At 41.5% G+C, this 144,179-nt stretch overlaps 1 protein-coding gene across 2 annotated transcripts; it reads right to left on the bottom strand.

The window, feature by feature from the left end:
- Positions 1–31,897: 31,897 nt before the first annotated feature.
- GRPR (gastrin releasing peptide receptor) lies at positions 31,898–114,587 on the bottom strand. Of its 2 annotated transcripts, XR_011136341.1 has the most exons (4): positions 113,610–114,587; positions 94,844–95,195; positions 88,240–90,903; positions 31,898–31,985 (listed from the first exon to the last, which is right to left on the bottom strand). XR_011136341.1 is itself a non-coding variant. In XM_009669209.2 (3 exons), the coding sequence occupies exons 1-3, from the start codon at positions 114,026–114,028 to the stop codon at positions 90,511–90,513; spliced, it is 1,164 nt and encodes a 387-aa protein (XP_009667504.1). In that variant the 5' UTR covers positions 114,029–114,587; the 3' UTR covers positions 82,487–90,510. The 2 variants fall into 2 exon arrangements, 1 of the variants encoding a protein (XP_009667504.1); XM_009669209.2 differs by lacking the exon at positions 31,898–31,985 and having other exon boundaries at positions 82,487–90,903.
- Positions 114,588–144,179: the final 29,592 nt, after the last annotated feature.

The following is a 144,179-nucleotide window of genomic DNA, read 5'->3' on the forward strand; positions in this document are numbered from 1 at the left end:
GTTCTTTAAGAGTGCAACAAGGTTTGTGAGTGCCAACCCTTGGGCATGTCACAGCTTTGAAGAGAAAAAAATATATACTGACAGTTTCTGCTCCAAGGCTGCCCAGGTGTAGAAGTATACCACTTAAAAGCTAGCAATGTAGCAAGTCTGAGGAAAGGTTGTAAAATGCCACAGAGATTTAAAAAAAAGGCCAAGCACACAGCAGTTGACATATTTAAACCAGTTCCTATAGCAGGAGATTCACACTGATGGGCTCTGTGTGGTTGCTCTTCTTTTCACGCTAGCTGTTCCCCAGGAGGCAAATTTCTTTCGAATGGAGTAAGGAGGGCTGTGGTCTGTGAAGAACATGGTAGGGGTGAAAAACAGGAAGATCAAGACGAGAAAGCATCCTGCCAAAGAACGAGAGTGGAAAGAAGAAAGTAGCTCCCTTACCTTCGAGACTTCCAGGGCCAACAGGAGAGGAGAAAGTCAAGAAGGGAAGTACTGCAGAGGCAACCTTGGCACTGGGAGAAAGAAGAGCGTTTAATAAAGTTGTATGTTATTCCTGTATTGAAACAATAGAATAATGGGGTTTTGGAAGAGACTTTAAGCAATCGTCTAGTCCATCTCTCTGTCCATGACTGGACCAGCTACACTTATATCCTTCCTTACCTATGTTTGCCTAAACTAATCTCAAGAAAAACCTCCAGTAATGGACAGAAAATGTTGATGGAGGCTGTATCAAAGCTGAATAGAGGAGAGGGATTATTTTGCATGTTTTGCAGGATCTTCCTATTTATACAACTCTGTATGAGGTCTGGCTTTTTTTGCCACAGACAGCCATTACCAGCTGCCAACTTCTGTCTTACAATCACAACTAGGTCTCATTTGGAAAAACTACAACCCAGGCAGGTGCTCTCTGCCTTTGCGATTATTTCTGCTTGTGTAGCAAGGTAGCTTGTCCCACTATATGTCACTGCAATTTTTCCTGGCTTTTTTCTCCAATTTGTCATGATAATTCAGATCCTGCCCTCAAAAATGCTTTTCGCCTTGCCTAGATTAGCGGGTACTGCAGTTTTCGTGTGTGCAAACTCTGTTATCAGCTAGGTTATTACTGAAAGTGCTGGTCAAAATGAGATCCAAAGGAGACTCCTGCTGAACTCTGGTTGTTCTTTGACAGTGAATTGTTGATACTATCTTTCTGAATATTGTTTTCCATACAGTTTTTCATTGGCACAATAGCAGCTTTACCTAAACCATATATCCTTAGCTAGCATAAAAATCTTTACAAAAGTCAAAATATACAGCATCTGGTGCTTCCTCCCCGGTCTGCAAAGTCTTTTAGGCTGTCATAGGAGGTAATTAGATTGCTTTGATACAATTTGTTCTTGACAAATCATATTTAGTTGCTGAATCATTATAAACTTGCTTGTGCGTTAAAAAACAATAACAATTGCTTTCGTACATGCCTGCAGATTACAACTTCTTTACTTATGTTTTTGCTTTTAGATATTTATTTTATTAAATGAGAGGCTAATGAAAGGAGTTACAGGAGGTTTCTGTTTTCTATCATCCACAAGCAAGTCTCAAGAGTCAAAGGAGGTGACACCCTTGGCCTTAGAATACCTCCTGCGTTTCTTTAGCCTTCATATTTTCAATTTTGCTTTGCTCCCTATACTTTTATGAACTGGATTTGAGAAGCGTAGGATTTGCATTCTGTACTTCAATAGAAATCTTTAAGCGATGTTCTGGAGTTTACCTGGTTTATACCCATTGGAGGGAATCCTTCAAAAGTCCAGGACATCAAACACTATGCCATTGCATCCCAGGAGACCATGCTTCCCCTGGATCCCCTGGGGCGTATGTGAAGACACAGGTTGCTCAGGGGTTCCTGGCTGTGCTGTTTTATCTGGATTCACTGTTGCCAGATAAATGGAGTGTCCTTGCTTTCACCTCATTCAACTTGCTGCACATCACAGACAGGCTTAATGATCCTCCCCCCTTCCAACCCCCCCCCCCCAAAACCCCACAATAAAAAAACCCAACAACAATCCAAACCCTAGACCCTTATTACAAAAAAGTTAAGATCTACCTTCCAATAGAAAGGCTGAAAAAGATGCAGGTGAGAAACTTCAGAAGAAAATAGGCTTAATAGCGGAAGGCCTGTCTACAATTTATTTAAAAATAAGATATGAGGATATAAAATCCCATCCTGAGTCATCTTCTGCAGTGGATATAAGTAATTTCTTCTGCAGCTGCTAATTAATTGACCATGTAGATGTTGTTAATTGCTCTTGGTAGAGCTGGGTAGCTTGAGTACCTAGCAGCTACTATCCGTTCATTCTTAGCCAGTGTGCCAGTTTGCTCTTTCCTTCCTCTCTCTGCACCAGCTCCTTCATTTGGACTATTTGTGCACTTAAATCTACTGTTACGTAAAATGCTGGTTAAACACACCGGCTTGTGATTTCAGATATGTTACCGGATTTCTATAGATGTGATCAGTCCACACTAACAAGCATTTTACCTGTGAGAGTTATCACTGCTCTCCCACCTCCTCCTGGGTGTTACAGGGTGTCCAGGGTGTGGTGTGCCATGTGCTAGATGCAAGGAGTACCTGCAGTGCCCATGGCATGGTGCCAGCCATGAACTGCTTGGCCAGAGAGCAAGCAGGCAGCAGTCACCTTACAGAATTGGACACCCTTTCCTACATCAGTAATGAACTGGCACAGGAAGGGAGTTTTAACCCAAGAAAACAAACATCCCTTGGCCAGGAAAAATTTGACTACAAGAAAAATAAGTTAGGATGTTCTCCTTAGCAGAAAGAAGCGTCAGGGACCTCTTACAAGACCATTATAAGCCATATTTTAAAGCCTGACCTTTTTCACCTCTCTTCTGCCTTTCTATAAACAAATCCAGCCTTTACTTTAAATCGCCTTTTCGTATATACTTTTGATAAAGCATTCAAATACTTGAAGATTGGAAAATTTTCTACGTGCTAAGTATCTTTATTTAACTATCATTTTAAGTCAATGAGACAAACTCTGGTGACTCTTTAAATGCTTGAAATAGATTTCTTTTGCGAGGTTTATATTAGGTCTCTTTAAACAGTATTTTATTTAATAATCTCCTAATATCTTTTTTATGTGATAACATAAGAGGTGACATGCAATGAAGTTAAGTTGAATTCTCCAGGCAATATAATTGTTACTTGACAATGCATTAGCAAAAACCTTTCCAAACTCAGCTGCAAGAAATTCTTCCCCCTGAGGTTTTTAAGAAGAAACTCTATTGACTTGGAAAGAGAATGGGCTATTAGACTGTATAGCTTCTAATCTGATATAGAATTTTTAGTCAAACATTGGAGCTTTAAATCACTTTTCAGAACATAGTTAAATAAAAGACAGCTTAAAGTTCGAAGAATATCAGATCATTTCCTGACAGCTCTTGGGCTATTTCCAGCTGCCTTCACGTTCTGCAGGTTATATAACCAGGAGCTGGAGAGATGATTAACATCAGAAATATGCCAAGTCAGCGAGAAGACGGCAACCTCAGCTGCATCAGAAGGAGGCCCCAGGGAAGCCTTCTCCATAGAAAGAGTGGAGCTGAGAGGCTCCTTTGAACTGAGCGAAAATGCTCACTTCATTTCCTTCCTCACCTATATAGTGCTCATCAGATCTCCTTTTTTCACCTCTGCAAGCAAGTCCTGAGAGAGACACTTCAGAGGGGCAGAACAAAGGTAGCTTCAGCACCTGCAATAAAATCTAAGTTATCGCTGCGGGCGTGAGGTGAAGTGGACAGGCAGCGAGAGGGTGTTTGGAGCGTGTACTACTGGAGAAAGAGCGGGCACAGCTGCATAAGGGGAAATAACTGGATTTAAGAGTGTTCAGGGATTGCCCCATGGCCAAACAGCTCCTTGAATGGCTTGTGATAATTGTTTTACATCCTTTCTTTGCTTTCAAAAGGCTTGTCTACACATGGATATGTTTAGATTATTTCTAAATCAAGCAGATATACCAGGTAGAACTTGTAACTTTAAGATTAATTTTTGCCCATCTGTAAGCTGCTGGATCCATCACAGCCTGTAACAGAGCTCAGCACTAATTTTGGGGAATAAAATACCTCAGTCTCTTTGGAGGGTCAACTTTATTTCAGAAACCTCTGTTGGATGTCCTTCGCAGGGAGACATTTAAAAGGGCAGTGATTGAAATCGCTGTTATTTCTTCCTTGCGATCTGTTTGGGGTTTTTCTTTGGTTTCTTTTTCTGTCTTGAACAGAAAAGCTATTTGCAAATACTGGAAGCATTTAGCTTGTCTTTAAATTTGATGGATCCTTTAGTGAAAAGCCCAATACAAAAAAAAAAAAAAGGAAATTCCCTGATTCAGGATTAAAAGATTTAACTTTGTTATTTCACTTATTTATTCTGCATTATTAAATATTTAATAAAGAAATTATCTGGTATTCAGAACAGAAGCACTCACTTTACACTATCATAAAACTGTAGAAGAAAACTCAACAACATTTTATGGATTTTCTTAGAACAGCTTAAGATTTTTTTAATTGTCAAAATAAGGAAAAATAGGAGAAAATATGGGAAATCCTGAATCTGTGACTCCCCTTTTTTAATGAAGTAGAATTGTTCAAGTAATTTCATGCTTGGGTGTCTCTACATTTTCTTGAAATCTGTGGTCTCTGTGTGCCTGCCAGTAGAATTCTTAAAGTAATGTTGCTTTAGCGTTAGTTTTCTTTGGTTTTTTTTCAATGCATTTATGTATGTTTTCAAGATTATTATATATCTTCAAAATATTTTTATATATTCTATAGTCTAAATCATCACATGCAGTTCATAATAAATATGCTTACATATCATGATTTACAGTCTGCCCACCATGATAAAAAACTTTCCATAAAAACCAAAGAAAGATAAATACTTTCTCCATTACATAAGGGATTTAGTTCTCCATCATCTACTGATTTTCATGCTTTTATGTTATTACTTCTTTGTTCTCATCTTATTCTTTTCAGATTTCATTACTGAAAATGTTTATTTATGTAGTGTTTTTTTCTGTTAAATTTACTCTTGTCCCTGCTAGTAATTTTAAGGCATCTGTAAATTCTTAAACCACTGAATCAAAACTCTGTGACAATTTAAATAGTGGTCCCAAATGACCCTAAAACACGTGACTGTTACCTGAATAATTACCTGTAAGGAAAAAAGGGAATTCAAACTGGAAAAGCAAGGTGCAAGTTACCTGATTAAAATCAGTTACATATATAATCAAAAGTCTCATATTTGGAAAATTTCTACTAATTTTTGTCCTGAGAGTCCTTTTAATGTTACACAAATATTGACAAGTATTTTCAACAATGAGTAAAAGAGCACATCAGAAATAAAATATTCTCTAGCTAGGCTATATAAAAAATAGACTGAAATAAGTAATCTGTGAGAATTTTAACAGTTTTTTGTGCGCACAATTTGTGTTCCTTTCCTTTCCCTGCCTTGCCTTTCTGTTGTTGTGTTGCTTCAAGAGTCACTCGGGTACTGAATTCAAAGTAGCAAGAGAGTTTTGTTGTGGAGGTAAAATCCTAAACTGACTATGTTTATCCAATATCCAGTTGCGTATGCAATTTTCAAATGTCTCATATCTTAGAAAACACCCTGGAAATAATGGTCTTAGGCTGTGCTACTACGTAATTTTGAAAATACTTTTACAGATAGGCTTGCAGATTTATAGAGCTTTGCATGTGAGCCATACTTCAGTCAAAAAAGGCAAATTTAATTATCTCAGGTGTAATCACTACTTTTAAAATCATACCTCATGGAATTTATGTGATAGAATATTCCTGCTCAGTGGTAGGCACAAGTATTTGTGAGATGGAAATTAGAGTAAAATTATTACTGAAATTAGCCATATTATCACCAGAAAGAGATTATTCTTGGTATTTATGTAACAGAAAAGGTACCATATTACAGCAGCACTTCAAGTAACTCTCTGCATCATACTGCAATTAAAGATTTTTTTAAAATCTCCTATTAAGCCAAAAATATTATGCCTAGCTTGATTTTCGGAGGGACAAGCCTGAATTTCTGACACATTTAGTTTTATCAAGAAAAGTGTTGATATACCACCAAGGCTATTTACAAATAAGTAAGGCTGAAAAATAGCTGACTGGTATCAGCTGCTTTGTCTGAGTTTCTCCTCACTTTATAATTTCATTTTTTGAGGGTTAAGGTTTCTTAGATTTCACTCTAACTCTCATTTTCAGAATTTAAGCCCATGTGCCACTGATCTTTCCAAAATCAACCCCATAGTGACTGAGCTGGCTCTTGTCCCCTCTATCTGCCCAGCTTTGGACTTGCCACCAGACTCACAGCAGGAACTAGCCATTTTCCCATAAAGACAGAATATTTTTCTTAGGTCTGTCAAGACTTCACTTTAGATGTCTACTAGGATCACACATTAGATGTGAACAACTCTGAGCACAAAGCTCTGCCCAAATATTTTTCTGTGGCACTTGGAGCTGAGCTCATGCTTCCATGAAGTTATACTGCCGCTAAAATGCCATTTCCCATAGCTGACCCCAGCTCTGAGTGAAGTTTTCTCTTGTGCTCCCTCCTCTGCTGCTGCTTCCAGGAAGGTTTTATGTGTTTCTGCAATAGGTGGAGGAGGTCATCTTCCTTCCCGGCACCCTAGCTCACACTGCTCCTTCCCTTAAAATGCTTGCAGCCCCTGAGGTTTCTCACACATCCAACCATTTTCACAAAATGCTGGCCATAAGCTGCCAAAACTGGAGACTGCTTCAAGTGGAGACTCTGTGAGGAGAACCTCAACAGTCCTGGGGGCAAGAAGTGGGGTAGGTGAGCGCACACAGAGCTCCTTGCTGGGTGCAGAGCACCTAGTAGGTCTCTACAGCTGTGGGCAAGACCAGAAAATTATTTTCTTCTGGATGGGAAGGCATGACATTAGTGTTGGCCTCAATTAACTGATCATCATGGCAAAAAAGGAATTTCAGTCAAATATTTATTCATATGATAATGGACTCAAATTATGATAATATTGGACTTTCCAGGGTGTGAGTCATGTTACAAGATGACAAGCCCTGCAGAAAATATTATGCTCATAACGATCCTATTTGCTGCTGCTTGGTTTTCAATCAGAGCCTGTGCCAATACTTCAATCACTCACAATCACAACGCGTGCTGCAGGAAGCCAAGTAGTTTTGTTTTCCTGAAGCTGTGCCTCTTCAGTAGCTCAGAAGTCTCAGCTGGTTCTTTTGTTTAGGAAAGTGAAGATTAGCACTGCCTCACTGATTAAAATGCACCTCAGCTATATCCAGTCATGCTCCTTGTTTGCTTCTCATGCTGGCTCTGCTCTACACTGTACTCAGTGTTACAGATCTTGTATTCATATTTGGCAAATATTTTCCTCATAAGTTGATCACACCTAGCATATATCATAAATATTTTCTGATATTTGGCCTGCAATCTACTTCTGTCTTCCTGTGGCCCAACAGATGATTTATGTCTTAGCAATGTTATTATCCTTGCTGAGAATTGATGTTTTGTACTGCTTAGTATCAGCTCTTTCGGCTAAATTTTGCAGGGGCTTTAACTCATCATCATGCCTAAGGCAGAACCAAATAGCAGCAAGTGTATAAAGCCACATCAGAGTCACCTCAAGCCCTGCAGACGCATTATCACAGGCTGCTTCTTCATTTCTGCTTCCTCAGCTCCCGCTCAAAGACTATAATTCACAGCACAGAGCGCTATAGAGCTCACACACTTGGTTTCTTATTTCTGTAAAACAGTTTGAATGTTGTCCAAATGCCAAACAGTAGTCATCAAAAAGAGTCTTACAGTGCACTGTGTACCAGAAGGTGAATTTATGAAGGAGCACTGGTATATGAACGCGTTTCAGGAGAATGAAGCCAAAGAAAACATGTGAGATTATAGATATTTAAAAAGCAAGCAAACTGCTCCTCGCAAGACTCAAACCAGCAGGGTATGGCAGGGTAAGATCCCCATAGCAATGAGACCAGCGATGAGTCAGTAAGTGTCTGTGGAGGCACTTGGTTTGGCAAGGGCTTGGGCTGAAATGCAGTAGTGTGGGACACCCCCTTGAACTAGAGCATTTCTGTCCATGAGCGGGTCAGACGCTAGTGGCACAAGGAAGGACCTGCAGAGCTCTTACTCTGTCTCCCTCTGTCTCATCACAAGTCCTTTCCTCAAATGTTTTTTGGCTTATCTATGTCCATATAAAAAGAAGAAAGGCTGAGAGAGCTGGACCTGTTTGGCCTGCAGAAGAGAAGACTGAGAGGCGATCTCATCAATGTCTACAAATATCTGAAGGGAGGGTGCCAAGAGGATGGGACCAGTCTCTTCTCCGTGGTGCCCAGCGACAGGACAAGAGGCAATGGGCAGAAACTGAACCACAGGCAGTTCCATCTGAACGTGAGAAGAAACTTCTTTCCTGTGAGGGTGACAGAGCACTGGAACAGGTTGCCCAGAGAGGTAGTGGAGTCTTCTTCCTTGGAGATATGCAAAGCCTGCCTGGACATGATCCTGTGCAACCTGCTCTAGAGGACGCTGCTTGAGCAGGGGGGTTGGACTAGATGATCTCCAGAGGTCCCTTCCAATCTAAACCATTCTGTGATTCTGTGATATTATGGATTCATTCTAGTTATGATACACAACCTTTGCACAACCAGTGAAGAATTCCTGACTCCCTCTCCAGGAAATTTATGTTCACATCACCTTCAATCTCCTTGAGAAACTCTTTCTGAGGGTTGCCTTTGCAGCATCCGTACAGTGTCACTAAAGACTGACTGGCACTAATATTTCCTAGCACCCGCCTAGAGACCATACTGACAGCCACGCCTCGCTGTTATAATACAAGTTTTTATTTTCTACAGAAGCAAACACGTTGGCTGATTCAGTTTAGCACCGGTGCTGCTACAAAGCTTCTAATTTGGTATCAAGCCACAGTGGAAAACAAGAAGAAAAGAAACACTAAATTAACCATAGTTTCCTGAGTGTCAGAAAATAATTGCCTTCAGTTTACTTCTGTTGCTCAGTAGAAGATTGAGTCATTTCTCATTCTGACTTCCTTGTTTATCACTAAGCCATACCATGAACTAATCTCCCAGGGAATTCTTTCCACAAACATACTATGATGTCCAAATACCAGTGCTTACAATTCATAGGTAATCAAGCCCTACAGACATGCCTCTCATGCAACTGCTTTGTATGCACTGTTTTAGACTCAAAGCATCAAATCAGGACTCTGGGCTAGATTTGCAAAGTTGTGTCTAGACCTCTCCAAAAGCCAGTAGAGGTTGGGTTTGCTCATGTATATTTACACATGAGAATAATTACAAAGACTGGATATCCTTGGTACGTGAACATATTACAATATGGGCAATACACCTTTGAAAGCATATGATTTGATTACTGACTCACAATATCAAATCAAATTAGGCATTCACAATAATATCTGGCCTTTGAGGTCAGAGATTACAGCCCCTCTTGTCCTTGCAACTATCATGAATCGCACACAATTCAGGGTGCCTCAGTTTGTTTTCACTGAAGTTGGACAGGAAGTATTTTTACCCTGTGCTTGTACAACTTGAGATTAAAAAAAAAGAAAGAAAGAATCAATGATTCCTATCCAAAATGGAGACAAAACCAAAAATCATAGTAATTCTCAAGAATAGAAAATCCATCCTTTTCTTTTCACCAAAACATTCAAATGATTTGATGTCAGAGAATTTCCTTCTGATTTTGAATAATACAATTTAAATTTTAAATTCAAATCTTTTCAACTAAAATAAAATTCTTAGTTCAGAGAAGGGTGAAATAGATTATGTGGGCAGCTTCATATTTCTATACAAATGTTATACAAATGGGAAATTCAACGTTTCTGGTGAAAAGTTTGTTATCATGACAGTATTTTTATATGGAAAAAAAGTCATCCACAAATTTAAAAAGGCTTTGTGCTACAGTATTTACTTTTGTATGAGTAGGATAGATAAGAGGATCAAACTAGCTATGCTTATATTGTCTATAAAGTGATGTATTTATGTGGCTGTGTTTCTATTGCCTATAAAATGAAATAAATTATATTGTCCAATCCTGGGACGTGTTCTCGTTTTTATTTTTTGAAATTTTCCACAGTGTTCAAGTATCACATCTATGATACAGCTTGATTAATTTTCAGCCAGAAGGGCATGCCACACTACAATCCAAAGTAAAAAAAAAAAAAAAATTAAGAATATTACTATAGTGCAGCTGTGGTGTGAGCTTTGGGGAAGCATTTTTTTTTTTTTTGCTCCATATATCTGCTAAGTTACAAATATCAGACTCCCCCAAAAGTGTCATAAACTGTGTTTTCTGATATCATTTAACATCAGCTCAGCAAATCTACACTTTTATAGGAAACTGTGAAATTACTCTCTGGTTTCCATGTGGCTTCCCAGAACAAAAATTCATCAAGATATAATAGATGAGGGCATTAGAACACTGAAATTTGCCAGAGATTAATTATTAGGTGTTGATCTTTAAAACAAAATAAATCTGAGGCTGAAGGAAAAATTTTTTTTTTAAATATGTTAATTCCTTTATATCTATATGTCAGTTCACAGACAGGGCTGGAGTAGCCTTGACATGATTGCAACATATTTTTAAAAAGTAATGGACATGTCCCTGCTTACTACTTTTTAGGTCACAGAGAGAACCGCAGGGCTGCACAGGTTTCCCTTGGCCTCTTACCGGGCACCTTACAGGTATCTGGAGTATCAGGTTTGGCTCCTCTCCTTTTGCCAGTGGCTCCTGAGAAGCATATGAGATGTTTATTGTGAGCATATCCTTTCTATGGCCTGATTATGGCCTGACTTCCTTTAGTCAAAATATTGCTGGGTCTCTGAAGCTGTCAGTAAAGTTTTATGAATTTTGGCTACAAAAACCTTTCTCCTTTGCCACAGTTTTTACTCATTTGGGTTTTATAGTTATGTTTATTGCATGAATATTCTGTCATCAGGTTTGTTACATGCCAAAAAATATTTTCCAAAATCAAGAAACATTTAGAAAAACAAAAGTAATGTGTCCACCTCGTGTCTTAAGACATACATAGCACTCCTAATGTGTGCATTTGTGGGGCGGGTGCAGGGTTTCTTGGTTTGGGAGAAAAAAAACCTTAAGCCCTCTTCCCCACAGTATTTCTCTTCCTCATCTCTGCGGCCACTCAGCCTTCCTGTAAACCTGAGGAGGAAAGCTGGGGATGCCGATGATGCCTGGACAAGCTGTGTAGCATAACCTGCTATCTCCAGCACAGGCAAGGAGACCTCCCGGTACCAGCCCTTATGCCTGCCTAGGAGCCAGGTGAAGAAAAGCTCAAGATGAGTGTAGGTCCAATTTGATGTGAGCACAACATGGGCCTATGTAACTTTCTTAATTTCATCATCAGCCCTGAGATCCAGTATGTATAATGAATTCTAAAGCACATGCTGTCAAGTAGCAAGGAGCCAACCTGATTTTGCCATTTGTGGAAGAGAGGAGGCATCTTCACATCATTTGGTGGTGAGCAGGTAATTTTCCCCTGTACTTACCCCGTTCTCCACTGACAGAGAATAAATTAAAGAGCAGGTCTAGTACTCCAACAAACCATATGGGGAAACAGAGATAGGAAGGAAAGCTGGGACTCCCAAGGACATATACAGTGAGGTGACTCATGTCCCTCTAACATATGTAGCACAGCTATTAAACATAAGCAGTCTGATTCAGCATTCCTAGACATAACTCACACACATAAAAATGTCTGCACTGGGAGACACTAACATCAGAGTTAACTGGAAAATTAAGATGAATATCACTGAAATAGAAAAAAAGGATGTTAAGATAACCGTGAAGACTTATGGTCTTTTTTCCACTTGTCCTGGGTAATTTGCTGAAACACATTGGAAATGTGGCCTTGGATACAGTAAGAGACACCTGTCAAAGTTAGAGTCTACTTTGATTTTACATTTTTCCTGTGGTATGATAATTGTCTAAAATTGCTATTAAGGCAGTTCTACTTCAGGGAATCCATGAAGAGATGAAGTTGAGATTACAGATTGCAATCCTTGAGGGGACAAAAAAAACCCTAAACAAAACAGCAGTTCCCTGGAATGACTGAAATCATCCTCTGCCTGGGTAATATACAACAAGGATCCCTTGATTATAAAAAAGGGAAGAACACGCTCCGCCCTTGCTGGCTCCATCACTCCCCATCTCCCGCTCTGTCGGTTGGATTCCCAGTGAACACTTCCCAGGTGATCCTTTACGCACTCCAGAGAGGAAGAGATGCTCTTCCTAGATCATGGTCTGCACAGCAACGTTTAAAGGATCACATTAAGTTCCTCTAGTGGATGTGATTTTTCCTACCTCCTTCCTTCTCTGCTTTTCTTTTGACATAGCAGATTACTTTCAATGTCAGGTGCACTTTTGGCTCTGCTCCCCTCTTTTCCTCTGGAAAGGCATCTTCACAGCCCCAGAGGCTCATGCCATATTTTCTTAGAGATACAGTTGCTTTTTTTCAGATCAGCTGAGAGACGGGAAAACTGACCGCAGACATGTTCCTCTGGCACTATTCCTCTTATTTATATCTGAGATGAATGGTGATCTCCTGTGAAGTTACCAATATAAGGTTCAAGCTTCACCCTTGCTTGTAAGTATAGGTAAATTAGTCATACCTTTTCCTCTCAGCAATAAGAAAACACGAGAAGGAATATGTAAACTCAGCTTCTCCCAAAACATACTTCTAAGCTCTATATTTTCTCCTCGAGTGAGTGTCCTGGATATCATTTTATGAACGAGTGGTACTTACACCTGTTCTTGAGGAGTCATGTTGTATGAACTGAGTAACCTTGTAATTCTTTATAGTGCTTTTCTGAGAATAAAAAAATCCCACAAACAAGAAACTCCGCTTTGATGGTCTTGAAGTACAGAAAACAGATGTTTCAGACACTTTTTTGCTATATTTTTTTTCTTACTCTTTGCTCTACTCCAGCATCTTAAATGTTTTCAGGTACATAACCAATTTGTAAATGAGCAGGAAAAACAGAACCCTTCCACTCCTAAGTAATCTGTGTTAGACTGAAGAAGAACACTTTGGCTAAAACTACAATTGCTAGTTAGAGGTCATAGCTCAAATACTTCATAGTGGGGAACATTTGACATCCTTGTTTAGCTCAGCTGTATGCAAGAACTAATGCCCTCCTTTCTGCCTTCATATTCCCTACAGTGCATCAATAATCTATATCATTCTCCCACATGACTTTTGTTTTCACATCAATCTGATGCTCAGAAGCAGTATGCACCTCGGTTATAAAACTTTCCCTGAGAAATATCAGTGGTGGTGTGGTTTCATATTCTTTAGACTCTATATCTCAGATTACTACAAGCTAGCTATAAGTGGGGAGCTGGCATCCTGCTCAGGTCACTCAAGTGTCTGGATCGGAGGATAAATTTGTTAAAGCTGAGGTAAGTATTGCTGTTTGAACTGTCTAGTCATTTTATTTAACATCCTAGGGAATTAATCTTGTAATTAAAGAGTTCAAACATTTAATTGACAAACAATACAATGTATAATGTATTATTACACGAGAGACCAAGAGAATAGATACTGAACTGTTTAAATTTCTTGCAAAAGGAGTAGAAAAGAAATATAACTCTTGGTTTAGAAGTGCTATCTCAAAGAGGCTGAAGAAGGAGTCTTAGAAAAAATTATCAAAGAAACAATAATAAATAGTCAGAACTAGATGGCATTCTTCCCAGCATTGTCAAAGAATTCAGATATAAAAATCCTGAAGTATTAATTGTGATGTGTATCTCTTTCTTAAAATAGTCTTGCTACAAGGAGAACAGAAGGGTCCAAATGCAAAGTTGAATTTTTAAAAAAGATTAAGTGAAAGAGACGGTAGAGGATCACAGCTCAGGATGTCAGCATGAGCAAGAAAACTGGAAGAAATTTTAGTATAGATGAGAATTAGTAGACTCCTGGACAATTACAATGAGATGGAGAGGAGTCAGGATTTTCCAGATTTCCAGAGTTTCCAAAAGAAAGTTTAATATCTCTATTTGAATCTTTTTGGGAGTCAGTAAGCTGAGATAGTATCCGTTGCTTTCTAAAAAGGTTTTCACAAGTTCCCTCACGAAAGACTCCTAAAATGGTTATAAGAGGAAAGGTTCTGTCCTGAATGAAGAGCTTATTAAAAGGCAGGAATAAAGTTATTAAAAAGTCAGTTTTTACAATGGAAACATTGCTGATGGAGTCCAACAAAGATTTGCATTCATAAATGATATGGAAAAAAGAATGAATAGTAAGGTGACAAAGTGTGTTGAGGATCAGAAATTATATGGCAAAAAAAGGAAATGACCAAAGAGAGTTTCAGAGGATCTTCTGGGTAATAAAATGGCAAATTAAATTCAGTGTTGATAAATGCTAGATAGGACACATGAGGAAAACCAGCTTTAACTATATTTACAGAGTTATGGGCTCAAAACTAGCTATTATCATTCAGGACAGAGGTTGCTGCAGTCCTCCATAAAGAAAAGTTCAGTCTTGGCAGTGGTCAAAAAAAAAAAAAAAAGCAAAGTGGATGTTAGGAATGATTAGGAAAGGAATAGAGAACAAACCAGAAAACCTTATTATACTGTATATAAATCCACAATGTGTCTACATTTTGAATATTGCATGCAATTTTAGTCTTAACTCTCTGTACGTAGTAGAAATAAAAAAGTTACAGAAAGGAAATGAAGATTATGAACAGTCCAAGTCAGTTTCCTTATGAAGAAATTAAATAGACTGGGACTTTCTAGACAGCAAAGAAATATCTGAGGGGTTATAAGACAGAAAACCATAAAATAATGGCTAAGACACAGAAGTGATTAGAGAACAGGCATTTTTTGTTTCTTACACACAAACTCTAAAAGGTACCCAAGGAGATCATCAGGTGGCAGGTTTAATGCAAAGGAAATGGAATATCTTTTCACAGCACATATAATTAAGCTGTGAAATTAATTGCTGCCAGATCTGCACATACCAAAATTACAAATGGATTAAAATTATTATACAAAGAATAAAAAATACACTATGACTAATAAACTCACACAGATAGCCATCAGCTCAGGACATCTCAAAATCACAGGAGGGAGGAGAAACAGCACTAAATAGAAATAGATAGTCTTACTGAGACATGTAATCTGACAGATATAGAGAAATGATCATTCTACTGCTAGTAAGCGTATGCAGCATCAGCTGGCTATCAGGATGCTTTGCAGAGAGTTTTTGTGACAATTTTTCCCCATAATGCAATAATGAATTGGCCACTCACAATCAATTCATTCAAAGGCAGGCCAGATAATTTGAACTGGGCTGAAAGAGAAGGATGATGTTGTAGAAAAGAATAGAAATGGGAACCTGTTAAGCAGATATTCAAGCCCAATGAAGTTCGAAGGGAACTATAAATCCAAACTTATGTTCACTTTGGATCCCTGAATTACTAGTTTCAATGCAGTTACTCTGGTGCTAGGAAGACTTCAGCTCAGAAGCAGGCATGTATGAAGCCTAAGGGTCTCTTAATCGGTATGTTTATTCAAAGGAATGTCACAACATTATTCCTGAAGTGTTCCCTCCAACTCGTTTCCTCCTGGAATCCCTATGTAAGATTATAAGAAACCTTCATGCCTTGGCAGGCAGTGTAAGAGATATGTAGGACTGGGAAATAACCATACTACTGCAGAATTAGGGCCAAGAGAGTGGAGGACGCTGCTCCGTGCCCCAGGAGCCGTCTGGTCAGGTGGGAGATGTGAGCTGAGCTCTCCGAAAGGACGTGACAGCTGATGAGCAGCTGGGTCACCATCCCACCCTGCAGAGCAGAGGCACACATTTTCCTGGGGGCTCTGTCCACAGATAATAGTCAAGCAATATGGTTTTGACCGGGCTCTCTCCCTTTGATTCAGCTGAAATTGCTTGAGTAAGGTCAGGGTCAAGTTTGAATACAGATTTCAAAACCCTCCTAGTTTTTAAACATCTCAGGATGTTTAAGCAGGACTTAAGTAGTGAGCTAGGAAAGAAGGTAGAAGTTTGAAACAGATAAATGCTGTATGCAAGGTTTCTTTAAAACATGCTAAAAGTGATGGAGGCTAGCCCTGGTAATGTAAAACATGTTCATGGAGCTTGAAGCAGACCAAACTAACCGTAGGAGAAGCACAGCCATCAAGATAGTTCCTTATTATAACTAATGAGCACATTTGAGAAACATATCTGAGTGGAACAAGTTCAAAACAGTAGCTGGATTATTGTGTGGGTGTTATTTTAGATGATCAACAGGTTCATTGTGCTGAGTGTCACTTAATTCTAATTAAATCTGCATCTTAAAAGAAATACCGTTACAATACAGCAATTGCTAAGTATTCTCTGAGGAGGGTGTCTGGGTCCGAATGCCAGGCTGAGGTCATTATTGGCAGTAAGACATTACAGGTAACTAGACTGCCTAATTCATGGGGCAATAGATACAGAAATAATTTCTTTACAAATGAACTGGATGTTTTTTCACCACTCCCAAATACTCATCAACTTTTCCTCAAGTACTGGACGAAATTTTAGTTTGAAAGGGTGACCATGTGGTCTAGTGGCTAGAGAAATGGGGTGGGGTTGGCGAGCAGCCTGGCTTCTGTCACCATCTTGGCCACTGAGACTGTGACAACAAGGAAATGACTTCCCTTCCCTGTGCCCTTATCGCTTCAGGTAAAGGACACCAGGACTGATATTCAGCTCACCTATGCCTCAGCTAGTTACCTCTAAGATCTTTTGAAGCAAAAGAGTGAAAAAGATGCATTTGGATTGTGAGTTTATTATCTGATGTGTTTTAGTTGTGCATGATAGGAGGGGATTAATTTCACCTTAAAAGTGCTTTTTTCTCTCCAATGTTATAAGGGAACTTGAGGGTGGCTAATTCAATGTCCACATGGTAGATACGTCCATAAATGAGTGAATCCCACTCCCACTCTCCAAACAGCAATGTCCCAATGGCAGTGACCCTTAGTCTCTGTAACACAAATCAGAGAATGGCTCGGGAATGGAATTATATTTTTTCCCTTTGTTAGGAAACGTCGGTTTCTCAGATATGTAACTTTTGGAAGGAACGTACCAGTTGTGAAGAATTTCCTTTGGAAAGTTCCCCATGTCCAAGATAACATTTCAGGTTCAAATGAGAGTGATTAGCATGAACACATCATGGACGGACCTATACCCACGGGTCAGCCCACTCATATGGGAGATGAGTGGCTTAAATTCAGGCCTCTGCTCTTCTGGGTCTTCTCCAATATGCAGAGTGCCTTGACCACCAAACTACTGGATAAACCACTTGTGAGAAGGGAGGGAGGGAGTAGGATTTTTCCCAGCCTTCCAGTGTGGAATAGGCATTTTGAAGTGAAAGCTTCAATGGGCAGAAGAGAGTTTCCCGTTGATCTTGGGCCATACTTCAGCGGGAACGCTGCTTCATTAAAGATAGAATTGAAAGCTGAATACAAACTTCAGGACTTGACCTCATATGCATGTGGTTATTTCACATACATTTTCGACAGCAAGATAAAAAGTAATAGGTGTAGAGTGTTTTATAGGAATCAGTAATGGACTTGAAAGAGTAAATTCTCCAGAAAACAATTTATAGCTGTTAGCCTGAGTCTATCTGAAACATCCTGTTCTTTAATCATTATTGCTTAAGTAAATGAAGATGAAGGCTGAAAGTAGCAGCCTTTTCAGGTACATTTGCTAAAAAGTGGCACTTCTGAAAAATGCCACTTAACTATCTGGACTTAGAAAAAGTGCTATTTGAATACAATATGCAATAGTGGTTGTACAGGGCCACTTAATTGCAGCAAAGTGTTTTTAATTGGAAATATACCAGGTTGAAAACTTATGATGCATATTTGGAAAGAACCCAGTTTGCCATTTTTTTGCCTGCAGCTGTATCACATTAATTTTTCCTTCATTCTGAACATTATCTTCTGCGTCTTTTGATCTATTCAAAAGAGCAAACAATTTGCTAGAGTGGGAACTCATTTGTAACTATCAAGAATATTTAGATCAGTTGAGTATGCCACCATATTTCACAATAGCCTTTACTCATTGTGGATCCAGCATTTACAGAAATACACGGAGACCAGCGTAGCCAGAAACTTTTGGTCTTTAAGATTCTTTTAAAACATTTAAGATGATAGCGGACATGGCTGCAGCTTCATTACATTACATTTAAAATAGCATCATACCAAGTGCATTGCTGCTGTTGGCCGGTACATCAGTGTAGTCTCATCTAGCATGATTTACAAGAATACTGAGGACAAGAGATTTCCTTTTTCTTTTTTGTTTCATATAAAATGGTTAGTGCAGAATTTGAAGTATACTGCTTGCTTGCTTTGCTTACTGCTTGAACAGAGCTTATGGTATTGCACTGTCTTTTGCCTATGTGACGTAGCAACCCTGAAACTCGCTGACAGAGTCCAACAAAATTTCACTTTGGCTGGAAATAAAAATTTCAAACTTCTACCACCATTCCATTCTTGGTGCCCGACATCTGACATAAATTCTGTTATCCATTTTCCTTCCCTCATTCAAATAATGCTGAGACTTCATGCTTTCCAGATAAGGTAATTTATTGGAAAATATCAACAAGTTCTGAAGAGGCAAAAAGTGCTGAAGATAGTTTAGTTGCAGAGGTGACATCAAATATTTCAAAACATGGTGTCAATATCTTTCTTAAAAGTCAAAAGCTCACCTTATTTGCCCAGATGATTCACTCATAGCCAAATATTTTACAATGATTGTAATTATAAACGCCTGTGGACTCTGTGCTGCTAGTTTTTTCTGTTATACTCTCTTCATTCTGCCTCTGCCTAGCTAACTTGGCTGTGCTGAGAGCCACAGACAGGTTTCTTTCTAACCACTTTTGGTGGGATTCCTCTCATATATCTACCACACCTAAGAGCTATAGATGAATTATCTATCTGAAGTATCTGTCTTCCTAGGGAACCTAGTACCTACCTAGGGAACTTACATGGCTGGCTTAACCTTTACATATTGCCCTAAGTGACTATGATGCTGGGATGAAGCACAGGAAGAAACCCTCTGAGGAGGAAGCAGACATGGGAGTGATGTCATTTGAAGATGTGTAAGAGTGGAGAATTTAATTTTCTACTTGCAGAATCATTTCTTGGTTGCCTTTCTGCCAGAGACTACTCTGGGGCTTAAGATACAGACCCAGAAGAAGAAAGAGACTTGAAAATATTTATTAAAAACTCAAAAGAAACGAAAAATACTCGAATTGCTCTTCTAACCACTTATTGTTGCTAATGAACCTCCCTCTCAGATTAAAAGTGATAGATACACTGAAGAAAAAAAACTCTTCATTTTTTGCACTGGTCTCTGTTGCTCAGTCTCCCCTCAAGAAATTTGGACAAGTGAGCTGGTTTCTGTGAAATTTGACTGGGTTTCCATACAAGGGGCCGAGTTCTGACCCACCTGAATTCTACGGCCTTGTTGCCATGGGTTTTAGCAGAGCCAGTAAGTTACTAACAAAATTCAGAATTTAGTAGGATATTTTTAGTATCCAAGACTGGGGCAATCCGCAGTACAGAAGATGGAACCGCTTATTGTAAACTTGAAGTCTCTTCTGCGTGTCTGCCCTTTTGTGCCACATGTGGAGAGGAAGTATTGTATCCTACCTATCAGTGACTTTCACAGGGTTCACAAACTCTCCAGGCTGCATTTTTGCAAACACCTCTATCTTTACTGTTTTATTCATCTAAGTACAGTTGCAGATGAATTTTGAGCCCTTACCTGGGATTTAGCTACAAAAAAGTCTTAATTGAAAGCACCGGTAATTTGTGACGTGTAGTGCTTGCACCAGAGAACAGAACATTAGCATGAAATTGCTGAGGCCAGTCGGTGTTTGAATGATGATTTATGAGGAAAATGAATGCAGGTAGGAATACATCTATCGAACAGTTTGTGATCATGCCACAGGCTGGCATTTTGTTTCAGAAAACATTCATTGAATTACTTGGCATAGCAACGAAGTGAGTAAAAATCAAATTATTTGTGGATACAAAACAAAAAATTCTCCACTCTTGCTAAATGTGTGGTTTACTGTGAGTCATTCACTCAGTTCTAGTCTGAAGAAGAATTTTTATGGGATTGTGTTAGAAAACAACACAATTTATGTGGTAGGAACAGGATTTAAATGAAGTGGAATGAAAATTGCCAACATATCTGCTGGAGAACCATTACTATCTGAGAGTCTAAGCTCAGAAATGCTGAAAATTGCCTATGCAGGGCTTCTTAAATGCGTCCTTTTCAAATTGGCTGTTTTACAAACTAAATTATCATTTTGTTTTAACATCAACCTCATCATTCCTCTTTGAAATTCAACTGTTGGCATGCTTTTGATTATTACAGGAATGTCACCAGTTTCTTGAAATTCAGATTTCTCATGAGAATTTTGCATGGTTTCTCACAATCATTGCTTGCAAATTTGGTACTCTCAGCATGTGACATCTTCTGGGCCCAGTTTCCCTCCTAGGTTAAGTTTATGCCAATTATTTCAGACAAATATGTTACGAGCTACCTCCGTGGGAGGGAGGCAACTCTTGTCCCCCAGAAGGCCTGCTGTCCCACTGGCATTTGTGCATTGAGAGTCATAGGCTGATGAGCAGCCTGACTAGGAGAGAAGCTTATGTCTGTGCAGACTGGGAGGATTTTCATTTAGTATTTCATAGCAGTGGAGATTTGATCAAGCTGGTTCACCCAAATCACAAATATTTCTAAATTCTCCCCAGAAAATGGGATTTCTCTGGCTGAGTTTTTTTGAGCGTATGTCCTGGAGGGACTCTGCTCACAATGGGTGTCTCTGTTTTCTGAAACAAGAGAATTACTTGCAAGACTGGATTTACTTAATCTGCACAGCTGTGACAGAAACTATCCCTGTAGCGACTATTTCTCACAGCTTCGTGTTCTCCAGGCTGGGAAGCCAGATGAGGTGTTCGCAGCCATGGTTTTTATGAGGGACCTGGTCCCATGAGACACGGGCTTGTTGTTCCCACCCTCACGGGCTCAGCGCCGCGTCATCCCAGGCTCTTCTGACAGCTTATCTTCCCAGCCAACACAATGGGATGCTTCATCTATGTGACGTGTTCACGTAGACAATGTGTTCTTTTGTTCTCTTCTCTTTTGCAGCAAGGTAATAGCCCATATTACCTACTTGGTGTCACATCCTAAAGGGAGACAAAACATTTGCTTTATGAATCATAAGAGAGTAAGGCAAGGCTAGCGTAATGCCTGCCTTACTGTAGGGCATAACTCGCCTAGTTTACCTTGTAAAACCACAAATGCTAGTTCCTTGTCTTCGTTAGGATAACAGATGAATATTAGCTACTCTGCCTCCTTTTCTGGGGGGGACAGTGAAGACAAGGCAAGGGAGGGAAATTTGTTATCTATCGTATTTATCCTCTCACCTGAAAGAAACCACCTAAGTAGGGCATTTGGAGATTTTAAGACCATTTCTACATGTTACAGTGCTAAACTTTTGGCTTGGGAGGAGCTGGAGTGAAAACCAGAGCCACTTCTGCCTTGTGAACACAAAAAAAGCCACTGGGGTAATTAAAGCCTGGTCACAGCATTCTGTTGCATGTATGAAGAAACCAAGGAACAAAGAAAGCAAGCTTACCTTTTTCCCATGAGGACAGTGCTAGAGGAGCCTCGGCCCGGTGGTAGAACTGGCAGTTAAAAACTTTCTCCAATAAATTCTTCCCCTGCCACCGTTTTCCTTTCCTGAGACAGGTGTTAGACACTTTGAGCAGGTGGCTTCACATCCTGCAGTCTTTAATCCTAAATCAGTTTCTAGCTGTATTCAGAAATCCAGACGATAACCCCTGCTTCCGCCCATGTCCTGACAGTTGTTATCGATGTGGTGGCATACTCCTAGACAGATATACAGACATTATATTTACCAGCCACGTTTTTAGAGCTTTGCCTCTCCTGTATACAGCAGTGATAGAATCTGCTCTCCCCATATCTATACGAGGTAGGGTGGCAAATATTGCATCAGCACATTTTCCACTACATGCCGTTGTCCAGGCAGAAAGTTACAATGTCCTGGAACAAATACTCACAGGCACTTTGGAGATGAAAGGCTTACATCTTTTCTTTGATGTTGTTTCTTGCTTGCATTGATGTGTAGAGCCTTTCCGTCCTCACTGCTCTGTGGAAAGGATGACAAAACACTGAAATAGGCTAAGTGCCCAGCTGACGTTTTTAGGAACAGGTTAGGTGTGTATCTGTCTGGGATGGAGTAGGTACAGGGTCATATCTATTGCAGCAAATGTAGAGCAGCTCAAATGAGCGTTTGTTGAGCATTTGTTGTGTCTTACGTCTGCTGAAAATAAAAAATTAGGTAAATATCCCTGTTTGATGGGCCAGTCTAAAAGAAACTGTACTCTTACCTACTTACGGCATCTTCTGTCTATAAACACCTGTGATATTTGCTTTCACTGTACTGAAAGCAATAGTTTATTCTAAGATTAATGCATACATTTCAGATTGAAAGAAAAATTTATATATTTTACAAATACAAAGTAGATTTGAATAATGAAGAATGTGCCACAAGCTCCTATTTGATTAGATCAAAAAACTACTTCTTTAAATTAATAAAGAAAATAAAATGTTCATCATTGTTTGTAAATTCTAGGATTTTTTTAACCAGATGCCCCAAGCATCGTCTTCCATTATTATTTGTTCTGTTTTCCCTAGAGCAACTAGCCCCTTGCCTTAGTCAAAAATCTGTCTTTTAATTGTTCTCTGGTATCTAGTCGTAATCAACTGACTGTCACCTTACAGCAATGCCTTTCAGTTGTCTAAATAAATTATTATCAGTTCTTTTCTCCATTGTGTTCTCTGTTTGGATTTTATCAGTAAGAATAAAACTTGATAATAATAATAACAACAATAATAAATCTTATCCTTGGAAAGACTGAGCAAATTCTTTAAAAGAATAAGTCATAAAATAGGTTATTGAGACCTGCACCTTTCTTAGATTTAAGCCATATAGGTTAATTCTTCTTTCAGATCAGCTTTATTCTAGTAAAACTCTATTAATGGATTCCTCTCTATGCGCATCAGTACAAGTGAGAGGAGGCACTTAGGTCTCCATTGAGAAAGTGAGTTTGATTTGGGAAGATTTCCTTTGCTACTTGTGTGTTCCATCTATCAAGAAAATTGAGTATGATCTAATACGCATTTCATACAGACAACCTTTCGGGTAACTAATCTCCCCATCAAAGGTTACCTGATGAAATTAGTTCAAGATTCTTCTTCTCTCTAATAAGAAGTGCTGAGAATTCGTTTCCAGTCCTGCATATACCCATTTCCATGCATACTGACACACAGGAAAGTTACTGAACATCTTGAGCAAAGCGTTTGAGCACTTCACAATCATTATTTATCTCCACAGCTTCTCTGTGATGGAAGGAAACATTATTTTTATAGCCCAGTTCTTACTGTTATTGTCCCTGTTTTACAGAGGGGAAGCTGTGGCACAGAGGTCACATATTAACGAAGATAAGATCAGTTTGCAATAGTATATTACTTCAGGTAAGAACCATTACTATTTAATGGATGAGAAGGGCAGTAAGTATTTTCTTGTTGTTCATTTAACTTAGCGCAAATATTTCAGCTCAATAGCCTGCATGCAGTCGTCAGTCTAAACAGTTTCTCACTAAATGTAAGCTCTGATAGTCACATCAGAGTAATGGTTCTTAAATGTGAAAATAAAGATAACAGTAGGCTTCTCTCTATGATTATGACAGCATCATTTGTTCACTAGAGGAAAGATTTTGTTGGTATGGCTATTAATCTCACATGAATGCTTATGGTGTAAATCTATATCTGGAACCACACAGGACAGAGAAAGGTTTGGTTTCCCTAAACAGGAATCAGCACATACAAAACATTCACACTGCACACGGAAGGGGTGAGAAAATTCAGAAGATACACACATCTGCATGGCAGGTGTGGTCTGTTATATCAGTGCATTGTCATATCCTGTTTTACCAAGGGAAACAAACAAAAAAGGAACAGTCGCAAACAGTACATCTGCATATTATATAGAATAAGACCTATGTGAACTTGTGGCAATTGTGGGGGTGGGGGGAGATTTTACAGGGTAACTGCAAGCAGAGGTTTTTTTCCTTCTCCTGCAATAGTTTTGTGTTTTCTGGGGGAACCTGAGGACACCCTACTGAACATCCTCTGTGGTGGAAAGCTCATGGGCATGCATGAGAGCACAAGCACCATCCCTGCAGGCCAGACCAAGGGCCCAGTAACCTCAGTGTGATGCCTATAGCAGCAGAAAAGCAGATGCTATTAGGGAGGGTATACAAACTCAGCCACTTTCTGTGGTCCATTACCCTTATAATCCCTCAGCATCCAAAACTACTGTATTAGGCACGTCAGGGGGTACCTCTCTGCCTAGTCCTTCTTGTATCCATTTACGGACCTCTCTTCCACAAATTTACCTAAACACTTCCTTGGAGTGCTGTCACTATCCACTTCCACACCCTATGATGGCAGCAAGCTCCAGAAGCTCCCTAGTCTCTGTGTAAGGAGTTTCTCCGGTTTGTTTTAAAACAACCTTATACTAGTTTCTTATGTCGCCTAGCTCTTGTGCTGTGAGATTTGGTGAGCAATAGTTCTAAGCTCAGTTAACCTGCCACCGTTAAGATTTTTTTAAACCTTAGCCACATCTCTTATCAGTCTTCTCCTCTCCAAACTGAGCCCCAGACTTTTAAATCTCCCTGCAGAAAACTGATTTTTGTAGTTGCCCTTCTCTGCACCTTCTCTAACTCCACTCCACTCCCTCCTTCTTGAGATATGAAGACTAGAATCATACACAGAACTCAAGATGTGGGCTTGGTTTTAATACAGCCACAAAATGTTGACCTTCGTATTATTCTCAGTTCCCTCCTCGAAGACGATCAATAATTTATTGGCCTTTTCGGCAGCCACTGTTCAGTCAGTCAACGACTTTGCATCCTGTCAGTGATGACTCCAAAGATGACTCTTTCTTGCTAGATCTGAGTTCAGCATCATGGAGGTGTGTTTTAGATTATTTTTCCTTATATATATTATTTTGTATTTAACTACCTTGAGCTCATCTGCTGCTTTTTTGCCCACTCAGTTACTTGCCAGTCACACAACATTAGACTACTAGAAAGAGCTTAGTATCATCTGCAAGCCTGGGGATTTTAGTATGCACTTCCTTCTTCAGCTCATTGACAAAGATGCCTAATAAAACCCATCCCAACTCTAGTCTCTGGAGAACCCATTGCTGATTTCTGTCTGTCCTGAAAAGTCTTATCCTTGTTTCCTATTTTTAAAGTAGCTTTCATTCGGGAAATAGACATTCTTAATACTTTTTTTCCTAGAGGTACCAAGAGAATTAAAACAAATAAATCATATAGAATGAATAATAAGAACATCACTAGTTACGTTAGGTAGCTTTTCATGATTGATAGCAATAAAAAGCTAGTGGCATTATTCTATTTCTATCAAGCACCTGGGAAGGAGAAAGAGACGATGGCTTAAGATAGCTGTCCTACTCTTTATTCTGTTTCTTGTTCTTTGTCTTGAAACGTGGGACACTTGGTACTTAATACTCTTCCATATCACTTCGGACTGGCTCACCAGTCTGTTTTCCTCTGTTCATGGAATTGAAGAGCATTGAAGCCCAACACAATGATCATAAAGTATTGCAAAGTTAACACTAAAATTGTCCATTTTAAGTATAGCAATAGTTAGGAACATCACAGTATAAAAGTTCTCAGATTACACCTGAGCACCAATTGCGGGATATTATTGCAGTCATTTTATTTTTGGTTTATGTTTTAATGATTGTTTTGCTTTTAGCACTGACCTTCCTGTGGGCACATAACATGCTAGCCACCAACCCTACGTGGTCAAAAAAAATTCATCAAAAAGATGCAAAAGTGGTAGATTGGAATCTGTGGTAGGTCCCAAACTGAACAAGAGTGACTGCAGATAAGAAAGAACCATAAAAGTAAGTCCATTACCATACAGATGTGATTAACATTGGTTTATTTTTAAAGTGGAGAACCAGTGGTGTTCTGATAACTAAAAAAAAAAAAATCCTTTATTTGGTTGATCTACCTTGTAGATTTGCATGGATCACAAACTCAACTGACGATTTTTATTCTAACAGCTTAAGCCATATTATCAGATATCCTGATCAGTAAGGATCAAACACGTCTTCTCTTCTGGGCCATAACAAACCAAGGGTTTGTTATATTGTCTTTGTGAAAATACAACTAACTTTTCCTGAGACTGGTGTCACTCATCTGCAGCTCCTCACCAGGAGGGCATAAGGTAATGCACAGCAAGGGAACTTCTCCCCTTTTATCCTGAACTTCATGGCACCAGCCTTCAAACTGAAATTTGCAGCTTAGCAGAGTGCTCTGAGATCACAAAACTTACAGAAAACTGTTTTATTTAGCTTGTCACTTCAGATGAAAAATATGTGCTTACTTCCTAGTCAGTGTTTCCTGAGAAGTGTTTTAGCACTAGACTCGGAAAATTCAAGATGGTACTTAAAGAATTCTCCTTAAATGCTCTAGCACCATAGCTGATTTGGGGAACTGGGAATTTACCTCTTTCTTGTTCTCCCTTCATTCTCAATCTGCTATGCAGAGCAGCTCAGAGCAGCCCCTTTCTTTACGGTGATTTCCTTTTTTCTTTCCCCATCCTCTCACTATGCCTACTCCTGATTCTCTTCCTCCTTTCTGCTAGTCCATAACTGCGCAACCTGAGCTACAAAGGTTTTGGCCGAGTATTGTGGGGAAAAGTTTCCCTTCTCTTGCTTTCTCAGATTTGATTTCTTTTCCACCTATAAAAGGGATGTTTCCATTATTTTCTAAAAATTAGTGGCATCATCCAGCCTAGCTTTCCTGAAAATCACATTTCTGAGATGTTTCTGTACTTTGTAAATCATATTGGTGATGGTCACTGTATGGACATCTTTCATAGCCCAGTATTTAGCTGTCCTTTGACTTTTCAGGTAGCTTGTGTGCTACAGACTTGACATTTAGGCTTTTCCTGCTCTCCCCAGGCTCTGCTCTTTCACCTTGTGATAGCTTTGGAAGCTGCTGCCCTCCTAGTCTTGCTATGTGTTCAATGAAGTGCACAGCACTGCCATGTCAGCTTTGCTGGTAGAAAAGGTCAGTGGTTTTAGCGTTTCAGTGTCTTCTTGATGAAGACAAAAGAAGGGAAGAGTAAGAGTATACATTCACCCTTAAATTTCAATTAGGAAGGCTTAAGAACTCTAAACACGGCACAGAAATTCAGAAAGTGGGTAAATGGAATGGGCCAGATAAGGAAAAGGTGGCTGAAGAGAGTGCATCAGTTTCTTCTTTAGCGATACTGAACGAATTTCGACCTTATTCAGATAATCAGACAGGAGACAAAACAATGCAAATCCCACAGCTGTTAAACTAAAATTGCCTTTCTGTGTCAAAAGGGGAAAAGATTTTGTTTTACACTACCTGAGCTCAAAAACTTAGCATCCAAAGAGTGACAAATGCTGTTAAACTATACATGAAGATAATGTTAATTAGTGTTTTCTAAGTGTTGCAGCTGTAATTATGAAAATCTTTTCAATGAGGAGAAACACTTAGAGCATACTGAAAAGGAAAATTACATAGTACTGTTCACTAACAGGAAAATCAGAATTAGACCTAATAGACGTATTTTAGGTAGAAAAATATTGTGGCCATCCTAAGTAACAGTGTTGATGTCATATTGCTCGCATACCGGTTAAAGTCAAGTTTCTATTTTGGTGGGAAGTATTAAGAAAGAATAATTTTTATAAAAAGATGAATTTCTTACTATGAATCATTGTTTTACATGTGGTAAGGAAAAGTAGCTTTAAGAAAGTGCTTGTTTTAGAGGCTGTCAGTGACTACATATCTTTCAGCTGACCAGAAAGTTTAAACATCTCCTTCCATTGCAGAGAAATTATAAAGAAAAGATATGACCCATTGTTCAGAGGCCAACATCCTGTCAGCTGTCACAGCTTAATCTGACAGCTGATTACATGAGGGACAGCTGCAAGACAACAAGTGGATACTGATGAACTGGTTGGGTGCAAGAACCTCATCCAGAAACTGTGCACTGCAGAATGAGTGGGTGAATCAGTCACTACAGTACACTAGTGTCTCCTTTAGTAAAAGTGTCAAGAAACCACTTAAAAAAGGAGTATTATAAAGAAGAACATGAAAGATGATAATGAAATCATTTTGAAGGCATTCAGGAAGAGTAAATTTTCAGGTGGAAGCAATGTAGAAAAGCTACTGAGATGGAAATAGAAAAAAAATCTTTAGTAGGTGATCAAAATGGACCTCATTTATGAGGCACAGGTGGGACTATGAATTAACTATGTAAGAATCTTTTCTAGTGGTTTTCTGTCTTAACTTGATTTTCATGCCTTTAAACTTTTCCAGTGGAGGTAGAGATGGCAAATTTTAATCTTACTGACATGATGCTTGTTATCTTAGTTAAGTTTTAAGCATCTATTGGGAGTAACCCATGCAGCCTGGGAATAGGATTGGGGTGGGGAGAGGTTAATCACAGGCTGAACATCAGTATTGAAGAAGAAAGGACAGAATTCACTGAAAGAAAAAATGGCTAAGTTGTTCGTAGCAGAGGACTTGGGGAGAGAATGTAAAAAAACACTGTTCTGGCTAAAATAAAGTTCAAGTAAAGAGATAACGCAAAGAAGAACGTGTCAGGAAAAAGAGACAGAAGGATGCAGGTTAGAAAGGGGTAGTAGGCTGTGAAGATGTTAATGTAAAAGAGACAACTTTAAATTTGTATTTTCTAGACAGGACACGACAAAAACGATATTACAAGGTGGCTTAAGACTCAGCACAGGAATTCATCACCAGAAAAAAAAAAAGTTAAAAAAAGAGAATCAATGAATGAAAAGAGAATGATCTTAGAAGCAAGAAAGGAAGAAGCTAGAAGGATAATCAAAGGGAGAGGTGAGTCATAAAAGAACAAGGGAAGATAAGTGTTCAAGCAGAATGAATAAGAGTACTGACGGCACATAATAAAGAAGGCAAGAACACAATACATAAAAAATGCCTTGGTGATGTTGTGGGCTCAGAGAAATGATGCTCTATTTTTGATCTCCGTGTTTCTGCTCTTGTGGAGTGTGCAGACTTTTCCCAGATGAGATGATATTGCTAAATTCTTGTTCCTCCAGATTTCAGAGCCCAGCTGAAACCCTGAAACATTTGATCTGATGGGACCTGCAAAGGGAATGACTCAATAGTAATGCCATTTTAAAAAAGATGACTGAGCCAAAACAGTCTTTTGTAAAAACAAAACAACCTCATTAATTTGTAATCATTCAGAGTCATGGAGTCTGGCAGGACTCCTGGTTTCATTGTAAGTGATCAGAAGGGGACCTCTGTAGAAAAACAACCACCTCTTCCAGTGACCTCCAGCCAGAACTTTTCAAAGAAGAATTAACAACAATATTTTATTTCAGAGCGCTGAAATATTAGACCATCTTGAAACCCATATGTACTCATTTTTAGCTCTCTTGTGGGAAAGTAATCAGTACAATAACACTACAACAGCACATTAGAAGCTAAACACATATTGCAGAGGCTCTTCCCCTGTTCTCAGGCTTAACTTGGATGATTTGAACTTTTAAATGAGTCTTTTGGAAAAGCTGCTGATACGGGAATATCCACCTTATATACAATGTACAAGTTAGCCTGAAACAAAGCAGGAGCTGGAGTGGAGTGTTAAGATGTTCTCCCCAGCTTCATGAAGTCACGGGACAGAGAAGCAAGGCTGAACTAAGCTCTGGCCTTCTTAGCTCTCTGGATTCCTGCTACCTAATTGGGATCTCTGGTGCAATTATATCTATAACAGGCATCCATTTTTAATACAAATAGAATCTGCTGTAACTTTTTTTTCTTGCTCTAACTGCCCTGAAAGAAAATTGGCATGTGTAAGCTCAGTACATAATGTCTAGGATGGCAGTCTGCAGTGAGCTCTATTTTCATTTACTCACTGACTAGATGTACAGATTTGTAAGGTCACTAGGAAATTAAAACTATAACCTAGAACATGACATTTAATAAGATGAAATGCAATGGTTGAGTTTGGTAGCAAATCAGCACAGCCTGAACTGCCCTTTAGGGAACCTCAGTCACTTATTATGGATAGTCTGACTAACAAAATCATATGCTTTACTATATGTCATGCTGATGATTGCAAGTAATAGTAGGCCATGAAAGTGACAATCTGTGGTTATATCTTATTTCCCACTAACACATAGAACTCTTGGATTTTGACTGTTGTTTTGATTGCTTTTGCCTTCCAAATATCACTAAAGATCTTTTTCACTGCTGAGAATCAAAATAATGATTCTGATTTGATCAGAACGGCAGATTAAACACAAACACATTGACTCTCTATCCCCTCTAGTCACATAATACTCTGCAAACATCTTTCCCCTTCCCCATCATGGTACACATGCCACACTTCTTAGACTTGATTTTATTTGCTGTTCCCAGATGATTCCCCTTCTTTATCTTCCATTCTGTCCCAGTCCATAGCAGAGGAACTCCCACACCAATTAAAGGGCATTTTGGAAAACTTGATCATTCTCATGGGGACTTACCAAATATAAAAGAACTGGGTTCGTTTGGGTGGTATAGGGTTACAATACTCGGATCAATGGATTTACAAATAATATAACTTTATTAATTCTAGCTAAACAATCAATACAAACATATAGTAACTATTTACAATGGTATTTAGTGGAAGCTTTCAGGAAAAATAATAACAAGGCAAATGAGGTTCCACAGTAAATAAAATTATGAATGATATTGATGCGTCTATAAAAAAGAGAAGGTGTGCGGGGGGTGGGGGGGATTGCCCTGATCAGGCCACGCTGGGCAGGCGTGCTGATCCCCAGGAACAAAGCCCATAGATGTGATTTAGTCACACCGGCGGGGGTGTGCTGATCCTTGGTATAAAACCGTGTTTGGGTACAACCCGTATCCGTGATCCAGCCACGCAGGGGTATCGCCAGTTCCCAGGAGCAAAACCCGTAGAGGTTAACACATATCACTTCGTGCAGCTGCTCAGGAGTGTTGGACTCCGGTGGGCTTGTCTTGGTCCGGTGTCCGGTAACAGGAGGGAGTGGGAGGAGGGGCATTGAAGGAGCACTGGTCTTCCTATCCGGTGCTTTCGCTCCCGATGACGGCTGTCCCGCAGCCACGCTCCTCCTTGGTTCTTCTCTTCTTTCTTCTGTTACCACCGTCAACTCCAGCAGCCCCTCACAAGCCCTGCCCATAGGACCAGAGGCCACCTTTTATAGCCAAGGCCCAACTGTGGGCGTAGAAATGTCGAGCCCGGTTTCTGCTTCCCTTCTGCAAAGTTCCCGGTGACGGACAGCCAGGGACCCTCGCAACATGTGACCTCTCCTCGGCAATGAGTTTAAATGGACACTGGCGGGGATCCCGATCAGGACTGGGCAGTCTGATGGGGATCTATAGGCAAACTCCAACATATTCTAACCTGATTTTCCTCTTATTCTGTTCCTCTTCCAACTTCTCTTCCTTTGGAGGTTCCCCTACCCTACTTCCTCCTGGTTCTTCTTCTGCCCACTCTCCAGTGTTCACACTGAATCCCTTTCATCCTCCTCTCCAGTTCCTCGCTATCAGAACTGGAAATCTCCTCAAAGTGGGCCTTCATGGCCAGCCAGATTCTCTTGCACATATGAAACGCATTGTACAACTCTGCATCAAACCTTCTGCCTCTGCTGCTTGCACTGTCTGTCGTTTCAGGCTGGACTTAGGGACCATGCCAGAGAATTGACATCTGCAGCTGGAACCCAGTAACAGAGAAACAGAAATTGGCACTTGGTCAATCTCTAGGCTTTCATTATGAAAGAATGACAAATTTCCTTTTCTGATGAAAAGAAAACATCTAATAGCAATAGTAAGCACTTGAAAAATACATTGAGAAAGACCAAAGCTTACCTAGTTTTGTCCAAATAAATTTGCTATTCCAAATACTGAATCAAAGCAATAGGAAAGAAACAAAATATTAGACTTTGATACGTATGAAAATGAAAAAAACCTTAAGTCTACATTGTTGTGAGAGTACTAAAAGAAAGGATAGGTTGAAAATCAACTAGTGGGCCCATTGTGGGCCTAGGTTTATTGTGTGCTGCTAGGTTTATTGGAGTTATTTTAGATTGTTTCCGTTAAAAAGATAGAACTGATGGACTTATCTGCTCAGGCGTTTCTTTGTTGTGGTCCTGTTTGCTTAGGAAGAGTGCACAAAGCCCATTTTCCCAGAAAAGTAGCAAGCAGGCAATGGGAGCTGGTCTCTTCCTTCTGCAGCTCAAGTGATCTCCCTGCCAGCGCATCACAGAAAACAAAGCTTTCTTTCTCTCATTTTCTCTCACTCAGAACCCATCCCTGTCTCTCAACTGGTCACTCTGTTCTTTTCAATATTTATCCTGCTCCTTTTTGGCCTCTTCAGAGATCTACTTAGGGGAATCTCATGGGGTAGGGCCCTACAAGGAAGGAGGGTCCAGGAGAGCTGGTTAATATTCAAGCATCACCTCCTCCAGGCTCAAGATGGGTGCATCCCTCTGAGGAAGAAGTCCAGCAAAGCGGGCAGGAGACCTGCATGGAAGAGCAAGGAACTCCTGACAAAATTCCAGCAGAAGAAGGAAGTACACAGAATGTGGAAAAGGGGACAGGCCACTTGGCAGGAATACAGGGACGTTGTCAGAGTGTGCAGGGATGGCTAAGGCCCACTTGGAGTTAAATCTGGCGAGGGGGTGTCAAGGACAACAAGAAGGGGTTCTTCCAATACATCAATAGCAAAAGGAAGACTAGGGAAAACGTGGGCCCGCTGCTGAATGGGGCGGGTGCCCTGGTGACAAAGGATATAGAGAAGGCAGAGTTGCTGAATGCCCCCTTTGCTTCGGTCTTCACTGCTAAGGCCAGTGCTCAGGAATTCCAGACCCTGGAAGAGGACAAGAGAGGAAGGCTGGAGAAAGGAAGACTCTCCCTTGGTCGAGGAGGATCAGGTTGGAGATCTTTTGTCCAAACCTGACATCCACAAATGCATGGGCCCCTATGGAATGCATCCATGAGTGCTGAGGGAGCTGGTGGATGTTATTGCTAGGCCACTCTCCATCATCTTGGAAGGGTCTTGGAGATCAGGCGAGGTGCCTGAGGACTGGAAGAAAGCCAATGTCACCCCAGTCTTCATAAAGGGCAAGAAGGAGGAGCCAGGAAACTACAGGCCTGCCAGCTTCACCTCCATCCCTGCAAAGGTGATGGAACAGCTCATCCTGGAGGTCCTCACTAAGCATCTGGAGGACAAGAAGGTGATCAGGAGTAGTCAGCACGGATTCACCAAAGGGAAATGATGCTTGACCAACCTGATAGCCTTCTCTGATGGAATGACTGGCTGGGTAGAGGAGGGCAGAGCAGTGGATGTTGTCTCCCTGGACTTCAGCAAGGCTTTGGACACTGTCTCCCCTCACATCCTCCTAGGTAAGCTCAGGAAGTGTGGGTTGGATGAGTGGACGGCAAGGTGGATTGAGTACTGGCTGGATGACAGAGCTCAGAGGGTTGTGGTCAGTGGTGCAGAGTCAAGTTGGAGGCCTGTAGCTAGCGGTGTCCCCCAGGGGTCAGTCCTGGGTCCAGTCTTGTTCAGTGTATTCATCAGTGACCTGGAGGAAGGCACAGAGTGCACCCTCAGCAAGTCTGCTGATGATACTAAACTGGGGGGAGAGGCTAACACACGAGAAGGCTGTGCTGCCCTTCAGAGGGACCTGGACAGGCTGGAGAGGTGGGCAGAGAGGAACCTCAGGAAGGTCAATAGAGGCAAGTGCAGGGTCCTGCACCTGGGGAGGAATAACCCCATGCACCAGGACAGGCTGGGGGTTGACCTGCTGGAAAGCAGCTCTGCAGAGAAGGACCTGGGAGTGCTGGTGGACAAGTTAAACATGAGCCAGCAGTGTGCCCTTGTGGCCAAGAAGGCCAATGGGATCCTGGGGTGCATTAGGCAGAGTGCTGCCAGCAGGTCGAGGGAGGTGATCCTGCCCCTCTCCTCAGCCCTGGGGAGGCCTCACCTGGAGTACTGTGTGCAGTTGTGGGCTCTCCAGGACAAGAGAGACATGGCCCTACTGGAGAGAGTCCAGCGGAGGGCTACAAAGATGATGAGGGGACTGGAGAGTCTCTCCTCTGAAGAAAGGCTGCAAGAGCTGGGCCTGTTGAGCCTGGAGAAGAGAAGACTGAGAGGCGATCTCATCAATCTCTACAAGTATCTGAAGGGGGAATGTCGAGAGGATGAGGCCAGTCTCTTCTCCGTGGTGCCCAGCGACAGGACAAGAGGCAATGGGCGGAAACTGAACCACAGGAAGTTCCATCCTGTGAGGGTGCCTGAGCACTGGCACAGGTTGCCCAGAGAGGTGGTGGAGTCTCCTTTGCTGGAGATATTCAAAACCCGTCTGGATGTGATCCTGGGCAATGTGCTCTAGAGGACGCTGCTTGATCAGAGGGGTTGGACTAGATGATGTCCAGAGATCCCTTCCAACCCTGGCCATTCTGTGATTCTGTGATTCCTTTCAGCTGCATTGGCTCACCTACTAACAGACTGCTCCTTCTTCCCAGCGTTTGAAATTTAGGAACCCATGTGAGCCATGTCACTCACTGCTCAGATTTGCATGCAGGTAACCCCAGGGTCTGCTGCAACTGCCTGTTATTTCCATTATTATTTACCCCTGCACCGAACTTTTTTCCCTTGTTTTGCCTGAACAAAAGAAAATCTCAATACCGCTTTATAAATGCTGAGCCATCAGCATAGAGCATCTGGGTTGGAGTTAGGACATGTTACACAGCCATACTCAGAAAGCTGGCTGTCCAACAGACGAACCTCCTGCATGTATCACCCTGTTATCTGTGTACTCTCCGTAAATCTGATGTTTCTAGGAAGCGTTAGCCCTAGTCCCCAGGCACATCAAGTCTGAGGTATGCCAAATCGTCAGCTATGTTGTGAGAGAGCTGTACAGTCCATGTGGGTATATTTGTGTCTCAGAGATGGCAGATAGGAACTTGGGAACCCGACAGCTGTGATGCTACTAACATGCCTTCAAAGTGAGCATTACAAGCTAGTAAGGGCACTGAGGGCTTGAGACTGCTCCTTTTGCAGCTCATGAACTTTGGTACTCCACTGTTTGCAAGCTGACAAATTAACCACGCATGTGCATTTAAGGCTGCTGTCTGTCTCAGTAGTATCCTTTCTCAGCTAGCTGGAAAAAATACATTAAAAAACAATCTAAAAAGCTCAATACAATTCTCATCAAAGTATTTAAGAACATGTCTTACTGAAGCCTATTTCAGCACTGTACTCATTTTGGATCTTCCAGCGTATTTGATGCTAAAAGAGTTTGCAAGAGGTCTTGGTGGGTTCTTGCTGATTTTGTCGTTCATGGTTGTTTTTTTTACGAGAACAATATAAAATGACTATAATAGTCCTATGACGCCCACCCCCAACTAAAAAACCCAAGCTCCCAAGCTTAAACTAAAATCAGAAACCAAAAAAGTGGAGCCAGTGGCAAAAAGATGGAAAAAGATGTGGAAAAGGATGTTTCCAGTAGATGCAGAGGTAATCATAGTGTCATAGGGCTAAATGAAAATAAATCAAAATTTTCTGAAGGGGTATCTCTAGAGTGCTTCAGAAATTATTGTGGCTGACCGTGTACCTTTTCATCCTGGAAATAACAATTCTCCGAGGTACTGAGTCAGGAACAGCTAGGACACTATGTACCAGCATGAAACGATGTACTTGCAGCAACACATGAAAAGATATAGGTTACCTAACTTGTATCAGAGAGCTCGAAAAGAGAGACAGATATCATAAAACAGAGAGTATTTACAGGATACAATTAGGAAAAAATCAACAAGATGATGTGGGCTCCTGTTTGTACCATTAAGTGCAGCAATCTGTCACATATACATAACGAAGCGGTTAGGACAGACCATGTGAAATCTAGCTTTAAGCCATATAGTACTTAACACTTACTATGCCCTGGCTTCTGCTTCCCTGCAGCTGAAACTCCCATTCATGCGAAGAGGAAGAAACAAAGGGGCAATTAACTGGGATGGGAGAGGAAGGTATGACTGTAAGGCTTTTGCTGTACCGTTTGCAGTCGTCTGCTTTCTCCACAGGTTTTCTAACCGCCTTGTTTCTAAGCTAGCAAGGGAGGAGACAGCCTGATCCTTATGTGCAGACTTAAGCGATAGCCACCCCCACCGCTGCTGCCTCTGTGTGCCAGTTTGTCTTGCGCTTTCCCTTGGCTGGGCCAGTGTGAGCCCTCTTCCATCACAGGATGGGCTGGTGGACACGCTATAGGTATACATTACCCATAACTCATTGTAATCTGGGGGAAGGCATTGGACCAGGGACCCTCCTAGTAACATCTGTGATTACCCCAGGCATGTCCTGCCTCTCACAGCTTGGGAGAAGCCATGGCTTTAGGTAACCTTCAAACCCCAAGCCAAGAAGCAGCTTATGGCAGGGAAAGGTACCTATGGACTGAGCAAGAGCTTGGAAGGACTTGCTCCTGGAAAATATGCTGGCATCCTGGATTAATCCATGAAGACAATCCAAGCTAATATCTGAACTGTCCATGAAAATGTATTAAGCAAAATAGCGGTCTGTCTTTCTTTGTCCAAATGACAGCATCTCCTCCTTCCTGCTTTCCCTCCCTCTATCCTTCCACTCGATCCCACCCTGCACCCAATCCAATCACCATCATCCTCATGCTGGACCACCTTAGACTGATGTGAACAGATCTCTGGGAATCATCAAGCTTCTCCTTGCAACACTGCCCACTAGATAGCCCACCCAGAAGTGATATACAACAAACAGCATCATGTAGTCACTCCATGTCTAGGTGAGGGCCAGGCTGCCAACTCTGCTTGGCAGATGTGTAGTGTTGGCTTTGAAGCACGCAGCCAGTGCTAAACACACCCTATAGCATGAGATTTTAAAATAATAGAGAACTACTCTCTGGCACTACTGGAGATAGTCCAGCGGAGGGCTATGAAGATGATTAGGGGACTGGAGCACCTCTCTTTTGAGAAAAGGCTGAGAGAGCTGGGCCTGTTTGGCCTGCAGAAGAGAAGACTGAGAGGCGATCTCATCAATGTCTACAAATATCTGAAGGGAGGGTGCCAAGAGGACGGGACCAGACTCTTCTCCGTGGTGCCCAGCGACAGGACAAGAGGCAACGGGCAGAAACTGAACCACAGGCAGTTCCATCTGAACGTGAGAAGAAACTTCTTTCCTGTGAGGGTGACAGAGCATTGGAACAGGTTGCCCAGAGAGGTAGTGGAGTCTTCTTCCTTGGAGATATGCAAAGCCTGCCTGGACATGATCCTGTGCAACCTGCTCTAGAGGACGCTGCTTGAGCAGGGGGGTTGGACTAGATGATCTCCAGAGGTCCCTTCCACCTTTAGCCATTCTGTGATTCTATGATTCTGTAATCAGGAAAAAACAGCCTGGGGACATTTCCTGGCCTGAGGAGTGCTATCAGGTAAGAAATGGATGCTAGAGCCAGAGGTGTTCAGGAGGTTGTTCCAAAGATGCTCCGTCACAGGGAAGCAGATGGTGCCCCTTTCAGCTTCAGAGGGGGAAGAAGTGACAGCTAAAAATCTCTCTAAAACAAGTATTTACAAAGAGAGTTAGAGCTATCAGGATGTTCAGATTAGGATTAAGAAGGCACTGCAGGGATTGGCTGCAGAGTGTCTTGAGAAATGTAGGGGATAACTGGGGTGAGGAGAAGAGCTGGCTTCAGTCCTGCAGGTGGGCACAACTTTTTGATGTTTGATCTGCCAGGACCAGACTTCTCTTGCCACACAGAGGATGAGTGAGAGAGGGATTCTAAAACTGTGTGTTTTTGTCTTTTCATGATCTCTATGTAAAGGAAGGGAAAGAGAGGTGTGTTGTTAGCAGACCATTCATGAGCGGCTAGGTTTGTGCCCTGATGTAAGTAATCACACCAGGTGCTTCTTTTAAATAGCAACAGAAGAGCTAAGGCTGACAGTCTGCACGTGATGTCTGTGCTGGCCATATCCCAGCAAGCAGAGCCCTGTCTAGGAGCCACCCAATAAGTTTGTTCTGGTGCACGCCATGAGTGATCAGGGACAAGGGAAAGCTGATATGATACAGGAAAGCACCTGTACAAGAAAGGCAAAGCTAGATCCCTCCCTTATCTCTAGGAGAACCTGCCTACCAAGCTACCTCCTTCCCTTTGGCTGTTGTCCCCTCACTGCTTCAGTGAGGCTACTGCTCACTTTTGCAAGCAGGTGCCCAGTGCAGAGCCCGTACTTCCTTGGGGGACCATGCCTAGTGAGAGCAGCTGCCCGAGGGAAATGTACTCCCTGCCGGGCCCGAACCCAGCAACGAGACCTGGCCTCGGCCAAGGTCTGAACCTAAGATGTTCACAGTTGCAGTGCAGTCAGAAGCCCCAGTGGGGTAAAAAAGCCCAGGAGGGGCTCAGCTCAGCCTAGTATCCCCTGCTCCAGGATTTGCCATTCCTCCTGGGAAGGGGGAGGCGCCTCGCTGCCCTGAGCAAAGTGGCAGACGACCTTATACAAAATGACACAGCTGTTTATCACAGGTAGGATCCCTGTTGTGAATCTGGAGGAAGAGTCAACATTTTCCAGAGAGATTAACGTATTTGAGGAACTTGGGTTTGGCAGTCCTTGGGTGTCTTTAAGGGGCAAGATGGGCATGGTATTTATTGCTTTCTCTTGAAAGAACTCGGCTGCCAACTATATCTAATACATGATATATCCTTGGCTCCCGCAGCACTGTTTTATTATGGGTTTCTTGTGCTGCCATGAGCTTATGAACCTTTCAGTGCTAAACCAGTCTCAATGTGTGAGTGGTCTATATTGCACTTACCTGACATATGAGAGAGGTCTGGTCTTTGGATAAAATTAGTTCAGAATACTTACTCCAACATTGGCTGTCTTGACATGAGGACTTATTTCCTCAACAGTCTGAAAGTGAAACAAGCACCTTAAAATTACAGTGCTAGAAGCTATTTTAGCAACCAAACCCATATCAAGTACTAAGATCAGTGTTACTTGGGGATATATTTAAGCCGCAGTTTTCTCTTTACTCTGTCTCTCTGGGGCAGTGATTGCAGCAGCTTATTCTTATGCCTGGTCCCCAAGTGAAATAAAGCTTACTTGCCCTGTGTGCAGGTGTGTGTGCATGTGTGTGTCTATTCCAATCTGTAATGTTTTGAATTACAGGCCACTTTGAATGCACTTTAGAAAATTGGGTAGAGGTCTTACAAGTTTAATGAAAATAATAAGCCAGATAAAAGAGAGAGAGTGTAGTAGTGCCTTTATTGAGGATAGGCTATGGCTCAACACTCCCCTTCAATCCAGCCATGTGGAACAGATGTCAAAGGAGACTGAGCATCGTTAGTTCTGTTGCTCACATAATTATTTGTTTTCCATTCTGGAATCTGCAAATTTTAAGTGACAGCAGAACATGGGTAAGCTCTTTCTTACGAGTAGTGGACCCCACTGGAGGATATTTCCATGCAATTGATAAGCGGGCCTGTGCTGGAATAATATTAAAGAGTACCACTGTAAGCCACCTTCTGACAATTCAGTTTAGCCCTTGGGCAACCCTTAGTCTTTTTGACATTGTCAGATGGCATTTCAGACTAACATTTCTTCTGAGAGCAGTTATATTAAAAAGACAGAATCTCACTATGCACAGTACAGATGTGAGATCACTTTGGATAAAATTCATGTACAGGTATCTGGAGCCAGATGATGAGTTTAGGCCAGGTTCAGACTGCTGCCCTCTGCAACTCTGCTGTAAATCTCAGCTATGCTGACCTCTGCCAAATGGGGGTAGAAAAAAGTGACTTGTGTTTTGCAGTGTTTTCTTCTCATGCTGTTTCTTCTGTGTGAGGATGGGACTGTTTGGAGAGCTGTGCCAGGCAGCTGGGCTGGAGCGCAGGGCAGCAACTGTGGTGCGAAAGCCCCTTTGCTCACTGCTGCACCAGGGCCAGGCTGAGGAAGAAATCAGCTGCCTCACCAAGAGTGTTGGGCAGGATTAATATCTGCTCAGTAGCTCTGCTTATTTCAGACTGGAGGACTCAGTGGAGATTCCCCAGTAAACAACTCTGATGCGTGTGTGATCTTTGTCACACAATTGCCTCAAAATGCTTTGGTAACTGTTTCAAACCATCCTCTGCTGTTCTCTTACCTTTGCCTTACATTCGGAAAAACCGTCAGGGGTTTGCAACATGATGAAGCTAAAGGCTGTTACATGTGGCAGAGGTACAGATACCTCCGTAACCAACTTCCTCCATAGATAACACAGCGACGGCTCCTTTCTGCTCAGGAAATCAGTGTCTGTACGTGGTAGAAAGGAGCACTCTTTTGGGTGTCGCTTGCTGGCAGTGCAGTGCCTCCCGCACCACCATCAGATGCCCATGGGGGCTTCTGCTCTTCTCAGCCACACACTGCCTCTCTTGCACTCCCGCCAGTGTCACTCAGAGGGATCTTGTGCGCCTAGGTGACTTAAAAGTGGTTCAGGAGAACAAGAGAAGGCTCAGTGTGACTCTACACCAAGGCAGCTTGGCATTGACCGGCTTTTGCTCTTTTTCCTTATATATTTTTACTCTGAGCACCAGTCATCTTTCTGTAATATCTCCACTGCTGTCTTTTTGCCAGCCTGACTTGACATAACCCCACCCCCTCACACAGGCCTCCTGTTTCGTTGTCATTCCTCCCACATGCTTTTCCCTTCTCTGACACTGGGAAGCAGTGAGAGGACAGACCCCTTCCTCCCAAATCATCTGGCCTTGCCTGATGACATTGGTACTTTGAATAGATCCTCTACCTGACTCAGTCCCTGTCCCACTACTAGAAAAGTCCAACTCTGCCTATGTTTTTTCCCTCCAGTTGCTTTCTTTATGCTTTCCTCTCCCACTGGCAGAGCAGAATAATCCATCTCTTGGGGTGTGAAAATGAGTAGGAGAAAACAGTCAGTGCCATGGCATAGGCTTCTAAAGGCCCATTGTGGCTAGTGTTTAAATACCAAATGGTTTGGAAAGCAACCACAGGGACAGATGTTCCTCCTCATGCCACATCTGTACTATGGCCTGCATGACAGGAAAACAACTGCTTCTTCTTCAGGGCACCTTTATCTGACCACTCATTCCTTGCTACCTTGTCGCTGGCAAGGAAGACAAAGAACTTCCTTTGCAGAGGATTTTCCCTAGCATGTTTTTCCGTTTCAGATTGCGGTGTTACTCACTTTCTGCATACTGATCTGCTTATGCCTCTCTGCAATGCACATGGAAAGTTACTTGCGGCATTTGAAAGGATTAGCTTAGCCATTGCTATAGATTTCTGAGAACTTGATTCTAACGCAATTTGTCTCAAAGAGTTTTTGCTGTCCTTTAGTTTTTTTGTCCTTCTCCAGCAAAGTGATCTTTTTGGTTCAGCTCTACCTGTAACTTTTTCTTATGGCCTTATACAAATAAGATTTAGAAATAATACCCCAAAACCACTTGTTCCTTTTTGCATATCTACACTTACCAGTACTTTCTACCTCAAGTGGCTTAGCTTTCAAAGAGGAGATGTATCAGCTCTCTCCTCATAGAGACAAATCCAGTTTGAATTTTCCTTCCATTCGAGGCTTGTTCCCTTTCCCTTTTTACAATCCTGACACCCTCCCCAAGGGAACAGTAATTTGACAGTTACAGAGCTATGCTGTCGTAGTGGCCATTCACAAGCACGCAGGCTGCTTTTCAGTATGTGTTTGAAGTTACATGTTTTATTCTTTCTATGGAAATATAAAATAAATTGGGTGTTTCATTAGTCATTTAGATAGAAACAAACCTAAGTGTTTACCATGTATTGATTGAGCAACATACTCTGGCTATTTGTTTCTTGGGCAAAGATATGCCCTTATGTAATGACAGAAAATCAGTGAGCTCTTATATTTATTTTGACAGGCTTATTTTATGTTGTACAGTGAAACAGAACCTTGCAGGTATGCAAACATCGCCAAGCTTTCTTCTGACTACAGAGTTCAGGCACGGCCGGCTTCTGCTGCTGTAGTGTGCAACCTGATGTGAGATATCTGAGAACATTTGAACCATTTCTCTCCTGGGTTTGACATTCCATGCAGGGTTTCCATGTTTCCTGGCATAAATCCTAGCTAGCTTGTTGAAAGCTGGCTTGAAAGCTGGCCCACAGTACCTTACATAAGCCACAGTCACAGCAATGAGTGACATAATCACCCAGACCTTCTGTAAAGCAATTTCAAATTGCTGTACAGTGTGTGCAGTTGTGTAAAGTGCCTTAAGCAACACTTGTATGGGATGAAACCTCCTGGTAAATTATCTGAAATTTTGCTTCAAGCTTAATGATAAAAGAGGCTAAAGATGCTGTCGGTAGTAGGAAAGAGTACAGAGAATGGAAAATGGAAAAAGGGTTTCATTTTTTGGCCACTGTATCTTAGGAACCTTTCGGGTTATGAAGAATTCTCTTGGCTTAAGATCAGTCCTCTGGTACCACTGGTAATCATGTTAGAGCATCTCATCCCTTGTGCACTGCTGAGGTTTCTTGATCTCAGAGCTCATGCTGGAGAGTTGCTCTGAGCCTCACTGTCCCTATGGCTAGAACCACCTCATAAACTCCAGCCTAAGTTTCTTTGCTACTGATACCAAGTATTCCTGGGCCAACGTGATAAATCATCCTCTTTCCTATCTCTGTTCTATTCCTAGTACTCACCTCTGTGATATACTTAGGCCGAGTTATAACCCTTCACTTTTCTGCACTAAAGCCACCCAGATCTTCTTTTGTATGATATCATTGCAGTTTTTCAAACTTCTGTTTTTTAAATATTGGTGAGTTGAGCTGTATGTAATATCCTAGATGGAATCTTGTGGGAGCTTCCTATAGCACCTCTTTTGGAAATCTCTTGCTTGACGTATTTTAGGAATGCATTTGCTTTTTTTTTCTCAGCTTTCATGACACTGATGATTTATAAGCAACCTGTGACTGATAGACACACTCAGATTTTTTTTCTGTCTTTTTCCAGTCATTACCTCCTAGCAGAAGTTCCAGTCATGACTTCTGAAATGTACAGCCTTGTACTTGCCATAGCTGAATTTCAACTCTTCTCTGTGATTCTAGTCCTCAAGGTCATTCACATCTCCTGTGTGGTCTCCCAAACCTTCTCATAAGTAATGATGGCCCCCAAAAATCTGTGACCAATAAACTTCATTGGAAAAGTGCGTCAAGTCGGTTGTGAAAATACGAGGTACGAGAAATCTCAAGGAGTTTTCATGCCTGTCTTTGAAGACTTCACTGGTAACTTCTCAGCATGCCAGTATTTCCTTTTTTGGTACTATACAAAGTTTTTTCTCCGAAATAACAAACAAGCAAACAGGAAAAGCAAACAAAGATGGAGAAAAAGAAACAAAGAGAGTCACCTGCTTGATCACCTTACAGTTCTGCTGTTTATATTTTCTGCTCCAGCTTCCGCAAGAAATTCTCATGTGGGGCAGTTTGTCACTTACTCCATGGAAGTCCAGATGGCAAAGATCCGTCACGTTTAGAAAATCATTTTCTTACCAGAGAAACTTCTCAATATAGTGTGAACGAGCCACCTTTGATAGCTCATGTTGCATTTTATCATGTTTTCCATTTGCCTATGTGGCTTTAATCATTCTCAAAAATTCAAGATTCATCTTGAAGCTTTGTGTACTACTGTAGCTGCAATATTTGCCATTTTTGCCCGAGTAATTAATCTCCTTTACTCTGTTTTTCTCCCTCTCTGTTTCTTGAAGTACTGTATTTTTTGCTATTCTTTATCATACTACTCCTTATTGGGTAGATTTAGTAGAAAATACTTTATCGTCTATCTTAATTTTCCTCTTCTATTTCAGCATTTTGAGGTGGAAATATTCAGGCCCCCTTATTTCAGTTCATGAATTTTTCTTCCAGATCTGTTGCAGTAATTTTCATAACCTCATTCTCATTAGCTGTGTGCTCACTTAGAGCCCTTAATTTCTCAAAAATTTATTTTGGAAGTCAGAATCCTTAATTACAACATTCAGCTTTGTTTATCCTTCAATTTAATTTAATTTGAATTATCAAGGTTCCCAGAAGCCCAGAGTATTTTCTATAGCCAGGAGTAATTAAAATGAGCTAAAATAAAATTGCCTCTGCCTAATGGCAGAATAGGCACAGGGATTATGTACTGAGGGTGGTAGGCAAGCACTGAGCAAATCTGTAAGTCTGCTTGAAGATAATGATGTGGATGTGAGGGATGTGGTTATCTGGAGGGAGGGTGGAAATGCCGAAGAGGAACAAGCCAAGGACAAAATCTGATGAATAGTCCGATCACAATATATTATTGTTGTAGGGAATAAATGACAACAAAGGCTCCATAGTGAGTGCATGAGAATAAATTGAGCAATCCTAGGTAACTGATGATTCCCATTGATAAGACTGAAAAGCTCTTGATAACAAATAGGGGCAACACACATTCCCCTATTAAATACATAAAGGAGAAAATTCTGGTGCAATTCTAGATTGAGAATGCAATTATATATCACAAGTTGTATACTTGTTGCTCCTAGAGTAAATCTCAGGGTAAATGGTAGTTGTTAATGCAGAATGACAGATCCTCAGCTGCCTTAAAACTGAGGAGTATGAATTCAGTCATGGTCTTGAGGGACTTAAAAGAAAAGATAATGTGCCTCGATTGCCTTAGTGCACTGGTCTGCGTTTGAACTCAGCAGTTATGCTCAAACCCTTCCCTTTCTCTATGAGTTGTCTTGCAGTCTTGCTTTTGCTATTTAGTCGAGACTGACAGCTGAACACGTCAGAATGACCATACGTGATGTATGATTATTGCATCCTAGAAATATAACATTTGATAGACTGTTGATAGCTAATTAATTGGCATTCTAGTATGTTCTTGATAGCTCAAGGAAAATCACCATGGGCTTTGAACTGTCATGCTTGGGAATACAAGCATTTCATGAGATGGTAAAAAAAAGAGACCGTCGCCTCTCTGCCAGAAAGCCTTTTCTTTTCAGATTAGTGATAAAACTCCTGCTTTACCTTGCTGAGAGACAGTCTGCTCAGGATTATGACAATGTGGGGAAGTATTCTTGCTCCACGGTAAGTTAGCTTGCATATTAAGAAGCCTAAAATAGTGCATTTTTGATGATTTAATTATTAAAAAGTGGCCAGGGAGAATGTAGGTTCTGAATTTGCAGTTATGAATTTAAAGATATGTTCCTTCCGATAGTGAATTCCTCACTTTCATATGTCTATTAACTTGCCTTAATGCTATTACATTCACATTAGCATACTGACAAATGCAAGACAGAGTGATTTGAGCATTGTTTGACATGCTGTGACACTTTGTAAGAGTGATGGTCCTCCTCCTGTCAGTACAAGACAGTAAAATTTGCATGAGTGCTGAGAGTTAAACTGCGTGTTCCGAAAGAACTGTATTAACATCTACTCAATTAATAATACAAATCACATTCTTACACTGATGTTTCACTTGGGGATATATAAAACTGTGCTGGACAAAGCGGTAGCTAATATATGCTCATCAGCAGGTTTCACTAGTAAGAACAAGCAAAGATCGCCAGAGGAGCTACACTAGATATCTAGAGAATCCAGGCTAAATCTACAGAGAATCCTGATCGTGTAACTTCTCTAATTTTGCATATTTTAATAACAGCAACTTCATATTGTTGGTTCATGTGGTTAAATCTTAGTTGCTTCTGTCATTTCCCAATTCAAAATGCTTTTGGTTCCTTACATTTGTTTTCTTTATAAATTCATAGAAAAAAATAAAGGTATGATTTTAGATCTGCCAACATGTATTTCAGATTTGTTCATATTTCATGTCTAATAGAGAAGAAGGGGGGAAAAAAAGAGGAGCTGAATCAGAAATTAGCTCCCCAGCGGAGCTAATTTCCCCAGAGGAAAAAAGAAGAGCTAAGGGAAAAATTGGCTCCCCAGCGTAGGATAGCCTTTCTTTAGGTGGGGAGCTTGAACTGGAAAGACAAATGATGTTTTCTTTTAATACAGTTTGCAGTTCTAAAATTATGCCTCTGCTTACTGTGTTTATTTCACGCTGTCCATATTTCTCAGATTTCCACTCTTGATAGCTATGCAGGACAAAGATGAAGGACCCAGAAGAAAAATTGCTCCCGGAGGGCTGGATTACCTTCCTCCAGTAAGTGAGTGTTAATTAGAATTGTAAACAAGATCTCTTATAGTTTTAAATGGGGTTTAGCAGCTGAAGGGAGGTTAATTTTTTGAGAACACTTTGAAAGTTCTTTACCTTTGTATGCCATGCCCAAAGGTCATTGCATTTTTTGATATTTTTCCTGCTTCATTATGGTTTAATCATAATCCAAACACACATCTGATTTTCAACACTGTATTTATTTGCCGACAATCAGAACCGAGATCTTTGCATAAGGAAGTGGGACATCATTAAAAATGTTGTTAATCTTAAAACAAAGAAGATAAGCAGCAAAGTACCGGATCAGAACAGGCCCTCCCATTCGCACTTCAAGCCTTGTATCCTTGCATGGCCTATACTTGAGTTGCAAATATCATGAAATAGCATTGGCAAAGTGTTTCTTTTGCCCTTGGAGAGAAATTGCCAAAAGAAAAACCAACTTGTCATGTGGTTCTGGTTTGAGTAGCTGCAGAAGGCAGAGGATAACACAACTATTATCAATAACTCATCCAGAAGATTTATGTTCAGTGTAGTTGAGATGGGCGATGGCAAAACCATTCCGTAAACTACTTTTTTGTCCTGTCTTGACCAGGCAGGCCATTTTAGGTTCTTATATGCTCAGCCCTTCTTCATAGAGCAGAAAAAGAGAGTGGAAGGCATACATTGCTTGCAACTTCCTCAGTTATCGCAATAGGGCAGCTTTCCAGCTGCTTTGCTCTGTTTTAGGAGCCAGAAAAGAAGCTCTAGGCTCCACCCTTCACTTTTCCCACGTGAATAAAAAATACAAGCTGAGAAAGAAAAATAAGGCTACAGTAGTCTTTGCTTTCATGGTGAGACTTATCAGCAAATGTGGGCAACTCACTGCTTGCATATAAAAGCTCTCTCTAGATAACCCATGTTCTAAACCTTCTCAATTTCTACTAAACCATTTAGTAAGCACGTTTTTATCTCTCCTGTAGAGTAAAATCATGCTGTCAATATTTTTCCCTCTCCAATGTCATTACAATGTTATCTACAGCCGTCCAAGGTCAGCAGTCTAAAGGCAGTGCTCTTTCTTGTAGACGGATTCCACACGGAGCAGGCACTTACTAGTTCAACTGATTTTCAATATAAAGGTAAAAGTCTTTTGGTAAACTTCCCGTGAAATTAGGTACAGCAAAAAAAGTATTTCTTCACGCAACCTTTTTACATGCTGTTTTCTTGGATCGTCCTACAATAAAATTTATTTTCTCTAATTCTTGTACCTTGTTCAGCATTGAAAAATTAAATAGCTAAATGATTAATTGCTATTTCCCCTCTCAGCTTTTGCCTCCTGCATAGATCTATAACATACCAACAGAGTGGAGTGGTAACTCATAGAGTGACAGTGGGAAGATCATGATCTGAGCAGCCAGAGCCTTCCCAGAATCCTAGCATGAATCAAACCTCTCTGAGACTTGATTTTTCAATTGAAGTTCATGTTCACTAAAAAGACCTCAAAATAGCAAAGAAGTGGCCAAACACCTTGAAGTCAAGGTAACGTCTAAAGAACATTTCACATTTGGGATAAGCTAACAATGCACACACGGAAAATTTCTGCTGGCTGCTGTGACTTGGTTATCATGAACTAACTAATGATCATGCACCTGAGGCGTCAGGCAAGACAGGTTCAACTCAAACATGACAGCTCCTATGTCTGTTGGCTAGTCTTCAGGAAGTGACTGCCTTCAGGGTGCACAGCTTGATGAGGCTCAAGTACTCACAACTTCTTCCACTCAACAAGTTTGTCCTGGCTATAAGCCTTTGATAACTCTTCATCCCTCAGAAGAAACTTCTTGTTGTTGAATTTGATGAAACACATTCTGTAGGTAGAACAGAGCAATACTGCGGAAAGGTATCAGCGGAGAATAGAGTGGGGTTTGTACCCAAGTGGCAGCAACCACAGAAGAGTTCATGGAGAAAAGAACGCAGCCACTGCTACGGGATTTGCTTGGTCATCTGATTTATGCATTGTAGGGATTCGTGTTATTCATCCTCCACCCCAAAACTGCAGAATCCCTTTTAGTTAGCCTCTGTCTTATTACTTCTTTTTATTCTTCTGGGACACAATCAATTATCCTTTAATAATATCCTTTATTGTAATATTGTAATATCCTTTGATGTGCTGATACTTCAAAAGATGGATTTGGATATAATTTTATAGCCTCAGTTTTCTGTCTGTCATTTCTCTTCTTAATGTTTTTTTTCACTGCTAGGAATCTATTTAGTTGTTAATACAGTAACTATCTCAGCTGATGTTACCTGTTAGATGCAGATTTTTCCATTTCTTTCTTCAACTGCCTTCCTCTACTCTTCATTTTTGTTTTAGATTCAAAGTTGTTTTCATTGCTTTGGCTCAGAGACAAGAATAGAAAACCATTTCATTTTTTCCAGGGGTAGGGGGAGAAATGGGGGGAAGGAGGAAAACTTATGGCACACTTGTTTTTGCAGAATTTTCCCATATGCCAATATGAAAACAAGATGGAGGTTGAATGCAACGGCTAAATAATTTTGATTAGCTCTAAAAATTCACTTAAAATCAATTTTCCTTGCAAAAGGAGGGTTTTTGAATAAGTAATAAATGTTTCATATAAAGGTTACTTGGCTGGAAATAAACAGAGTAGGAGGAACACATAGATATCTTAGTCAACAGAATAATTAAGCCTCCAATGTTAAGCTAATTGGATATTGGAATATGAGGTACGGGAATATGAGATAAGAGATAAGACCTTATTGGAAGCTCTGATCTCTGCTATTAAAAAATGATAGTCTTGAACTGAAACATAAGTATACAAGGGCTATCTGAGGGATCATGGATATGCTTTTGCAGACAAAACCGGAAGATCTTTCTCTTGTTTAACCTAGCACCTCAGCAAAGGCTGAGCTGAGATTGCTGCCTCTGAAAATGCTGCAGGAGCAAATATCACAGCGATAAAAGTGACATTTAAGCTAAATAAGAAGGCAAAGGAAACAAATGAGATATTAGTACATTTTGGCTGGAAATGAGATATTTTCAAACTATCAGAATAAGCAGACTGGGGTCAACTGCTGATAGGCGGCACACAGGCAAGCGTGGGACTCAGGATGGTGCAGACCGTAGAAGAGGGGTTTGCTCTGGGGTGCTCCCCAAGAGTTTAGGAACCCCGGGTGCACCACGGCCAGAGCCACCACACTGTGGGGTTGCCGTAGCCTCGTGAGTGCAGAACATGAGTGCAGAGCAAACCTAGTCAGCAAAGGAGAAGTGACACCGCAGACTCACACTGTAAGCATCTAGATACCTTGGAATTTCGTACTGATAGCTGTTGAACGTGTGTACTGATAGCTGCTGACTGTGCGCACTGATAGCTCTTAAACGTGCAACTGCTAAACATGCGCACTGATAGCTGCTGAATGTACTGATAAGCATCCTGTTGACCATCCTGTCGGCATCCATACTGTAAGACCATCTGTTCCATTGTCCAGCCATGGTCTGGCACTGATTAATGAACTAAGCCCGGGAAGGATAAAAGGAAGTAAACCACATACCTCTGTGTGGACTCGGACTCACCGTCAGCTGGCCTGCGGACCCGACAACCCATCCATCAGCGGGGACGCCCCTGATGCCAACTGCCAGAGAGAACCTGAATCCTCTTGGCGCAGCTCGAGCGTGGTGAGAACAATCCGGGGAAAACTATACCGGAGGGGTGGCCCATAAGGACAAGGAAAGGGCGAGAGCGGTCATTATACCGTGCATCCTAGAGCAGTCATTGTACTGTGCTTCCGTGGCTTAACCGTAGAGCTCTGATATGTGTCTGTTTTTAATTCTTTACTATACTTCTTAGCTTTGTTATACTTGTAGATTGTCTGCTGTTGATGGTTTAGTGTTGTCCAGTGTCCGTCATATGTGTAGAACCGCTTAGATCTAATAAATTCTTACATTTGACAAAAGATGATCTCTCGAGTTCAGTGCAACTAATCCCGGAATACGAAAGAATCCCGGATGCCCCTCTAGTGGCGCGTCACAACTGCCCAGAAGGAGAAAGTGTGGCATAAAAAACGCCTAAGTGATTTAAAGTGAGGGTCCAAAGAGCTTATAAAAGTTTGTCTGCACAAAGGAAAACAATATCCACAGAAGATACAGAGAGTAACCCCAACGCCACTCCCACGCTAGGATGCTTCAGCCAGAGGAATGAATTTGGTGAAGGGCAGAGAGGGCACATACATGGCACGTTCCCACGGCCAGAGGAAACAGCTGAACCCACCCTAAACCCGGAGCTATAATTTACTGCTGAGAGGCTGCCTAAAGGTGCATGTCCTCTCGTGGCTGCTTTGTGGATAGAGTGACTCAGCTAACTTGGTCAGAAATGGTGGGTAATTTTTAAATGACCTGAACTACACTTTTTGGCATATTAAACATTTGCCAAAAACAAATCAGTCAACTCTATTCAGAGCCTCTGAAAACTGTAATTTGACTTGGTGCCATTTTCACCAAGCAAAAGCTGTACAGTATATAAATTATGAAGTGATAATTTAATGTAAATGGTCTTTGATTTGATTTAAAATATGTATCACTCCAAATCGTTTATTTAGCAAGCTTGGAGAGATCTTGGTTCTCTCTTTTTAAGACCTTTCACTTACCTGAAAACTATCACCAAAATGCAGTTTGTGAAGGAAAAGGTATGAATTACATTTAAATGAAAAGCTTTGGCAAGAGATATGCTCTCAGTAAGCAGTCCTGTACTATGACACAGCTATATTTATAAGATTTTCTAGAAGGGGAGATTAAATCATTCATTTGGCCAACTTAATGACCTGCCTTGCTAGCAAAAGCTCGGTCCCTGCCAAAAGCCGTAAAATATGATAGGCCAGGAGCTGACAAGGAGGAAAGTGTGCCTCATAGATCTGGATGCAGTTCATGCTAGAGCTGGCAGATTTTCTGACACTTTAAACTAGTTGCTTAGACTCTATCTCCTTTTTCATGCATGTATGCCCTTGTGACAGCCACACTTTGTACTTCTGCGGTCAGACCGACCCTCACTCACATGGGCAGAATGAGGAACCCGTGGGAGCACAGCCCTGCTGGCCTAACTTCACCTACGACAGGGGATTTCTACAAATACAGCGAGGCCGGTCATAGCCCTTTCCTGTTCCTGCCCCTAACAAACACTCATGAACAAGCCGAGCACACCAATGCTCTGTGCCTGGATCTTGATGTCTTGGCTCTCTGTTTCTGCAGTGGAGGCAGTAGGGCTAGGTGAAAAGCTGGATGAAGATGAAAAATTTTCTACAGAAAACAAATCAATTTATCTGGCTAGTTTTTTCAGACTTGAAAAGTGACACTTCCTTTTCTCATCTTTCCCGCAGCACCTTCATTTTCCCCATTTTGACCATTCAAGACTGTAAACTCTTAGGGGCAGGGATAATTTCTTACTGGCAGAGGTGCCAAGACAGCTCAGCAACAAAGATGAACAACTGAGGTAGTTTGTTAACAGCAAATAGGAAAGAACGTTTAGTTCCATAAAGGTTACAAGGTCAAAATATAGCCTACTCTGGAATATGCTCTTTTATTCTTCAGGTTGCACATTACATCACCCAGTGTTTTGAAGTTTATTTTGGAACAAATGACCAGGCCTGCATGTATTGTTAGCCTAACATCCAATTTCTCAGCTAGTTGCTGCTTATTCTAAATAAAATGTATCCAGTCTTACAGCTTCTCTACAATCTTGTCTCACGAAAAAGAACAAATTAGAGAATTGTGTAGTTGTGTGTGGGTGTAGTGGAGGACGCAGGGAAGGGAATGGATTTCTATTTACTTCGTATCCCCAAATGATCTAATAATTACTTTCCTTTCTCCCTTTCTCTTCTCCCATGACGACAGTAAAATCAACTCTTGTCTATTGCTATAAATTGCTGTGGTGCCAAATCAACATATGGTTATAGAATCAGATAGCTTTAATGATAGAAATTAAAGAAAGCTTTAAAATGTAGAAGAAAGGAATGATAGCTTTTCTGCTTGGTAGCAGAATGGATATTCAGCTTTTCCTCAGCCAAATACTGTGAGGACAAGGCTCCAGGACAATTTGGGAGGGTTCTTACATTCACTCCTTGACTCCTCTTCCCTGTCCCAGGTGCCAATGCCCTGTTGGGCTAATGCCTTTAATTAAATTAACTGAGAAACAAAAGAAAACAAAACAAAACTCCCTCAGCCCTGAGTTATGCTAAAGACAGAGGTCAGATGCAAATATAAATTGAAATACTCTGTAGGATCTGGTCAGGTATGCGCTATTTAACGTTATGCTGCCACAGCGTTTGTAGTTTTCTGATTATTGAGATGAGATGGCACAGTTATTCTCATTTTACACGTAGGAAATTGGAGGAAGAAGCTTTTTCAAAAAACACACTGAGAGGTCCAGTGACGTCCATGTGTTCAGCTCTCCACTAGAAACCACCTGAATCCAGTTGCAGCATGTGTAGACCTATGCCTCTCATTTGCACGTTATCGGCAAGCATGCCTGGGGGTTCACTGTGCCTGCAGACAGGCTTTCCCCTCCCTTCTCACAGCAGTACAAGAAAAAGGTAGAGACCGTAGAAGATCTACCCAGGGTTGTGCGTGCCCTTTGCAACAGACACAGGCTAGAGCTGGATGCAACCATTTTACTGAGGCCAGGGATAGCCCAGGTCTCCTGCCATGCGACCCAGAGACTGCAATACAACAGGATGGACTAATGAAAGAATAAAAGAAAGTAATCTTTGCTCGCATCCCTCCAAAGGTCCCAACTGCTTACCTCCCCGTGAGGCTGAAGCCTTTTTTCCTCTGCCAAGCCTTAGCGGAGCTGCGCCTCCACTGCAGCCCCTTGGCAGCAGCCACGCTCAGAGGCACCCTGATCAGCTCCCCGCAGTAAGACTGGGGGGAGCATAAGAGCAAATCCCTTGAGTTTGTTCTCTCCTGCAGCCCTAGGGCAAGATAGGCTGGAGGAGAGTTGCCACATTGTGAGGCATCCTGTTTTGGGAAGAACAGGGAGGTGTGAGAAATTGCCTTGACACCCTCCCTTCTGCCCCTAGCACAGGGCACTGCTGCAGCACTTTGTCATTCGGGAAGAGAAGCAGGATAAATCGTGAGCTAAAGAGGGAAGAGGAGAAAAGGACTCAGTGTTTAAAACAGGTATAAAAGAGCGCTCTACCGTCTTTTGTAGGCTGCGAGCTAAATTTAGTCATGATCAGCCAGTGACTAGGCAAGTGCGCTAGTAAACACCCAGGTGAGGAAAAGGAGTAGTTTACACAGATTGAAACTGGAGTGTGAAACTGGTGAGAAGAAGTTGCTCAGAGGTGCATGCGTGGAAAAGCTGCTGCTTGTGAGGGTTTTAGAGTGTCCTGCTATTCTATATCTGAAATATATATACATTTTCATTTTGATAGGCACTGTATTGACATTTTATTGCTATATATAATTGATGAAGTTCTCTTTGCAAGAAATTCATTTTCTCTAAACTTCATCCCAGCCTTCTCTTTAATGAACCCCACAGCTTCTGTTTACTTACTAAAGCTTGCAAAATAATAACCCCCCCCACTACTATACAGGATGCATTTCCTTTTTCTTCACCTTGCTTCCTTCTCCCCAAAAGTCAATATTCCTCACAAAAGTAATTTGTTTGATTGCAAATTTAGTGTGGTCAATAGTTATTGCAGTAGAAGATTGAACAGAGGATCTGTCTAGAGGTGGGCAAAGACAATCAGCAATCTTCGCCCCGTAGCCCTTCTAATACAGCACAACCTTTGTTATGCTATTTCATTTTTCAGTCTCTCTTTTCAAGAAAAAGTACTTACTAGTTCTCACAATGATTCTGCTTAAGGAAACCATACCCAAGCAGAGGAACCAGTTATGTATATACCTGGGAGGAATTTTCCCAACTAACTGACTTACGCAGCAGCCCTTTGGCACTTGTGCAAAATCACTTTGCTACAGAAATCCACATTATTGATACTGACATTTGTTTTTAGCATTAACATAGGAGAAGTGAAAATGAAAACAGCCCCTTCTCTGCTTTCTGCAAGTTGATGCCTGACGTCGTGTCCCATGATCTGGTAGTCTTATGCTTGGATTGTAAAGGTAAAGCTGTAACTCAGGGCTTACTTTTATTTATTATTATTTTCTGGCTCCCCCTCAAGCACAAAGACTGTCCTGTTTTACGTCCTATCCTTCCGATAAACAGTCCTTCACGATGTAAGAGATTTTGGCACAGTGGCTGAGTGCCAGTTGGCATAACTTCCTATTGTAATGATGAGTACCTTCTCCACCAGTCAGCACCAGCTGAGCGTGCAGATTCGCATGTCCTTAACACTGCAGATGAAGCTGCCTGACAGATTTTTATGGAGGAAGGGAGAGAAAACAGCAGGTACTCCAAGCTGTACCCGTTGCTGTTATGGAGGGGGTGCTTTCTGGCCTGTACATCGCTCACAGCTGGGATCACAGCCTCCTAAAGGAGCTCGGCTGTTATTCAGGCTGATTTAGAAGAGCAATAAGCTCATTAGGTTTTGAGTACTAGTCTAGCTCTGTTGAGTTTAGAGGAACTACATTAGCATGAGGCTGGAGTGAATGTATACCCTCTCTTTTGGCTAGAGAAAAAAGTCTTTGTTTCAAGTGCTATTCTCCATATGTTAATATGGCACGTGTTGAATAAAAGCACTGTTTCAGCGGGCACAGCTTGGTTAAAAATGCTGTGGGCAAAGCAATCCTAGGGACTTAGTAGTGGCACCTCTAAGTGCTGAGGTCAGTGTCTTGGCCTCCTGAGACCACATCTGCATGCTTGGGACCCTTTTACCGCCCATTAACTCGGATCTGACCTGGCAAGGAACCCAGAAGGCTTAGAAGCTGATTTCTGGATATATTGTGCAGGACTGTGCTGTGGCCCCCGCCAATGCTGAGCTGTGCTGTCAGCAAAGCTGGGAGTTTGGGCCCGGTTAAAAGCACTGGACTTGCTCAGGTACTTCAATCTTTGCCTTGGAGAGGGGCCAGGGTCTGGAACATGTCTTGCCTGTGATGAAGACTGGCATGGAGAAAGGCAAGGGATCCTCTGGGTCCAAAAGTCTGAACTCTTCGAGTTGTCTGAACAATTTATATTAATATTTAGGCTTAATTCCTCTTGCCTCTAGAGTTGCACTACATAAAAACTGGAATGACACACAATGAATCATCCTAGACTCCCTCCCTGGCTTGTGGAAGAAACAGACATTTGCAGGCTAGGATTCGTCGGAGCTCTTCTTTGGACAGAGGTGAATCACACTGTAGAGATGCCTCTTCACTGACCGTGCAGGGAGCCTAGGGTGACAATTTAAATGTGAATATCTATGATGGGAATACCTACCTCTGGTGAGATGAGTCTCACAGTTAATGTCAGTTTCCAGCACTAAAAGAAGAGAAAGTGGCTTAAAAGAGAGAAATGCCCAATGATTTCCAAGATGAGAGTTTCCCTCTTTGTGTATCCATGATAATCTTGTTATGTCACATTCAATGAGAGGAGCAGGAAGATGCTTTTACAGAGAGATGTGCTGAGATCACAGCTGAGAAGGACAGAGCAGGGAAAGGCAATAAACAGAAATCTACTGACCTTTTCATTATTAAAATAAAAAATAAAAACAGGGAATGGCAAATAAGAAACAAACGAATTATGATTAATCATGAAATAGCCAGCTCTGATTCCTTCAGTGACCCATCAGGAGTACGTCATTCTGAGCTGAATCGTTCTCTAAGGTCAGGAGTACCAGCACTCGTTTTCACCGAACTAATACTGAGCATAGCTTATGGTCTAAACAGGAAAAAGAAAAATATCCTTCAGCATTGTTACTCTTCAGCATGCTTAGAGGTATCTTTTCAAAGACACTCCTGGCAGCTGCTGTTTCACTATGCTTAATCTACAAGTGAGTAAGGATTAGACCTTGGTTTTTTGCATCTGCATCAGAATTTGTCTTGCTTAAACTACAAAGAACTGTCAGAACTGTAACTCACACCCCTTAAGGAAGCCTTTGGGCAGCCGGTTGTTTTTCTGGCTGGAGTTTTGTTTCACATAGATCTGAGGCTATACCCATCAACTGACTGGATTTTTTTACAAATTTTCACCTGATCCTTTGCTATCCATTAAGTATGCAGTCCTTTGCAAAAGAGCTTTATTGTGCTCCAGCAGAAACCACTCCAATTGCTCTCTCAAAGGTTTTTCACAAAGACACACACATTAGGTAAAGGAGAGGATAATGCATTGGTTTCCCTTTGCGTGGGTAGCCATGCTAGTCACCGTGCTATTACCTAAGTGAGTGAACAACCTGAGGATGAAACAGAGGGCACCACTGCACTTCAGCTACAGCTAGAAAGAAAAGAAAACAGCAGCCACACCTGGCAAAATGGCAAGCAGTTTTTTCTATGGAAATGATCCTGCTGGTGTGTATCAGCTACTTGGGGAAGACTTTTGGAGGAGAAATGTCACAGCCCTCTGTCTTGGCCAGGCTAAGGGGTGAGATACCCACTGAGTGTTATCTCCAGGGCTGGTTGGGAGAAAGCAGAGAAACACAACCGTGAGACTCTGGCCAGACATGTGGCAATGCACTGGCACCGGCTGGGTCATTCAGTAATGGAGTGATCATGGCTAAGATCATGTTTTGGGGCTTTGATAGTTCTAAGAAGAGTGCATGAAAACTTTTTGAGGATTTGAGTATCAATCCTCATCACGCCATGACAAGGCAGACTTGTCTTCTGCTGGGAAAAATTAACAATGTCGTCATAATTTCCATGGGAGTGGTGGAAGATGAGAGAAAGGGGGAAAGTACTGGGGACAATGGTAATAAAAATAGTGACTGCCACATCTAAGATCGAAGAGTTTTATCAGGTATTCCCAAAATGAGCAAGTATATTGGCCAACATCCTTGGAAATTATTACTCAGATAATTGGCACATATGCTTTTGGGCTTGTGTAGGATGTTGCAAAGTTTATAAATGTTACAGTTTGCATCTGCACAGTCTCTCCTGTGTGAATATTTCTTTGCCTAGAGTTTTTACCAGGGCTATTTAATACAGTGTTTGACATTTGCAAAACATTATTTGTCTGTGTGGAGAAGCGGTGATTAATACTGGTAGACTTTCTTGCTACAAAAGCGCACAGCCTTTAATCAAAACTGGTGCTAGAAGGAGGTTTTTCCCCAAGTAACAGGAGGAATCGGTAACTATATGGTAGTAGCAATATAAATATAAGCTGCACACAGTTGCAGCATACTGGACATGCGTAGAGGAGCAGAAAGTTGGTATTTCAAGAAAGCTTGTAATCCAGAAGAAGAAATATAATTAAGGCCTAGCCTTAGCCTCCCCCTGAGTATTTTAATGTAACTAAACACTTGTTTGTTCCAATCCATGCATCCTGACTGCATCCTAGTCTTGCTGCTGCTGCTCCCTAACAATCCAGTTCTTTGACTTACTCCTGTTTGCTGGGGTTTCTTGTCTCTGTTCCTGCATCAGCGATCTCAGCTATGGAAATCTCAATTCCTTTAGCAAGTTGGCCTGGCTCCCTGGTCTGAAACAGCCACTTCTCGGAATGTATTGCCCTGTGGTTTGGGGCACTATCTCTCGCTTCCTGATGACTGCATCTTCTAAACCCAATACAGCATCACGGTTCGATCCTTCTTTAGTCATCTTGTAGCTTGCTTGTTGACTCTAAGCCACACAGCCGCTCCTGCTACAAATGTCTTCGCTTGTTCTTCAATGATTCCACTTATTCAATGCACTTCCCAATCATCTGGTCCCCCTCAAGGCTTGCATTTACAATGATCTGTTCCCTACAGGAGCCTGATAGATACTTTGCAGTCTCAGTTAACTACTAATCTTGAACTGAAACTTCTTTATCACAGGGTCTGTGGCTACAGAATAGAAAACAACAATCTTGTATAAAACTTGTCATAAAAATATTATGAATTAAAATACTTAGAGAGGTAGGAGATTGAAGAGAAAATTGAACTGTACGCCTAAAACTGCCCACCTTTTCTGCCTAGTGTAGATGGTGGGTGTTTCTTTCTAGTCAAGCTGATTTAACTTCTAATCTATATTTTAAATATTTTCCCTTAGAATCCAAGAATAGAAGCAAAATTTCCAATCTTGATAGGAAACCAAGGTTTATGGCCACAAAGCATGTACTTACTTTATGTTCACAATGTATCTAATAAGATCAGGGAAAAATGAGATTTTACAGGAGATTCAGGATAAGTCAGTCTTATGTATGTGTTGATGTCCACTGTGATATGTGGAATACTTTAAAACCCAAAGGGATAGTCAAAGACAATTCCCATTGATTACAACATAGCTAGCATCACACCCAGTTTCACACCTGCAAGTGGTGATAATCTTCAGCTCTTTCTATTTTTTTCATTTTTTATTTTTTAATTGAAAACTTGTTAAAGAAGGGGCGTTGCAGTGGTTAGAGCATACTACAGAAGAAGCTGCTGCCATTACTCTTGTCTATTTCTTATTTAATGGATTGGAATGAAGAATCCAGCTTATTTAGATCTGCAGTTTAAGGAGAGCTGCTAAATCACAACTTTTCCCATGTCAGGTGTTTGCTAGCAAGGGAAGGTCAATGAAAGATAGGGAAGAGTTGAAATGGGTAGCAGAGATCCTGAAGAGGTGGTAGAAGGATGGAAAGCATGTGCTGGGACAAGGTGCATGATTAAGGGAAAAGAACAGCAGGGAGGCTGACGTAGCAGAGTATCTGAAAGATGCTGCTAAAGATCATTTTGTTTGCCTTGCTGTGGACTTTGATCTGAGGTGACAATCAGTTAAGTGCTCTCTTATGTGATATTTCTATTGCAGTTTCAAAATCACCTCTGTACATGTGAAATTCTTAGTTCCTGCCACACCATGGCAGCTGGACCTGGTCTCACCTCAGACTCCAATTCTATTACGAAGATATCTGCAGACACTTGGTATCTTGGGACATTTCCAGGGGTATTTTGGACTACACAGCTACCTTGTAAATGCCCTTTAGAAATAGCTAGGTGAACACTGAATTTATGGATCCAGCTCCTCCTTAATCAGAGAGATCTGATATATCTAATGCAGTCCTTTCCAAGAAGAAATTGTCATCTTTTCTTTGTTAGCTTCTCATTTACTCTGTCTGTTTTCTGCTTAACCAGATGCACAAGAAAACACGTAGCTATGATTCTGAAACGTGTCGGTGGTGTCTGCATTATTTTCATTTGATGTTTAGATCTTGCTGTCTTTTCAATGGTCTTGGCAGGGATGGTGCTTCCTTTTCAGGTCCTCAGTCTCCCCCTCTCCTCGTCACTTGCCTTGTGTCTCCCCCTCTCCTCGTCACTTGCCTTGCGTGCCTGTCCCATTTACAGATCACATACTGTAATGTCAGCTTGGCCACTGGAGGAGTCCTCACAGGCACTTTGCAATCCATCAAGTCATGCATGGGTGATCATTATGTATTTGATAATTCTAGAGCGCATTGCAGCTGAGTTGAACTCAAGTCAAGTAATAAATAACTCTAAGCAAATAGGTATTTACTAAGAAGGCAGGCTTCATCTCTTACACTTGAAGTTTTGGGAAAGCATGATTTCCCTGAGGACAGGGTTGAATTTAATTCCATTTACACCCATTCTAAGCCTGTTGCACCTTGATAATGAGATCCTTGTCCTTACCACTTTGCCGAGAAAAGGGGAGATGGGAATTTTAACATTTGAATTCTCCAAAGAAAGAAAGAGGTGGTCACGAAACAGTACCATGCCTTCATCTTGACAGCTATTTGTATAACTTTCACTTAAACATCTCCAATGAAAGATTGTCTGAAGGGGTTATAGAGGCTTCATTTTTGCTTTTCCTATTGCCATTAAATATTTTTTCCCACTAATATTTCCCACTAATACTTCCCACTGTCTTACAGCAATTTAAGTAATCTATTTCACATATCCATCGCTTGACTAGATAAGAGAATAGATTATCCTTAATTCTATGCAAGTTTTTATATACCTGAAGGTTTATACCTCTTAATCTCATACTCTGTAATTAGGTGAGTTCCATCCATTCACACTTTCTTCTTAAGTCATAATCTGTAGATCGCAAATCACTCTGACAGATGTCCTTGGAACTCTCTACTATTCATCCACACCGTACTTCTACGTTAAGAAAGCTGGCGCTTGCACCCCAAAGACTGTTTCTCTGACGAACAGTTAGCTCCCTCTAATTCTCTTTCCCCTCCAGATTTCGATCTCAGATGATTTTCGGGAACGCTGACTTTCTGAAGCCAATTGATTTTGGACTGTTTTTCCTTTTTCTTTTCTTAAGCAATGTGAATTCCGTCGTCTCATGGTCACCCTCACATTAGTTGCCTTTCACCTTCCCACCCTTACTAATCCCACTCTATTTCTAATATTTAAAACTAACTCCTGCAGAATATTCTTTTTGATTGCTTTTCCAGCTTTCTGTATCCAAGAGTTGTTACGTATACATACCTAGAAGTTGCTGGATTGTCTGTGCGTTGTTGTATTCTGTTCCTGGGTAGTGAATTCAACAAAGTTATTCAGTCTAGAGTCACTAACCCTTTCTGAAAGACAGAGCTGAAGACTTCAGACCTCTTTTGCATAGATGGTATGTTAAAATGCTGCTTTTGCACTACAGCATATTATTACTTCCTCCTTTGTGACCAGCTGGACTGCATTTCAGACAGCAGATCTTACTGGCTCTCCATAACTTTACTAAACTTCAAACCGTTTTTGCTCACTTTACTATTTTACTGTCGTAGCCCATAAGCAATGAAAGGGAAGCCAAATCACCCAAGATTCACGTCTCCAGTAAGGCTTGAATCTGGAAAGTGGTATTTTCCAAAATCACACACAGTGCAGCTTAGAGGCTGTGTAAGCATTGGGACTTGATGAGCACTCAGCGTCCTGGAGTTGTTCAGAGGAGAAGGCGTGCAGCTTTGATATCCTTTGGCATGTCAGCTTTATTTCCTACGCGTCTTTTGGGGAGGTTTGAAAGATGGAAACTCAAATATTTAGACCATTGACATGTAGTTCAGAAGGAGAGAACAAAAGAATTTATGTAAATTGATTAAATCTTGCCAGTATATCATTAACTAGAGCATTTTGTTAGAACAGGATTTATCATGAAGAGATTAAACCTTGTTTTTGTCATTCTGTTGTACAATGTTATATAAGAATAGATGTGTCTTGGAAGGCTACTCTCTTGAGTTGAAAATTACTAAATATTTATCAAGCAACTGTGACTCAGGGACTCTTGCTGAAATATACTGTGTGAGATATTAATGGAAAGTAAGATTGGGAGTGAATCACTCAATAACAAATATAAATTCTGCTTCTCAGTTTGGCCCATTTAGCCACCCCTGGAGGAAGTTTGGACTGTGGTACAGAATTCAGTTGGACAATGTTTTTTCAGGACTCTAATCTATCCTTTTGCTTTTGCTGTCCTTGAGAAGAAAGGAAAAGGTAAACATTTTCTATTGAAAGTCCAAAAAGTTGTTTTGATATTTTATACCACTTACTCTAACCACTTCCAAACTACCGCTCTGAAATCTTCAAACTCTTTTTTCCTCTCAAAGGAGTTAAATGACTGTGTGAGGATGACGCTGGGGAAAAAATGGTTACTGTTATTTTATCATGAGGACTCCAGAGGGATTTTTGAGGGAACGGATTCAACGAAAAATACACAGAACAAATTTGCAGGGCCAGTCGAGAGGAACAACAGTCTCCTATTCTGCCTGTCTGTAGCATTATTATTGTTACTGGTCTCCACTTGCATTTGTTAGATATAGTGTACCTAAAGGTGGAGAACTAGCTCTTCTTTGGGATTGGGTGCATTTGGATTCAATGCTGCACTTTTGCTGTATACAGAATGCTCATGTCATAAATACGTCATCTCTGTTAGTGTTTCTCAGAGAGTCTCAGGTGCTGCAGGTATGCCCTTTTGTGCTTTCCTTTTTTCCTTTTCTTTTTTGCTGATTTGTTAAGGGCTGCCAGGGGATAATGCTGAAACCCAATCTGACTTTTAAGATGCCTTAAGAGAATTACTAGATGAGTTGCTTTCCTTCTGCCCATGACTGTCAGCAGAATTTTGTTTCTCCTCTAAATCCTTTATGGCTTCTATCTGCCATTTCCACCATAACTTCGGAATTGGTTTTCCCAGGCCTACAAATTCACTTCCTTCATATAATTTTACACATGAAATTAAGTCATCTGTTTTGATTATTATGAGGTATGTATAGTCAAACAAGAACACACTTTTTTCCTGTGAACACAATATTCTGACACAGGTTTTTAGTTTCAGAAAGTTAATCTACATTTGTGCTTTTGTAATAAAGGAAACCTTTATTTCTAATACCTAGCAAAGGAAGAAGTAAAACTATCAAATCAGAAATGAGACAGCTCTCAGAGCTGAGGTTAGCAGTGGTATTTGAGCAGTCAGGGATCTTTTGCCATCCAAATACCATAGGAATATCCCCAATTTTTCAGAAGCTGGTATTTAGAAAAGTTTGTTATTGATGATCTTCAGGAAAATTAATGGAAGCACTAACTTGTTGGGGTTTTGCCTGTCAGGTATGCTGTTTAACCCCTTCCATCTCCCCTCCCATACTGTGAATCTACATGCAGAAGAAAGACTTGCTCTTCATGAAGAGCTCTTACACACAAATTTGGAGTGGATAAAAGACAGCATAGAGAATGTTATTAGTCAAAAGGTACAAATCCAACACTTTTTAGATGTATACAGTTAAAATGGTGCTTTTAGAAACAGTAAGACATTGGACAGGAAGCATTTGTAACTTTTGGCCCGATTGCTGATGTGCCCAAACATGTGCTTGAAAGCTTAATTTTGGGAAGACATAAAAAAAAAAGAAAGACAAGATAAAGATAAGATATTATGTAACATCCAGTGCAGATAGCTTACATTTAAGACTCTTGAAATCACTTCAATTGGTTGTTTTTAAAGGAAAAAAAATCTATAAAGAAGTGCTGTAGCAGATACCATTCAAAAGACTAAAGCGTGAAAACTCATACAAAACATTGCCTTAGACTCTTGTAATCTCTGTGCTGAAATTCCCTCACACAATAAAACTCCCTTTTCTCCATATTTTACTGCAGAATCAGAAGAAAAAACGCCAAACAAAACTATCTCTATTCGCCTCTTTTTGGCAGTGTTCATGAACAGTAGAATTCAGGATGCCTTTTTCAGCTTCTATTTATAAATCTTTACACAAAGAAAAAAAGTTCTACCTAACTAGAGGCAAGTGCTAATTTTCCAGTGAAATTAATGGGTATAAGCTGGACAATTTATAGCAACCAAGAACTCAGCCTTTATCTCTCTCTCACCGTTCCTCCTTTCTCTGCTCCAGTTGGTCCAAGCAATTTAAATGCATTAACTCCTCAGCTCCTTCCTCCCCACTCCCAGGAAATCATGCATCAGATTGCAATGTGGAGTTTAGTATCTGCAAGTTTGGGATGTCGCCTACTACATAATTTGAAACAGGAGGTGAGAGCGTGCACCAAGGCAAAACACGAAGACAAAAAGAGCAGAATTTAAAAAATAAAGGGGAAATACTTCTTTTTTTTTACCACACTTGTTACTTAACAAAAACAACGCCCTCTTTAGTGAAAAAAAATTTTCCCCTATAGGCCAGAATGAAGATCTATGGCATAAATTGTGACGTGGATTTGTTGTGATTTGCAGGTAAGAGTGGGAGAAAGAAAAGAAGCCAAAGCATGTAACAGAGCTTGTTATGTGAAACACAGCTTCCTATAGTCTGCAGGGAATTATTCCATGTGCCTGTTGCCTCCTTTCAACCACACTGTCATGCCCTCATACCAGCTTCTGTATGTCCAGCAATACAGCAATTTTTGACATGCTGTCACCTATAAATGCAACTGTTGTGCGTTTGGCTTTGCTGCTGGAGATGTTGCTCGTGCAGGAGTTGTGGGAGCAATTTTGGGACAGGGAGGAATCATTCATATGTGGGAACTGGAGGAAGACCGCTCAGAGAGGGTGCAGTTCTGAAAAACAGTCTGCCTTCCAAAGAGTGTAAAGGATGCAGCGGCAATCAGGACTACAGCACCCATATGTTCAGAACATGCCCCTGTAGTGCCGTATCTTCAACCAGCATAAATAATTCCATCAACTTCAAAGAAGCTACGCAGGCTCCTCCTGCTTGGCGCTCCAGCTGCCTAGATGGAAGAGGTATGGCTGTGTCTGTTTCCTTCTGCATTATGTGTTCACGTCTCCATCGAATAAGGAAAGTTAAAGCTTTATTTCCAATCAATTTCAGCTTATATTCATCACCCCTTACAATACCCTGTGACATTATAATTAATTCAATCACATGCATGCAATTGTTTGTCTTGGCAGGTTCACTTCATTGCAGAGTAACTTACAGCCTGAATTTCAGAAAGCTGAAGCCATATATTGAAGTCAGTAAAAACTGCAGTTGCTCACCGCTTGCAAAGTCGGGCCATTAATATCGCCTGGATTACAAATGTGTTTGTGTTGTCACTATTGCCAAGAGAACTTCCTCTAACATCTACCTTCAGAAATTATTCATGATAACTATTGTGAAGATGAGTACTGAATGAATTAATAATCAGACACATATTTAAAAAGCACAACCTCACTTTCAACAATAAAATAATAAATCAATTTTACACTTTTCTGGCAATTGCATAAATGGTTACTGCTCCTATTTAGAGTCTTGCTTTTCCTCCATATAGCAAGAGCCCATTCCATCTGTAGCACTAATAAATAATATAAATAGTCCCAATATAGGAGAAAAGAAGATTTCAGCATGGATTCTCCTTCACTGGCTTATGAAATTTCATACAACTTTATTATGCTGAATCCTGCAGAACCTTTCAGCAAATCACATTTAAATTTAGAAAATTTAGTGACATGTAACTTAACACTTTCCAGATTACAAGCATTTAGAAGAACAATTACTATGAAAACTTAAGATGACTGCCTGAATTCAGTCCACTCAATGCATCATGTCTTTCCATCTGAGTTATTTTTCCATAACTGCTTTCGATTAATCATTCTTGAACTACTTAAAGATCAGACATGGGCATCCAGTTGACTTGCTTTGTTTAATGGAGAAGATTTTGCTATCACACCTTTTTTTTTCTATGTGGAGAAAATAAAGGGCTTCTATGGGAAGAGACTTGCTTGTGTGCACTCACAAGAAAGCCTCCCCTTAAAGAGGACATCTGTGCGTTAAAGGTAGCCTGGCACTCAGACACCGGCATAGTTTAGCCTCAGAAATAGGATGAGTGCTTTGTCAAGGTGTCAGTGCCCCCCTGAAACTGAGGTGTGCTGCCTCTGTGAAGGACAGAGAGGTAGAGGCAGGCCTGCAAGCAGGTGCTCCCGGTAGATTTGGTGCCCTGGGGCCAGGGAACATTGGGTCCCTGAAGCCCCAGGGTAGTTGGGCTGTGCTGCTTGTGGGGCCATCACGGCCAACGGCACCAGCTCACACGTGGGGGATGGCCAAGCAGAGGGCAGGTACCACTGGATAGTCTGCTTGTTCAAGCACTAGTAACAGCTTTCTAGTGCCTTCCTCCTTGTGTTAATTTTCAGGGTCTGGGAGGAATGGGTCCAGCTCCCCTTGCTCCAGCTACTGGCCCATCCTAGACCTTTCCCCCCAGAGCCGCAGTACTAAGGAGCACCTGAGTGCTAGTGTCTCTGATTTCATTCTTAAAGAATCGCGCTGATCATTTTTGCCAAAACATTGTCTGTAAAGGTCTAGCTTCTCCTCTGTAAGAGCTACATGCTCTTCCAGGTGCAGTGCCCTCTTCAGTAGGAATACCTGTCATGCCTCCTTCCTTGCTGTATAACTTGCATGCAGCTGCACCCAAATGAACTTTGCTTAATGACAATATTTACCAAATGACCCAACATGCTCTGTTTCTCCCATCCTTAATGTTGTTGACCTCCTTGCTAACATCTGTTGTATCCATGCTTTCCAGAAGTGATTGTATCCCTGCTTGCAGATTGCAGATGAAGTTGCTGAGTACCACCAAACCTGGTGCTCATCCATGAGGAAGATGAATTCAGTAACTTCCCTAAGGACAGATACTTGAGGTCTACCAATCAGCTAATTCTTTTTCTCTTCAGCCTGTGCTTTTTTCTCTCCTATAATCCTATGTTTTTAATCAGAATGTCATGAGTTACTAAATTAAATGCCTTTACACAGTGTAAGTCTATTATAGCTATGCAGCTATCTTTAATCATTAGATCTGTCATCTTATCATAAAAGGAAATTATATTTGTTTGACAAGATTTTGTTATCCAGAAAATTGTGCTGAGCAACACTAACTATATTCCTATAATTTAATTCTTTTTTAATCAAATCCTTATATTAGCTTTTCTGGTATTTTAACTGGAATTTATGTCAGGCAGGGCTATGAGAAACTGCTCTATGGATGAAGAAAATATGACGATATCCTTTCCTATCCCTCATTAGGCAGTTTGTCCTGCATAGAGCTGCCCATTGTAGTCCCAATCCATTGATAAGAATTTAGGAATTTTGGAAAAATAGCTTAGTAATAATATAAAAACTACTTCATCCAAAGTAGGCAAAGGTAAGTGGAAGAATAGCTGTCGCTTCTATTCTTCTGATGAAGTACATGGCATCACTGTGATAAAATTTTGGATTTATTCTATCTGAAATTTGCCAAGCAAAACCAGTAACTGAATTATTAATAAATACTATTTATTTCTATTTGTTTATTTGTTTAGAAGTGTTATTATAGCGGAGTTTCTGGGAAGATACATTGCTTTATTTCAGTCAAATATTTACATTGCAAAGCTCAAACCCATTTAATAACTCTACTTATCTGCTTATTGTCAAAGAAAGAACTCTGGGCGTTCCAGGACTTCTTGCATGGTCCCATTTAATTAAAATTTTCCTTTCATAAGCCAAGAGTTTTAACCATCTACTGAATTTTATGTAGATGTCCTTCTGGGAAACAGAGTTTGATCCCCACTCAGCATTACCTGAAGGTCCCTGGTTAATAATGGTACGTCTGCATCTATCCTACTAGAGCCTTCCCTAAGACCCCTTTGAGGCTCAGTTCCTTGAATATCCGCCCAGACAAGGTCTCAGACCTTTTACAGAGCCTAAATAAGAGACCCGACTGAAATACTAGTTGCTGCAGGGGAGCACTAGGAAGCAGGGCCCCCCAGGCGAGCTTTGGAGCACATTAGGCAAAGGGGATATGATCAGGTGGAGAACCCCCATGTGGCGCTTCTGCTGGAGAAGGACAATATGAGAGCCATGCCCATGGTCAAAGCCTTAACCCCAATTGCAAGCACAGGAATATCCAGGTGAGGAGGTATGGTTCTTACACTCTCATCTCTCTCCTAGGGTGCTGGTTTCGACAGCCCCAGAGGTGTGCTGAGCCTGGAGGCTGGCAGGTGGTCGACCTCTGCCTAGCAAATATTTGTCTCAAAAGCTGAGAAAGGTTGGCAGAAAGTCAGACCCTGCCTTATCAGCCTGTGACACAGCTAATTTCTCTCCGTTTGCCCCCAACCAAGGGCAGGTGGAACAACCAAGGTAGGTGACAATCCTGCATGCATGCTGGAGACACAGACACACGAGCATATGGCACGGGAACAGGAATGTGCTTGATGGAGTATTGCTTGCTGCTAAAAGATAGGCTTGCCCAGGTCGCCATTTCCCTTGCTCGCTCCTCACTTAACTTTCGCTCCTCCTATACACAGTAAATTGTAAGGGTGGCAGGAAAACAAGCTGGCTCCATGCAGCAGAGGTATATCTTGTCCCAGCCTGGCCCTGCCTAGCCCAGACAGTCAGGATGTTGTAGCAGATAGATGGGAGTGACTTGTGTTGTACCTTACACAGTTGCACAGCCCTACTTTCCTTTCTTTCCTCATGTCTACCTTACCCAGCTTTGGCCTAGTCACCCTGTGATGATCTGTCCTATCATGCCTGCCCCCACCACTGACTTCCTGTGCTCTGCTAAGTCCTCCTCCTCCCAAGGCAGATCAGACAGCTAAGCTTTTTGGGCAGAAGAGCTTGGTGAAAATGAAGAGAGGAAAAGGAGCCAGCACCTAGCCCTAAGAGTGTCTCTCCATCCCCTCTGCCGTCCTGAGGCACCTCCTGGCTTCTTGCTGCTGGCTCTCTGTGGGATCCCCCAAGAGGATGACATGCCTAGTAGTGTCCTGTGCAACGTGGTCCCACTCGTGTCCAGGAATATACCAAGATGATCTTGTGGCAACTTCTTCAGCCTCCTGTTCTTCTGAGGAGCAGCAGCTGCCAAGAGCATCCATGGGAACAAATATGGCCCCACCAGGGCACTGTCTCTCAGAGACAGGTGGCTTCCACGCTGCTACCCAGTGCCTTTTCCGAGCAGAATTGCCATGTTAGGTTGTGGATGTGGAGACTAGAGAATAGGACACTATGAATGGTGAACATTCTCATCGTTTATACTAGACCTGATCAGTTGGTCTAGTATATCCTTTCCCTAAAAATCTTTTTTCTTCCCTCCACTTCCTACAGAAGAAGCCAGCTCATCGCTTCAGGTCAATGGTCGTGACTCTCTCAGTAGACACGAAAAAAAAGAGGATGTGGTGAATTAGGCATCAATTAGCTTAACCCAAGCCCCCGGAAATGATTTAGAACAAGTAACAAATATTTAGAAAGTGCCTGTAAGATGAAGAAAGAGCTGAGAAACAGGCAGTGAGGATTTGTAAGAAATAAATTGTATAAAAATAATCTAATTTTCTTCTTCAGTAGAAAAGCAGATGTGGAACTAATCTATAGAACTTCACTTTAGGAACCCTTTTGATTTGATCTTCCATGACATTCTTATAAACCAGCAAAATAAGCACAATCTGGATGAAATTACTGGAAAGTGTATACAAAACAGGTTCTGTATCTATACTCAGAATTAGTTCACAGCAAAATTTAAGAGGCAGTGATCCCCCTCTTCTGGGGATCTTTCTGCTCTGATTCTGTTCAGTGATTGCATTAGTGACCCTACTCTTGTATTTATAGATTGCACAAGGCTGAGTAAGGCTACAAACATGTTGGAAAGCAGGTTTAGGTTTCAAAGTTATCTTGACAAATTAGAGAAAGGACCTAAACAAATTCAGCAAAGACAAGTGCAAGGGAGGGCTCTAAGAGCTGAATGATCACCTCTGTAGGCGCAGTATATTTAACAGCTAACCTTGTTGCTGTTGTTCAGGAAAGGGTCTGTGGGATTTTAATGGATCACAAGCAGAACTCAACAAGGTTGTACTGTTATGAAAAAAGTAAACATCATACCAGGATATATAAACACAAGTGGAATTGGCAAAACACCTAACATATCAGTAAGGCCTAAGTGGGAATACTTTGTCCAGTTTTGGGCACTGTGGGTCAAGAAAGACAGAAGTCAACTGGCGAGTGTAAAAGAAGAGCAATGAGAATATATCCATACTATTGAACCCTATTTACCCTCTGAAACTGGCTGTAACCAGATGGCTCCCTGGCCTGTGCTAACTCCTGAGGTACGTCCGGCAGCTCTGCTGCAGAGTGATAGCCGGCTAAGGCCAAACTGGGACAGGAACTTGTCTAACACCCGCTGCCCAGAAATGTTGTCTAGTGTTCTTTAAATTATAAGTATAGACAAAGTCTGTGATTTTTTGACCTTCACCCAAGTCCAAAACCCCTGGCATCCCTGGAATGAAAGAGAGCTCTTGTTTGTGCTTCCTGGTCAGACTCTGAAATAAATGCCTCCAGTAATAGATCTGGGGTATGTTCCTTAGAGTTGTCTTTTGCCCCCAGAAGAATCTGGATTTCATCCTTTTGGTTTGACATTAGTAAGAGTCTGAGTCTCACTGGTGGATAGAGCACCTTTATCGCTCTTCCCAAGGATACCTTGTGCAGCACTTTGGTGTTTTCTCCTTGCATGGCCCAGGGAAGGCTCTTAGATCCAGATTTGGCCAAGTCCTAGTACCACAGAGAGACATACAGACCCATGAGACATGGGCAGCCCCTGCCTTCTTCAGAATGGCCTGAACTTTGCACCTCTGCTCCTTGGGACGCTTTGATGAGTCTAGTCCAGGACTTTAGGGTCCCGTAGGAAAGAGGAAGGCTGTGACAGCCACATGCTGGGACCACAGTGAGGAAAAGTGAAAGGGCATACTGGGGGGCTTTGACCAGGAAAAGAAGGGATCCTGTCTGTTCAGTTTTTCAAATGAATATAATAGAGCCCACATAGGGTCTAAAAAATGCCATCTAATCCTCTCTCCTGTCCCTGACCAGGGCTGGTAAAAGAGGCTTAGGGAAATGGCATAAATATAGTGCATATACGAAGAGAGATTTCCTGAGCCAGAGGTAGTTCAGGATTGCTTAGCAGTCTTTGATGGATTTTCTTCCATGAAGTCATCTAATCAATTTCTCAATCGATCTAAACTTCAGACAGTCACAAGATCCTGTGATGATGAATCCATGGTTTAATTATTCATTTTACAAAAAAAAGGATCCCACCTTCTTTAAAGTTTTAAAACTGCTAACCAAGAATTTCATCAGCTGACATTTAAATAATTTATTGTGAGAAATAGTGGATGTGAATTCCTATTCAATTCTATGTGCCAATTCATGACTGTGTATACATCAGATCCTCTCCGAACCTTTTCTTTCCAAGGAGGAAGCCTTGTGATCTCTTTAACCTTTCTTCATAGCGATGCTATTCCATACCTTTGGTTCTCCTTGCCTTGCTGCATGTATTTTCTACTTCTATCCTTTTTGAGGACAAAAGAATCACAGCAGTACACAATATTCACAATACAAACATGCTCTATGTGCATACTGTAGCAGAACATTATTCTGTTTTGTTCTCTCTTCCTTTCCTAAGAATTCCTAATGTTTTATTTATTTTTTTGATGAACCCTGAGCATGGCATTGAGATTTTAATAGAATTTTCAACAGTAACTCAAAGATCTTTTCCTGTATGCTGATAGCTAATTTAGAGCCCATCACTGTTATGCATGGTTGAGAATGGTCATGCCCAGGTGTGGGCCTTGTATTTATCAGCATCTCATGTGCCATTTTTTTGCCCAGTCACTCAATATTGTGGGCCATCTGCAACTCTTCATAGTTGACTTTTATTTTATTGCTTTCAATAATAGAGTATCATCAGCAAATTTCATTACCTCATTTTTCCAGATGACTTATGAACATTTAGGATAGCATGAGTTCCAACACTGATCCTTCCAAAGAGCTACAAATTGCAAAGACTGTGATTAACCTAATGATCTGAGGATGTGCAGTATGGAAAAGAAATTTCTCAGTAGATGAGCTGTAGACAGTGTCTCTGCTGTTCCCTGATTTTTAGGTCTTAGTGCTTTTGGGACTCAGATGGAAGAATATCTACAGTGGATATCACTGAACATTCCAAATATGCTGCGTTTTACTTCTCTGACTACAGCATAGCTACTATTTTTGCAAAATAATCTGCTCTTCTCTATATTGAGGCAAGATCTCGTTTACCACTCAGTGCAGGAGCTACTGTTTCTTCACATCGTATCGTACTTAGGCTTTCTCATCATCTGACCAATTACATACACTTCTCCTTTTCACCCTATACTCTCCACTTTCAATATCACAGAAGTCTGTAAGTAATACCTTCCCATGGTGTTTTCAAACAAGTGTTTGTGTTGCACCTATCAGTGTTGTGAAATCAGTCATGCTTTGGCATCTGGTCTTTCATTTGCTCCGTTAGCTCAGCTTTAGCACAGATGAGAATTTTTTCATTCCCATCATTGCCCAGGATCCAAGTTAGCCCTTTCTTCTGAATACAGTTAAGGGATGCACAACAAACAACTTTTCAGAAACAACCTTTTGATGGTGTCTTTTACAGCTAATTCACAGTCATCAGCTTTTCCACTTTCCCTAACCTTTCGCATTATATACAGTAACTTTGTATTTAATCAGGGGTCTGATGAGCTATTAACTGTATCTTAGTTTTAATGTCTGCTTTGAGACATACACATACGCAATTCCTTTCTGCTCATCAGCATTTGGGGCCAGACTTCAGCAATTACATTTTTTCCCAGGCAGGATGCCACAGCAGTAGACTATCCCAGTTGCAGCGTCAATAAATGACATGCTTCATTTGGCCTCTGAGACCATCCCAGCACCAAGAAGAGGATGCAGTCAGTGGGAGGACTTAGCCACAAGTGCATTTGTTTCGCACTCTCCGTGACGTCTCTGGAGGAGGATAATGTCTGTGGTGTCATTCCTCTGCTGCTGCCTTCTTTGACTGTGTTATATACAGCTCAGGAATGACTGAATAGTCATAGATGCCATCCTGCAGGATCTCCTCTTATCCCCGCTTAGATGGGGCAGGAAAGAAGCTTGCATTGGCGCTTCTTTTAGCCCCATTTCAACCCCATTCAGGCCATTCAGCAGCACTGTTCTGCATCCCTGTACCCATCACTGCTCTCCAGCCAGTACTGATGGTCACGTACTTGGTGGAGGCAGCAAGGCTGTGGCTGTGGGTTGCTCCTACCTGTTTGTACGAAGGGAGCAGAGGGCACCAAAGGTGATAAGGGTCACTTTAAGGTCTGCTTGCTATTGACTAACCACTGCCATGGACACAACGCTGTATCGGTTCTGTTTCTTCTTGATGGATTCAAGATAACTGAATTCAGATTGGCTCTCACATGACATGTCCCTGAGCAAAACACACCAGGCTACGTTCTTCCTCTTCAGTAGGAGCTAGCCCTTTGGCTGTGCTGTGCAGTTGCTGAAGGGGTAAGGAAATACAGATGGTAAACTATCTCTGTGATCTTTGGGAATTCACATTACTATCATCATTAACTACTCACAAAAATCTTCTTACTCAGCACTTGCATTGCTCAGGGGAGATGGAGTACACATCCCTTATTACAGAATAGGTATATTTGAGCTCATGTCAAGGAAGGTGTTAAACTGTATGGCAGCCTGGCTGGGAAGAGAAGTAGGAAGGCAGCTAAGGTAATTTGGGATGTTTCTTTAGGATAAAAAAACTATTGAATACTGAATGGAGCCCTCTTCCTTGACAAATCAAAGCCGGAGGGAGGCTACTAAAGGGATTCAGGGAGATAACTGGTATTTCTCATGTTTGGTGCAGTGAGGTAAGCCCTATTCCTTAGCACATAGCCCTCCCTCTCTCAAAGTGGACCTGAATGAAGTGTGGATTGAACAGAAACCCTCCACAAGGTGAAGCTATCTAAAGAGTACATTGTGAGGCAGAATTAACTGCTGAATACAGAAGAGAAGAGCACAGAAAGGGACAAAATTGCTATATTCAGCTAATTTCAGGCAGTGCTGCCTCATGCCTGTCCTGGAGGAGAAGCTATTTTGACCTCTTCAACGCATCCTTCTGAAGTTTATCCTGTTTTCTGGACTTCTCGAGCTGAGTCAGTGACTCTGAAAGAGAACAGTAGCTGAAAATCTTTAATGTGACAATTAATGTGATCATTGAAGGAATAAACAAAATCTACTGCAACTTTTTGCCTCAGATATGCAGCACTGTGCCAGAAATATTATGCTAATTAATAGCAATGGGTCCTCTCTAGTAGTAGGTAAATAAAAAAGTAGCTAAAATAGTTTATTTGATGTTTTTGCCTAGGTAGAGAGAAGTGATTAAATGCTACTTAGGCAAGATGGAAGTGAGAAAGCTTCATTCACCGGTCTTGAACCCTGTCATTGTGCAAACCCGCTATCTGCAGCCAGCAAATTGCTTTAGTAGGACTTTATTCCTTGACACTTCTCTATGCCCATTTCCCCCAGTAATCAGTGCTGTTCACCTCCAGTTCTCCACAACTTGCAACACACTGTGTAGTCCTGTGCTCAGCACAATCAGGTCTGCATTCTTTCCTTCTCTCACTTGCAGTCAACAGCCTGCAAAGCCCTGTCTCCAATCTCTAGAATGTATTCCCTTTGCATCTGCCATAATGTATTTGATTCAGAGATCATCTATAAGCTGCTGGAATAATCAGGCAACCAAAATATTATTTGAAAGCTTAATATATTTTTAAAAGTACGCAAGACAACAGAGTATCATTTATTTTTACAGTAAAATATGTTAAATGGTGGTATAAATGGTCTGTTTTGTGCCAGTGCATCACAAATATATACACCTTGCACATATGTCACCATACACTTAATCCACCCAGACGGTAATATTTTCTTTTAACTGTGACTGTAGAAGAATAAAGAAGGAGCAAATTCCCTTGGGCTATAAGGAGGAGCCGCAGGTACAGGCTGGTCACGTCTATACAAATGGTCATGACAGTACATTAGACTCTATGACTTACTTGCTGCCTTTGATCACCCCTTTCCCAATTCTGAGGGCTCTGACTGTGTTTCCTAGGTTAGCTACTGTAGTGGGGAAACTAGTAAAGGAGATGTCAGAAGATGTCCTCTAGTAAAGGAGATGTCAGAAGAATTTAGACTCCTTCTAGGCTGGGTCCTCGTGAATCAGTAAAGCAGGAGGCTGCAGAGAAGCTCTTTTTCTTTCCTGCCCATTTGCCACTGTTTCTGTCACAGCTTTCTAAACTTCTCATTTCCTAATTCTTTCAATTTGGTCACCCGCAGTAATGAAATTGTTATGAAAAGCTAACTTACCTCTGAGAATGCACTGCTCATCACCAATGTGAGGTAGCAAAAATTATTACTAGACTTTTCAAGGAACCAAACCCACGGGTATTTTTGCATTAGCCACAAAAGCCTAATCTAACTAGCCTGACCACCAATTCCCCTTGAAGTTGGAGCCAGGAGCCCAGCTGAACTCAATAGGACCTGGAGCGGCGACAGCAGCCTGTGTCAGACATTGCCAAAGGGCTGACTTGGCGTGGGGAACTGTTCCAGGAGAGAGCACTAATCTTGGATAGTTCATAGGCTGTCCAAAGGGATGCTGCCAAAAATATGGAAAGCAAAGTGAAAAAATGAGCATCTAGCTTCTCGGGGGGAAAAAAATGCACCTCCCAAGTCAAGAGAGAACTTGAGACCCTATTACAGAGTTTGTTCTAGTTCATCTGGCACAGATAAAACAAATGACGAATTAAGCTGTGCTTCAAGATTTTTATGTTCATTTGAAAACTCCTGCGATTCTACAAATACAAGCATCCACTAGGGGGACAAAAGTAATGTATATTTGCAAGTTGGCAGGATGTTGCAAGAGTGGGAAGTTGAGTCTACCCCTCCATCTGCTGCAGATGACTTTAAATGACAGCAGGATCTGGCAGACAAAAACATAACAGAACAGATTTTTCTCTCACTTCTTTCCAGACCACCAGCGTCTGCTGGTGGCTAGCACCTCCAGAGTTATCAATACTGCAAATAATCAAGATAACAAACAGTAAGTAAGTAAATAAGATTTTTCTCTTGCAGTTATGTTAAGAATTGCAGCTCACTGCTGTTTCTCATGTTCTTCTTTCCTATATGCTATACAGGATGCCATCATCATTTCCTGATGGTAATAATCATTTACTTTTAAAGTGCAGATTATAATTTATATTTAAATAAAATTTCTCATACCTATGCAGAGAGGCTTATGTAGTTATTGACAAATGCAAAAGAGTAACAAGTCCCAAAACACAGTTCAGACATAGTAATACAAATTTTGCCAAGAGAGATTAGTACAAATTCTGGAAAGATATGAGGGGGAGATACAAAATATAAAGTAAGAAAGAGCTTCATTTATGGCACATGAGTGATGAGCCACCTTGAAAGGCGTGGACATTTTGGCAGGTGGCACCCAGAGCATGAGTAATGACTAAATTTATTTCTCCTCTTGGACTCTCACAAAGGGCCTTAGATGTGCGCCTTCATAGAGTTACTTAATTAATCTAATGGGAATTTCAGACATTATGATCTACGTGAAGTATAATAAGACATCGCTTAGCAAGATTTGAAGAAGACTGTATTATCATGGGAATTGAAATTTCCATGGCATAGGCAGTAAGCCGTGATTTTATTCTGGGTGCTATAAATCTTAAATGCAAGTGTGTCCCCATTTAAAAACGCCACTGAGTATCTCACTGTGGTTGGGGTTTAGTGTTTTCCTTAAGAGAACTGCCATGCAAGCAAATTACTAGACAGTAACCTAATTGAGAGTATGAGTTTACAGTGCTCTGACATAATTGAGCAAAAATATGCTTTCTCTCCAAGATAAATGTGAGATTACTGACCCCAGGACAAGAAGAGCAAGGTGCCTTATGCTTACAGTTGGGGCTCTCGGGCAAAGAGCATGAGCAAAGGCTGTTGTCAAGGTGCCCACATCCAGAGAGCTGCTGCATTTACACCTCCCTGTGGAAAGGCTGCTAGGCTTTTCTGTAGGCACTACCAGAATCAGGTCTTGCAGCTGCCTTTGGAAAATGCTAGGACAAGCTAGTACTAGCTCTGTCTACATTTACCTCAGGTTTCCGTAAGGCAGGTATGCCACAATCAGCTGTACGTAAACTGGAGGCGTTGTGTGACGGTGACCACCACCACAGGGTAATATGGTTCTAGAAAGTCCAACTTTGTGCAAAATACAGCGCTGGAAAAAGAAGCTGGAAAAGGCTAGAAATACAGAGAGATAGAGCAAAGGTTTGACTATTGGTAGAGTTGTTCCCCATCGGGTATGAAAGCTATTCCCCTGCTCTGTAACCATTATCAGAGGCATGTATTCACCAAACAACTTTGAAAAGAAGTTTCAACTTCCGACCCAAGTCTTTAGCCTTGGTGACATCAACACCAAACATTAGAATGGACGTCAGAGGTACAAATGGGAGCTACCATGGGGTGCCTGAAGATGGTCTGTTCCCAACATTTGTGACTAAGAATACTCCGCTTAAGGCGAGAATTTACCATTAATAAACACTCATCACCAGAATGACTCATCACATACATATCTCAAAAGACAATTAAAAATTACAGTTTGGGATCTTTTTTAGATCTCTAAATTCATGCCACCCTGAATAGCTTTCTCTTAGCATTTTGCTTTCTGTGGGAAAGAGGCCAGACCAGGACCTGCACAGCCAATGAAAAGGAGCTACGGGTGCCCAACGCAAGCAGATCTGCTGATAGGAAGGGCAGAGTCTCTGCCTCTCAAACACTGCCAGAGAAACATGAGACCAATCCATCGGTGGATGAGGACTATTCAGACACATTCAGTAAAAGACCCACACTCACATGTCTCATTTCAGTACTCAAGATAGACTTGTGCTTTTCCACTTGGAAAGATGCTGAAGGCTATGTTAAATCCCAAACAGCATCTAACTCCCTGTATCATTTGGTAAGATGCATCTAACGGGATCTCACAGTACCCTTGAAGCTGATGGGCCATGCATGCTGAATATGAGTTAGAGGAGATGCTGTGCTCTGCTGTGCACCCAGCTCACAATCATTGCAGCACTCAAGGAGAGGATGAAGTTTTTCTGATAGCAAGACTATAGCTTAAACTCACTGACAGGACCTGCACATGCTTAATGGAAAAGGCTACTTTATAAGGGGTTGTCAAGTTTTCCTTCCACTCATCATTTATTTCATATTGGTATAAAGCCAAACCCTTTCCTGACATCTGTGGAGATATAGATCTTTTGATAATTATGCCTGTAAAAGCACAGAACGAGTAAGGTGTATTTTGTCCATGCTGTACTAATTTTAATGCTCAATTTCACTGCAGTGAAAAACAAAATCTAAAAATAAAGAGTCATTTTTTTCCCAGTCAGGGTCTTTGCTTTGGAAATGATCTTTAGAGCCACTTAAAGGCTCTCCATGTGCTGTCAGCAGTAGTGTTCAAGCGAGAAACTGATTTTGTGTTCATAGAGGAAGCCAGAATAATAATGATGCATATTCAAACATTAGAATGAAATCGATCTAGATGTTAAGCAGAGTAAAATCAGTGTAGCTCTCTCTTTTCAGTGGGCAGGGTTCAGTCAAGGCTAGGTAAGGCATGGCTCTGGCTAACAGGGGTGCCCACACTGAGGAAATATCAGGGGCTGCTATGCTTTGAGAAGTGTCAGAGGAGGAATCTCACGTATTTCATACTGAAAAAGAGATTAGGGTAGCCCCGCCTATTTCACTGAAAATAATGCAGGACTATGTGCCCAGTTACTCTGCAAACTTCAGCCTTCCTCTTGGGTTTCTCCACCGCCTTTTCTTAACAGTAGCCTCCCTGCTATTTCCCCAAACACACCAACTTGGCCTGCTTTTCTCCAAAACGTCTCACATCACTGCTTGAAAAGACCCAACTTCCTTCTCCACAGCTATCTTTGAGGCCTTATTTTCATGTGGCACCTATAAAAAAATCTGCTAAGCAGTCAACACTGGGGGAGAGAGCTGGCAATGATTATTTTACAGGAAGTTTCCATAACCTTTGTGCTATATACTTAATGTTCTCACTGCTGGTCTTCTTATCTTTCCTCCTCATACCATGCCATAACTTGTGGCTCACCCATTTTAATGCTTGGGGACTGTATCTGCTTGCATGCATATACGATGCATACAGCAGCATGGCCCTGCTCCAGAAAGTAAACAGAAGATAACATAGTCAATAAATAATGGTACGTTATAGGGTCTTACAACATTACTAAGTGTTGGTTCAAGACCCACTGTTTACAGTAAAAGACTGTTTGAGCAGCTTAATGGCACAGGTTTGTGCAGCTGGACATATACTTTTATGGAGTTGCTTTTGCGCTCTCTTATTTTGAACTGAAAAAAGACTTAAGTGCATTGTTGAAGTTCAGGAGTCTTTTCAAGATTGCTCTGCCATTACAGCCTTGGACTCAGAGAGAGGCTTGTTAATGGTATATATTGAATGAGATTAGACTGAACGAATAGGAAACATTTCCTCTCCATAGGGAACACTTTATCTCCAACATTTGGAAATGTCTCAGCTCAAGTGTCTCAACTGCCGACACGCTGCAACTCAGCGGCAGCAGCATTTCACTTAGCCTTTGCTGCATGAGTTCATTTATGTTTATGGAAAAGTTGTATTTATTGGATAGGCTTTGTAGAATAAAACATTATCCTGGTCTGAAGAAATAGCAGGAGGAGCACTTTTTTGTTAAAACTTGATCTTGTCATTTTTGTTGCAAATCTTTAATCATCCTTGCTTTGTAAAAAATAGAGTTCTAATAAATCTAATATATATTTTGTGCTTCTCCCAACACCATCTGGTAGATTTCATTTTTCAGTGCAAGAGAATGTATTTGAAGATCCTCCCCCTTTTTGTTCCAATTTTACAGTACTTTCTAAGATCTATTTGCATGTGTGTGTGAGTGTGCAGTGACTTATCAGCTCTCTTCCCTTGTCAGATGAAAGCTCCATTCCCAGCTTTACTCAAGTTTCTCCTGGAATTTTAAGAGATTTATAGACAGTTACTAGTAATAAATTCATATTGAGAAAAGATAATTATAGAAAATAATAATCTACCTGAGTCAAAGGCCAGTCCTACACAATTTCCTCTGCTCCAGAAGGATTAAATAGCAGCTGGGGTTACACAGTACTTTACTGGACTGTGCCTTACATGAAGAGAGGATGGAGAAAGCATAAGGATCAGTTCTAGATCACATTAATGAAATAATTGAATTGATTAAGTAGTCTAAAGGACCCTAGTGTAAGTGTCAGTAAAAATATCCTCAGTCACATTTGAACAACTCTGAGTGAGGGCACGGCAAATCCTCCTAATATAAATGTGTGGCAAAAGAAGCTTCATTAGTTCTATGGCCTGTTTAGGGTCTCTTTTAAACTGGTGGCAGAAAACTTAATAAAACGCAGTAACCTGAGGAGCTTCTATGAAGTATTTTCTTAACTAATATCTTAATAAATCCCAAAGTATGTCATAGGAAACATCTCAATATACCAAAATACATTTCCCAGCAAGAAGCGCCTGCAAGACCTATCATGTGAATGGAGATGCATGTGAACTGGTTATTAACGTTAACAGTGGACACAGAAGTAAACAAAATTATCAGTGGGTAGAGGCAGAAGCTCTGCACACTGAATGTAAGGTCACCGAATGTTCTACGTAGATCAAGGTCGAGAACGTTAATATTAGGAATTCATGGTATATTTCCATCTTTACTGTGATTTTCTCAGATCTAGAGCATTTCTACAAGTAATGTTATGTGATGTAAGGCAGTTCTTTCTATCCACCATACAATGAAGCTGTTCAAGAATTGCTAATTTATGCTGCCATTCAAAGGTACCAAACTTTTCTAAGGTTGATTGAAAGCCAATTTAATATCATTTCATCAGATATAATCTGATGTTAATATCCAACGCCCCATTCACATTTTAAAGCTGTTTAGATTATTTCACATACTCCAGGATCATTGAAAATGTCAGCGAGCATCCAGACCTCTTTACAAATCCCCCTCTTTGTAGCTGCGTAAAGATATTTAGTTATTTCATTACTTTTTTATGTGCGCAGTTTGTGAGATCACTGATTTGCCAACACAATTCGGAACAGCCTTGTTTGCCTTGGCAGAAAGAAACCAGACTGCAGCCGTGTAGAATTTGCAGTCTCCTGACATTTCAACAAATGCAGTGTTATGAGAGATCCTGCAAAACTTTTCTGCAAGGAAAAGTTGCTCCTGTTTCCCAAGGAGCATCAGGGACTTTCTGATTTGTGTAGAGTGCTATATTAAAGACATTTGAATTGGAGATTATCAAGCTCCATACCTTTTCATGTCACAGGCACAGTGAAAAGTTTGAGTTTTGATATCTGTATACTGTGTCTGAAAATATTTACTCGAATGTATTATTCTGACTATTTTATGGTGTTTATTATTATAATGCACCCATCATTTGCATGAAAATGCAGTAAGAGAAGAAGTTTAATGTGATAATATAGAACAGAGCTGTAACCAGTGGGCAGAAAAAAAAAACAGTCAAATTTTAAATGGTTAACAGATAGAGCAAATATCTAAACAGTCCTGTGTCAGTTACCTATACTGTTTAGGCTTTAAATAGTATTATTAATTGTAAGTTAAACAGGGAACAAAGTGTGAGCAGCAATATAAATCTGAATCAAACAATGCCAAATAGAAGAAACTGAAATATGAAGGACTCGAACAAACAGCATCTATTAATATGACATTCTGCCTGCTGCAACACTCTTACACAGCTAATGTCTGTGTCCAGCTCGCAAAGTTGTTTGTAATAAGGATGGAAAAGACTGTTAAAGGCATGGTGAAATAGACTGATGACCTAAAATGCAGTAATGTTCAACGAGAGCACTGTCTCCTTCAGGCTGCAAGCTGCAATTGATTCTCTGAGGACTCAAACTGTAGTGTAACAGATGCTCAGAGTCCATCAGTTAAACCAAAGACCACTCACTTTTTTTTTTTTAAAGTGAGCCAGACGCAAAGCCCACCAATGCCAATGTAGCACAGGAGAACTTCCATAGCATGGCTGTATATTTTTCCTTTAATTAATCAGCTCCATGCAGCTGAGTTTCACAGGTCATAATCGTTAGGCGCATTCAGTTATTCCAAAGCAATTGCTCTTAGCCCTTTTTTTTAACAGGCGACACTGACAGCAGTTCTTTGTTGCCCTTCCTGGTAGTGGCCTCGTCCATCTCCTGCCCCATTCCCTGGCCCCCTCACGCGGCATCAGCACGACCACTGCCACCTCACCTCAGTGGCAGCAGAAATGGGAGCACTAAAAACTAAAAAAAAAGGGCTGCCAGATCCTTGGGGGTCTGTAAATCCGTTGTTGGTCCAGAATGTTGCCACGGGAGCAAACTGGACTCAGGTTAAACACTCACAGAGGGAAAAGAGATTTCCCGGGAGGCTTGTGACAGTGCCTCTGCTTTTATCTATTTGGTCATTAGAAGATAAACTTTTCTCATGCTCGACAATTTACAAAAAAGGCAGAGAATAAACGCATTTTTCACACTTGAGGTTTCTTCTAACTAAAAAGCAACAGAAGGCTTGTTATTTCATCTGTCACGCTTTATTAGCTATAAACTTTGTGTAATTCAATATTTACCTTTTGAAAGAGTGTTCAATTTGAGTCCATATTTCTATAGAGGCCATTCATGAGCATTTTTAAGAGTGGTCTATGAAATCAGAAAATGTATCCAAAGGCAAGAAAAACCCAAATGAGAACAGAGATGTTTCAGTATTTTGACTTCTTTTTTTATAAATTCTCTTCTAAAAGTTGTTTCAAGGGAGCTGAAACATTAACAGTTAGGCAAATTTTAATTTGATAAGAAAATTATTTTTCAGTGGTTTTCCTACCAGATTACATAGCATCTGGGAAAGAGAAAGCAAAGCATATTTCAAGTAAAATAAACTGTATTGCCTCTGTACACAGTAATTCAAGACATTTATATTCTAGACAGATGGCTGAATGCATACATATATTACTTTACAAAGCAATAAGTAATGTTCAGAGGAGATATTAAAATTACATATACTTTATGAAATATGTACAGTGTTTTAGTTCATAACTAAGCTTTTATACATACGTGCTTGCAAAATGATACAAAGGGGGTTGTGTCTTTCAGCTGTCTTTAGAGTGAACTGCTGATAAAGGCAATCTATAATAGGTAACTGGTTCTCTCTGTCATAATTTTTATAAAAAGCAAATACTGTATGGTCTTTTAAAGATACTGCTAAAGTGTGCGTCATGGTGATCGATCACCATGCTTCCTGAATTGATTCCTGGCTCGTTCTGGACTGCCAACAACTGGTCCTAAATGCACATTCAGAACAATTAGAAGCACATGCTGTTTTTTGCTCTGGGAGCAACCAACTGAATTGGAAATGCCTTTCTGGAGTCCAGCACTCACCTATTATTGACAAGGCTGTGTTTCTTGGAAACGAGGTGGGTTGCTCTTTGAGACTCCCAACTACTGAGTGAAGGAAGTTGAAAAATGAGAGGTTTTCTTTGCAACCTGGCCTCTGTCCGTTAGGTTGTACAGCACAGCTCACCTCTTTCCAGAAATGCAATACAACACTGACAGTGAGAAAAAACATCCAGCTTTCCCTAAGTGCATGACATTTCCCTTTGGCCATCAATAAATTATTTTGTTCCCACAGTTTGTCTTTTACATGGTCAATACAATATTCGTGTACATCAGACCAAGGGCAGTGTTTAGCCGTTGGTCTGTGATAAGCTGCCCTATCTTGGCCTTCACCTTCAACCTGTGGCATAGATAGCAGAACTGTAAGCGCTGTAGACGTGAGAGTGGTCTGAGATTTTTCTGGATTTGCTAGTGTCTTCTCCTGAGTGAGCCCATGGGAATAATGCATTTTTCTGCTGGGTCTTCCTGCCACTCAGTCTGCTACGTGAGTAACCACATGGTACAGGGGAAACAGGCTGCTGCTCTCTCTGGCCCTTCCTAGGCACGCTTATGGTATAACAAAGCTTTGAGTAAGAGGTCAGATTCATCCCAAAGTATGAACATTGCCATTACGGGTGTATTCACAATAGGTTCCCTCTATAATACCTACAGGGGGCTAGACAGCTCCAGAAGGCCAGCCAAATGGGCAGAGGGCTGAACCTCGCTCTGGAGAAGTCTCCTCGCAGCTCAGTAAGGTGCCTCCAGCTAGGCAGGATGACTCCGTGCCCAAGTCTGCATCTTGGACACGCACATGCATGACCCAAATAAGGAGAAGAAAAAGCCTCTTTCTCATTGTAAACTGCCTCAATGGCCTGACTGATGTGGCCGTGGGATGATTTTGGCAGGGATACAAGCAGCAGCTAGTAAGAACAGGAGACCTGGGCTTTGCTTGCAGCCTTGCACAGGATGCTGATGCTGACTGGTGAGGAGGCAGCACAGGCTGGGGCTAGGCAGGTGTGGTGGGGTTTAGCTTGGCTGACGTTACCCATTCAAAAATTAAGTATCTAGCCTGAGCCAGTCATCTAGAACTGGTAAGGGTGGTCAACGGAGAGAGACAGGCCCCTTGTCTTGTACAAAGGCAGGTGTCCAAAACAGGAGGGGTGACCCCCTAGAAGTGCCCTTAGGCGATGGGGCGCTGGGATTGGGGGCCCCAAACAAGCATCCTATCCCAGGGATGATGCTCAACTCTGTCACTGACCTCCGGGGCTGGTAGACAAGCCAGTTCTACTTTCTTTGGCATTGTTTTAGGCCTGCCATAAAACACAGATGAAAACATCACTTTTTTTTTGGAAAAACGCTTTGAACCCTTTGGACGAAAAACCTGTTCGCTAGGCAGGTGTTATAATCATTGTTCTCTGCCTCATAGCACAGAGACTTGTGTCCACCTCCCACTAAAAAGCAACTGTAGGAGACAAGTGAAATGCTTCTGTGTTATGGTGAACTGAACAGCAGTAATATGCTGTTTGACTCTAGGGTTAAAAGTGCTGGTACAAAGGCCAGAACCATGAATTTCAGAGCAATATACTGTACGGACCTAAGGGACTGACTGGTCTTGAAAACACGCAGCAGCACTTTGTAGCAAAACGATGTTCATCATAACACAAGCATTTTAGCGTAAAGCATAATTAATTTACATTAAGATAGATTAAAACCTTTATTTCAAAAGAATTGTATGAACAGTTCTCTTTAATTTATATCCACTTATGGTGAAATAGTCAAACTAATCACAGAAATCTTCTGAAGTAGTTATTTCCAGAAGCAAGCAATTAGGCACTTTTAAAATGAGTTTTGGATGTGATTTTAATATGAAATTAGATAAAGTCTTCATTGATAATCTTGGCATAAAGCAGAGTGGTATTTAGTCTCTATTCTTAAAAGATTTTACAGTTGCCCCTGAAGTGATCAATTATTATGAAGTGCAAAGTAGGCAGGCAGGTACTCATCCAGACAGCCAGCAGTGATGGACTTTACAATTTATTGTGCCACCACCTCTTTTCTCCCCTCTGGGGGAAGACCTACACAGATGCCCCAGCTGGGTAAGGACTCATGGGCTAAGCGTAATTCTACATCCAGGTCCACTAATTTCAAGGCTCTGGGGCTCTTTGTTAATCACTACCAATCATGCTAACAGGATTAAAGGTGATCCGCGTGGTTAAACTTCAGGCTTTCTAGTGAAACTATTCCAGAGGAGAAATAAATTATATGGGATCTGTAATGCTGATGCAAGCTAACAGCACTTGAGGGGCCTGGAGTGGGATTTGGAGACGAGTTTGGCCCATGGGCTATCCTAGTAGTACTTCACCCTCCAGAGGTTGGTGGGACACCTTCCACCGAGCCAGTACTTCTCTGAAACAGCTGGCTTAACAGCCCAGACAACAGGCTGGTTGAGCTCTTTCTGCTGCATGTCTGCAGACTGAGCACAGCTGAGCTATCCAAACTAAAATACACTTTGTAACCAGGTGACCACATGCTTACACCAAAAGCATTTTTTTCTGATGCTAAATAAATATGAATTTACAGAAGATCCAAATCAGCTATCTCTTGACACGCGCATTTTTCAAACTTAAAAGATAGCTACTTATATAAAGATGATGTCATTTAAAAAAAAGGAAAAAAGACTAAAGATAGCAAAAATAATTTAGTAAAGGAGCAGAAAGCCTTCAGTTTTGAATAATGCCATCTAAATATTCCCTTACCTGCTTGAATTGCTGCCTCATTCCTCTTGGAAAGGGCAATATAAGAGAGCTCTGATGATTTATGGAAGAGTCATATAGGCACAGCACCTGTTTTGGCTTCCCAGGATGGAGCAGGTAAGCTACCCCGTTATCATCATGATGCCTAGTACTAACAATAAAGGCCATGCATTTAACATTCAGGGGATTGCTTATTGCTCAAATAAGCAGCACTGAATTTCTTGCCTTTAAAGAAGGCTAAAACACAGTTTTTCCCAACTGAATGCATTAAAAAATTGTATTTTGTCAGAAAAATGAGCAATAAGGTGTAAAATTTGTGCCAAACCATGCATAAAATGTCAGCTTTCTGTTTCATAGCTACGACATTAATTTCACACAAATCAAATTCATTATGAGTGTCAGTATTGCACATATCAATAACAGATTCCCTGTTTTATTGTTAGGTTAAATAAAGTCCTTGAAACTTTTGGCTTTTTTAAAAGAAGAAAAATTAATTACCTCATGCAGTATTTTGTAGGTTTTTTTCTGCCTCAGATAAATATTTGCATTCTAAAATATAACCCCTCTTTTCTGCCATGTGATAATTTTGCTTGCTTACAGTTATTGTTGCCATGCAGCAGAATCACACACCTTCAATTTTCCATAATTAAACATTTCCTAAAAGGCAATATTTGGAAATAGTGCAACACAAATGCACCTTGTAGACAGAACGGAAGGAGAGCGATGACTGAAACCTTTGACTGGTGTCATTATTAGAAAGTTTCTTTACTTTTTGATTCTTTGCAGAGATTTTCCAAGTTTACTTATGAGCGATCATTCTGGAGCCAAACTGCACTGATTTATTCTAAACTAAAGCAAGAACAGCTGAAAGTTGTGTTTTACTCAGCATCTTTACCTCCCACCATGTTCAATGAGAGCAAAGGGAATTCAGGAATCCCAGAAATCTCAAATTCCTAATGAAGAACATGGTGTGCTGCACAATGTTTCCCCCACTATTTAATTATTCCTGAAAAGGCACGGAGGTAGTGACGTACCTACTCAACATTTTCCTGTTAAATATTAATTTCATATTTCACAATGATTTATCTAACGGGCAACTATATATTTAATAACCCTCTGGTCCACATTACTTCTGACCTAGGAAGCTAGCCCAGTGCCACTGCAGTAAATAGCAATACTTTCCCGCTGAGCAACATACAGCAGCCTGCTCAAGACATTGTTCTTCTCCCACCTACGCTCTGCAGCTGGAGGATCATTACACAACCACCATGTGTAGGACAGGACAGAGCTGCATGGCTCCGGCTCATAGATCCAGGACCGGGAGGTTTCCAAAAACTGGGAAATATGAGAACATGCGTCTATGGAGTCACCTGCCAAGGCAGGGGATTTATCTCAGGTTCTTTGAAAATTTATCGAACACGAGAAACTTTGCAGAGAACGCTCCAGGTTCAAAGAATCAACGTTGCGGGTGTACCAGCAAACACTGACGTAAATTTAGGGAAAGGATTAGACTGTTGCAGAAGTGTAAATAAGTACATTGTGTTTTTGAAACCAGGGTAATGAGACAAGTAGCGAGAAAGAAAAAAAATCAATTATAGCTTCAAATATTTCAGTTTCATGCCAGGATATTTCAGAAAACTTTCTTGAACTCTTTCTTTTCTGACCTCAACCACCGCATTTTTTTTTTTTATTATTTTAACACAGGAATGAAATAAAAATGATCCCTGCCTCAGGTTTGCTTTTTCTGTGATATTAAAAAAAAATCAACGCAAGTTTGTGAAATATATGCAAAAATATTTTTTGAACCAGGAAACTTTTTTCAGTTGATTTTTTTTCTCATAGAACCACCTAGTTTTCTTAAAGATATTAAAAGGGGGGAGGTGTGAGTAAACTGAAGAATTTCAACAAAAATTCACACTCTTATTTTCATCTGAAAGGGCTTGGTCTAAGATGATGAAAATTAAAAGAAGTTGTAGGTATTTCAGCTTCTTACAAAAGGTTAACACTTCAGCTGGAAACTCCACAGCCCCCCACAGTTTTGCCTATCAATCAATCAGCTCTAAAATCAAAGGGAAAAGGAGTATAAGAAAATTAAGCAATGGTAAGCCTGTGACACATGTGGACACATGCAGTTGCATTTTGGGGAAATCAGAGCCAAAAAACTCTGTTCAGTTAGGAACAAAAAGGTGCGATTAATAGTACTTATTTAATTCCACCGTGCCGTGCCGTACCTTCATAATTCTGCTGGGTTCAAAGTCACATCTTGCTCAGGGAGGCCGTGTCCATGAGCAATAATGCTCAGCTCTGAGGAAGCTGTAGCTGATGCTCCTTCCCTCATAGTTGCAACTTGCTCCGATTGAAGCTCTTGCTTCCCCCTTTCCCTCAGAAACAAAAATTCAGAAATTACTGAAATCTCTTCTGAAGCAACAGTAATCTGCTGTTCGTTACCAATCAGGAGGACACATCACATAGTGTAGTCAGTGTGACTACTATTGAAGTATGTTATTTCAGCTTACCTTCACCTAAATTGTTACAAGGCTGAAGGAAATGTTTAATAAAAATACCTCAGGCCAGATAAATTTTTCTCATTTTGGTACATCATAAACATCTTGAAACTCAGCCAAACTCTTTCTAAAATTTTCACCCACTGGGTGTAATATTAGGAGCTTCTGGTACTGTGTGGCTCAGTGTTAAAGCTCAGGGAAAGTGTCCTTCTGCTGAAAACTGTAGTAGAAGAAGACTTCATATAGCTCAGTAAATTGAACTTAAAGCCATAGCTACATAGTCAGTTGAACAAGGGGAATCGATTCAGCTGTAAAATAACCCAGAAAACCGCACGACATTAGTTTTCAGGATGATCAGGGGTGGGAGCACTCGTGTCTGAACAACGGATAGATGCAGGGGAAAGTGGCCAGGGTGCCAGGGCCAGGGGCAGGAATGCCCTTCTTCACAGCAGCTTGGAGGAAGGCCAGATCGACGTGGTGGTGTAGCCACATCCTCACCTCACATACCTGCTGGTTGAACCTATCTGGAGGGTGCTGCTCTCAAAGATAAAAAGAGTTAAAGTTTTCAGAGCTCTGCCCTCCACATAACAGCCCATTTGCAGTCCCTAGAGACTGCAGTTCCCACCAGCATCCCTGGGCACTCACAGATTCAAGGTTAGGCACGATTACAGTGCACTCGCGACTTTTTTTACTTTCACAGAGCATGCCCACGGCAAGGTTTTACTGGCTTTCGTATTTCTTTTGCCGTGGGAAGAAAAAAGATCAACATCGAAGAGGATGAGGCCCATTAAAAACTCAATATTCTACTACAATGATTGTTTTTTGGCCTCATATGCAGCAGCTTTCTTTATCAGGTGTGTAACTTCATTGCCTGTTCTATAGCCCACGCAGGTCAAGAGTTTGTTATCTGCAGGACATTGTGCTCCTACTTCCAGAATAGCTGATACCTGGAAAAAGAACTATTCTTGAGTGAAAAGCAGAGACGACCTGATTCTGTTAGTCAGTTTTGTCACTCTATCTCCATAGATTTCTATGAAGATGGAAGGAAAAAGTTGTTGGTTGGAGATCAGACCTTGTGCTCCTGATGGCTTTTACAGAGCAACTATAGTGTTACAGAGCACTACTGCATGAAAAAATATCTGTGCTTCATTTTCTATTACTTGTTTGCCCTTAGCTCAATCACCTTGAAAATCTGCATTACCACTTAGGTGGTGAAACATCCATTATCTCACACCTTGAAGACAGGAAGAGTAAAATAGGGATGCTTAGAAAATGCTGTGCTGTCTCCTCTGCAGTATGGCAAATCTCACACATTTTAAAATTGTAAACATATTCCAACTCACATTTATTCACATGTTACTGCTTTCACATTGATGCAGTGCAAGATACCGCTCATTTCAGATGGGGCACCAACATACCCCAGTAAACTCTTGATATCTTTTACATCGTGAATTAATACTGTACTCAGAACATTAATAAATACTTGAAAAGTCTGTAAATAACCTACATAGAACTCCTTTGTAAAATTATTTACCTTATTTAAGTAGATTTATTTTGGCTTCAAAATAAATTATACCATGAATTGTAGATGCAACCATTTAGACAAATTTTGTGCCCCTTGTATGGTCTTTACCACTGCTGCAAGTCTGCCTGAGTCTGGGATTGAGCAGAAACTGATGAAGAAACTCCAGGTCCGAACTGGATTTGATCTTACGGCACTCTCTTCACCTTCATTAAAGGCAGTGGGTTTTGAAGGGACACAGCCCATCCCAGGGAGATCTTGTGGTCAGGTACTAATGATCTGCTGCTCTGGACATGCCTCAGCCCAGGGTGAAAAGCTGGATGCTTCAAGCTCCTCTGAGGTCTCTGAACACAACAGATTTCCTTGTGTAGGTGTGTGTGTGTGTGTGTGTGTGTGTGTGCGCTGCTCCCCAGCCCCACAGAATAAAACCAACCTTTCACACTAGGCATGTCCTGCCTGGTTCCTGACAATGCATTTTAGACATAGCCTTCGTGACAGACATGGTTGCCATTGATAAGGCTGAAGGTAGCCAGGGAATGGTTGGTGCTCTTGAGGGAGGTCATTCGTGTGGTGCTCCTGGCCATGCTCTGAGAGCGGATGAGGAGGCGAGCTCTGCAGCAGAACAGCTGGTTGTTGAACTGTTTTCTAAAGCTCTTGCTGAGCAAGTAGAGAGCAAATGGGTTGACGCAAGAGTTAGTGAAGGCCAGGATCCGAGCGCAGATGCTGGCAATGAAATGCAGCACTGAAGTGTCCACCTCCGAGTAGTGGTAGGACCGGTATAAATAGATGATGTGAGTGGGAAGCCAGCAGAAGGCAAAGAGGCACACAAAGACCAGTACTGTCCTAGCCAGGCGCTTACGAGATTCAATCTGGAAGAACAAAGGGAAATGTAGATTAGCAACGCTTCGACTGATAGCTGACTATTTTTCCCAGTGTGGTAGCTTAGGGGCTAATGTATGAAAAGTGGCACAATGACAGCAGGGGAACTGGACCGCAGGTGAACAGAGACTTAAGGACCCTCCTTGCCTTTCTTCACCCACCCTTCCCTTAAAAACAAGTGATTTTGCAAATTCATTATATAATGAAATGCAATCTTTCTTCTCCTGTTTAGAGATAAGTTTCAAATGGCTAGTCACTTAGTAAAACCCTGTCTTAGGTAACAAAAGTGCAGATGCCAACATTAATTATCTGCTGGGGTAGGGGCCTGGGTTACTTCACAGAGCCCAGAGGCAGGACTTTATGCCTTGGGGCCATGTAGTATATGTACACAAATGTGCTGCCAACTGCTCATGGCCTGCAGAGACCAAGTGCAGCACCCGGAGACCAAAGGAACTGGAGAAAATAAAATGGGAAATTCTGTATTTAGAGATACAAAGCAGTGCAGAGGTGGACCCTTCAGCTGAAAGAGTTGGGGCCATGAGGAGCAGGTGATGTAGGTGGTGAAGAGACTGATGACCGTCCCTCTAGCAAAATTTGAGCTGCAGTAGAAGAAGATGTGTTTTTACAATGTCAGCTAGCACGCAATATAGCCTTCACACAGACAAGCCACCCTTTTGTTTTATTTAGATGTAAAGGCTTGGAGTTAACCCAAAGGTATTGCTCAACACTGGTGAGCTGAGGTAAACAATACTTTCCCTTTTCTCACCAGCATTGCACACTAAGGTAACAACGCCACTGGAAAACACATATTTCTTCCCAATGAAATCAAGAATGCCGGAGGTCACACAAAAGAAGGGGACGGACAGAGTTGTCCAGAAAAACCTGCTGAAATACACTGCACCCTGGGAGGGTTGCACAGCCAGAAGTTTGCAGACACAGCAAGTATAACACCATTGCTTTTTCAGGGCTTTGTCGTGGTCTCCTGTCTGGTAGTTTCTGCACCTCTTCCCAGACACTTTTGTGTACTTTGTTGCCACCTGCTCCCTGTATTTGAGTGTGATCTCAGTAGCCTGAAACTCCACACGCCCACAGGGCCCCCTGACCTTGCTCCTGCGTTCATGCAGCCGTGGCACCTCGTCAAGCTCTTGGGCTGCTCCCAGTCATCACTCAGCAGGAGTTATGGCCAAGGTGAGAATAACTCAGAGAAGGGCAACATGGATAGGAAAGGGTAATGCAGGATTTGGTCAAAGTTGTCCTGTTTATTTTTTCTGAGAAAAATTCTCCTTGATTAAAAGTCAGAAGATGAGGTCTCCAAAATGTGAAACTTCCAGAAAATCTTTTTTAAAGGATTTCCACCTCCCCCTTTAATATACCACTGTTCACACAATCACATGTATTGCTTTGCTGGTAGTGTGCCTTGCTTGGGGCAGATTCTGTGCTTTATGTGCAGCTCTAATAAGTCCCGCTGCCCATTTTTTATTATTCACCTGAAAGATTGCGCCTCAGCTCCCAAGCTGTAGAAGTAAATCAGAAATTGAGCAGCTCACATTAGCTGATCTTTGCTCAGGACAGCAGCAAGCAGGGAGCAGGCAGGAGAGACCTGGCAAGCCCATTTTGACTTTATTTTGTGCCCCTTTAATGGCACTGACTGAAAGTTAGCCATTGAGCTCAGAAAGGATTGACATGTACCAGATGATAATGTCTCCAGAGAGCGGGCTGAAAATTAAATCCTTTGAGAAAGGGCTCTCCACGGCCAAACCATATATTCTTTTTAAATGTATCCTTAATTTGATACAGGGCTACTGAAGCCACATCTGCACTATAAAGAAAGGAAGCAACACAATAAAGAAATCAATACTAGTTATCTCAGATGGAGACCTATAGCTCGCGAATGCACTGCAGGACTGGATGATGGACTGACGGTGCTAGACTGCAGCCTGTCCTTTTGCTTTCTTTAGAGTTCTCTCCCTAAAACCAAAGGAGGAAAGGGCTGCTTTTACTACTCACTTTACTGTCTCTAATCAAAACAGTCGTCGACTCAGCATAAAAAATGACCTGTATGGGAAAAAGATTTATGCATGTTCATAAAGGAAGAAGGATAAGGATTTCGTGGGTTGTACATCAATTAATGGGCAGAAAACACAGTTTTCCATCCCTGCTGTTTCACCTTATCACCAAAAGGCCACATGAGAAGATTATGTTAGGGCCGCCTAAGGTGGTGATGTCAGCTTGGAGCAGTTATATGGACATTCATTCAGTTGAAGAATGGCTTGTGCCAGTTTAGTTTAAGTTGAAGCACTCCTCACTTGAAAGGAAGGGCATATGTCAAGGTAAATAAGTTGTTTAGAAACAAGTTATCCTACTGCTACTTTTTTAGTTAGACAAGCGCAAGGCTCAAATGCATTCGAATTTGAGCAGTGACCTGAAATACCCAGTTGCTCATGTAGAATTTGGATTTCCTCCTGGAGATGCCTCTGTTTCTCTATCGTTGCTTACAAAGGGAGTAGTCAAGAGCCAATAGCCTCCAGTTGAAAGCATGGAGTTAGACTGGCTAAATAAGGGCTAACTCCCCTCACTTGGTGCAGGACTCACACACTTTCAATCACACATTTTCAAACAGTGCACTTGCTACACTTTGGTGCCAGCTGCGTCACCTTGAGTGATAGCTCTGCTGCAGGACGGTTAGGGGAGCTTTGTAAAAAGCCTTATTCATGAGTGACAGAAACACAGGTATCACTGGTTACAAGGGTGAAAAGGGCATGTTAAAAGGCTGCATTAGGACAGAGAAAAAGGCCTAGTTATGTAAATCAAAGACTGTCTAAAGTAAAAACTGAAGCTACTAGCTATTGGACTAGAAGTAGATTGATAGAAATGTGCCTTATTAGAGGGCAAGTAAGTGGACAGGCTATTCTGTCCAACATCACTCTTCTCTGGAGATCATACAAAAAGGCATTTGTAGAAGAAGAATCATGCCTGAGGCGTTTCAGAGAGAGAAGACAGACCTCTTCTTTTCTCCTGAGACTTTGGCCTTGATTTCCATACTGCAAAGATCACACCACCCACCAAACTAGTAATTGCAGCACACCCGTGGGGACCTCACAGCGCTGCTGCTGTGAGGACCCAACACCATGGCCCCAGAACAAAGCCCACACTGTCCTGCTCTGTCCTCCTTCCCTGATGTCTCCGCGCCGTGTCTTCATTCTCCTGCCCCTCTCCAGTTTGTACTGGTGCCTGAACACTGCACAGCACCAGCAGGATGAGCTCCTGGGGGGCCAGCTGGAGTCGTCGCGAGTGTGGAGAGGCATCGCCACTCTCACGGGCAGGCTCGCGCCCCACTGTCCTGCCTGACCAACTAGTGCATCCTGCTCCAGGAGAGCTGGAACACAAGGTGCCTCCTACATTTCCACCCCTTCGCTGTGCTACTGCTTTATCCCTTCTGCTTTTTCTTTCTTGAGAACTGAATAGCAGAACCAGCGTTTTTCTCTGCGTGAAGAGGAACCACTTTGCAGAACAAGATTTGATCCAAGATCCTCTCCCTAATAAAGCAACTTTGAGAGTTTTTTCTTCCATGTAACTCCTCAGCTTTAACTTCAAAACACCATCCCTAGCTCTGCCTCTTTTCTTGTATCCTAGTCAATACCTACCCAGACTTTGGCATGAGTTTCCTGCTGTGTTTGCCATGGTAACCACATTGCCAAAGTCTCTGAACTTAGAGACACAAGAAGATTTTTTTAACTGTTTATTGTTGTGCCATGACAGGACTATATTCACTTGTTTTGATCCTTTAAGCTCATTCAGTCTATTAAAATTAGCACAAGAGATGCATGCTATCCTAATATAATTTTCCCTCTGTGCAGCCCAAACTTCAGCACACTCTTAACTCCCCACTTCACAAGGAATGTGAATTTTTGAGGAAAATAAAATCTGTACCTGTTTCCTCACATGTATATTTCCTTCCACAGGGATGTTGTAAGCGCTCCGGATCAAATTTTTAGCAATGAAATAGTAATATACAGAAATGACAGACAGGGGAATGATATAAAAGATCAGAAATGATGCCATTGAATGAATTTTGGGATGTAGCCCATCTGAATGTGGGTAAGGAGCACAGCTGACGAAGGTTTTATTAGTGCCTTTGTCATGGAAGGGGTGCAAATCAGAAAACACAGCTTCAGGAATGGCAAGCAACATGGAAACAATCCAGATTATAGCAGCTCTCACACAAATCTTCATCAGTGCATGGGATGCTTGGATCTCCATTGGTCTTACTATAGCTTTATACCTAAGAAAAGAAGAAAGAAATCATTTACCGACCTCGACACTGATCAGTTAAAATACCTGGGCAATGTAATTGTGCTTGTCATTCACAGATTCCTTCCATTTATAAGAAGCATACAAAAATCATTTTTACTCAAGACTGCTAATTTTTTTAAAGTGTTTTAAATTTCACTGTTTTTGATGAATTTCTCAATGCAAAGTAGAGTCACCTGACATGAGTTCATTCAATTTCACGTATGTTCATTCTGTTTGTAATTGTTCTTGTGTTCATTGTTCAAAATGTTCATTCTGTTTGTAATTGATCTGACAAAGCACAGTGCTGCCTAACATGAATATGTAGCATTCCAGTTAACATTAAGACAGGAAGCGTAGTCATAGGGTTCTCTTGAAAAGCATATGGCAGTTTACTTCCTTTTGCAGAACACTGTTCAGGGAAACTGGAGGGGTTACTGAGTTTGCAGATATTGCTACGTATTTCTTTTAGAGCTGTGAGTACACAGCCTTCTGCAAGCCAAATCTTATGTTTTCGCAAGCTGCAAAGAGCCATGTTGCCCATTTTAATTGCTGTTTGGTGCTGTAGTTGGCATTTGTCAGCTATCCCTAACTAAATACACCCAGGCTAAGCAGTCAAAGCTGCTAACTGACTTGCTTGAAGAAAAGTATTGCTTGCTATGCTAAATACGTGAAGACATTTTTTGATTTGCTATTTTGTCTTTCACAAGGTCAGCCTTTCATAAAGTTGTGTTTTAGAATCCAAGAAAATAAAAGAAGTAAACCTATTTGAACCTGATGTGTGGAATGGGAAGACCAAATAGCAAAGGAGCCCTGGTCTGGCAGGAATGTACACTACAAATAAATTACAGTTCACATATATATTTAAGGAAAACTCCAGAAAAAAACAGTAGGAAGAAATATCTATGGCTTTCATAAATTCATAATTTCATAAATTATTATTCAGGCTCATTATCGTATTACGGTACGAACAATTACGATCTTTCTATTTCCAGTGAATTGCTCTGCCAGATGCTTTTTCAAGCATCTACGCCTCACACTGGCTGTGGCTCACTTGGCTCCTTGGGCCAGTCCGCCAGTCCAGGGCTCTGTCCGCTCTACAAGGTTGCCGAGACCCTGGACTCTCAGCTGCCCTGGCCCATTTTTGGCAGGGCAGTGTACATGCCCGACACCCATATGGCTGCTCCACAGTCTGTTTCTCAGCTCCTTCCAGGGTCTTGACTCTTTCTTCAGCTGAAATGGGCCCTAAGACAGGAGCGGGAGTAGTGAGCGTAGTGCTCTGCCCGAGACACGACAGCATGCACCAGGATCTAAGCGCCCAGCAGCTCGACTGCAAGCTCCAGGGATATGGCATACACGTGTTACTGGTGCCCTGTATACTATAGTCTGCATTACCCTAAAGCTTATCACTTTATAGGTGACTTTATGAATCAGTCATACTTTTTTTTTTCAGAATTGTTTCGTTTAGAGGACAAGCATACATTCAACCTCTAGTTGTAAACACCCTGTTTGGCACACCTAGTCTCTCTCTGTATAAGTAAATATGTGTATGTTTGTACATATGTATGTGTTTTTAGAATATTATGTGTATTTATATGCATATATTTATATAGATATATGCATAAACATATACACGTAAACTTTATATTTAAAGATTGTATCTGGACATCTCCCTAGCTGCAGATGTTTCTCTATATGATCCCACCGGTATCTAGCATACATGTTTTTCAGTCCTTTAACGGCCTACAAACATTGTGCTCATTAGTCTTTTGTTTAACTGCTTATTTGCCAAGCTCTCCCCTTTACTGCAGCTATACAGCTAGAGTAGCCAGATGCAGTGTTTTTCATGCTTGCCTAGCACTGCTTTAAATTGCACAATGAAGTTGGGGGTTAAGTGGTGTCATACTACAAAGCACAATCTTCCAGAGCAAGATCATCATCTCAGGTGAAGAAAATCACAGCATCTAAATAAATATGGTGTTACAACTGTTACAGTGATAAAATGGAAGAGAGAGGCAGATTACTAAAACAATGCAGCTAAAATAGCTCACATTATAATCTGATTCACCATTTATGTATTATTGACAGAAACACTAGCTAACTGAATGTCTTCAGTAAACCTTAAAGAGGGTAAATAAAATAGGAAACAAATTGCATGTCAAGGTATCAATAAATTTAGTTAATTCAAAGCTATTTCTCTAGATGCTTATTGCATGCTTATCACCATGGCATATTAACATAATTATTTCAGTGATTTCTTATTTATAATATAGCCAGCTGAGAGAATATTTTCCAGTGTTAATTTCCAGTAACATGAATGAATTGAAATATACAGAGAAAGAGAGATTCTGTTTTATTTTTATGAACATAAATAGATTAGGGACAGTCAGAAAATGAATCCATTGCAAGTTATTAGTACATTTTAATCAAAGATGGCATTTCCGAACAATATAATTTTGAAAGAACATAATTACAAATGGCTAAGAATGCTGGCACTGATTATTAGGCATTCAGTTTATTTTACAAAGCCTGCTACAACAGATAGAAAGAAGATCTATGAAAGGTTTTAGTTGCAAGGGGCTCAGTATAGACCCAAATCACGGGGTAAAAAGTACAAAAAGATAAACCGGAAAAAAAGAAGCTAGAAAAATAGGTTTTGAAAATGTGGGTTCTCAGACATAGAAACATGGTAAACGGGTAAAAGGTAAAACATAGGTAAATGTTTTCTTGCAACGCTGACAACTGAATCAAATTATTTTGCTGACTATCTGTATGACTTACTTTATGGTGAGCTAACTTACTCAGAGATCTTCAGTAATTTATTTTCATCTGAGTGTTAATGCTTAATTGGTCAGTATTGACCTAGTGGGAGTCTTTATTTCCAGCTGCATTACTGCTATTTTAATGAGTCTCTCTCTAGCTTATGTTTCAACTGCCCTGTTTTCCCGCTTATGTTTCAACTGCCCTGTTTTCCCATGTCAGTTTTGGTTCTGGCTGCAGAAGTTTATTCTCTGCGGGGACACCCTGGTGCATGCACAGGCGATCTCCCAGAGCTGAGGCTAGGGAGCCTCTGAAAGAGCTTCCTGTGATCTGTGCTCAGAGAGTGAAAAAGCTGCATCTTGTTTACTGAGCAGAGCTCATATCTGTACTCCTCTACTTTTCCACACCACTTTCAGGAGGGGACCAGTCCTGAATTTTACAATTTACTTAAACTTTCTTAAGAATTGCAGCAAGCTGGACTGTTTTTGAGCAGCAGCTAGTCCTGTTTTTCAGCATCTGTATTTTCGGCTCCTGTGTCAAATGTTATTTCAAGCTTTCCATGGCTTTTCCCAGTGCCCCTTCTTTTTCAGTGAGTTAGTCTTTCCCTTTCCCTTACCACTGCACATCAGTTCCATGCCCACTTCTTCCCAACAACCCCAAAAAAAGAATAGCTCTGGCCTGGGAGCTGTTGCTACTTTTCCTGCTAAATGGCTGGTCCGACACGCATGAGAGCAGGCTCCCCCAATCCTGCAGAGACACCTCTGCTCTCCCCAGGGCCATCGCTGGAAAGTTTTGCCGTGCGTAGGCAAAGTTGTGAGATTTTCCCCCAAAGTGTTAAGCACCGTTTTTCCTGCTCTGCACAATTATATCAGTTATGATCAGCACCACAGCAATGAACTCAGTCTTGGACGCTCCTGGTTTCTGTGGTAGACCACCCCCGTGAGACATAAGCAATGTCTAATCCATGCCATTTGCATCTCCAACAAACAGGTGTTAACCCTTTCAGCATCAGTTAGTGTTACAGCATTTCACCCTGTCTCCTGTGAAAAGTCCAGGTGGAGGGTAAGAACCACAGGTGTGGATGGCCACCCTATGGCTGACTGAATTTAGATGAATTGAATCCAGTTCCCCGTATCTGCATTAGACCATGGGAGTGCAATGCACCTCCTCTACTAAAACTATCTGAGAGCAGAGCATCTACCTATGTTTCTGCTATAGTCAGTGGAGAGAGAGGCAGTTCCAGCACTAATTCCTCCACTTCCGAAACAGATGTCTGAGAGGAGTTGGATGGTAAATCCTCTGGAGTTGCCTCTCTTTCTACTTTCTGTAGAGGAAGTCTCGTCAATGAGAAGACTAGCTTCACAGGGAATTTCAGATGGTTAAATGTAGGAGTGAGACTGAGGTACTTAACTTTCCCATACTTAGCTTCCAGTGTTTGAATAATTCAATCCACTTTGAAGGAAACTTTGATGAAACTCCACGTACCTCAGTGGAGTTATGGACCTACGTGGCCAGCAAAGTGAGCACTTATGCAAAGTTCTTACAACAGTGTTATTTTCAACCCATGCAGTAATATAAGATCTAAGAGTGTGTGTCACATTACACTCTCAGCTTGTCTGCAATGAACCCATTCATGGCCTTGGGGTTTTCACCTCTGGTTCCTCTCCCATTCCATCTCTCTCTCTCTAGCTGTTGTATGATACTGCTGTGTTTCAGCTGAACTCCTTTGTCAACCTGCTCTTAAAGAAATTCTTAAAAAAGATTAGAAACCAAAGATATGATTTGTGTCCCACAATAAAGGCCAAAGCTTAAAAAGAAAAATGTGCCTTCTGAATACTCAGTTGAATAAAAAATGATACAATTAAGAACTTGTGTTAACTTCAGTCTCTCTCTAGTTGTCAAATTGCCTGAGTGAAAATGACTGGGTTGCTGATTTGGCTGGAAATATGAATGAGATGCTGATCTTTCCTCTGGCTCAGTTTTTGGTCTTCTGTGTTCCCCTTGAGCTTGCTAGGCTGCTACCAGCCTTGCACACAGCAGCTATGAATGACTTTCTAGCTGGGACAGATGTTGGTATTCTCTATTTTTCAAGGCCTCATTTTCTGCCATTACAAACAAATTACACCTGGGGCTTTAAAAAAGAGAATCAGCCCATCATTTTAAATCCACCGTAAATGCAATAAATATAATAACATGATAACCTCCAAAGTATTGGCCAGGAGTTTTGGCCAAGGGTGAACTTCTCTTTGCAAGGCTCTGGAAGATTAAAGCAATTCCCCAAGGTGCTTTTCAGATTCACCTTGCAGGGGAATCCACCTGCCATAACAGCTCGGACACAGTTTCTCTTCTCCAGAGTCAATCTCCAAGCCTTGGAGGAGGAGCCTGCTCATGGAGCTGCTTCAGCCCAGTGGCTCAAGCTGCAAAAAGGACTTGTGGGAAGGCCGGCACTGTGCAATGCAATGTTGACTCCTCCACCTTTGGAGATAGGGCCGGCAGGGGCTGGCCCAGTGCTACCTGGGCATCCTAAAAAAGCCTCACCCAGCGTAGTGTCTTTGACACAAGAATTCAATAGTGTATGGTGCATTGTCATTTCTCAGCCTAATCCCAGCCAACAGAATTCAATTTCTGACTGAATTTGTTATAAACATAGAATTGAAAAAAGCATGGCAAAAGAGATTAGTAGGAGCCCAAAGAGTGTTTGCTTCATCACTGAATCCTGGTAAACATCCTATATTTGTCTCTTAGAATCTCTCTTGTGCTCAGTGGATAACTGAAACCACTGAAATGACTATAAATTGCTGAAATGTGACACACACAAGGTTTTTATATGGCAAGTATTTTTCCCACTGAGGTTAATATGTCAGGGAAACTGTGGAAAGCTGTGCCACTATCCTTGTGTTAATTATAATGTTACTAACGATAACACTACCAAGTGTACTCTCCAACTTTGACTATGCAAACATTGCTTAATATCATACACTTAGTCCCAAAGACACAATTTTAAATATAAACACAGAAGCTTTTTTGTCACAAGAAAAATAGTTCCAGATATATTCTCCAAAGACACAGATCAAAATAAGGCCCCAAACGGATGTCAAAGTTCCCTAGATGCAGCTTCTCGGCTCATGCAAAGTATTTTAGCTGGTCTTTTGCTCCACAAGTGAGCTAAGAAGGTATACATCGGTAGAAATATAAATGGACTTTGCCCTCAGAATCATAGTGCCTGTATGCTCCTAAGGACAGAGATACAAGGGGTTGCTTTTGCTCTTATGCTGGAGAAGAAGGTACCCAAACAGGCAACCCCAGGGTGTCCCTCATGTTTTTCCTCCTGTCACCTTCATCTGCTTGCTTGCTGCCAGCTACATCAGTCACAAAAATCAAATTTAAACAACTAAAGCTCAGGAGGAAAATCAGGTGGTTTCCTTGGATTTTAAATTAATTGAGTTCCATATGTCTCACTTTCTGCTTTTTGCTTTTTTAAGGAGGTAATGCTATATTGTGCGGGGAAGCTGGTGCTGTAGGCAGCCTAGCTTGCTTTTATGCTTTTTGATGGCTTTATACTGATGCTTTTCCCCCTTCCCTTCTGTCAGTAATTAAAGCTACTATAAATTCCCTGTTCAACAGCCCTCATTCTGTGTCTGATAGGTATAAGTGATGAATAACAAGATGGGGTTTTTAAGCTGGGAGCTATCACCCATCTTTACAAGTGGTAGGTCAGTAAACCCTAATTTCAGCTAAAATCACTAGTGTCTTTTGTAGTAATAGTTCCTCTGTGACCATGAACTGAGGGAAAAGTGGGTGTTCACCCAGGCAGCTCACTGGGGATGTTCCTGCTGACCCAGTACGACAGCAAGGCTTTTATAGCAGTATTTACGTATATCCCTCTCATTTGTTAAAAGCACCTTAAAAAGAGGCACTAAGGTGCTCTCATAACTCCTTCTCCCTCATTTTTTGCTGCAGTAGGACTGGAGCAAGAGAAAATGGCTGGAATAGGCTTTCTCATAGAGCACTACCTTTTTTTTCTCACAGTTCTTCCAAAGATACTTGCCTTCCCCCAGGTAAACCTCTTCCCTCCACCTCCCTCCCAAGGCAAATTGGAAGTCGTGTTGCATACGGTAAGACCCTGTAGCTCTGCAAACACATTGGCGAGAAATATCTGAAGAGAAAAAAGTCCTCTCCATCCTTCCTGCAGGCATAAGGGATTCTGCCATTCTGGAATGGATTTGCAGGAGTACTTTAGAGTTAACACGTTTCATCTGAACAATATCATCCATTACTATCTCCTACAGAGCATTTACATAAGAACATCCTGCCCCCACTCCTGAATTTGTAAAATGTCTGAAAAAAACAAGTGCCTTAAAAACTGTTCAAACAAAATTTCTGAAAGCTTGCCTGTCCTTGCTTCATTACCAGCTCCATCGCTTAGACTGCAGCAGGCTTGCAGACAGCTTTATCGTCTTGCAGACCTGCTTTATGGTTTCTGTTTTTCTCTGAAGTTAGAAAGCCACTTTCAAGCTTCTGAATCTGTTTTAACTGAGCTCTATTTTGAGATATTGGGCTAATGTGAACCTGAAATTTAAATAAAAAGCAGAGATTAGCTGGGGTGGACTGAAGTCTTAGAAAAATAGCCATGTAGATTACTGTGAAGTAAAAATGCTGCATTCTTCCCAGCTCTAAAAAATGAGCTCCTAAAATTGCAGGTGCTTACTATTGTAATGATGAAAGAGCAGCCTTTTAGTCAGTCAGTCCCCATATTTCTGTTCCCACCTGAAACCAAAAGAGGAAGAAAACCTGCACAATTCACAGTTCATCTGATCCTCAGAGTCATCAGTTCCCATTTGTAAGCTTAATGTGTGCACCTTGATCTGGTCTTGGCCTATGAACATAGTGAATGAAAATCTTCTCGTTAAAAATTTGTAATTATGTTCTACTAGTATCGTATTATTGTTTTGCCTACATAATCTGAAGGACTGGCTCAATTACCCTACAAAATATCAAAGGTCACTATATGACAGACAAATGTGCATTTATAAATATATCAGGAACAAAAAAAGCCTCAAGCAATGAAGCAAAAGTTGATGCTATGTGAAGACTGCATAAATGAAACATATGGAGTCTTGTTGAGTGTAAAGTCCCATTTTGAAAGCAATGAAAAAGTCTTTCTGAATATCTGAAGAAATTTATGAGAAATACAGTGGCCCAAACTTTCTTTATTGTTTCCACCATGAACACTATGAATATTTATAGTTCTGAAGACAAATCCACAAAATAAATCCACAAAATTGCTAGACTGTCTAACTCATCAATGCACTCCTGCAAACTATTTTGGGTCTATCTGCTTTCAGCATACTTAGTTAATATTATGATTATTATGCATGATTCTTGGGTAACATCTATTATTAAAATCTTTTCTTTAGTAAATTGCACATGCGCACAAAGACATCTCTAACGGGCTAGTCTTGCATACATTGACAGGTACTGTCTGCTTTCTCTCTCTTCCTATTAAATAACATTTCAATGGAAAAAAAAATAAAGGTGCAGTGATGGAAGTGGCATAGTTTTTACTTTTTGAAGTCTGAGTTCAAATTTCAGTCCATGTTCCTGCACACTGCTATGCCATCCTGGAATCTGAATTAGTAAGAATTTCAGTCCAGGAACAACTCAGGTCAAAGAGTGAGAGTAGAGACAGAGTGTTTTAGACAACATTAAATTACATTGGTATACTTGGGAAGGAGAGATTAAATAGAAACCAGTTAATAGTGGTTATCACTACTGTCCAGAGCACAAAACATTTCACAAATTAACTGTATATACGGAAAACAATGGATGGGAAGGTTAGTACAGGAAATAGTGGGAGTTCTGTGGACAACGTTTTCCTTATCAGAAAGTGCCCCTTGTACATAGGGTAAATATTCTCAATGGGTGATCATCAGTCAAGCCTTTGAATGAAGCCCCGATCCCAAGTCAATGATTTCAGAAGGGCCAGCCTAGCAGTTTGTTGCAGGTTTTACAATTGGACGTGAGACATGTAATCTGAGGAAGGGATGGTACCCATTATTTTAAAAACAACCTTTGACTTCAAAAGCAGGGAGCTGCTACACACAGCCAGTACTCCAGCTTGGCACATTTCTCAGCACCAGCCATCAGTATAACTGACTGGAAAGTAAATGTAAAATGGGCGATACTAGGGGCACATAAGTAGTTGACCCCTACATCTTCCTTTGCCTCCCTACCTTGCCCTGACAAAACTGTGTAGGGCAAAATAATGCCCATCTCTCTGACTGAGAGAAAATGTGGAGTTGTGATAAAACCTCAAAGGCATAATCTAAAAAAATCAATATACAACAGATGGGAAAAAAAGCAATCGTAAATGACAGCAAATATCAGAGTTTAAAAATGTAGGTGTCTGATAAGGGAAGCTGAAGGAGCTAACAAAATATCAAAGGTCACTATATGACAGACAAATGTGCATTTATAAATATATCAGGAACAAAAAAATCAGTAAGTGAGACATACATGTAAATGGTGAAAGTATAAACAGTGACGGAGACAAGATGGAAAGCAATCACTAGATATTGGTCTTTAAGAATAAATGCAGAGCAGGTATCCATGCCATGTGTGCAGTACTGTAGATGTAGTAGAAAGCTTGCCAGCTGTATGAAGGAAGATGTGAGCCAACACCTGCTAATACAAAACATTTTCACACCAGCAGGCCTGAATAATTTACACCGAGGAGTATTAAAGGAACCAGCTAGGGAACAACTATAGCCACTCGAGCTCATTTTTTACAAATCTTGAAAAACTGGAGAAATTCCCAAGAACTTGAGAACTGGCTCTAAAGTTGTGAAGTGAACGGTGAAAGGTGTGAACAAGGAAACTGCAAGTATTTGGATTGCTCGAGGTCAGTTGTTGACGGAATAATGGAGCTGTAAATCCTACTAAGAAATTATAACTAACCTCAGTTTCTATTGTTTAATGCATGATAGATTTTGTCAAAACAAATTGCTTCTTTTCTTGCCTTATAGGATTATTCAGTCATGTGAAAAGGTGTGTGAAACTGGACGTGGTCACATTGGCGTGGGCAACCTCGCACATGGATATGCACACGCATGTGCCTGGGCATACCTAGTTTCCCCTCCCCCACCCACGCTCATGCGATCCATGCCCTTCTCCCATGGGATAGGGATGAAAATAGCAGTTCTGGGGCCGCAGTCCGGCCGGGAGGAGGGGTAGCAGGCGAGGACCCTGAGCCCCAGGGCCTCACCAGCAGGCTCTGCGACAGGTCTCCACACGTGCTTGTCCGAAGGTGCCAGTGCATGGAGCCACCCCTAGCCTGGCTCCTGGGAACGCACTCTGGCTACAGTGCTACTTGCTGTGTTTATCAGCTCTCTCAGGCAGGGTATAAAACTTTTGCTGAGAAAGTTTGCAGATGACATGGTGGCTGACCAGACTGTAAGAAATATTACAGAATCACTGGAATAAATGGCTGTAGTCTAACAGAAGCCATATCAAAGTGCACAATAGTATACCTAGGACCCAAGTGGACATTTTACGCCAACTGTCTGGAGGTCTTTCAAGGAAAGAGGTGGGCAAAAGAAGACCTTAGAGCATCTCTGTACTGCACCTGAGAAAATGAAATATCCCATGCTGTTCTTATGGTGTCAGGGCTTTAGTGTAATCGTTGCTTGAGCTAGCTAGCTTAAAAGTCTGGTATGTTCAATTGATGCTTAAGTCCTTTCTATAGCTTCATAAAGACTGGAGTCATAAGAGACCACCACCTCCACAGAAACTTTCAGCTCCATTTTGGGACAAAAGTCTAATGCAATCCTTAGCTGTTATTATCTTATGAGTCAGATTATTATTAGTAGCGTGGCAGAGTATTATTAGTGCTGACAGCACTGTATGTGGAATGCTTTGTCTGTGGTATTGTCTACTTTCAGGAAGGACATCAAATACTGGGAAGAGTTTAAAGCAGGCCTCCAGAAGGAGACAAGAGCAGAGAAAACAGATTTAAGTCAGTTTAGCTAAATGGCGGCTTTCAAGGACGATCACCATGTAAAGGCATTTTCATAGAGAGAAAAGCAGAAGTGAGGGTTATTTCCATCCTTCTGAGAAAGGTGTAGCAAGATGAAATGGTTAGAGGTCAGACAAATTTAGATTTGAAATATGACATCATTCTAAGCAGTAAGGATAAGAGGTTGCTGGAAACACTTTTAGGGGACAGGTTGGTATCTGCATCTTTAGTACTTAGGAAGTTCTCTAGTGTCATTGAAACGACCTGTTTTAATCCAGATACTAAGAAATATTCAGCAGCCTCTGTGCATGGGGGCAGGGTGTGAGAAGAGTTACTGACTGCATGGCTAGAGCAATCGGTGCTGGCCTTGCATCCTCATCTCTGGCTCTCCCAGGTCATTTGACTAAATCTCATGCTTCAGGGCTGTCTGCAAACATCAAGAAATAGTTTTTCTCTTGCTATGTCATGGTACTGTTTTCCCTCCTGCTTTCCCATGGAGCTGCAGAGACCAGCCGTAGCGGGAGAGCAGGTGAGGACAAGAGGAACAGAGCTCTGAGGATGCTTCTCCTTTAGATGCTCTGCAGTTGCCTGCACTCAGGTTAAACTGATTACCAGAGGAGTCAGGAAGGTAGTTTCTTACAACGGACTTCAGCTTTCTGCCTCCCTTTACAGCACATGATCAGGCTTACTGCTAGGTTGTCTTTAAGTGCCTTGACACTGCAAGGGGCCCAGGAGCCACCCTTCGTTTCTGCCCTAGGGCACAGTTTGCTCTTCTGTACATTGAAGTTCACTGCTCTGCCCGAGATCGTACACAGCAGACGTGTGTGTGGGGAAAGTGAGCAGCTTGCTATGGACCAGAGATCAGACAGGATCTCACAGCTCCTGGTATTGTAAATGATATGATGGAAGACAAGCCCATTGATGCAGAACTGGTGAGAAACCACCCAAAGAAACCCCCACCGGGTTAGTGTTAGTGACACTTTCCAAAATAAAAAGAAAACACGTTATCGCAGAGCTGTCTGTGAGCAAAGCAACTATTGGATGTGTCACTGCTTATACTGCAAACTATACAGGCCAGGCTGCCCACTTCTGCTTTTTTCGCTGAACTTGCTTCTGCTCTTTTGAGGCCAGGATGTTGCCCGCTTCTGAACATCAGGTGCTAATGCCTGAGCTGATATCACAGAATCACAGAATCACAGAATCGTTTAGGTTGGAAGGGACCTCTGGAGATCATCTAGTCCAACCTCCCTGCTCAAGCAGGGTCACCTAGAGCATATTGCCCAGGATCACATCCAGACGGCTTTTGAATATCTCCAGCGAAGGAGACTCCACCACCTCTCTGGGCAACCTGTTCCAATGCTCTGTCACCCTCACAGTGAAGAAGTTTTTTCTCAGGTTCAGATGGAACTTCCTGTGGTTCAGTTTCTGCCCATTGCCTCTTGTCCTGTTGCTGGCCACCACGGAGAAGAGGCTGGCCTCATCCTCTTGACACTCCCCCTTCACATACTTGTACACGTTGATGAGATCCCCTCTCAATCTTCTCTTCTCCAGGCTGAACAGGCCCAGCTCTTGCAATCTTTCTTCAGAGGAGAGGTGCTCCAGCCCTCTAACCATCTTGGTAGCCCTCCGCTGGACTCTCTCCAGGAGTGCCATGTCTCTCTTGTACTGGGGAGCCCAGAACTGGACACAGTACTGCAGGTGAGGCCTCCCCAGGGCTGAGGAGAGGGGCAGGATCACCTCCCTCGTCCTGCTGGCAACACTCTGCCTCATGCACCCCAGGATCCCCTTGGCCTCCTTGGCCACAAGGCCACACGGCTGGCTCATGTTTAACTTGTTGTCCACCAGCACTCCCAGGTCCTTCTCGGCAGAGCTACTTTCCAACAGGTCAACCCCCAGCCTGTCCTGGTGCATGGGATTATTCCTGCCTAGGTGCAGGACCTTGCACTTGCCTTTGTTGAACTTCCTGAGGTTCCTCTCCGCCCACCTCTCCAGCCTGTCCAGGTCCCTCTGAAGGACAGCACAGTCTTCTGGTGTGTCAGCCTCTCCCCCCAGTTTAGTATCATCAGCAAACTTGCTGAGGGTGCACTCTGTCCCTTCCTCCAGACAGAAAATCTGTCCCTTCCTCCAGATATGATCACCATGGGCTTGTCACCCAGCAGCAGTGACGACCTCCTAGCCTGCCACGTTCAATCGGACACACAGCTTGCAAATTCTCTGCAGCCGGTTCCTCTCCTGGTTAGCAGTGTGTACAGCACCTCGTACCATGAGACCATGACAACTGATTGGGGTTTTTAGGTTTTACTGAAATGTAAACAATAGGTAATCCAACTTTTCTTCCCTTTGATTGCTTAAATATTGACAGTCTCCAGCACATTAGCATTGACTCTGCCCTCAGATCTGTACACCGATCTCAGTGATATAAATGGAAGCTGTAATGTTCCTGGTAATAGAATCACATCTATCGTGTTTTAGCCATCTGCTCTGGCTAATCAAGATATTCAAAAAGTTTCTGCTGTTTGCTGTGTTTCTCTTGGTGCAGATGGATGCAGGGGCTGAGGAAATGCAGGCTGAAAACAAGGGTGTTAAGAGTGTTTGTATTGTGTTGACACAGTGGCCAGCAATACAGGATCCAAGATTCTGTCCATCAGCTGGAAGAGATGTGTGCGTCCATCTGCAAGTGCATAGTGCACTCAGCACAGGAAGAGCAGCCGCAGGGAAACAAAGCAAGCAGCAAGGATCCAGGTCCCCTCTCCAGGAGACACTGCCCACTGCTTCTGTGGGAGTGAAAGGTTTGCATGGGGGTTCGAGGCCCCTCAGATTTTCCTATTTGATTTGGAAGGACTGATGTTCTGTCTTAGGTTGTGACTGTGAATGCAAAATGTAAATGTAGGGCCAATTTGCAATCATTCTGCCAATTTGCATAGGCTAGATTAGGGATTGTCTTGGTGTTTCAGAGAGTAGTTTTCTCCTGTCTAAAATCTTCCTGATGCTGCACAGTAAATTATAGCAGACATTCCTGTAGTTTGCCAGCACTAAAATCTTGATAAGCCAAAGTGCTTAAAATAAAGATCCATTTGCAAACTCCAATTATGCTTTGCATTTACTCTGCCATGTGCTTGTAAAAACAACATTACTTCAGGAAGGTTTCACTGCATGAGCACCAGGTCATTTTTTTTTTTTTTTTACTATCTCAGAAAGACAGTAGGGAAGTATGATCAGTGCTTGACAGCTTAGGTAATTCAAATGCAATTGTATAAACCCTGTCAGTCGTGGAAGAAATAGTCAATTAAACAGAGACATTTTCCATGACAAGGGCAATTAAATGGGCTGATTTTCCTCTTATCTCGCAAAGACATTTTTTAATTTCTTATTACTTGCTGAGCCAGTCTTGGCTTTTCTGCCTGGGCTAGTGGCCCAGGTGTGTTTGCTCTCACAGTGTGCCTCTCCACCCCTTACACCAACAAGGAGAGCAGGCAGGTGGGCAAACATACTCAAGTGCCCTCTTTCGTGGGATGTGCTGAGCAGCAGCTGAAGACATCTTCTATCTTGACAGAGTAGAACAGCAGTGCAGACAGATATCCTTCCACTGCCAAGTTCATTTACAGTCTTTCTAAAACACACAAACGCGCATACCCGTGCATTGACTGCTTGTTTTCTTGCTCTTGTATACTCAGCCGTGGCGCCTTATCACTCACGGAGGGTGGCTGTAAGCACACCACAGGCCTTAACCCTGTCCTGGCTGCTCTGCACATCTGCAACACTGACAGGAAAGCAGGTCTCACTGACAGCTCTCACTGCTCCTGCAAATGAAGCTGGACAGGTGCAAGTGCCGTGTAGCCAGCAGAGCAATCCCACAGAAAATATATCTGTAATGTTGTTAACTCTTCTTTATCCTTGCTCCCATTCTCTTTTTAATAATTTCATTTTAGCCTGATATGGGCTCATTGTTGTACACAGAGCTGGTCTAAACACCCTAGGATCCTTTGGGCTATGCCCTACCGAACCAAACCTATGCAGGTATGGATGTGCGCATGTATGTGCACGTAGAGCACCTCACAGACTGGGGGACTTCTACAGCAGGAGGAACAGAAATGAGAGGTTTTGGCAGCGTTTGTTTGGCAAAATACAGTCTTTGAGAAAAGTTTGCAAGTGAGAAGTCAGTTATTTATATGACCAGTAGGTGTTGGCAGGACATATCTCTGAGAAGCATTAGGTGCTCTGCGGTGGAGGGTGGCACTTAGCCAAGAATTTGCAGTCACCAGGATGTGATAGACTCAGTTTTATTACTCTGGCTTAAAATATGGGAAACTGAAAATGGAAAGAATAAAAGGGTGCCTCAGGAAGGTGCCTTTGCATACATGATGTGGGCTGTGCAACATACACTAAAACTGGGACTAGTCCTTAGAAGGTGATCTGAAGCAAGCAAAATGGTTTGTATCATTGTCATAACGTGTTGCTTACTTGTCTCACTGCTCCCTCATGCACTGTATCTGCACATCACCTCACCACCTTTCATCTTGTGTTTGGGTGGGAATCTATCTAGGACGAGCTGTATTGTATCACACTCCAGTGCTTTTCTTCACATAGTAGACCTCTGATCCCAAAGATGCCTGGTTTTTCTAGACATCACTCTAATATCTTTAGTAATACTGATAGTTTTTCTCACTTGCTTTTGTTAATGGAAGCTGACTGGAACTGAGGTTGTTTCTTTGCAGAATTATAAATTATAGATACAAGGCCAGTGATCCCTTTCCATGGAGGTATTGCCATAAGGTGCAGTTAAGACCACATTGCATAGGAGGTTACTCTCTCCAGGGTCCATTGTTTTGATTTTTGAGAACAGGATCATTCAGAGGCCTCATGGGAGCATGTCAGGTAGGGCTGACATCACTCAACAGTGGCCATCTCAAACATATGCATCTAATTTATGTTAAACAGGAAGACTACCACTATACCCAAGGAGAGAGATAGGGTCACTGCCATGGTGGTTTATCCCAGCTCCTCTGGAGCAGTATCTCTCCGTGGGCCAGAAGGCACCTTGCTGACTAGCCTGGAGTAGCTCTCACTTCAGACTGCAAAAGCCAGGTAAGATGAGCTGTGCCTGAGTGGTGTTACCTGCTGGGCTCCTGGTTCCTCACATTACCCTGGCTATGCTGCAAAGCCCACTGGCTTTGGCAAGCATTTCCACAAGGCTCTGGGGCCATGAAGGGCTGATTGGGAAGCTCCTTCAGAGTGTACTGCTTCCTATCCTTGCTACAACACCATATTTGAACTCAGAAATGTAGTATCTCTCCATGAAGTAAGTGGCACAGCTTGTCCCCAGCAGAGTACTGGGCTGTAGGTTCTGTTTGCAGACTCAGGAAGACATCACAGCACTATATATTCAACTCACGTTTTGAAAGCGTTCCCTGTACATTTTAAGTTTGTTTTCTTATTGATTCTGACATGATTTATACTCTGACATGAGTTCAGGATGATGTTTTTGAGAAAACGAGGATAGACTAATAGGCTGTGAGCTGCCAAAATGTAGACTATATATTTTTGCAATAAAACTGTCCCACCGCTGCTAATAATATACCAAAACAGAAAACTCAGTAAACATAACACATAAGGCCAATTTCTAGTTCAATGCATAGCATTTAAGCTTCACAGATCTAAAGATAGTAGAAGTTTCATTATTATGTCCTATAGTAGGCAACAGACACTCTAGAAGAGGATAAAATGGTCCCTTAAGAATAGGAACATTAACTCTTCCCCCAACATTCATGCCTGTCTCCCTTATAGCCGAGTTGCATTTCAATGTGTTGCAACATTTCATTGACAGGTGCAGCATGATGGTTGACTGTTCAGATGAATTTGAAGTTGTCCTCAGAAAGCAAGTTTGCTGCAGCTGTAGTTTTCTGTTCTGTTCACTCACTTCAGACAATAACTGCTGTTGATGTGCTACTGAGTAAAAGCATTTGCAGTGTTTACTTCATGTAGCACGTGATCAGATAGATAGTAACAAATCTTTTCAATACAATCTTCTTCTTTGTGATGCATTTTTCTTTTCCTGACATTTTTAAAGCAACTTACATTCCAGTTTTGGAAGGACCAATTTCCTAGAGAAATATTTATTATTTTCCTAACATTTTCTTCAGAAGTGGCAGTGCTCCAGCTGTCACACGAAACTCAAACGTGAAAGCGTAGGTGACCCTTTACTAGAAAACTTGTACAGTTTTCCTACTTTTACAGTAGTCTCTTTTGCAGTAAGTTGCCTGAAGACTGCTATCTCCACAAAAGCATATTTGTCATCTGCTATTGGGCAGAAAGTGCTATTGTTACACGTACGCTTAAACAGAGGAGTTGAACCAGTGTGGCTACAAAACATAATGATCATTCTCCCTGTCTCTAACGCACTATGGAGTGATCTACTTTCATTGAAGCCACATGCCATTTATTGAAATACATGCATGAACTCCCTTGAAAACTGAATGGAAATAGTTTCATGTTTTAAAATGGTAGGCTGGCAGGAGAGAGAGCATGTGGCATGCAATGGGCTACCTAAGACAACCTATTTCCACTTCCCTGTGTCCAAGAAATACAATGCCTGTGTCTTTTTGAGCAGGAGAAAACTGATCTTTTCTCATAAAAAATCTTGGCACTTTTGTGAGATTTCATAACTGTAACATGTTGACATATTATTCCTTAATCTCTTTCTGAAGCACCAAAATTATAAACAAATATCTTGGCCTCTTTGATATGGGTAGATGTTTCTATAGAAGCAAACAGTTCAATAAATGCCTAAAATCTTTTCAGGAAGGTAGGCTACATCCTTCAAAGTAACATTTAAATTCAAATGTCTTTTGACATTGAAATCTGAATGCTCTGAGACTGATTTCAAAATTGCCACAGAAATCTAAAATATATACCTGACAATTAGAAGTACGTTGTCTGTAAAAATCAATCCTTTATTATATATTCTAAAATAGCATAGCTTTTATATGTTATTTTTACCAAGCATTATTGGAACACAAAGTTGCTGAACCAACAGCACAGATCAGTTTTGATTGGATAAGGGGCAAATCATTTAACCAGGGAAAATATACTGACTAATGTGGATTGAGATGCCTGACTTCAGGCACTCTCATTTGAATATTTTGAACATATTTCATAAACTCTTGCCTCATAAGTAATTAGCCTCAAGAAAGCAAGACACTATAAAGAATTGATTCTAACTGCACTTTAAATTGCTGCTCCAGTGCTTTCACACTTCATGAAATATAGATCAATTAGCTTTCTGGCAAATTTGAAATGCTATCTTTTAACAGAGCATCCTTTAATGGCTATTTTCTCTCCCTGGGCTTTAACTTGGTCTGTTTTTGTTTTTCTTTTAATTAAAATAGAGTATTAGCTAAACTGCACAAGCATTTAGGTTAGCCTAGAAAAAGTATCCAGCATTCAGTCTACCTCCTCGAGTTTTCTGTTCATAACCACCAGAAATAAACTGACATCGCTCTTTTTCTCTCATTACGTTAAAAATGCCACTGATAAGCATTTTACTTGTTACTTGAAAGTATGCATTCATAACTGTGCATTTTATGGATCTGTAACTATCCAGACTTCTTTGCAAGACTACAGCAGAAAGCTTACCTGTCAGCTGAGAGAGCAGTGAGAGTAAAGACTGACACCCCTACGGAAGTGAGTTGTATGAAGGGGATTAGTTTACATCCAATTCTTCCGAACAGCCATTCATCAGCCAGGTACCTGCTGGCATCCACGGGCACACAAGTCACTAAAAGAAGCAGGTCTCCCAAAGCCAAACTGGAGATGAACAAATTAGGGACATTTCTCATGGATTTCACAGTACAGAAGATCTTAATCAAAGTGATATTGCCGATAAGGCCTATTAAAATGATGATCCCATAAATGGTGGGGATGGCATACAGGAACGCTGGGTAGAACCAGTCATCGCTCAGGATGGAGAGATTTGCACTCTGGTTGACAGAGATGTTGTAGAGAATGAAGTTATCCATTTCCAGGTCTAGCAGGAGGCACTCTCCTGATGCCATTGTCCCACTTTGTTCTTCTCCGAAGATAGTTTTCTTTGACAATCCTTGTATAAAATGTCTTGCTTTAATTTTGCTGCTGCTTGACTGGTTTAAGCTGTCTGAAGTTTAAAAGTCATATCACTTTGTGATACATTTGAAAATAAAGAAAACAAAAAGCAATGACACATTGTTCAACGGCAGGGTTTCCATAAGTTGAAAAGAGAACATCTTTTAGCATAGTTTGAATCCTGAAACTTGTCTTTTTCTCATTGACTTGTCTTCCTGTTTGGTATTCCTCAGTTCTAAAAAGCCATCTGTCAAATTCAAAGACCAGTAAGTGGGAGGCATTTTCAAAAGCAAAGCTAGTTAAATTCCCAGCTTCATTTCTGCCAAGCAGAACTGAGTCTGAAATAAGGAAATTACAAAAAGCAAGAACTTTTGATAGTTGCTGTCACTCATGCTGCATTCCCAATCTCTTCCGGGTTTTAGCACCTGCATTTGTCAGCTGGATTTAAAGTGAGGAAAAAGAACAGCTCCTTTGACGACTCAGATCCTATAGGCAGGATCTTCTGGACGTCAATTCTTCCCCTGCTTCACATGATCAGAGCAAGCTTGCTTAAATGATTACAGTAATTCTATGGAAGCTGCAGGCTAGCGCCGGAGAATGCCAGCCACCTACTGGACAATTTAATCATTGCCTGGATATATATATATAAAAAAATCGCTGTTAACTCTTTAGATGAAAAAAATTACTCATTTATACCTTATGAGATGAAGTTTAGGTTTTGTCCCCCCCGAAAAAAAGCTTTGTAAGCTTTATTTATTTCATACTGCAAATAATATGATTAGAGAAGCAATCACACCTTTTTAAATGAGAGCACACATACTTTGTTTGCACTTCAGTATGCAATTGCTTCAATGAAAGAGAATAATGACATGAGGCCAAATTCATCCTTCAGGGCAAATGAACTGCATAAGGCTAATTAAGATAAAATCAACATTATAGTGAAGGCAGGTAAATGAGTATTGGCCCTATGCAATTGCATTTAACGAGAGAAGCCTGAACTCTGCACATTTTTTTTTGTTAATTTTGTTTTAATTTGGAGTAACAACAATAAGGAATAAAGTTAACTCTTCAATGTGGTCACTTCTATTTATGAGGTACCCATCATATTGGCATCTATAGGTAATGCACATTTGGATGAAACAAGGAAAAACATACTTAGTTTGTAATGTAATCTGAAAATGCTCTTTCTTACATCTTAATTAAAATATAACTATGACTGATGCCTTACTGCTTTATAACAGACAGGCTATTTATGGTTATGTACAAGGACTTTCTGGGCTGTGGAGAAATACAATTAATTCAGAAACTGGACTGCTGAATGAAATGAAGCTGCAGTTTATGTTTGCCCTCACACTGGACATTTTTGCAGGCAAAAGAATGTTTTATCAACTACTACAATTCTTTGGAAGTGAGAGGGAACGTGATTCAAATCAGATGTTAGACAATAAAAGCATGATCACTAGTTACTTGATAAAGGAAATATTTCAGAATATGATCTGGAAAATACCAGATACTTGGGAGCTGTGTCCCAGAAAGGGAATCTAAGAGAAAGCCATTAGTAGCTGTTTTGCTGCCACATTCTTGTGACCCAGGTCAGTGTTTTCAGCTGCTTTGCCGCTGTTCACTCTAAGTCAACAAAGGACTTATGTGTACCCTTAACTTTAAGTAGGGATACTTAGACATTTCAAATCAAATACCCAAGAGAGTGCTGTGCTGAGAGCTCGAGGGAACAGAAGAGCAGCTGAATTTTCTGTTATTCTTACGGATAAAAACCTACTTTAAAAAACAGACCTCAAGTTGCCACCACTAAAAGAAGAGAACACGGAGCTACTGTGCATACTCTGATCAGTGTGCACAAGTAGAAGAGAAGAGCTCCAGTGGGTCCCGGCCAGATGCATGCAAAGCTGCCAAGCTGGAGAGAGCCCAGCTGGAGGCAGTGTGGTGTTTGGCACAGCAGGATGTGCTGTACGCACGGAGAGATGCTGGGGAGCCACCAAAGCTGCCCAGCTACACGGCGTGATGGGATGCCTCTCCCAGCAGCTCCCCCAAAATAGTTACGAGTCTGGTTAGAGGGACTGCGCTGTGTGGGGCTGTGCACTTCACCCTCTTTGCTTTCACAAGCTTTGTGGTGAAACTGAAATGACATTGCTGGAAGAGAGAGGAAGAAGTGGGAGCAGCCAATCAGTGTCATCCTGATGGGTCCCCCGTCCATCCTAACTGTGCTCCGAGCAGCCTGGTTGGTGATCAGCGGTGACCCTGCTCTGAGCAGGTGGGTGCACTAATCATTGTCCAGCCTGAATGACTCTGTGATTCTGATTTATAAACCCACTGCTCTGAGCTGTAACAGCTCCAGCTCTCATCAAAAGGTCTTATTTTTCAAACTGAACAACAGAATGGTGTGCTAGCCAAAAACTCTCCAATATAGCCAGTAAGTCATAATTTACCACAGTTTAAACTATTCTACTCTGAAATCTTTCATACTGTTACATAGCAAACTATGTGGGATGAACAAAGTGAGTAAAAGAAACTTCTCTTCTATGCAGGTGGGTGTAGGCAGATCAGCATGCCCCAGATCTCTCCATCAGTTATAGAAGGGACTCGCATGATCTCTGGGAGGATTCGCTTCATCTTAGTCATTGCAAGGTAGATATTTAGTTCCAGGAAGCATTTCAAGTCTAAAGCTACATTCCTATTTTTGTTCTTGACAAACCGAGGCTTAAGGTTTTAGGACAGCCTCTTTTGGCCACAGAGAATGGGAAACTGAAGAGACAAATGCAGAAAAGGAAAAATCAGATCCTGTGAAGCTTAAAAGTTAGTTTATGTTATAAAAAAAATCATTGTGTCAGACATAATAGATTGCTTTGAGGTTCCAGAGCACATAACTAATACTAACATAAGGAGACAGATTTTATTCACAATTACCTTAGCCTATGAATGTTCCACAAGAGTAACTTAGAAACACTGAAGATATTTCCCAGAGTTGTTTTGTCTTGTCGTAAGTTGCATATGAGAGGTTTTATTTAAGGTAAATTGTGTGCTTTTTTCATCACGTTACTCTTTTTCAAAATCTAGCTTTTATATTCCATGAGCAGGCAAAAAGTTTGGGCATTTGTATGAGCACAGGCACCTCAGCTATAGTTTTCATTTCAAGCTCCCAAGTCTCTTTGCAAAGAAGGTAAGCATCATTACCCATATATTACCAATGGGGGAACATTCACACACCAAAAATAGAAGTAACTGGCACAGAGTTACTTAACAGGCTGTTGGCAAAGTCATGAATAGAATAATACAGATCTCCCAAGCCTGGTCCTGCATTATAATGTTTTTCTGTTGAACAATGAGAAATTCCACAGATATTTTCAACAGATATTTTTTAAGCTCTTAACCATTACCTAGCCTCTAAATGGCAGTTGCAAAGAGACAATCTTACTCCTTAATTGTGCACAGTGGGGGAGATTCATAAAAGAACTTAACAGGTAACATTTACAAAAGCAGTTAAAGGGTATTTGAAAGGTAAGGAATTTTAGGCTCCTACATTGCTCATGAGCTCACCGCCCAGAAGTTTCAAACAAATGCAATTTGCATTGAGAAAAGTACACGAGGACCGGCTTTTCAAAGTTGCTCAGCAAGTTGCAGCTGCCACTGTGACAGCTACAGGCAGATTTTCAAAGAGCCCAAACACCTAGTGTATCAACATCTCTTGAAAGAAGTTGATCATTTACTCTTCATATTTAAATAAGCGTCTTTGGAAAATCTAGTCTAATCAGGATTTTCACAACTCCTTCTGAGGTGAAATAGCACTAACCTGCTGTCTGGGTCTCAAGGTCTTTCCCCTAGAAATTAAGATGTGGAACCCCTCCCAACTGGCTGAGAAACCCAGATTATGTCAGAGACACAGGCTGGGCAAACCACCTGGGAGGTCCCATAGGAGATGTTTCCACGTCTTGAGCTGGACGATGCTGTTGAAGTCACCTGCAGAATTACTGGCTGGATGAGGGCGGCATAGGGCAGGAGCACGCTGGTGCCCCAGGGTCAATGGCCTGCTTGGTGGCCTCCACACCATGTGGCTCCGTGCTGGCAGGAGGAGATCAAATGGGGACTGTTACCCCGAGAACAAGGCCTTTTGGCAAGCATGTTGTACTTGTTGTCTTGCTCTAATACGACTTTCCTTTGTAGCGACTTCTTGCATATCACCTTTGAAGAGATGGAAACTTCTTACCAAAGTCAAGTGTCAGAAAGGAAATCCTTATGCTTACGTCCCAGCTATTTCCTTATAACTGTATTACTGAGGCTAGGAGCCAATGACCAGGGAATAATCCCTGCTGATCTTGTGGAATTTAACATCTGCTGCATTAACCAGATATTCTCCTTCTGCAAACTAGACTTCATTTCCCAGAGGGAACAAAGTGGTGGAAAACATCCTGCCTATGATCTGATCAAGCAAATTCTTTATTATTATTACTGTCACACATACCAGCGCACGTCATGCTCTGCATCTCAGTTTGCCACTCTGTTGCAGTCACCTAAGTTCACAATAACTGTTCACAAAAGGGTTGTTTTCTAACCCAGCCATTCCAAGGATCTGGTTTACAGCACAGCTTCACAGACAGTTAGTTATATTAAAACAATTTTTTGAGCAGCGGTCTGGGCTTATATCTGCACAACTAGAGGTCAGAGGGGCTGAGGAGGGAACTGAATATAACCCATGGTTTAAAAATCTCCTGAGTGCATACTTCATGCTGGTTTCTTATATGTTTAGAAATAGAGGTGACGCACTGTCAAGTTTGCTCCTTGATCAGGCAGCCTTGCTAATATATAACCCGTGCTGCAAATGAAGATGCAGGCCACAGAATGTGAAGCACTCCCACTGTGCCTTTGAAACCAGCTTATTCATCCTAAATGATACTACTCCTTCTGTGTGTTACTGAACTTCATAAATCCTATACTCACTCCCAGCATCTCATCACAACTAGCACATGACATAAAGTGATCAAAAAATGACAAAACTAGAAGGGGTACCTGAACTGGATAACACCTTCCTTTCTCACTGTAGGACGCTTGCTCATAGGGAAGGAGGGATTTGAAGGAGAGATTATGAAGATATTTACAGGGATCTCCTACCAGGCTTGAGAGTAACACAGACAAAAGCATAACACCATCTGAAAATGTAGGACGTGAGAGATGAAGGCTATCTTGTGGGCCGGGAGGAAGAAGGAACCAGCCTCTGACTGACAAATGTTGGGTGAGAAGGGACCTGAGAGTGAAGAGAGATGCCCGTGTGAGATGATCTTGAGAAGGGTACATCAGGAAAAAGTGTTCAGTGAGCGCTGGTGTGAGCCATTATCAAGGAAAAGGACCTTGGCAGCAGCCTTCTGAACTTATCGGAAGGACAAGATTGCATATTTCAAGACCAGAGAGAGGAACACTGTAGTACAAAAGAAAGAGATAATGAGAATTTGGGCAAGAGACTTTAGCTATAAAAGGGATAAGAAAAGCCACATCCTAATCATTTTATAAAAAAACAAACAAACAAAAGCAAAGAAACCCCTGCAAGACAGATATCCATGAGGATGCAGCGAGAAGTACAAATAGAAAACAGGCTTTAGTGATAAGCAATCAGCAAAGGTGGCAACAGAGAGATTTTGGTGCAGAGAAAACACTTAGGATGGCTCTTTTAACCAGGCTGAGCTTCTGCTGGCAATTGATCATTCCCAAGGAAACATCATGGGATGAGATTGCTGTTAGGAGGCTTTGAGCAGAGCCAGCACTTCCCTGCTGGTTGCTAGTGCTTGGCTAGAACATGGAAGTATTTCTCTGGAGAGACAGCTAGAGAGAGAGAGAAGAGCATCAGACAGCATATATGCTGCAAAACATGTAGCCTCCAGGCTGTAACATCGATCTCAGGGCTACAATCCCATCCTAGTAAGATTTTTTTCAGGTCCTACTGCCATAGAGCTCTGAACTCAACTGGCACCATTTGGGGTTACCTCAGAACCCATTTAAAAGACTTTACCGGGGTACATGAAAGCTGGGTAGGGTCAGCCTGAGTGTTTATTTAGATAATAACTCGATAAGGCCAGCTGGGAATGCTAAAGGCCATAACATCCACACTGAGACCTCAAATTGTGAGCTTCAGCCCTTAGCCATATCAGTTTACAGCAGCTACAGGTACTGATTTAGGAAGAGTAACTCTGCCCTCCTGGTCAGAGCATCAGAAACAGCATTCAGGATCTACCAGCCCTTGTAGATCCTTCCCTGGGGCTGAGTGATGCTGAGAGTTTCAGTCCCAGTTCGCTCCCTTTCCTGCCACATCCCAGTGCCCTCCTGTGGACTCTCAGGGCTGGAACACCTTTTCTTTCAGTGTTGCGACTCACCAGCAGTTGGTGCTACTAATGATTGCTGAATGCATGTTATTTCCTCACTTTTGTAATGAAAGATGTGCAGAAGATGTACTTTTTTTTTTCATCTTAGTCATCATGCGACAGGACAATTCTCCAGCTAACGCAAAACACAGACAAAAGCGGCAATGTTGTTACTAATAATAATAAAAGTGGTACTCTGTGAGATGGGGACAAACGAAACACCATTGTGTCAAAAACATATTTTAAGAAGAAAAATGCGTAAAATTCATGGTCACCAAGGCTATTTAAAATTTTTCTTTTTTTTGAATAAGTGATTACAAAACCACCTGGCAAAAATCACAAAGAAATGTACTGGAGAAACATGGCAATATAATATTATTATTTATCATTTTTATACTGTATTTGAGGGATATTTGAGAAAGAAAATCACATAATATAGCAGACGTGTTCAATAACAAAAATTCTGAACAAATTGTTTTTCTCTATATCTAGTATCCAGTTTGCTTTCTACTATCTTCTCTTATATCAGAAACAGAACAAATCTCAAATAAAGGCAATGATTTCTCTCTTAAGTTAAAACTGAGAACAGTTGCAGTTTTGACAAGTGGTTTCTGAACTACAGATGTCTAAGAGGGAGCAGAGCGCATCTAGACCTCAGTGGTGCTTTAGATTAAGCCCCCAGGTGAATCCCAGCATTAGCTGGGAAAGAAACCCGAACCATTACCAAAAAACTGAGGGTAAGAGTTGTACTTGAGAAAATCTTGTTACGATTCAGTCATGCTCATCTGATGAGAACCCGTGAAGAACTCAACGTGAAGAGCAGTACCGACTTCATTTCTGTCATCAAGCTTCAAAGCATGGAAGTGAGTATTTGCCTTTCTCCTCAGAGGATGCTAATGCCCATGCACCTCAGACACCTCCCTTACCACCGTTTTTGGCGGATGTGTGTATATGGGTGGCCACTAGAGGACATGTGTGAGATATTCTCTTTGCTGAGCAGCACTCAGATATGGCATCTGCTCTGCATTAAGATATATGCTACATGTCTTGCTCCTTCACAGGAGCGACCAGGGGCGGAAGCATATCGATACAGTCAGGCTCAGGCTCCCTTTTGGTAAATGAGAAGTGATTGTGTGGTGAAGGGCAACTATTAATGCAAATCTGAGGGACTGGCACACTCCTGCTGAATCTGCAGAGCACAGCAGAGCTGTCTTTTAAGTTTTCTGCACGTAGTCTTGCCTGTCCCTTGCTAGAGGTGGTAGGATGTGGACATAGCTCCCCCTGCTCCAGAGCATAGCTCCTTGCAGGATACGAATTTTCTCACAGAGCAGCAGGCCCTGGAGAACAGGGCGAGGTGATAATCACAGGGACTACTTCTGCCTCCCAACCAAAACAGGAACCCAAATATCGACTGACCCCAGGTGGCAAGAGCAGACTCCTTGCCTGGGGGAGACTGCATGAACTGGTAATTAGAAACTGTTCCTTTCTCGCAGTCGGCATGTCTGCATGAGAGACAAGCCAGCAGAGAACAGCTAGCAAACACACTAGAGGACAAATAAAGCTTTAGCAAGGCCACAGATAAAGCCAATGCAAGAAGGATGGGAAGTCAACTGTGACAATGTTTGGAAACATCCCATGTGAGCATCTGAGAAGCCTCTAGGCAGAGAAATGACCAAGAGGGTGTCACTATGCTCTGGGAAGAACACAAAGAAATGGGAGAATGAGGTACCAGTGAAGTGCACTGTTGCACTGTGCTGGTGGGTGCCCTCATTTGGAGGATCCTCCTACAACAGTGTGAGGAACAGACAGAGGTTGGACAGAGCTTCTTCTCTAGTCTCAGTTTAACCTATCTCTAAGTTTCAGTTGGTGGGTTATCCTCCTTTACCCCCACCACCCATTTGCAGTATCCACCTTAGTGGTGTTGGATTACAACAGACCTTGTTCCTGACTGGCTCCATACTTACTGCTTAACTCCATCTGAACTGGCTGAACTTAAAGGTGTGAGAGTACAGCTTAGTATGTTTGAGGATGGGATGAATGGGTTTTCTGAAAAGCAAAACCACATACCAGTGGAGTCTAGTCTCTTCAAACATTTCCTATGAATTTAGCAGGGCTGGGTTTTATGTCAAGAAATGGTTTTGTTTTGTTTTTGAACTGATGCGTTTCGAGTTCAGTAGAATATATAAAGTTACACTTGACAAGGGGTAGCAGGAGGAAAGATGGTGCAAATATCTCACTAGTATCCAGAAAGTGTGGGGAGACATCTAGGATGCTGCAGGACAGATATCATGCTTCTGTTCTTGTAGTCTTATAAGACTACAATAAAAAAATAAAATACATAGCCATTTGCAGAAAAGCAAGGTGAAGGTGTTGCAGAAAAATCAAAATAGCATTCATAAAATGAAGTGATACACAAACCTAATACAGTTTTATTTAGCAGTCAATGAGGCTGTAGATAAGGGTAATCAGATGATCCATGCGTACCCAGATTCTCTGAAAGCTTTCAGAACACAAGCTCTTACAGATGAGTAACAGTTAAAAAGTGAGAAACCAAGAATAGGAATGAGTCACTCTTCACAGAAAAGGGGCACTCTAGAGGGCCCTTCTGCAACCCGTACAGGTCAACATACGCAGAAGTGATCTGGAAAAGGGAGTGAGCTGCAAGAGTACAAAGTCTGTTGATGGTTCTAAGTTATTCAAGACATTAACAATGAAAGCTGATCGCTAAGACTGGCAGAGGATTTAGTATTTGGGTTGAGTGGCTGGACAATAAATGACAAGGAGCACAATGTAATACTCATGAGAATAAAAAAATTTCACTATACATACCTGTATTTGATGAGCTCTAAATGATCGTTTTCAGTAAGAAAAACCTTTGAAACACTGCAAATAATTCTCTGAAAATACCAACTCAGTGTACCTCAACAGACCTAAAAGTAAACAGCAAAGAAGGAACAGTGAAGAATTAAGTAGGGACGGAGTCATTTATTTAAATGTCTTGACTTCATGTCCCTTACAAAATGTAGCAATAACTGCACTGAAGATCAGGAAATGTTCTGTGTGGCACGAAGTGCCACATTTGCCATGCTTTAATCTACATTTGCCAGCAATTATCACATGATAGTGTTTGAGGCTGTTGGGACATTTTATATTTGCTTGCAAGACAGCAGAAATTGTGACAATGTTGAAGCATTGGCTGGCTGTCTTTAGTTTTTAGTGCTTTCTAAAGTAAGTATTTATATTGTCCCATGCTGAGCAACTAGTTACGTCCTACCAAAAACATATTGTGCAGAACAATTGGACATACAGTCAGATAACCACCATCCAAAAAAACATTTAGGAAGTCCTACTGGAATCAGTGGGAGTTAGGTATCTGAATATTTTGTGAATCCAGTCATCTGCAGCTGGCTTCTTATTGCCATCTAAACATTGTTAGAGCACATAAAACCTGCATTAAATTTTATACAATAATGTTTGGATGCTCTTGACATTCTCATGCTAATTAACATATTGACATATTCAAAGCTTACATGCTCTGATGCAAACTCATATTTCATCTGTAAAGATAAGATACGAGCCCTGGGCTCTGCCAACATGCTAACTAGTGCACAACTGTCAAAAGCATCCCAACATCATCAGAATCCAACCCGAAAGGAAGGTTATGTTCTATCAATAGTCATCCCTGGGCTCAGAGGACAGAGTTGATGTTTGATGTAATCAGCATCTCAGTGACACTTGAAAGAGCTCCACAGCTCTGCTCATCAGTGAAGCTGACATCGACTGCTAGAGATGACATATGCTTACAAAGCCAGAAAATTGGAAAAAATGTAAAAGTCAGTATCTGCTATCACCGTTATCAGATCTTCTAATTGGCTAGACAGAAAGACAATGAAAGGGAACTGCAATTTCAGACAAATAAGGATTTTTGTGATAACAACTGTACTTATTTCACTGAACAAAACCCCCAGTTTCCATCATAAATTGGGATACTTTAGCCTCTTTTCAACCCAAATGGGAACAGTATCTTGAGAAAATTTTGTGTAACCAAATTTCTGGACTTTTTTTTTTTTTTTGGATACATTAAAAACCTTTCATATCAGTGTTTTCCAACAGATCCAAATTACTTGATTTCAAGCCAGTTGAACAAGCAATCACATTTCCCAATTTGTGACATTACCCTGTGAAAGTTTTATTTTAGGAGCTGACAGTCGTAACTCTCTATTTTAGGCCAAATCTTATGCCATCTTCCATGATGCCCCATATAACTAATTCAGAAGAAAAAATATATTTTCATTTTGGAAGCTAAAGCTGTGCCTACAAAAGAGAACAGGGCCTCAAACCACTCCATACAGCAAAGAACTGATGTGAAGTGTACTTTAATAACTTTTTTATAATTGATTCCAAATGAAACATTTCAGATCCATTCAGGAAAATGGAGTACTCCAGGTTGAGCTAATCCAAAATTAAAGACTTCATTTGGAATTTCCTGATAGGAAATTCGGTTTTCTATTTGCAGTCATAAAGTATTTCTTATGAAAAATGCCAGACCACTTGTAGCATGTTGTGTAAGTTGTGCTGTTCTTCCCTTCCCCTCCACCCCTCTGTAGACTACAGAACTATCATCCTACTCTTGAAGTGAGATTATACAGGCGCAAGTGGATGGGACCCCTCCCTTTCAGGAGCAGCTAACTTTGAATCATCTGTATTGAATCATATCCTCAATGTAATAAAGTATTCAGTAGTCTCAGCCTGGTGGTGAGCTGCTAACAGGCTGGTAGATGAAATGATATTACCTTACAGTTCTGTGAGCACCCTCTCCGACACAACACCTGGATTCACTTGCTCCTTGATACAAGGCATCGGAGCAGCATTGTCTTCAATAATTCTCCTTCTCTCCATGAGCTACGTCTTCCTACCCTACTGCTAGAGCATGCCTCCTCCTCTTTTGTGTGGAGAAAGACGAAAAAGGTGGATGAGGAAAACGCAGCATCACTGAGAACCAACATGCACTGGTGTGGGGCTGGAAGCAAGCATCTGGAAACCGGGATTGTGTGGGACATCCTCACACTGGTACTGCTGGTGCACCCTTCCCCATATGAAATCATATCCTCACTTTAGGCTACCAGCTCTGAGGTTTCAACTGAAGGAAAGACTCATTTAGAGGAAGGGGAGGGTTACTGGCCATGGGCAAAGGACTGCTTCTTCTGAACAGCTTCTGAAAATAAATGGTTTTAAAAATATTCAGAAATGGTCTTCCAATATTTCTAAGCATCTGCCATATGATGAACTAATGAGGGAAAAAAAGGTGGGGCAAATCAATCATTTGCAACAAACGATTAGTTATGATGAAGGCAGAGGGAAGGTGAAGACTTTGAAATAGAATTACAAGCTCGATATAACTTTGTCCCCAGAACAGATATTGCACCAAAAGAGAACAAGAAAGTGTGAAGTTGGTCAAATTTTATCTTATTTGGAGCATAGCTTCACTTGCAGTGAAACAGAGAGACAATTCTGGTCTCACCCTGGTTTTCTAATGGCATAACTTCCCTGACCTCAGTGGTTTACCCTCTTGATTTACCATAAAAAATGCACATAACAGTGTGCTCAGCAAATCCTATTCTGCATTTATAGCAGCTGCAGAGAGACGTACAATTTAGATGCAGAATTATGTGCACATTTAGAAAAGCTGGCCCTGAACCAGGATGAGAAAGCTCACCACACTTATTTAATAAGGAAAAACACAGTGTGCTATTCCCACTCAGTCTATGAAGAATTCATTCATAAACACGTTCGTAAACTTCACTGGCAAATCAGATTACAAGAGGTTTGTAGAGGATGTACATACAGATATGATTTACTAAGACCTGAATTGAGTTATGTCATTCCACTGAAGTATAGCGCTTCTCTGGCCACATCTTTCTACACTGGATGTTATCTATATGAAACAACAGAGACTGATCCCTGGAGTTTCCAGGATCACCACAACAGCTTAATAACAGTGGCTGCAATGCTTTAGATTTGTAGTTCTGACACCTTGCTTTGATACCTTTACTTTTACACGTGCAAATAGGACATTTGCTCGCTTTGGAGAAATTTTCATCCACAAAGCAAACTGCTTGTTAGCATACATCTAGTTTGCCTATATTGCTAATTACAATATGACATGCTGTGCTAGAAACTGCAAAAGAGTTTCTAACAGCTGTCAGTAAATTTATGCTCACAAAGATTGATTCCAGCTGAATTAAACTGATTTGATCCTAATTTGCTCCTATCCACTCAGTGTACATATATAGGTCACTTTTGAAAGAGTGTCTCCTTTTATCAGTCTTAGAGCAGGTACTACAACAATAATTCTTACTTATGCAATACAGACCTCCAAGGGTGTAGGGGATCTGCATTTTTTTACTGAGGTGTTGAATATAAAACAAACCCCCTGAGTAATTTAAACGGATCGTTGATATTCTCCCTGCTAATTCAATTCCCCCTCAAACTGTCCCTTACCTTTATGTGAACAGCTGGGATAAGAGAAAGGGTAAGAAAGTGCCCCGTCATGGGCAGGTGCTGTAACATCATGTACGCGAGTTCATCTAAAAAGCACAAGAAATCACAGGTGAGTAGACTGAACAACAATAATGATATAGGGTATGTTTGTGTGGCCAAAAGGCTTAACTCCCCAGTTCATTCCCAGGTCCTGGTTCACTGCTTGTCCATGCTGCATAGAGCACGGACCTGAGGCTGAACCAGCTAGTTCCCTCCCAAACAAAACCAACACTTTATTCTAGGGACTGCTCTCAACAGCCAACACAAGTAAAGCTTCATCACATGTGCCTACATTAACCCAGCACAGTCCTTCAACATTATTTCTGTGAGTTTAGCACCCTTAGGTATCCTCCAACTGTTCTCATACCACGACATCCCAGAGCATGTCACACATGTTCTTGGTGTTCCACTGCAAAAGTAGCACTCTGACAGGCTGCAGCCCAGCTCTTGCTGTAGTTCAGACACTACGAACTGAGAAAGGATATGACAGAATACTGTTTACGTCTTATGGCCATGAGTTGGGATCCAAAGGAGGCCTGCATCAAATGCTGTACAGTGTGGATGCAGCAGCTGACTTGTGGGGGGCTGGCTTGAACGGCAAGGGTGTTAGACCCTGAGAATCCTGGGGGTCAGAAATTTCTTCCTAGACCAGAAGCATTTGGCAGTGCAGACAGCAGCAAAAAAACAAAAATATATTGCACATTCATGAGTGGCACATTGTCCACCATGAATAGTGATGGTCCCAAATGGCTGCATATATTTTTATTAAAATTAAATAAATATCGGACATTCTTGATTGATACATACCCAAAGTACTGGGGCTGGCTGATTTATTCACGTCTCTTTAGACAAGGATAAAATCTAACACAATAAGAACATTTCCTGGACTGCATGAAGAACAGCTGGGCCCTCCACTTCCACCTAGCATATCTTATAAGAAAGATAAGAACTTCAGCAGGTACATATTTTCCAAAGAAATTGCCAAGGAAAATAATTCAGAATCAGAAGAGAGAATAGCCAGCCTCAGAAAAATAAATATTCTGTTAGCATGCTTGACACAGAGAAGAAAGTAGTCAGAGGAATCTGAATTATCAACATATTTAAAAAAACTGTTATGCTACCACACTGCAAATGATTTCTAGGAACTCAGGCTACGGCTAAGAGCAAGGGCATCCTGCGCTCACTCTCTGCGAAGCTAAACTTTTAGTCTAATACAGTCTGACCTTCTGGTTTTGCCAAAATATAGATATTAGACTAATGTGAATAATGCTATGGAAAGAAAGAGTAGAAATAATTAAATGCTTTCCCCTCCAAATATAAAATCTTAGCCCCTTAGATGAAAAAAATCAATAGCACTGAGAACACATTTTACAGCATTAACAGTTCAGGCTACTTTCTGTAATTTCTAATGCAAATGGACCATTTCAAGTGAGTTAATGTGACGCAAGTAAAATGAGATCATGTCCATAATGGCATTTGAAATAACTTTAGATAGACTTCAGGTAACACAGCTGTAAAGTTTCAGTCACATCTAGAAATTTAGTAAAGACTTCATGGCTCTCTTCCAAACTCACAGCAGTCAAATGGGAGGTTTTGCATTAACTTTGGTAGCCTGAGCTTTGAACGCTTTCAGTCACTATCATGTCAAAGCCCTTTCCCTGCCCTCAAAACCTTGGCTAAACTGGAGACTAAAAAGTAGCAAGTTACTTGAACACAAAAAAATCCTCTACATTTCCTATCTGAAAAGCTCCAGTTTCAGACTAAAGAATCAGAAAAGCTAGCAACTATTATTATGAAATATCTGTAAAGGAGCTGACAGATGAATATATTGTTTTTGAGAGTGATCACTGTACAGGTAAAAGCAATTTTAAGTGCTCTTTTTATTGGGGCTAACACAGCAAGTGGATGTACTCAACCTCACTCCCCAAGCTGGTTTTTTCATTCAGCATGAATATTGACAATGTTTATTCAGTGTTTCATAAAGATAAACTAGCCCACAATACTAAGATGCATGAAAGAGTCTTCCACTCTGAAAAATCACATTTCACAAGCTGGGAGTAGAGGCCAAAGGCTACACGCGAAAGCTGTAGGAAATTTAATCTGGGTTTCAGTACTTCTACAACTGTTTCTAAACCTATAAAATCTAGTCTTAAAAGACTTTTAAAAAATCTCAGCATGTTAGTTCCATGAAGACTGAGGGATTCCCAAGGGGTCGGGTCTGTTCAACGGAGCTTGGAGAACTGACGTGGGTCCCAGCAGTAGATGCGGGACCCCTAAATGCTGCCAAGCTTAGCAGGGACAGCAGAGCAGCTCTCCCAGAAGTCTTCAGCACTGAGTTTTTCTCACTTGTAATCTCTTAAAGTTTGAAAAATGTGGCTCTCAACTTTCTGCCCCCAGGAAATGATTAGCAACGGTCACTAAGTTTTGGAAATAGGAATGGCTGTTGAGAACCTAGACCTATAGAAATCAGTAGCAAAATGCACACTGCAGCATGGCCAGGATTTCCCTGTGGCCTTGAGTGAAAAGCACTGTGTAATTAAAAGAAATAAAGATATTTCTGTGACTTGTTTTGCCATGGCACATTGAAAGAGTGGACCAGTGGAAAGGTGGGGAGCGTAAGCACCTGTGAGCGGGGCATGGGCTCCCACTTCAGTCTCTGGACCAGGGCGTAGAGCACCCACACAGCACCACAACTAACTGTCCTTATGTTTCTCACTCTGACTTTTCATTTTCTTTCCATCCTTGAGACTTGCACTCTCTGTTAACGCGTTTGGCTCTGCACCTTCCTCTAATGCAGCAGCCATTGCTTCACCCAGCCCATCAATATTAATTTCCCTCATCTTAGCCTTCTGTAGTTAGTTCAATAGAGCCATTAACATTTTCATTGGAGCTGGCTCAAATGGCCCTAATCAAGAGAAATAGGCACGCTGGCAAATTCGCCACAAATATAAAACAGACCAGATACCTGTCAGAAATGATGCAATACCACCTTTTCTGTAATAGACACCAGGATTTGAAAAACTGCCCATTCCCTTCCCAGGTTGTTTAGGTATTAGAAACAGTAGAATGAATTTTGGATGCTTAGATTAAGGCCACAGGACCCCCTTACAACATGGGGAGTAAGGGCAGTGAAAGAAGGGGAAAGAAGAGGAGTGAAATCTTTCAGACTTTGCTGTCTTTCACAGACTCACAGAATGGTTTTGGTTGGAAGGGACCTCTGGAGATCATCTAGTCCAACCTCCCTGCTCAAGCAGCGTCCTCTAGAGCATATTGCCCAGGATCACATCCAGATGGATTTTGAATTTCTCCAGGGAAGGAGACTCCACTACCTCTCTGGGCAACCTGTCCCAATGCTCGGTCACCCTCACAGGAAAGAAGTTTTTCCTCCTGTTCAGGTGGAACTTCCTGTGGTTCGGTTTCTGCCCATTGTCTCTTGTCCTGTTGCTGGGCACCACGAAGAAGAGACTGGCCTCATCCTCTCGACACCCTCTCTTCAGATATTTGTAGACATTGATGAGATCGCCTCTCAGTCTTCTCTTCTCCAGGCTGAACAGGCCCAGCTCTCGCAGCCTTTCTTCAGAGGAGAGACTCTCCAGTCCCCTCATCATCTTTGTAGCCTTCCGCTGGATTCTATGCAGTAGTGCCATGTCTCTCTTGTACTGGGGAGCCCAGAATTGGACACAGCACTCCAGGTGAGGCCTCACCAGGGCTGAGGAGAGGGGCAGGATCACCTCCCTCGTCCTGCTGGCAACACTCTGCCTAATGCACCCCAGGATCCCATTGGCCTTCTTGGTCACAAGGGCACACTGCTGGCTCCTGGTTAACTTGTTGTCCACCAGCACTCCCAGGTCCTTCTCGGCAGAGCTGCTTTGCAGTCGGTCAACCCCCAGCCTGTCCTGGTGCCTGGGGTTATTCCTCCCCAGGTGCAGGACCCTGCACTTGCCTTTGTTGAACTTCAGGAGGTTCCTCTCTGCCCACCTCTCCAGCCTGTCCAGGTCCCTCTGAAGGGCAGCACAGCCTTCTGGTGTGTCAGCCACTCCCCCCAGTTTAGTAGCATCAGCAAACTTGCTGAGGGTGCACTCTGTCCCTTCCTCCAGGTCACTGATGAATACATTGAACAAGAGTGGACCCAGGACTGACCCCTGGGGGACACCGCTAGCCACAGGCCTCCAACTAGACTCTGCACCACTGACCACAACCCTCTGAGCTCGGCCATCCAGCCAGTTCTCAATCCACCTCACTGTCCACTGATCTAGCCCACACTTCCTGAGCTTACCTAGGAGGATGTGAGGGGAGACAGTGTCCAAAGCCTTGCTGAAGTCCAGGCAGACAACATCCACTGCTCTGCCCTCCTCTACCCAGCCAGTCATCCCATCAGAGAAGGCTATCAGGTTGGTCAAGCATCATTTCCCTTTGGTGAATCCATGCTGACTACTCCTGATCACCTTCTTGTCCTCCAGATGCTTGGTGAGGACCTCCAGGAGGAGCTGTTCCATCACCTTTGCAGGGATGGAGGTGAGGCTGACAGGCCTGTAGTTTCCTGGCTCCTCCTTCTTGCCCTTTATGAAGACTGGGGTGACACTGGCTTTCTTCCAGTCCTCAGGCACCTCGCCTGATCTCCAGGACCTTTCCAAGATGATGGAGAGTGGCCTAGCGATAACATCCACCAGCTCCCTCAGCACTCGTGGGTGCATCCCATCGGGGCCCATGGATTTGTGGATGTCAGGTTTGGACAAAAGATCTCCAACCTGATCCTCCTCCACCAAGGGAGAGTCTTCCTTTCTCCAGCCTTCCTCTCTTGTCCCCGGGGTCTGGAATTCCTCAGGACTGGCCTTAGCAGTGAAGACTGAAGCAAAGGGGGCATTCAGCAACTCTGCCTTCTCTATATCCTTCATCAGCAGGGCACCCGCCCCATTCCGCAGCGGGCCCACATTTTCCCTAGTCTTCCTTTCGCTATTGATGTATTGGAAGAAGCCCTTCTTGTTGTCCTTGACATCCCTTGCCAGATTTAATTCCAACTGGGCCTTAGCCATCCCTGCACACTCTGACAACGTCCCTGTATTCCTGCCAAGTGGCCTGTCCCCTTTTCCACATTCTGTACACTTCCTTCTTCTGTTGGAGTTTGGCCAGGAGTTCCTTGCTCCTCCATGCAGGTCTCCTGCCCGCTTTGCTGGACTTCTTCCTCAGAGGGATGCACTGATCCTTAGCCTGGAGGAGGTGATGCTTGAATATTAACCAGCTTTCTTGAACCCCTCTTCCTCCTAGGGCCCTACCCCATGAGATTCCTCCAAGGAGGTCCCTCAAGAGACCAACGTTAGCTCTCCTGAAGTGCAGCGTTGCAATCCTACTCATTGCCCTGCTCCCTCCTCGCAGGATCCTGAACTCCACCATCTCATGGTCACTGCAGCCAAGGCTGCCCCCAACCTTCACCTCTCCAACTAGACCCTCTCTGTTCGTTAGTACAAGGTCTAGCATTGCACCTCTCCTCATTGGCGTCTCCACCACCTGAGTCAAGAAATTATCATCAATGCTCTGCAGGAACCTCTTGGACTGTTTGTGCCTAGCTGTGCTGTCTTGCCAACAGATGTCAGGGTGCTTGAAGTCTCCCATGAGAACCAGGGCCTGTGAGCGTGAGGCTACTTCCAGCTGTCTGTAGAAGGTCTCATCGACGACTTCCTCCTGGTCAGGTGGCCTGTAGTAAACCCCCACAACAGAGTCACCCATGTTAGCCTGCCCTTTAATCCTTACCCATAGGCTCTCAACTTGCTCTTCATCCACCCCGAGGCAGAGCTCCACACATTCTAGTTGCTCCCTCACATAAAGGGCAGCTCCAGTCTTTCCTAAAAAGCACATAGCCATCCATGACAGCATCCCAGTCATGTGAGCTCTCCCACCATGTCTCTGGAACTGCAATGAGATCATGGCCCTGCGACCGCACACAGATCTCTAACTCTTCCTGTTTATTCCCCATGCTGCATGCATTGGTATACAGGCATTTCAGAGAGCCACTCAAGCACGCAAGCTTCCCAGAAGAGGTGCAAGAGGATCCTCCATAGCCACGTTGCATGCTGTCTCCCCTGGCTGCATGCACCCGCTGGAGGCCTCCTGACTTGAGCGGTGTTTTACTGACTCCCCTGCCACTATACCACTCCCCTTCCCCCATCTTGCCTAGTTTAAAGCCCTCCTTACCAGGCTGGCCGATCTGTTGGCAAAGACACGCGTGTCCCGCTTGGTAAGGTGGATCCCATCGCTCCCCATCAGCTGTTGATCTTCAAACAGGGTCCCATGGTCATAGAAACCAAAACTCTGCTGCCAACACCAGCGGCGCAGCCAGTTGTTAACTTGGAAAACTCGTCTACTCTTCTTCCCATCCTTTCCCCTCACAGGCAAGATTGAGGAGAAAACGACCTGGGCTCCCAGACCCTTGACCACCATTCCCAGAGCTCTGAAGTCCTCTTTGCAAAGGACACAGGCCATTCTAAGAGTGGTGCAGAAGATTTTGGCTAAAGTGGGCATAATAGGTGTCAAGGGAAACAAGAGACATGACATGAAAGGGTTTTGACTCTGGCCGAACTATAATATTTGATCAGAAAGGCTTGTTTTTCCCTTTAAGCTTGACTGAGAATATCCATTGAATCTATGTTCAATGTATTGGATAGCTTCAAAAAAAAAAAAGTGAAACTTTCAACTTTTCTGAATGTTTTCCTGTTTTTTTTTCATTTTGAAAAAAAATCTGTTTTGAAATATAACTAAATATGAATGTTAAGGTCTAATACACTCTGTTTCCTTCAGAACTAATAAATGGGAAAGATGATAATGATAAAAATTTAAAGTATCCTTACTCTCTCTTTTACAGAGATATGAATAGGTCTGAGAAATCCTAGTAAAGTCATATAGCCTTTTTGTTATTACATCACAACTATAACAGTGTTTAGCACAGGACAAGACATCTCTTAGAGACTTAAGATATGATTTCTGCTCTTTTCATAGTTCATTTTTCAGGCCTAAAATGGGCTGATGCTTCCTTTTAAGTTCAGGCATCAAAGCCTATAAATAAAGAGGTTGATATCTGTTTGATAATGGGTTGTGCATTGAACGTTAAATAGCTTCCTTCATAATTGTAGTTCTTATCAGGGATGGAGCGAGACGGTTTAATTCTGATATTGTTTATATTTATTAACAAGTTACAGAAATACCGGCCTCAACCAGATAAGCAGCTCCTTACGAGTGTAATCATTCAACAGTTTCATGGCTGTTGGAGCAGATCCTGTGAAGTATGCAGCAACTCACTTTTCTTTCAGTGGAGACAGAACAGACAATGATAATGGATTGAGAGACCGTTCAAACCTTACCCATCTCCCTGCAAGAAAATTGTCAAACCTAGGTGTGTTACCTTTGGCAAAAATGATCATTAGAACAACAATTCGTGCTGTATAAGGGATTCAAAGAACAAAAAAGAATTACAAGTGAAGTGCTATTATATAAGGACCAGAATAAAGTCATAAACAGAATTGTTAACTACTCTGGAAATAGAGATTCTTCTCCTTTTGAAAAAACTGTAAACCATTAACATAATGCATACTGTCAAGGCTCTCCTACTGTCGTGTTGCATCACAAGTCTCTTCTCCGGGTTTTGTGTGCAGAAACATCCATCTTTGTGTTTCAATGACTACGCTTCAGCTCTCTGAGAGCTTCTAGTCCTATTTACATATCAAGTGCAGTCATATTCTCTATGGACAGGTTTTAAAGTATATAGTTCTGAATGATGTAAAAGAGTATTTTGGTTGACATGAGAAATGAGGAGTGTGCTTTTCAATAGCTGTTTATTTCTTTTTGAAAATGCTGAATTCACTTGTGCTTGTGCTGACAGTGATTTGCGTTTATGAAGATTTAGAACTGAGTCATAGATACTCGGAGATAGCATTTGTATCCTACAGCAAGAGTGTGACATGAACATGTTAGAGACTGAAGAGGTTTGGACTAGAAACAATATGACCTGTCATACTGACATAATAATTTTACTGAAAAAATAGTACTGATATTTTACTACTCTTCCTACTACGGATACCGTTGCACCTTGGACCAGGCTGCACTGTCTTTACTCCTTTTGGTCAGTGCCTTATTCGATAGGTAAGATTAGGGAGACTACTTATGATGTAAAATATCGCTCCCTGAAAGTGACGGTACTGTTCTGTGGTCCCTAATGAGTTTAAACTATTTAAATAGTAAACAAACAATCGGTGTAGAGAATATAGTGCCAGATAGGAATGAAAATTTAGGCCATGTATGTGATGGGAAATTTTTTTCCGTCTTTAGAAAACTAAAATATTTATAAAGGGAACTCAAAGTATGAATTACGCAGTTGCCTTTTGTATCAGATGCATGAATCCTATTTATTATTTCCTCACTTTTACAGAGTTGTGTTTTTCACAGGACAGTCTCTAAAGTGAACAATGTGTTTTTTGGAAGGAATCTTTCTTTTTTCAGTAACCAAACATTTATGAGAAAAACATAACAGGTTCTATAGTACATTTTTTCATGTGAATTGAGATTAGTCAAATAATTAAGTTATCTGGTACTGATTTTATGTCCAGTGTCAGCTGACCTTCACTCTCATGATTAGTCAGCAGAAACTCATGACACTCTCTGTACGAGGCACAGTATTTAGGTCAATGTTGCTTTTGCAAAGGTAAAGAGTAAAACAAAATCTATTGCAATTTTCACCAAAATCTTCTCATTCTTTTTTACCCCCTCAAAAGAATTAAGGAACAGCTTACTCTCATAAATAGCTGTTTGGCAGAAATTATTTTTCACTCAGCTAAAGAAATCTCTAATCTCAAGATTTAAAGATAAGTAAAGCGAATATGAATTTTGAAAAGAAGCAGAATATCTAGCTTAAGCTTTCACTCATTTCTCAGTGGCTGCAATTGGAAAAGGCATTACATGATCAAGATGGTTTCTTTGCAATGTTAGATATTCTGAATTCTCATCTAGGTTAGTGAGATTTAGGAGTGCTCAGCACTTTGCAGAATAAGGCAAAAAGTCTTCCATGTAAAAGCCTATACTAAATAATGTCCACAGAAGAATCAAAAGAAAATCACATTTTCTGTATCTAAAATAAATAGGCACATGACCAGTTCCATCTGAATTTGCATGTGAGCAGCACTGCAAGCTAGACCTGCTAAGAGAGGAGTCTCTCTCACAGGCCTTACTGAATTCATGGAACTAGCCATATGTGTATAAAGCTAATATCGCCTTGCTTGTGAAGCTCCAAAACATGAAAAGGACAAAGGAATCAGCACAGAGAACAATAACAACGTTGGTGGTGGGGTAGCAACTTCCCCAAAAAAGCAGTCACTTTGCGAGAACAAAGCACAGTCCACAGACAGCATAGCAGTATAGCTGCTCTCAGCAGCAAAACTGGGTTATAACTTTAGATTCACCAATCTAAAAGACACCCAGCAGCAACCACATTCCTGAGCGTATGCTTTGAGTTCATAGCCAGGCAGTGAGTAACACAGCCCACGGACAGCTGAAAACACACTTTTAGCAAGCTGTTTCTCAAAGCTCTGCCAGATGCTCTTTGCCAGGCTTCCTCTGCTGTGACCTCTGGGCAGCCCTGTTTCACCTGTGTAAAGGAGACTATTTTGATTTAGCTACACTTTATCTTCATGTCATTTGAGTGCATTTTGATTAGGATTAGGCTGCTGTATTAGATTCAGAGCCTAATATAATCTCAGACTTTTACTCCTCACTGTTGCTGGTTTAGCTCTCATCACCACTAGGGTCACTATGGCAAATGAGGCTGCTGTATTGTAAATGCTCTAGGCTGAAAAAAGTTGGGGCAGCTGCCAAAAGTGAGGCCCTGCCTGCCCCTCCACTGGGCCATGCATTTTCCGCTTCCACCTTTGCGCTCACATGAGCACTTATGCAGCTGGGCTTCCTCAAGAAGCTGATCCAGTTGCCAACAAGAGCAGTAAGAAATGAGGACATGTATTTTTAATCTGGATTACCTCCTCGCCATGGCTAGAGAAGGCCAACAGAGCTGGAGAGACTTTAGCGGGCAAGCACACGCTGCAGGATCAGCCATAGCACTGTCACCCACAGGTGCTGCAGGGCACGAAGAGTCTGGCCCACAGAGGGACCGTGCAGCGGTCGGTACATCCAAGCCACCCTCTGCTACAAAATAGAGGGGAGGATCTTTCATTAGCCTATGTAAAATGCTGTGTGTTTGAGCTACCAGAAACTCCGTAAGAAAGGCATTACAAGCGAGGAAATAGCGGTCTTCTGGGATGAGCTCTGGAGATGGTATATTAGGGTACTGTAAGGGAGGCAGCCTGAGCCCTGGGGGTGCCCGGGCAGCTGGGTTGTCACGTCCAAATGCTGTAATAGAGCCTGTGCACAAAAGGCATGTCAGAAAGGTTAAAGAAGGGGAAGGTGCTTCAGCTTTCTGAGTTGTTGGAAAAGATGTCACTACAGTGCCCTGTCTAAAGTGCAACAAAACATGGCCTGCTGTAGCTGCTCCCTCAGGCTCTGTCTCTCCAGCCGAGCTGTGAGCTCTGGATGCTCCTTGAAGTTTCTTTTCCAACAGCAATTATTCCTGTGATAAAAAGCAGTCTTTTAAAAACAGCTTTTTTTGCTCTACTGCCTTTACAGCAAGGCTATAAATCTTACTAAATGCCTTCACATTATGTAAATTGGCTCCTTTGCAGAACATTTTTCGTTCAGCATAAACAAAGCAATTATACCCTTTGATGATTGCCCAAAATTGCTATTTCTTTTACCCTTTCCAAAGGGGGACTTTTCATTTTTGTCTTCCTTTCACTTGTGTTATGCATCAAGTGAGAATGTCCTGCAAATGCTTTGTCAACACCTGCTTCTTGAAGAACAGCTGTGTATTGACCTGCTCTCTCTCTAGCCCTCTTTCTAATGCATGTCCTTTGCACTAGTCCATTCACTCTTCTTTGCTGGTTGTGCATTCCCTTCATGGATTTGAGGATACTTTCCCTTGAAGTTTCTTTCTTTTCTGAGCATATCTGATGCTTTGATACAGTGCATTGTAAAGGTGTCATCTTCCACCATGTCAGAGACAAACTTCTCAAGCAGCTCATTGTATGTCAGTTCATTCATCGTTTTGCCAAGGCTTCTCTAGGTTTCTATACTGTTCATCCTGGACAAGCCTATGATGCAAGCAGTCAGGCATGAGAACACTTCTGACTCCCTGTTGCTTTGTTGTTGTATTACAATCTGCCTTCATATTGCATGAGAGCTACCAACAGCAATGAAATTTTAAATCTAAATATCCAAGAGACTCTATATGAATGAAATAAGGACAAGGAAAGATTCGTCCTAGCAAATATCTCTGGTTGGCTCTAAAAGCACTCATGAACATTCATATTTTCAACCTGAAAAAAACATCTAGGTTTTAAAATTATACTATATTTTGCAATTTAGGTTCACCATGTTGTCTGTTAAAGAAAGAATTCCAGAATATGACTTTTAGAGAAAGGCAGGGAAGCTGCAGAAATGCAGCAGAACCCAGGTTTTGCTATGGTATTTAGAGAACATCAGAGATAAACAGATAGAGATGAATGTTCTCAATTATGAATTTATTTTATCTAGTTAATGATCTAATTAATTATTGAGAATTAAAATTAGATTTATGTGTCATTTTTGTGTACTCATATGTAAGAGAAAGGATGGCTGGCTTTGAACTTCTGTGGTGCTTGCTGAGTTACTCGAAGTCTAAGCAACAGTGCAGTTAAGAAACTCCAGCATACTCTTTTGTTAAAAGGTAAATTTTGTTACAGTTAAAGTCAGATAGGTCTTAATTGCTATACCTAGTTTAGACTGAGAAATCCATGATGACAGTTTGCTGCTTTTCTATCATTTATTTCCTTAATTGTTTTCCTGCAGTGCTTCTGTAATAACAAAGACGCACAGTCAGTCACTCTGACGAATCACCCTTTCAGTTAGTGTATTTTTCAGACTGACATCCCTATAGGTGCTGCTAGAAACTCACTGTTGGTTTCAGTCCAACAGTTGTCATCCTTTTTGTCCTTCTGTCAGTCTTTTCAGACATCAAAATCAAGTAATTTCTTCTGCAGCTATAGTTTTTGCCTCAGATTCATCTGCAATGCTGTAAATTCTTCAATATTTTTGAAGCCAAAGTAACAACCCACGTCAGTTTTTCTCTTGGCCACCATCTACAGTGCATCTTTAATCGATGTAGACTCCACCGCTTTTCTTTTTTTTTTGAAAGTACAATCTCTACAGTTTTTGTAGGAAGCTTGCTGCTGTATAATCATGTGAGTGTTTCCAGTCTCAGATGAGTTGAGTGCACTGATTGAGTGAATTTTTGCTTCTCCAACTCATCTTCTTTTTTTTCTCCAGCTAACTAAATAACACCTCAATAGCTGGAGGAAATATTCACTTTGTCAATCCACATCACAGCTCTGGCTAAAAACTTTGGTATCTCTGTACAATCAGGGGAGGAGATTTGGTTCAGTTTAGTATAACTGGCTGTTAAAATCTCAACTGGCTTCCAAACTGACTAAACACCCCTAACAGACTCCATTTTTTAGCTGTAATCTCACCATCACAGCTGTATTATCTGGTTTGAGGCAAAAGGCCTCTTCTTTTTCATCTTCTACCAGCTAAATCTTTATCCTTAACCAATCCATTACACATCCCATGACCTTGTTCTTGGAAATGGCTGGTTTTCATTCAATAAGACATGACAAATTGTCCACAAACAACCTGGGAAATATACTGGATGTCTTTCATGTACTGGGAAAGGCAGATTACTGATATGCTTAAAGCAATTAGGATGAAGATCTCATTCTTTTCATACAGATTGTCCCACCTGTATGTTCTTTCCCCCCCTTTTTTTTTTTCTGTCCTGGGACAATTTTCTTTGAAGCTGTCTTCCCACTTGAGGTCTCAGTTTCCAAATATAGCCAGTCTTGTAAGGAGTGGAGCTTTAATCTGAGTCTTGCATTCGTTAAAGTAATAAGCCCTTGTCTTAGGGGACTGAGCCATTTGACCAGTGCACAGGGTCCTCTCTGAATGGGCGAGCTGAGGAACTGCGTGTCTTTCTATAAGCCTGTTTGACCTGCAACAGCAGATGGGTTTTAGACCGTTAGTAATCCCTATTGGTAGAGCACAGAATTAAGGCTGTTGAGAAATGTCTAAGACTTATCATGAATCCCATTTCTAAATTCAGAAGTAAAGCAGGCAGATGAGCTGTTGTCAAGATCAATGCAAAGAGTGAGCAGCAAACTAGAAATGTCCTTGGCTCCCAAAGGGATCCCTCTGCAACAGGAGGGGAACTAAAGGTGTGGGCTGAAAGACCCGGTTAGGCAGCTCTATCTTTTGAGGAGTATTTGAGATGATGAGATGCCCAAGTAGAACAGGAACAGAGAAGGTAAAACTTTTCAGTCAAAATAATAAATAGCCATCTACTAAATCTCATTTGTGAACTGCTGCTGTGAGAAGTGAGCAGCAACATTCAGCCAGGTGTGCTAGGGCTGTGAGAGGGGAACACCATGGGTGAAAGCCAAGAATTTGCCTCAAGCCTTGAGCTATTTCTGGCAGTTGCGGTCAAGGAGTCTGAATAAAAAAATAATTATACTTAAAATCTTCTGTACCGCTGTATCAAAATGTAAAATTTATCTGCCTACTTGCAGTAAAACTGGAGATATTAACTATAGCCACTGACCATGTCCAATATGATTGACCTTGTCCATACTTTAACTTTGCATTTTAGGATTTTACATGATGCATTTTCCCAGGAGACTTTAGGCTTAAGAAGGAGAGAGAGAAAGGAAACATCTATGGCTTTTAATTCTCTCAGGATCCCCAGCTGACAGGCTAAGGAATCATTTTCTGCAAGAGTTACTGTTTACTGCCTTACAGCCCCAGAAAATACCTTGTGACCAAAAATGTGTGAAGTATTTGTTAAAATGTTTAATACCAGTGACAGTTCTTTCCTTCCCCATTACAGAAGTTTTAGTGTATCCTTTATTTTATTTGAATATACTGCAGGCAAATCATCCTTGTTTGCCTCCATAGCAACAGTTTCTAGTTTTCCTTTTCTGTCCTTAGAGGAAAAAATCATCCTTTTCTTTGGGCCTCCCAAAAGCAAACTGCCAACATGCAAGCAATTTCAACGCTGTGTTCACCAGTTACCCAAGCACTCCTGATTCATTACTACTGCGGCCGCTATTACAAGCTGTTCCTGCTGCCTATGGGATATGTATGCAGAAGAGAGGAAACTTGTTTAAAATAAATCTGTGAGCGTTTACTGAACAGGATCTAATTATATGACTGTACTGAGCAATCACAGAATCACAGAATGGTTTTGGTTGGAAGGGACCTCTGGAGATCATCTAGTCCAACCTCCCTGCTCAAGCAGCGTCCTCTAGAGCACATTGCCCAGGATCACATCCAGATGGATTTTGAATATCTCCAGCGAAGGAGGCTCCACTACCTCTCTGGGCAACCTGTCCCAATGCTCTGTCACCCTCACAGTGAAGAAGTTTTTCCTCAGGTTCAGATGGAACTTCCTGTGGTTCCTCTTGTCCTGTTGCTGGGCACCACGGAGAAGAGGCTGGCCTCATCCTCTTGACACTCCCCCTTCAGATACTTGTACACGTTGATGAGATCGCCTCTCAGTCTTCTCTTCTCCAGGCTCAACAGGCCCAGCTTTCTCAGAGGAGAGGTGCTCCAGTCCCCTCATCATCTTGGTAGCCCTCCGCTGGACTCTCTCCAGGAGTGCCACGTCTCTCTTGTAGTGGGGAGCCCAGAATTGGACACAGTACTGCAGGTGAGGCCTCCCCAGGGCTGAGGAGAGGGGCAGCATCACCTCCCTCCACCTGCTGGCAACACTCTGCCTAATGCACCCCAGGATCCCATTGGCCTCCTTGGCCACAAGGGCACATGGCTGGCTCCTGGTTAACTTGTTGTCCACCAGCACTCCCAGGTCCTTCTCGGCAGAGCTGCTTTCCAGCAGGTCAACCCCCAGCCTGTCCTGGTGCATGGGGTTATTCCTCCTGAGGTGCAGGACCTTACACTTGCCTTTGTGGAACTTCAGGAGGTTCCTCTCCGCCCAGCTCTCCAGCCTGTCCAGGTCCCTCTGAAGGGCAGCACAGCCTTCTGGTGTATCAGCCACTCCTCCCAGTTTTGTATCATCAGCAGGATGATACAGGATGACAATGTTGCAGGACACCAGAGATATTATCTATCTTCCTAAAAGTATTGATATTAATTTTTACAGAAACATGCACTCAGCTACACAGGAAAAAATGGACAAGCTTTTGGTCACACAAACCCCTTCTTATGCTGGGAAAGAAGCCCTCCAAACCTAATCTTAAAGGCACATGAAGAGTCATCACTCTGATTTGGGCTTAATTGTGTTTTCAACTAGATGACCTGAGAGAAAAGAGCAAGTTCTCCCTATGGAGCAGGTGGGAGTGCAGTTAGGAAATTGAGCAGTGAAAAGATTTCCTATGGGATGGGAGAGGGGACCTGTAATTCAGGTACTCTGGGGTGTGCTCTGAGCGGGAGCAGTAACAGAAGTCTGTATCATGCCACAGAAACAACATCTCCCCTCAAATCTGTATTTCAAAGATCAGCAGAGCTGTGCTGTGACTTTATTTCCCATGTTTGCATTATAAAGCTTGCTTATAGCTAAAGTTTCAGCTGCCAGCAATGATCCCTAGTGTCAGTGTAAGTCAGGTCTCTTAGGAGCAAAATTTCTCAAACGGAAGTGATATTACTTTAATTCAGCCTTTTGGTGTACACTGCAGGGTTGGAACAGGACAATTTCCTGGCGACTGAAATTCCACCCTAGATGAAGCCTCTGGTATCAGACAGGAAGCACAGCTATTTCATGCATAATATTTAGACACTCCAGATCCATTAAACTGTAGAAGTGTTTAAGCTTGTCTCATTATTATGACTGATTTATGACTATTTTGAGGAATAAAAGCAGTGATTTAATTTTCATTTATTTTCATAATGATACTTATCATTTATAGTAACTGGGACAGCTTCTTGATATTTGGGAAAACCTTAATTAATTCTTAGCTAATGTTATGAATAGCTGTGGAGCCGTAATTATATTTCAGACATTTGGAGTCCGTTAGTCATTACTCACCTTCCTAGAATTTACAGTCAATAGCTTTAGGAGGCAGAAAAATGAAAAAACATTTGTTGAAATATGTTCAGATAAAACATTTGCTGCTACTTACAGAAACTAAAAATGTTTGTAGAAAATAGAATGAATCTGTAAATGCGTCACAACAGGAGTAAATTTACTACCACTTTTACTTGTAATGATTCAGCTATCAGATAATAGAAGTAGACACTTTATGATAAAAAAATCTGCTATTTGTAAATATGATTTTGAAAATGGATGCAAAGACAGTCTTGATACAATGGTTGGCTATTTTGCATTTAAAGTAGAGGAAGATAAGTAGAGACTAGGATCTCTGGGATATATGATTCAGTGATTACACCATATAGTGGGAACAGGGTGCTTGCAATAAAGTTTTAGGAAAGAGACTTTGCAAGCTGAACATACAGATCCAGGCCAGCAAAGATTGATGGTTCGTAGCATAATATTACATAAAAAATTTGTAAAATTAATTATATCCTCCCTAACTGCTCAGCATCACTGAGTGCAATTGATGCTATATATAACAAGGACAAGTGTATTAACTAAATACAATTTATTTTCTTCCTTTCCGTCTCATTTCCAGATGGAGGACAGTAAAAATGGAAATAAAATCCCATTAAAAAATCAGAGAGGCAAATGCAATTTCTTGTCTGAGGTTCTAAATATTTTAATTTCTTTTCTAAAGTGCTTCTTTCCCAAATCTTTCTATTAAATTCAAATGAAACAAATGAAACTCATGCTGAAAAAGGTGCAAGTGAAGTATGCTGATAAATATTGTGACAGTCCAAAAGAATGCTGGATAGTTCAAGAAGTCATTAGTGTCTTCTGGCAAATCCTTTGAGTGCAGAGTAGGACTGACTGTAGCTGTGTTTGCAGAAACTTAGGTCAGATTAACTTCTGGTAGGGAAAATAAATAGATGACTGATGGCTATATAAAATGTAAGAGCACACAGAAGTATGAACTTCAAAATGCCTAAGTAGAGAAGGATTTGATCTGTACAGTTCAACATCAAAACTATCTGT

Source organism: Struthio camelus, chromosome 1 (assembly GCF_040807025.1).
Source record: "Struthio camelus isolate bStrCam1 chromosome 1, bStrCam1.hap1, whole genome shotgun sequence".
Taxonomy (NCBI): domain Eukaryota; kingdom Metazoa; phylum Chordata; class Aves; order Struthioniformes; family Struthionidae; genus Struthio; species Struthio camelus.

Coding starts and splice junctions, on each gene's coding strand:
- GRPR (XM_009669209.2), bottom strand. CDS start 114,028: ATGGCATCAGGAGAGTGCCTCCTGCTAGACCTGGAAATGGATAACTTC. Junction 95,196..113,609: donor ACTGCTCTCTCAGCTGACAG/GTAAGCTTTCTG, acceptor TTCTTTTCTTAG/GTATAAAGCTATAGTAAGAC. Junction 90,904..94,843: donor ATATACATGTGAGGAAACAG/GTACAGATTTTA, acceptor TTGTTCTTCCAG/ATTGAATCTCGTAAGCGCCT.